At 61.3% G+C, this 133,139-nt stretch overlaps 5 protein-coding genes across 10 annotated transcripts; all 5 read left to right on the top strand.

Moving 5' to 3' along the window:
* The first annotated feature begins 29,173 nt into the window (after nt 1–29,173).
* On the top strand, nt 29,174–42,016 carry LOC140690633 (uncharacterized). Its single transcript, XM_072952517.1, has 5 exons — nt 29,174–29,274; nt 31,841–31,967; nt 34,160–34,352; nt 40,661–41,607; nt 41,824–42,016. The coding sequence occupies exons 3-5, from the start codon at nt 34,283–34,285 to the stop codon at nt 41,941–41,943; spliced, it is 1,137 nt and encodes a 378-aa protein (XP_072808618.1). The 5' UTR covers nt 29,174–29,274; nt 31,841–31,967; nt 34,160–34,282; the 3' UTR covers nt 41,944–42,016.
* Nucleotides 41,682–49,686, top strand: LOC140690630 (uncharacterized). 3 transcript variants are annotated; one of them, XM_072952514.1, is made up of 3 exons: nt 41,682–42,016; nt 48,326–49,272; nt 49,489–49,682. In XM_072952514.1, the coding sequence occupies exons 1-3, from the start codon at nt 41,947–41,949 to the stop codon at nt 49,606–49,608; spliced, it is 1,137 nt and encodes a 378-aa protein (XP_072808615.1). In that variant the 5' UTR covers nt 41,682–41,946; the 3' UTR covers nt 49,609–49,682. The 3 variants fall into 3 exon arrangements, with proteins under 3 accessions (XP_072808615.1, XP_072808613.1, XP_072808614.1); XM_072952513.1 differs by adding an exon at nt 47,172–47,298 and having other exon boundaries at nt 41,843–42,016; nt 48,326–49,686; XM_072952512.1 differs by having other exon boundaries at nt 48,326–49,686.
* Nucleotides 49,687–56,713: 7,027 nt separating this feature from the next.
* Nucleotides 56,714–64,939, top strand: LOC140690637 (uncharacterized). The gene is made up of 4 exons (XM_072952522.1): nt 56,714–56,866; nt 57,083–57,275; nt 63,584–64,530; nt 64,747–64,939. Exons 2-4 carry the CDS (start codon nt 57,206–57,208, stop codon nt 64,864–64,866), a joined length of 1,137 nt encoding a protein of 378 aa, XP_072808623.1. The 5' UTR covers nt 56,714–56,866; nt 57,083–57,205; the 3' UTR covers nt 64,867–64,939.
* Nucleotides 64,596–116,067, top strand: LOC140690624 (uncharacterized). 4 transcript variants are annotated; one of them, XM_072952502.1, is made up of 8 exons: nt 64,596–64,939; nt 71,232–72,178; nt 72,395–72,587; nt 80,435–80,561; nt 82,394–82,586; nt 87,725–87,851; nt 90,438–90,630; nt 103,417–103,541. In XM_072952502.1, the coding sequence occupies exons 1-3, from the start codon at nt 64,870–64,872 to the stop codon at nt 72,512–72,514; spliced, it is 1,137 nt and encodes a 378-aa protein (XP_072808603.1). In that variant the 5' UTR covers nt 64,596–64,869; the 3' UTR covers nt 72,515–72,587; nt 80,435–80,561; nt 82,394–82,586; nt 87,725–87,851; nt 90,438–90,630; nt 103,417–103,541. The 4 variants fall into 4 exon arrangements, with proteins under 4 accessions (XP_072808603.1, XP_072808602.1, XP_072808600.1 ...); XM_072952501.1 differs by lacking the exons at nt 64,596–64,939; nt 71,232–72,178; nt 72,395–72,587; ... (2 more) ...; nt 87,725–87,851; nt 90,438–90,630 and adding exons at nt 95,831–95,895; nt 114,718–116,067 and having other exon boundaries at nt 103,417–103,543; XM_072952499.1 differs by lacking the exons at nt 64,596–64,939; nt 71,232–72,178; nt 72,395–72,587; ... (2 more) ...; nt 87,725–87,851; nt 90,438–90,630 and adding exons at nt 98,118–98,278; nt 114,718–116,067 and having other exon boundaries at nt 103,417–103,543.
* Nucleotides 115,827–123,277, top strand: LOC140690599 (uncharacterized). The gene is made up of 3 exons (XM_072952467.1): nt 115,827–116,073; nt 122,366–123,236; nt 123,268–123,277. The coding sequence occupies exons 1-3, from the start codon at nt 116,004–116,006 to the stop codon at nt 123,275–123,277; spliced, it is 951 nt and encodes a 316-aa protein (XP_072808568.1). The 5' UTR covers nt 115,827–116,003.
* Nucleotides 123,278–133,139: the final 9,862 nt, after the last annotated feature.

Below are 133,139 nucleotides of genomic sequence, written 5' to 3'. Positions count from 1 at the left end.
CACGCTGGCCCTGCACGCCCGGCAGCTGGACGTCAGGCTGCAGCTGGACTACGTCTCCGCCTCGCAGGTAAGAGGAGCCCCGCTGCTTCCCTGGGGGCCGGCAAGGGGGTCCCTCGGGAGGGGTTTCGGTTGGGGGCTCCTGGCTAGACGCCGCAGCCGTGTGAGTGGCACCGTTGGGGTGAAGGAGGCTGGTGCCAGGGACAGGGCAGGCCCAGGAGTGTGCAGGCCCAGGAGTGTGCATGCCCAGGAGTGTGCAGACTCCGGAGTGTGCAGAGACAGGAGTGTTCAGGCCCAGAATTGTACAGGCCTAGGGCTGTGCAGGCCCAGCAGTGTTCAGGCCCAGGAGTGTGCAAAATCAGGAGTACACAGGCCCAGGTGTGTTCAGGCTCAAGATTGTGCATGTCCTGGAGTGTGCAGGCCCATGAGTGTGCAATCCAGGAGTGTGCAGGCCCAGTAGTGTGCAAGCCAGGGCCAGAGAAGGCCCATGCCAGGGAAGGCCCAGGAGTGTACAGATCCAGGATTGTGTAGGCCCAGGAGTGTGCATGCCCAGGAGTGCCCAGATGAGGGGTTTGAGGCCGTGGTGGGATGTACTTCACGGGCATAAATAGCGTAAAGAGCATAAAACTACATGGTAGTGATGGTCGGACAGCATGGGAATGCACTTAATGTTCCTGAAATGCACAATTTAAAAGGGAAAAAAATCTGTATTTTATTAAAGGAAGTGGAAAATGGAAAAATACAGGATGCCATAAATGATGTAAAACAAATAAACTAAACTAAAGAAAAACAAAACAAAAGCAAATTCAGGGGTAGGGAAGTCAACTTCGGGTAGGGGAGGGGATTTATGGTGGGATTTTGGAGAAGGTGTAGGAGGGTGCAGAGGGGGCAGAGCCCTAGGGGGTGATGATGCCTGAAATGGTTCTCCACTGCCCAGCGGCCCAGGTGCAGGTGCAGGAACTGCAGGCTTCTCAGGAGCAGCAAGATCAGCAGGAGCGGCAGGCTCTTCAGGAGTGGCAAGATCAGCAGGAGCGGCAGGCTCTTCAGGAGCGGCGGGCTCTTCAGGAATGGCAGGCTCTTCAGGAGCTGCAGGCTCTTCAGGAGCGGCTAGATGAGCAGGAATGGCAGGCTCTTCAGGAGCTGCAGGCTCTTCAGGAATGGCAGGCTCTTCAGGAGCTGCAGGCTCCTCAGGAGCGGCTAGATCAGCAGGAATGGCGGGCTCTTCAGGAGCGGCTAGATCAGCAGGAATGGCGGGCTCTTCAGGAGCAGCTAGATCAGCAGGAATGGCGGGCTCTTCAGGAGCAGCTAGATCAGCAGGAGCGTCAGGCTCTTCAGGATCGGTGGGCTCTTCAGGAGCGGCAGGCTCTTCAGGAGTGGCAAGATCAGCAGGAGCGGCAGGCTCTTCAGGAGCTGCAGGCTCTTCAGGAGCGGCTAGATCAGCAGGAACAGCAGGTTCTTCAGGAGTGGCTAGATCAGCAGGAATGGCGGGCTCTTCAGGAGCGGCTAGATCAGCAGGAACGGCAGGCGCTTCAGGAGCGGCGGGCTCTTCAGGAGCGGCGGGCTCTTCAGGAATGGCAGGCTCTTCAGGAGCTGCAGGCTCCTCAGGAGCGGCTAGATCAGCAGGAATGGCGGGCTCTTCAGGAGCAGCTAGATCAGCAGGAGCGTCAGGCTCTTCAGGATCGGTGGGCTCTTCAGGAGCGGCAGGCTCTTCAGGAGCCGTGGGCTCTTCAGGAGCGGCGGGCTCTTCAGGAGCGGCTAGATCAGGAGGAGAGGCAGGCTCTTCAGGAGCTGCAGGTTGTTCAAGAGCGGCAAGATCAGCAGGAGCGGCAGGCTCTTCAGGAGCGGCTAGATGAGCAGGAGCAGCAGGCTCTTCAGGAGCTGCAGGCAAGATCCTGGGGAGAGACCTGGGCGATGTCTGGGCAGGAGGCTGTGGTGGTGGGGAGCCCTTCATACCCAGACTCTTCCGGAGCCTGTGCTGGCCTTCCACAGTGTGGCACACCAGCCCCTCACTTGGGGAGCTGGCATGAGTGTCCTGGTTCCCCGGATCCTGCGGTGTCTGGCTCTGCAATGACAGTGACCGGCAGCCGGCCCGGCCCGCAGGTCTCAGAGCCCTGCCTGGCCAGGACCACTCCTGCTTCTGCCCCACTCGACCGTCTGCTGCCTGATCAGACTGGGACCTTGGTCATCTCAGTCACCCGGGAGGCAAGAGACACACCCTAGGGCATGGGCGCCACCTCGGGCAGCAGGGCCCTGCCCCGGTTCTCCACATCCCAGCCAGCCCGCTTGGACCCAGGTTGGTGACGTGATCGGCCCCCCAGGCCTCTGACCCTTCCTCAGCCTGCTCTTGCTTGAGGCAGGACCCCCCCAACATGACTGCCCCACCGCCACCAGTCAGGAAGGGGCTGTGGGGCCACCCGGGTGGGGTCTGAGTGGTGGCCCGGCCTGGGCGGGCCTGCCCTGGGCCTCCCTGTGTTACCTTTCGGTCCCTCTGGCCAAAAGGCCAGAGGCGCCTGGGGTGAGACCCGACCCACTGTCGGCACTGTTGGCAAAGGCCGTTGCTGCGGGCTTTCCGCGGGCCGCGACCTCGGGATCTTGGGATGCAACAAAACATGTCTGAGCTGAGCTGAGTTCACCAGCCAAGTCAGTTGAGAAGTGTCCTTCTCTACACAGCGGGTGCCTGGTGACCTGGGTCCCAAGTTGTGTTGGGCTCTGTTGCCAGGGAAGTGAGGTCACTTCCTGGGGTCCCCTTCCCCAAGCTTCCTCCTTACACAAAGCTCCCCAAGGGCCTTTTTGGGCTGTTGATGGCTCACTTCCCACCCCATGCCATGTCCACCCAGTGACACCAACTCGGCCCCTCCTATAGCCCTGGGGAGGCCTGGATGCAGCCAGGGTCACAGCTCTGATGACACAGCTGGCTTCAGACCCGGCTCCCCCGCCAGCAGTGCTGTCACCCTGGACAAGCCACCTGCTTCTCAGGGTCTCCCCAATCCCCCATCGGCGCAGTGGGGATCATCTGGACCCGGCTTCCTAGGAGAGCCATCATGTCTCTAGAACCACAAACACCTACTGCACCTGTCACCTCTGTGGGCTGGCATCACAGGGAGCTCATGCACAGACTCAGCAAAGGAAGGGCCCCACAGAGGGCTGGTGTGCAGGCCCAGGTGTGTGCAGGCACACGTAGGAGCAGGCCCAGTAGTGTGCAGGCCCAAGAGTGTGCAGGGGTAGGAGTGTGCAGACAGAGGAGTGCGCAGGACAAGGAGGGTGCAGGCCCAGGAGTGTGCAGGCCCTGGAGAGGACAATCCCTGGAACGTGCAGGCCCAGGACTGTGCAGACCAAGCAGTGTGCACCCCCAGGAGTGTGCAGGGCCAGGAGTGTGCAGGCACATGTGGGAGCAGCCCCAGTAGTGTGCAGACCCAGGAGTGTGCAGGCCGTGGAGTGTGCAGGCAAAGGAGGGTGCAGGCCCAGTCCAGGGCAGGTCCAGGAGTGTTCAGGCCCAGGAGTGTGCAGACACCGGAGTGTGCAGAGACAGGAGTGTGCAGGCCCAGGGCTGTGCAGACCCAGCAGTGTGCAGGCCCAGGAGTGTGCAGCCCCTGTACTGTGCAGAACCAGGGGACGTCAGGCCCCAGAGTGTGCAGGCCCAAGAAAGGGCAGGTCCAAGGGTGTTCAGGCGCAGGAATGGGGAGTCCCAGGACCGTGCCCACCAAGCAGAGGGCAGGCCCAGGCGTGTGCATGCCCAGGAGTGTGCAGGCACAGGAGGCAGCAGACCGAGGAGTGTGCAGACCCAGGTGTGTGCAGGCACAAGTGGGAGCAGTCCCAGTAGTGTGCAGGCCCAGAGTGTGCAGGTGCAGGATAGGGCCGGCCGAATTGGGGGCAGGCCCAGGAATTGGAAGGCGCAGGAGTGTGCAGGGCCAGAAGTGTGCTGTCCCAAGAGTGTGCAGTGCCAATAGTGTTCAGGCCCAGGAGTGTTCAGGACCAGGAGTTTGTAGGCCGAGGAGTATGTAGTCACAGGAGGGAGCAGGTACAGGAGTGTGGAAGCCCAGGAGTGTACAGGCCAATGTTCGTGCAGGCCCAGGTGTGCACAGGTCCAGGAGAGTGCATGCCCTGGTGTGTGCAGTCCCAGGAGTCTGCAGGCCCTGGGTTGTGCAGGCCCAGGAGTGTGTAGGTACAGGAGGGAGGAGGCCCAGGAGTTTGCAGGCAAGGAGTGTGTAAGGATAGATGCGTACAGGCCCTGGAGTGTGCAGGCCCTTGAGTGTGCACACGAGGGATTGTGCGAGCCCAGGAGAGGGCAGGCCCAGCAGTGTGCAGGCCCAGGAGTGTGCAGACACAGGAGGGATCAGTCACAGGAGTGTGCAGGTCCAGGAGTGTACAGGCCCAGGTGTGTTTAGGCCCAACATTGTGCAGGTCCAGGAGTGTGCAGGCCCAGGAGTGTGCAGACAGAGGAGTGTGCAGGCCAAGGAGGGTGCAGGCCCAGGCCAGGGAAGGCCCAGGAGTGTACAGGTCCAGGAGTGTGCAGGAGCAGGAGTGTGCAGACACTGGAGTGTGCAGAGACAGGAGTGTGCAGGCCCAGGAGTGTGCCGGCACAGGTGGGAACAGGGCTAGGAGTGTGCAGGCATAGATGGGAGCAGGCCCAGGAGTGTACAAGCCCAGGTTTATGCAGGTCCAAGTGTGCGCAGGTCCAGGAGTATGAAGGCCCAGGTGTCTGCTGTCCCAGGAGTGTGCAGGTCCTGAAGTTTGCAGGCCCAGGAGTGTACAAGCCCAGGTTCATGCAGGCCCGAGTGTTCGCAGGTCCAGGAGTATGAAGGCCCAGGTGTCTGCTGTCCCAGGAGTGTGCAGGTCCTGAAGATTGCAGGCCCAGGAGTGTGCAGACAAAGGTGTGTGCAGGCCAAGGAGGGTGTAGGTCCTGGAGTGTACAGGCCCAGGAGTGTGCAGGCCAAGGCGTGTGCAGACTCCGCAGTGTGCAGAGACAGGATTGTGCAGGCCCAAGATTGTACAGGCCTTGGGCTGTGCAGCCCAGCAGTGTTCAGGCCCAGGAGTGTGCAAAATCAGGATTATACAGGCCCAGGTGTGTTCAGGCTAAACATTGTGCATGTCTTGGAGTGTGCAGGCCTATGAGTGTGCAATCCAGGTGTGTGCGGGCCCAACAGTGTGCAAGCCTAGGCCAGAGAAGGCCCATGCAGGGAAGGCCCAGGAGTGTACAGATCCAGGAGTGTGCAGGCCCAGGAGTGTGCATGCCCAGGAGTGTGCAGGCACAGGAGGGAGCAGGCCGAGGAGTGTGCAGTGCCAGGTGTGTGCAGGCACAAGTGGGAGCAGGCCCAGTAGTGTGAAGGCCCAAGAATGTGCAGGTCCTGGAGAGGGCCGGCCGAATAGGGGGCAGGCCCAGGAGAGGGAAGGCCCAGGAGTTTGCAGGCTCTGGAATGTGCACACGAGGATTTGTGCGGACCCAGGAGAGGGCAGGCCCAGGAGTGAGCAGACAGAGGAGTGTACAGGCCCAGGAGTGTGCAGGACCAGGAGTGTGCAGACACTGGAGTGTGCAGAGACAGGAGTGTGCAGTCCTAGGATTGTGACGGCACAGGAGGGACAGGCGAAGAAGTGTGTCGGCATAGGTGGGAGCAGGCCCAGTAGTGTGCAGGCACAGGTGGTAGTAGGCTAATGAGTGTGAAAGCCAAGGAGTGTGCAGACACCGGAGTGTGCAGAGACAGGGGAGTTCATATCCTGGAGTCTACAGGCCGAGGAGTGTGCAGGCCCAGGTGTGTGCAGGCACAAGTGGGAGCAGGCCCAGTAGTGTGAAGGCCCAAGGATGTACAGGTCCAGAAGAGGGCCGGCCGAATTTGGGGCAGGCCCAGGAGAGGGAAGTCCCAGGAGTGTGCAGGACCTGGAGTGTGCAGACACAGGAGGGATCAGTCACAGGTGTGTGCAGGTCCAGGGGTATACAGGCCCAGGTGTGTGCAGGCCCAACATTTTGTAGGTCCAGGAGAGGGCAGGCCCAGGAGTGTGCAGACAGTGGAGTGTGCAGGAAAAGGTATACGTAGGCCCAGGCCAGGGCAGGCCCAGGAGTGTACAGGCCCATGTGTGTGCAGGCCCTGGAGTTTGCAGGCCAAGGAGTGTGCAGGCCCAGGAGTGTGCAGACAGAGGAGTGCACAGGACAAGGAAGGTGCAGGCCAAGGAATGTGCAGACCCTGGAGAGGACAATCCCTGGAATGTGCAGGCCCAGGAGTGTGCAGACCAAGCAGTGTGCACCCCCAGGAGTGTGCAGGGCAAGGAGTGTGCAGGCCCAGGAGTGTGCAGGCACAAGTGGGAGCAGCCCCAGTAGTGTGCAGACCCAGGAGTGTGCAGGCCTTGGAGTGTGCAGGCCCAGGAGGGTGCAAGCCCAGTCCAGGGCAGGTCCAGGAGTGTACAGGCCCAGGAGTGTGCAGACACCGGAGTGTGCAGAGACAGGAGTGTGCGGCCCACGGCTGTGCATACCCAGCAGTGTGCAGGCCCAGGAGTGTTCAGTCCCTGTAGTGTCTGGAACCAGGGGACGTCAGGCCCCAGAGTGTGCAGGCCCAAGAAAGGGCAGGCCCAAGGGTGTTCAGGCGCAGGAATGGGGAGTCCCATGACCATACCCACCAAGCAGAGGGCAGGCCCAGGCGTGTACATGCCTAGGAGTGTGCCGGCACAGGAGGGAGTACGCTCAGGAGTGTGCAGGCCAAGGAGTGTGCAGACCGGAGTGTGCAGAGACAGGAGAGTGCAGGCCCAGTATTGTACAGGCCTAGGGCTGTGTATTTCAATCCGTGTGTAGCCCCAGGAGTGTGCCGGCACAGATGGGAACAAGCCTAGCTGTGCACAGGCATAAGTGGTAACAGGCCCAGGAGTGTACAAGCCCAGGTTCATGCAGGCCGAGGTGTGCGCAGGTCCAGGAGTGTGTAGGCCCAGGTGTGTGCTGTCCCAGGAGTGTGCGGGCCTAGGAGAACACAGGCTCTGGAGTGTGCAGGCCCAGGAGTGTGGAGGTCCATGAGAGGGCCGGGCGAATTGGAGGCAGGCCCAGGAGAGGGAAGGCCCATGAGTGTGCAGGCCCTGAGTGTGCACTCGAGGGATTGTGCGGGCCCAGGAGAGGGCAGGCCCTGGGTGGTGCAGGCCCAGGAGTGTGTAGGTACAGGAGGGAGGAGGCCCAGGAGTTTGCAGGCAAGGAGTGTGTAAGGATAGATGCGTACAGGCCCTGGAGTGTGCAGGTAAACTAGACATGGCTGATACATGGACAGTGAGTGCAAAGTTAGAAAGCCTCTGGGTTTTCCCTCTTTAGGGAGGGAGAGGGAGGCTCAGCATAGGTCCTTGAGCTTCCGCGAGAAAAGTGGCTCTCAGCCCAGGTCGGCTGCGGGCGCCTCTGGGGTTGTCACACCTGAGGGGCCCTCTGTGGACGGGTCCTGTGTTCTTGGCACTGACGTGGATTTTCCTCCTCCTCTTCCCCAAGGGGCGGTAGAGGCTCCGGGGGCAGCTTCCAGCCGATCACGGCCATCCTGCTGCCCTCATGCACGCTGGCCCTGCACGCCCGGCAGCTGGACGTCAGGCTGCAGCTGGACTACGTCTCCGCCTCGCAGGTAAGAGGAGCCCCGCTGCTTCCCTGGGGGCCGGCAAGGGAGTCCCTCGGGAGGGGTTTCGGTTGGGGGCTCCTGGCTAGATGCCGCAGCCGTGTGAGTGGCACCGTTGGGGTGAAGGAGGCTGGTGCCAGGGACAGGTCAGGCCCAGGATTGTGCAGGCCCAGGAGTGTGCATGCCCAGGAGTGTGCAGGCATAGGAGGGAGCAGGCCCAGTAGTGTGCAGGCCAAGTAGAGTGCAGGCCCTGAAGTTTGCAGGCCCAGCTGTGTGCAGACAGAGGAGTGTGCAGGCCAAGGAGGGTGCAGGCCCAGGGGTGTACAGGCCCAGGAGTGTGCAGGCCCAGGCGTGTGCAGACTCCGGAGTGTGCAGAGACAGGAGTGTGCAGGCCCAGGATTGTACAGGCCTAGGGCTGTGCAGGCCCAGCAGTGTTCAGGCCCAGGAGTGTGCAAAATCAGGAGTATACAGGCCCAGGTGTGTTCAGGCTCAAGATTGTGCAAGTCCTGGAGTGTGCAGGCCCATGAGTGTGCAATCCAGGAGTGTGCGGGCCCAGTAGTGTGCAAGCCAGGACCAGAGAAGGCCCATTTCAGGGAAGGCCCAGGAGTGTACATATCCAGGGGTGTGCAGGACCAGGAGTGTGCAGACACTGGAGTGTGCAGAGACAGGAGTGTGCAGTCCCAGGATTGTGACGGCACAGGAGGGACAGGCGAAGAAGTGTGTCGGCATAGGTGGGAGCAGGCCCAGTAGTGTGCAGGCACAGGTGGTAGTAGGCTAATGAGTGTGAAAGCCAAGGAGTGTGCAGACACCGGAGTGTGCAGAGACAGGGGAGTGCATATCCTGGAGTCTACAGGCCGAGGAGTGTGCAGGCCCAGGTGTGTGCAGGCACAAGTGGGAGCAGGCCCAGTAGTGTGAAGGCCCAAGGATGTACAGGTCCAGGAGAGGGCCGGCCGAATTTGGGGCAGGCCCAGGAGAGGGAAGTCCCAGGAGTGTGCAGGACCTGGAGTGTGCAGACACAGGAGGGATCAGTCACAGGTGTGTGCAGGTCCAGGGGTATACAGGCCCAGGTGTGTGCAGGCCCAACATTTTGTAGGTCCAGGAGAGGGCAGGCCCAGGAGTGTGCAGACAGTGGAGTGTGCAGGAAAAGGAATACGCAGGCCCAGGCCAGGGCAGGCCCAGGAGTGTACAGGCCCATGTGTGTGCAGGCCCTGGAGTTTGCAGGCCAAGGAGTGTGCAGGCCCAGGAGTGTGCAGACAGAGGAGTGCACAGGACAAGGAAGGTGCAGGCCAAGGAATGTGCAGACCCTGGAGAGGACAATCCCTGGAATGTGCAGGCCCAGGAGTGTGCAGACCAAGCAGTGTGCACCCCCAGGAGTGTGCAGGGCAAGGAGTGTGCAGGCCCAGGAGTGTGCAGGCACAAGTGGGAGCAGCCCCAGTAGTGTGCAGACCCAGGAGTGTGCAGGCCTTGGAGTGTGCAGGCCCAGGAGGGTGCAAGCCCAGTCCAGGGCAGGTCCAGGAGTGTACAGGCCCAGGAGTGTGCAGACACCGGAGTGTGCAGAGACAGGAGTGTGCGGCCCACGGCTGTGCATACCCAGCAGTGTGCAGGCCCAGGAGTGTTCAGTCCCTGTAGTGTCTGGAACCAGGGGACGTCAGGCCCCAGAGTGTGCAGGCCCAAGAAAGGGCAGGCCCAAGGGTGTTCAGGCGCAGGAATGGGGAGTCCCATGACCATACCCACCAAGCAGAGGGCAGGCCCAGGCGTGTACATGCCTAGGAGTGTGCCGGCACAGGAGGGAGTACGCTCAGGAGTGTGCAGGCCAAGGAGTGTGCAGACCGGAGTGTGCAGAGACAGGAGAGTGCAGGCCCAGTATTGTACAGGCCTAGGGCTGTGTATTTCAATCCGTGTGTAGCCCCAGGAGTGTGCCGGCACAGATGGGAACAAGCCTAGCTGTGCACAGGCATAAGTGGTAACAGGCCCAGGAGTGTACAAGCCCAGGTTCATGCAGGCCGAGGTGTGCGCAGGTCCAGGAGTGTGTAGGCCCAGGTGTGTGCTGTCCCAGGAGTGTGCGGGCCTAGGAGAACACAGGCTCTGGAGTGTGCAGGCCCAGGAGTGTGGAGGTCCATGAGAGGGCCGGGCGAATTGGAGGCAGGCCCAGGAGAGGGAAGGCCCATGAGTGTGCAGGCCCTGAGTGTGCACTCGAGGGATTGTGCGGGCCCAGGAGAGGGCAGGCCCTGGGTGGTGCAGGCCCAGGAGTGTGTAGGTACAGGAGGGAGGAGGCCCAGGAGTTTGCAGGCAAGGAGTGTGTAAGGATAGATGCGTACAGGCCCTGGAGTGTGCAGGTAAACTAGACATGGCTGATACATGGACAGTGAGTGCAAAGTTAGAAAGCCTCTGGGTTTTCCCTCTTTAGGGAGGGAGAGGGAGGCTCAGCATAGGTCCTTGAGCTTCCGCGAGAAAAGTGGCTCTCAGTCCAGGTCGGCTGCGGGCGCCTCTGGGGTTGTCACACCTGAGGGGCCCTCTGTGGACGGGTCCTGTGTTCTTGGCACTGACGTGGATTTTCCTCCTCCTCTTCCCCAAGGGGCGGTAGAGGCTCGGGGGGCAGCTTCCAGCCGATCACGGCCATCCTGCTGCCCTCATGCACGCTGGCCCTGCACGCCCGGCAGCTGGACGTCAGGCTGCAGCTGGACTACGTCTCCGCCTCGCAGGTAAGAGGAGCCCCGCTGCTTCCCTGGGGGCCGGCAAGGGGGTCCCTCGGGAGGGGTTTCGGTTGGGGGCTCCTGGCTAGACGCCGCAGCCGTGTGAGTGGCACCGTTGGGGTGAAGGAGGCTGGTGCCAGGGACAGGGCAGGCCCAGGAGTGTGCAGGCCCAGGAGTGTGCAGGCATAGGAGGGAGCAGGCCCAGTAGTGTGCAGGCCAAGTAGAGTGCAGGCCCTGAAGTTTGCAGGCCCAGCTGTGTGCAGACAGAGGAGTGTGCAGGCCAAGGAGGGTGCAGGCCCAGGGGTGTTCAGGCCCAGGAGTGTGCAGGCCCAGGCGTGTGCAGACTCCGGAGTGTGCAGAGACAGGAGTGTGCAGGCCCAGAATTGTACAGGCCTAGGGCTGTGCAGGCCCAGCAGTGTTCAGGCCCAGGAGTGTGCAAAATCAGGAGTACACAGGCCCAGGTGTGTTCAGGCTCAAGATTGTGCATGTCCTGGAGTGTGCAGGCCCATGAGTGTGCAATCCAGGAGTGTGCAGGCCCAGTAGTGTGCAAGCCAGGGCCAGAGAAGGCCCATGCCAGGGAAGGCCCAGGAGTGTACAGATCCAGGATTGTGTAGGCCCAGGAGTGTGCATGCCCAGGAGTGCCCAGATGAGGGGTTTGAGGCCGTGGTGGGATGTACTTCACGGGCATAAATAGCGTAAAGAGCATAAAACTACATGGTAGTGATGGTCGGACAGCATGGGAATGCACTTAATGTTCCTGAAATGCACAATTTAAAAGGGAAAAAAATCTGTATTTTATTAAAGGAAGTGGAAAATGGAAAAATACAGGATGCCATAAATGATGTAAAACAAATAAACTAAACTAAAGAAAAACAAAACAAAAGCAAATTCAGGGGTAGGGAAGTCAACTTCGGGTAGGGGAGGGGATTTATGGTGGGATTTTGGAGAAGGTGTAGGAGGGTGCAGAGGGGGCAGAGCCCTAGGGGGTGATGATGCCTGAAATGGTTCTCCACTGCCCAGCGGCCCAGGTGCAGGTGCAGGAACTGCAGGCTTCTCAGGAGCAGCAAGATCAGCAGGAGCGGCAGGCTCTTCAGGAGTGGCAAGATCAGCAGGAGCGGCAGGCTCTTCAGGAGCGGCGGGCTCTTCAGGAATGGCAGGCTCTTCAGGAGCTGCAGGCTCTTCAGGAGCGGCTAGATGAGCAGGAATGGCAGGCTCTTCAGGAGCTGCAGGCTCTTCAGGAATGGCAGGCTCTTCAGGAGCTGCAGGCTCCTCAGGAGCGGCTAGATCAGCAGGAATGGCGGGCTCTTCAGGAGCGGCTAGATCAGCAGGAATGGCGGGCTCTTCAGGAGCAGCTAGATCAGCAGGAATGGCGGGCTCTTCAGGAGCAGCTAGATCAGCAGGAGCGTCAGGCTCTTCAGGATCGGTGGGCTCTTCAGGAGCGGCAGGCTCTTCAGGAGTGGCAAGATCAGCAGGAGCGGCAGGCTCTTCAGGAGCTGCAGGCTCTTCAGGAGCGGCTAGATCAGCAGGAACAGCAGGTTCTTCAGGAGTGGCTAGATCAGCAGGAATGGCGGGCTCTTCAGGAGCGGCTAGATCAGCAGGAACGGCAGGCGCTTCAGGAGCGGCGGGCTCTTCAGGAGCGGCGGGCTCTTCAGGAATGGCAGGCTCTTCAGGAGCTGCAGGCTCCTCAGGAGCGGCTAGATCAGCAGGAATGGCGGGCTCTTCAGGAGCAGCTAGATCAGCAGGAGCGTCAGGCTCTTCAGGATCGGTGGGCTCTTCAGGAGCGGCAGGCTCTTCAGGAGCCGTGGGCTCTTCAGGAGCGGCGGGCTCTTCAGGAGCGGCTAGATCAGGAGGAGAGGCAGGCTCTTCAGGAGCTGCAGGTTGTTCAAGAGCGGCAAGATCAGCAGGAGCGGCAGGCTCTTCAGGAGCGGCTAGATGAGCAGGAGCAGCAGGCTCTTCAGGAGCTGCAGGCAAGATCCTGGGGAGAGACCTGGGCGATGTCTGGGCAGGAGGCTGTGGTGGTGGGGAGCCCTTCATACCCAGACTCTTCCGGAGCCTGTGCTGGCCTTCCACAGTGTGGCACACCAGCCCCTCACTTGGGGAGCTGGCATGAGTGTCCTGGTTCCCCGGATCCTGCGGTGTCTGGCTCTGCAATGACAGTGACCGGCAGCCGGCCCGGCCCGCAGGTCTCAGAGCCCTGCCTGGCCAGGACCACTCCTGCTTCTGCCCCACTCGACCGTCTGCTGCCTGATCAGACTGGGACCTTGGTCATCTCAGTCACCCGGGAGGCAAGAGACACACCCTAGGGCATGGGCGCCACCTCGGGCAGCAGGGCCCTGCCCCGGTTCTCCACATCCCAGCCAGCCCGCTTGGACCCAGGTTGGTGACGTGATCGGCCCCCCGGGCCTCTGACCCTTCCTCAGCCTGCTCTTGCTTGAGGCAGGACCCCCCCAACATGACTGCCCCACCGCCACCAGTCAGGAAGGGGCTGTGGGGCCACCCGGGTGGGGTCTGAGTGGTGGCCCGGCCTGGGCGGGCCTGCCCTGGGCCTCCCTGTGTTACCTTTCGGTCCCTCTGGCCAAAAGGCCAGAGGCGCCTGGGGTGAGACCCGACCCACTGTCGGCACTGTTGGCAAAGGCCGTTGCTGCGGGCTTTCCGCGGGCCGCGACCTCGGGATCTTGGGATGCAACAAAACATGTCTGAGCTGAGCTGAGTTCACCAGCCAAGTCAGTTGAGAAGTGTCCTTCTCTACACAGCGGGTGCCTGGTGACCTGGGTCCCAAGTTCTGTTGGGCTCTGTTGCCAGGGAAGTGAGGTCACTTCCTGGGGTCCCCTTCCCCAAGCTTCCTCCTTACACAAAGCTCCCCAAGGGCCTTTTTGGGCTGTTGATGGCTCACTTCCCACCCCATGCCATGTCCACCCAGTGACACCAACTCGGCCCCTCCTATAGCCCTGGGGAGGCCTGGATGCAGCCAGGGTCACAGCTCTGATGACACAGCTGGCTTCAGACCCGGCTCCCCCGCCAGCAGTGCTGTCACCCTGGACAAGCCACCTGCTTCTCAGGGTCTCCCCAATCCCCCATCGGCGCAGTGGGGATCATCTGGACCCGGCTTCCTAGGAGAGCCATCATGTCTCTAGAACCACAAACACCTACTGCACCTGTCACCTCTGTGGGCTGGCATCACAGGGAGCTCATGCACAGACTCAGCAAAGGAAGGGCCCCACAGAGGGCTGGTGTGCAGGCCCAGGTGTGTGCAGGCACACGTAGGAGCAGGCCCAGTAGTGTGCAGGCCCAAGAGTGTGCAGGGGTAGGAGTGTGCAGACAGAGGAGTGCGCAGGACAAGGAGGGTGCAGGCCCAGGAGTGTGCAGGCCCTGGAGAGGACAATCCCTGGAACGTGCAGGCCCAGGACTGTGCAGACCAAGCAGTGTGCACCCCCAGGAGTGTGCAGGGCCAGGAGTGTGCAGGCACATGTGGGAGCAGCCCCAGTAGTGTGCAGACCCAGGAGTGTGCAGGCCGTGGAGTGTGCAGGCAAAGGAGGGTGCAGGCCCAGTCCAGGGCAGGTCCAGGAGTGTTCAGGCCCAGGAGTGTGCAGACACCGGAGTGTGCAGAGACAGGAGTGTGCAGGCCCAGGGCTGTGCAGACCCAGCAGTGTGCAGGCCCAGGAGTGTGCAGCCCCTGTACTGTGCAGAACCAGGGGACGTCAGGCCCCAGAGTGTGCAGGCCCAAGAAAGGGCAGGTCCAAGGGTGTTCAGGCGCAGGAATGGGGAGTCCCAGGACCGTGCCCACCAAGCAGAGGGCAGGCCCAGGCGTGTGCATGCCCAGGAGTGTGCAGGCACAGGAGGCAGCAGACCGAGGAGTGTGCAGACCCAGGTGTGTGCAGGCACAAGTGGGAGCAGTCCCAGTAGTGTGCAGGCCCAGAGTGTGCAGGTGCAGGATAGGGCCGGCCGAATTGGGGGCAGGCCCAGGAATTGGAAGGCGCAGGAGTGTGCAGGGCCAGAAGTGTGCTGTCCCAAGAGTGTGCAGTGCCAATAGTGTTCAGGCCCAGGAGTGTTCAGGACCAGGAGTTTGTAGGCCGAGGAGTATGTAGTCACAGGAGGGAGCAGGTACAGGAGTGTGGAAGCCCAGGAGTGTACAGGCCAATGTTCGTGCAGGCCCAGGTGTGCACAGGTCCAGGAGAGTGCATGCCCTGGTGTGTGCAGTCCCAGGAGTCTGCAGGCCCTGGGTTGTGCAGGCCCAGGAGTGTGTAGGTACAGGAGGGAGGAGGCCCAGGAGTTTGCAGGCAAGGAGTGTGTAAGGATAGATGCGTACAGGCCCTGGAGTGTGCAGGCCCTTGAGTGTGCACACGAGCGATTGTGCGAGCCCAGGAGAGGGCAGGCCCAGCAGTGTGCAGGCCCAGGAGTGTGCAGACACAGGAGGGATCAGTCACAGGAGTGTGCAGGTCCAGGAGTGTACAGGCCCAGGTGTGTTTAGGCCCAACATTGTGCAGGTCCAGGAGTGTGCAGGCCCAGGAGTGTGCAGACAGAGGAGTGTGCAGGCCAAGGAGGGTGCAGGCCCAGGCCAGGGAAGGCCCAGGAGTGTACAGGTCCAGGAGTGTGCAGGAGCAGGAGTGTGCAGACACTGGAGTGTGCAGAGACAGGAGTGTGCAGGCCCAGGAGTGTGCCGGCACAGGTGGGAACAGGGCTAGGAGTGTGCAGGCATAGATGGGAGCAGGCCCAGGAGTGTACAAGCCCAGGTTTATGCAGGTCCAAGTGTGCGCAGGTCCAGGAGTGTGAAGGCCCAGGTGTCTGCTGTCCCAGGAGTGTGCAGGTCCTGAAGTTTGCAGGCCCAGGAGTGTACAAGCCCAGGTTCATGCAGGCCCGAGTGTTCGCAGGTCCAGGAGTATGAAGGCCCAGGTGTCTGCTGTCCCAGGAGTGTGCAGGTCCTGAAGATTGCAGGCCCAGGAGTGTGCAGACAAAGGTGTGTGCAGGCCAAGGAGGGTGTAGGTCCTGGAGTGTACAGGCCCAGGAGTGTGCAGGCCAAGGCGTGTGCAGACTCCGCAGTGTGCAGAGACAGGATTGTGCAGGCCCAAGATTGTACAGGCCTTGGGCTGTGCAGCCCAGCAGTGTTCAGGCCCAGGAGTGTGCAAAATCAGGATTATACAGGCCCAGGTGTGTTCAGGCTAAACATTGTGCATGTCTTGGAGTGTGCAGGCCTATGAGTGTGCAATCCAGGTGTGTGCGGGCCCAACAGTGTGCAAGCCTAGGCCAGAGAAGGCCCATGCAGGGAAGGCCCAGGAGTGTACAGATCCAGGAGTGTGCAGGCCCAGGAGTGTGCATGCCCAGGAGTGTGCAGGCACAGGAGGGAGCAGGCCGAGGAGTGTGCAGTGCCAGGTGTGTGCAGGCACAAGTGGGAGCAGGCCCAGTAGTGTGAAGGCCCAAGAATGTGCAGGTCCTGGAGAGGGCCGGCCGAATAGGGGGCAGGCCCAGGAGAGGGAAGGCCCAGGAGTTTGCAGGCTCTGGAATGTGCACACGAGGATTTGTGCGGACCCAGGAGAGGGCAGGCCCAGGAGTGAGCAGACAGAGGAGTGTACAGGCCCAGGAGTGTGCAGGACCAGGAGTGTGCAGACACTGGAGTGTGCAGAGACAGGAGTGTGCAGTCCTAGGATTGTGACGGCACAGGAGGGACAGGCGAAGAAGTGTGTCGGCATAGGTGGGAGCAGGCCCAGTAGTGTGCAGGCACAGGTGGTAGTAGGCTAATGAGTGTGAAAGCCAAGGAGTGTGCAGACACCGGAGTGTGCAGAGACAGGGGAGTTCATATCCTGGAGTCTACAGGCCGAGGAGTGTGCAGGCCCAGGTGTGTGCAGGCACAAGTGGGAGCAGGCCCAGTAGTGTGAAGGCCCAAGGATGTACAGGTCCAGAAGAGGGCCGGCCGAATTTGGGGCAGGCCCAGGAGAGGGAAGTCCCAGGAGTGTGCAGGACCTGGAGTGTGCAGACACAGGAGGGATCAGTCACAGGTGTGTGCAGGTCCAGGGGTATACAGGCCCAGGTGTGTGCAGGCCCAACATTTTGTAGGTCCAGGAGAGGGCAGGCCCAGGAGTGTGCAGACAGTGGAGTGTGCAGGAAAAGGTATACGTAGGCCCAGGCCAGGGCAGGCCCAGGAGTGTACAGGCCCATGTGTGTGCAGGCCCTGGAGTTTGCAGGCCAAGGAGTGTGCAGGCCCAGGAGTGTGCAGACAGAGGAGTGCACAGGACAAGGAAGGTGCAGGCCAAGGAATGTGCAGACCCTGGAGAGGACAATCCCTGGAATGTGCAGGCCCAGGAGTGTGCAGACCAAGCAGTGTGCACCCCCAGGAGTGTGCAGGGCAAGGAGTGTGCAGGCCCAGGAGTGTGCAGGCACAAGTGGGAGCAGCCCCAGTAGTGTGCAGACCCAGGAGTGTGCAGGCCTTGGAGTGTGCAGGCCCAGGAGGGTGCAAGCCCAGTCCAGGGCAGGTCCAGGAGTGTACAGGCCCAGGAGTGTGCAGACACCGGAGTGTGCAGAGACAGGAGTGTGCGGCCCACGGCTGTGCATACCCAGCAGTGTGCAGGCCCAGGAGTGTTCAGTCCCTGTAGTGTCTGGAACCAGGGGACGTCAGGCCCCAGAGTGTGCAGGCCCAAGAAAGGGCAGGCCCAAGGGTGTTCAGGCGCAGGAATGGGGAGTCCCATGACCATACCCACCAAGCAGAGGGCAGGCCCAGGCGTGTACATGCCTAGGAGTGTGCCGGCACAGGAGGGAGTACGCTCAGGAGTGTGCAGGCCAAGGAGTGTGCAGACCGGAGTGTGCAGAGACAGGAGAGTGCAGGCCCAGTATTGTACAGGCCTAGGGCTGTGTATTTCAATCCGTGTGTAGCCCCAGGAGTGTGCCGGCACAGATGGGAACAAGCCTAGCTGTGCACAGGCATAAGTGGTAACAGGCCCAGGAGTGTACAAGCCCAGGTTCATGCAGGCCGAGGTGTGCGCAGGTCCAGGAGTGTGTAGGCCCAGGTGTGTGCTGTCCCAGGAGTGTGCGGGCCTAGGAGAACACAGGCTCTGGAGTGTGCAGGCCCAGGAGTGTGGAGGTCCATGAGAGGGCCGGGCGAATTGGAGGCAGGCCCAGGAGAGGGAAGGCCCATGAGTGTGCAGGCCCTGAGTGTGCACTCGAGGGATTGTGCGGGCCCAGGAGAGGGCAGGCCCTGGGTGGTGCAGGCCCAGGAGTGTGTAGGTACAGGAGGGAGGAGGCCCAGGAGTTTGCAGGCAAGGAGTGTGTAAGGATAGATGCGTACAGGCCCTGGAGTGTGCAGGTAAACTAGACATGGCTGATACATGGACAGTGAGTGCAAAGTTAGAAAGCCTCTGGGTTTTCCCTCTTTAGGGAGGGAGAGGGAGGCTCAGCATAGGTCCTTGAGCTTCCGCGAGAAAAGTGGCTCTCAGCCCAGGTCGGCTGCGGGCGCCTCTGGGGTTGTCACACCTGAGGGGCCCTCTGTGGACGGGTCCTGTGTTCTTGGCACTGACGTGGATTTTCCTCCTCCTCTTCCCCAAGGGGCGGTAGAGGCTCCGGGGGCAGCTTCCAGCCGATCACGGCCATCCTGCTGCCCTCATGCACGCTGGCCCTGCACGCCCGGCAGCTGGACGTCAGGCTGCAGCTGGACTACGTCTCCGCCTCGCAGGTAAGAGGAGCCCCGCTGCTTCCCTGGGGGCCGGCAAGGGAGTCCCTCGGGAGGGGTTTCGGTTGGGGGCTCCTGGCTAGATGCCGCAGCCGTGTGAGTGGCACCGTTGGGGTGAAGGAGGCTGGTGCCAGGGACAGGTCAGGCCCAGGATTGTGCAGGCCCAGGAGTGTGCATGCCCAGGAGTGTGCAGGCATAGGAGGGAGCAGGCCCAGTAGTGTGCAGGCCAAGTAGAGTGCAGGCCCTGAAGTTTGCAGGCCCAGCTGTGTGCAGACAGAGGAGTGTGCAGGCCAAGGAGGGTGCAGGCCCAGGGGTGTACAGGCCCAGGAGTGTGCAGGCCCAGGCGTGTGCAGACTCCGGAGTGTGCAGAGACAGGAGTGTGCAGGCCCAGGATTGTACAGGCCTAGGGCTGTGCAGGCCCAGCAGTGTTCAGGCCCAGGAGTGTGCAAAATCAGGAGTATACAGGCCCAGGTGTGTTCAGGCTCAAGATTGTGCAAGTCCTGGAGTGTGCAGGCCCATGAGTGTGCAATCCAGGAGTGTGCGGGCCCAGTAGTGTGCAAGCCAGGACCAGAGAAGGCCCATTTCAGGGAAGGCCCAGGAGTGTACATATCCAGGGGTGTGCAGGACCAGGAGTGTGCAGACACTGGAGTGTGCAGAGACAGGAGTGTGCAGTCCCAGGATTGTGACGGCACAGGAGGGACAGGCGAAGAAGTGTGTCGGCATAGGTGGGAGCAGGCCCAGTAGTGTGCAGGCACAGGTGGTAGTAGGCTAATGAGTGTGAAAGCCAAGGAGTGTGCAGACACCGGAGTGTGCAGAGACAGGGGAGTGCATATCCTGGAGTCTACAGGCCGAGGAGTGTGCAGGCCCAGGTGTGTGCAGGCACAAGTGGGAGCAGGCCCAGTAGTGTGAAGGCCCAAGGATGTACAGGTCCAGGAGAGGGCCGGCCGAATTTGGGGCAGGCCCAGGAGAGGGAAGTCCCAGGAGTGTGCAGGACCTGGAGTGTGCAGACACAGGAGGGATCAGTCACAGGTGTGTGCAGGTCCAGGGGTATACAGGCCCAGGTGTGTGCAGGCCCAACATTTTGTAGGTCCAGGAGAGGGCAGGCCCAGGAGTGTGCAGACAGTGGAGTGTGCAGGAAAAGGAATACGCAGGCCCAGGCCAGGGCAGGCCCAGGAGTGTACAGGCCCATGTGTGTGCAGGCCCTGGAGTTTGCAGGCCAAGGAGTGTGCAGGCCCAGGAGTGTGCAGACAGAGGAGTGCACAGGACAAGGAAGGTGCAGGCCAAGGAATGTGCAGACCCTGGAGAGGACAATCCCTGGAATGTGCAGGCCCAGGAGTGTGCAGACCAAGCAGTGTGCACCCCCAGGAGTGTGCAGGGCAAGGAGTGTGCAGGCCCAGGAGTGTGCAGGCACAAGTGGGAGCAGCCCCAGTAGTGTGCAGACCCAGGAGTGTGCAGGCCTTGGAGTGTGCAGGCCCAGGAGGGTGCAAGCCCAGTCCAGGGCAGGTCCAGGAGTGTACAGGCCCAGGAGTGTGCAGACACCGGAGTGTGCAGAGACAGGAGTGTGCGGCCCACGGCTGTGCATACCCAGCAGTGTGCAGGCCCAGGAGTGTTCAGTCCCTGTAGTGTCTGGAACCAGGGGACGTCAGGCCCCAGAGTGTGCAGGCCCAAGAAAGGGCAGGCCCAAGGGTGTTCAGGCGCAGGAATGGGGAGTCCCATGACCATACCCACCAAGCAGAGGGCAGGCCCAGGCGTGTACATGCCTAGGAGTGTGCCGGCACAGGAGGGAGTACGCTCAGGAGTGTGCAGGCCAAGGAGTGTGCAGACCGGAGTGTGCAGAGACAGGAGAGTGCAGGCCCAGTATTGTACAGGCCTAGGGCTGTGTATTTCAATCCGTGTGTAGCCCCAGGAGTGTGCCGGCACAGATGGGAACAAGCCTAGCTGTGCACAGGCATAAGTGGTAACAGGCCCAGGAGTGTACAAGCCCAGGTTCATGCAGGCCGAGGTGTGCGCAGGTCCAGGAGTGTGTAGGCCCAGGTGTGTGCTGTCCCAGGAGTGTGCGGGCCTAGGAGAACACAGGCTCTGGAGTGTGCAGGCCCAGGAGTGTGGAGGTCCATGAGAGGGCCGGGCGAATTGGAGGCAGGCCCAGGAGAGGGAAGGCCCATGAGTGTGCAGGCCCTGAGTGTGCACTCGAGGGATTGTGCGGGCCCAGGAGAGGGCAGGCCCTGGGTGGTGCAGGCCCAGGAGTGTGTAGGTACAGGAGGGAGGAGGCCCAGGAGTTTGCAGGCAAGGAGTGTGTAAGGATAGATGCGTACAGGCCCTGGAGTGTGCAGGTAAACTAGACATGGCTGATACATGGACAGTGAGTGCAAAGTTAGAAAGCCTCTGGGTTTTCCCTCTTTAGGGAGGGAGAGGGAGGCTCAGCATAGGTCCTTGAGCTTCCGCGAGAAAAGTGGCTCTCAGTCCAGGTCGGCTGCGGGCGCCTCTGGGGTTGTCACACCTGAGGGGCCCTCTGTGGATGGGTCCTGTGTTCTTGGCACTGACGTGGATTTTCCTCCTCCTCTTCCCCAAGGGGCGGTAGAGGCTCGGGGGGCAGCTTCCAGCCGATCACGGCCATCCTGCTGCCCTCATGCACGCTGGCCCTGCACGCCCGGCAGCTGGACGTCAGGCTGCAGCTGGACTACGTCTCCGCCTCGCAGGTAAGAGGAGCCCCGCTGCTTCCCTGGGGGCCGGCAAGGGGGTCCCTCGGGAGGGGTTTCGGTTGGGGGCTCCTGGCTAGACGCCGCAGCCGTGTGAGTGGCACCGTTGGGGTGAAGGAGGCTGGTGCCAGGGACAGGGCAGGCCCAGGAGTGTGCAGGCCCAGGAGTGTGCAGGCATAGGAGGGAGCAGGCCCAGTAGTGTGCAGGCCAAGTAGAGTGCAGGCCCTGAAGTTTGCAGGCCCAGCTGTGTGCAGACAGAGGAGTGTGCAGGCCAAGGAGGGTGCAGGCCCAGGGGTGTACAGGCCCAGGAGTGTGCAGGCCCAGGCGTGTGCAGACTCCGGAGTGTGCAGAGACAGGAGTGTGCAGGCCCAGAATTGTACAGGCCTAGGGCTGTGCAGGCCCAGCAGTGTTCAGGCCCAGGAGTGTGCAAAATCAGGAGTACACAGGCCCAGGTGTGTTCAGGCTCAAGATTGTGCATGTCCTGGAGTGTGCAGGCCCATGAGTGTGCAATCCAGGAGTGTGCAGGCCCAGTAGTGTGCAAGCCAGGGCCAGAGAAGGCCCATGCCAGGGAAGGCCCAGGAGTGTACAGATCCAGGATTGTGTAGGCCCAGGAGTGTGCATGCCCAGGAGTGTCCAGATGAGGGGTTTGAGGCCGTGGTGGGATGTACTTCACGGGCATAAATAGCGTAAAGAGCATAAAACTACATGGTAGTGATGGTCGGACAGCATGGGAATGCACTTAATGTTCCTGAAATGCACAATTTAAAAGGGAAAAAAATCTGTATTTTATTAAAGGAAGTGGAAAATGGAAAAATACAGGATGCCATAAATGATGTAAAACAAATAAACTAAACTAAAGAAAAACAAAACAAAAGCAAATTCAGGGGTAGGGAAGTCAACTTCGGGTAGGGGAGGGGATTTATGGTGGGATTTTGGAGAAGGTGTAGGAGGGTGCAGAGGGGGCAGAGCCCTAGGGGGTGATGATGCCTGAAATGGTTCTCCACTGCCCAGCGGCCCAGGTGCAGGTGCAGGAACTGCAGGCTTCTCAGGAGCAGCAAGATCAGCAGGAGCGGCAGGCTCTTCAGGAGTGGCAAGATCAGCAGGAGCGGCAGGCTCTTCAGGAGCGGCGGGCTCTTCAGGAATGGCAGGCTCTTCAGGAGCTGCAGGCTCTTCAGGAGCGGCTAGATGAGCAGGAATGGCAGGCTCTTCAGGAGCTGCAGGCTCTTCAGGAATGGCAGGCTCTTCAGGAGCTGCAGGCTCCTCAGGAGCGGCTAGATCAGCAGGAATGGCGGGCTCTTCAGGAGCGGCTAGATCAGCAGGAATGGCGGGCTCTTCAGGAGCAGCTAGATCAGCAGGAATGGCGGGCTCTTCAGGAGCAGCTAGATCAGCAGGAGCGTCAGGCTCTTCAGGATCGGTGGGCTCTTCAGGAGCGGCAGGCTCTTCAGGAGTGGCAAGATCAGCAGGAGCGGCAGGCTCTTCAGGAGCTGCAGGCTCTTCAGGAGCGGCTAGATCAGCAGGAACAGCAGGTTCTTCAGGAGTGGCTAGATCAGCAGGAATGGCGGGCTCTTCAGGAGCGGCTAGATCAGCAGGAACGGCAGGCGCTTCAGGAGCGGCGGGCTCTTCAGGAGCGGCGGGCTCTTCAGGAATGGCAGGCTCTTCAGGAGCTGCAGGCTCCTCAGGAGCGGCTAGATCAGCAGGAATGGCGGGCTCTTCAGGAGCAGCTAGATCAGCAGGAGCGTCAGGCTCTTCAGGATCGGTGGGCTCTTCAGGAGCGGCAGGCTCTTCAGGAGCCGTGGGCTCTTCAGGAGCGGCGGGCTCTTCAGGAGCGGCTAGATCAGGAGGAGAGGCAGGCTCTTCAGGAGCTGCAGGTTGTTCAAGAGCGGCAAGATCAGCAGGAGCGGCAGGCTCTTCAGGAGCGGCTAGATGAGCAGGAGCAGCAGGCTCTTCAGGAGCTGCAGGCAAGATCCTGGGGAGAGACCTGGGCGATGTCTGGGCAGGAGGCTGTGGTGGTGGGGAGCCCTTCATACCCAGACTCTTCCGGAGCCTGTGCTGGCCTTCCACAGTGTGGCACACCAGCCCCTCACTTGGGGAGCTGGCATGAGTGTCCTGGTTCCCTGGATCCTGCGGTGTCTGGCTCTGCAATGACAGTGACCGGCAGCCGGCCCGGCCCGCAGGTCTCAGAGCCCTGCCTGGCCAGGACCACTCCTGCTTCTGCCCCACTCGACCGTCTGCTGCCTGATCAGACTGGGACCTTGGTCATCTCAGTCACCCGGGAGGCAAGAGACACACCCTAGGGCATGGGCGCCACCTCGGGCAGCAGGGCCCTGCCCCGGTTCTCCACATCCCAGCCAGCCCGCTTGGACCCAGGTTGGTGACGTGATCGGCCCCCCAGGCCTCTGACCCTTCCTCAGCCTGCTCTTGCTTGAGGCAGGACCCCCCCAACATGACTGCCCCACCGCCACCAGTCAGGAAGGGGCTGTGGGGCCACCCGGGTGGGGTCTGAGTGGTGGCCCGGCCTGGGCGGGCCTGCCCTGGGCCTCCCTGTGTTACCTTTCGGTCCCTCTGGCCAAAAGGCCAGAGGCGCCTGGGGTGAGACCCGACCCACTGTCGGCACTGTTGGCAAAGGCCGTTGCTGCGGGCTTTCCGCGGGCCGCGACCTCGGGATCTTGGGATGCAACAAAACATGTCTGAGCTGAGCTGAGTTCACCAGCCAAGTCAGTTGAGAAGTGTCCTTCTCTACACAGCGGGTGCCTGGTGACCTGGGTCCCAAGTTCTGTTGGGCTCTGTTGCCAGGGAAGTGAGGTCACTTCCTGGGGTCCCCTTCCCCAAGCTTCCTCCTTACACAAAGCTCCCCAAGGGCCTTTTTGGGCTGTTGATGGCTCACTTCCCACCCCATGCCATGTCCACCCAGTGACACCAACTCGGCCCCTCCTATAGCCCTGGGGAGGCCTGGATGCAGCCAGGGTCACAGCTCTGATGACACAGCTGGCTTCAGACCCGGCTCCCCCGCCAGCAGTGCTGTCACCCTGGACAAGCCACCTGCTTCTCAGGGTCTCCCCAATCCCCCATCGGCGCAGTGGGGATCATCTGGACCCGGCTTCCTAGGAGAGCCATCATGTCTCTAGAACCACAAACACCTACTGCACCTGTCACCTCTGTGGGCTGGCATCACAGGGAGCTCATGCACAGACTCAGCAAAGGAAGGGCCCCACAGAGGGCTGGTGTGCAGGCCCAGGTGTGTGCAGGCACACGTAGGAGCAGGCCCAGTAGTGTGCAGGCCCAAGAGTGTGCAGGGGTAGGAGTGTGCAGACAGAGGAGTGCGCAGGACAAGGAGGGTGCAGGCCCAGGAGTGTGCAGGCCCTGGAGAGGACAATCCCTGGAACGTGCAGGCCCAGGACTGTGCAGACCAAGCAGTGTGCACCCCCAGGAGTGTGCAGGGCCAGGAGTGTGCAGGCACATGTGGGAGCAGCCCCAGTAGTGTGCAGACCCAGGAGTGTGCAGGCCGTGGAGTGTGCAGGCAAAGGAGGGTGCAGGCCCAGTCCAGGGCAGGTCCAGGAGTGTTCAGGCCCAGGAGTGTGCAGACACCGGAGTGTGCAGAGACAGGAGTGTGCAGGCCCAGGGCTGTGCAGACCCAGCAGTGTGCAGGCCCAGGAGTGTGCAGTCCCTGTACTGTGCAGAACCAGGGGACGTCAGGCCCCAGAGTGTGCAGGCCCAAGAAAGGGCAGGTCCAAGGGTGTTCAGGCGCAGGAATGGGGAGTCCCAGGACCGTGCCCACCAAGCAGAGGGCAGGCCCAGGCGTGTGCATGCCCAGGAGTGTGCAGGCACAGGAGGCAGCAGACCGAGGAGTGTGCAGACCCAGGTGTGTGCAGGCACAAGTGGGAGCAGTCCCAGTAGTGTGCAGGCCCAGAGTGTGCAGGTGCAGGATAGGGCCGGCCGAATTGGGGGCAGGCCCAGGAATTGGAAGGCGCAGGAGTGTGCAGGGCCAGAAGTGTGCTGTCCCAAGAGTGTGCAGTGCCAATAGTGTTCAGGCCCAGGAGTGTTCAGGACCAGGAGTTTGTAGGCCGAGGAGTATGTAGTCACAGGAGGGAGCAGGTACAGGAGTGTGGAAGCCCAGGAGTGTACAGGCCAATGTTCGTGCAGGCCCAGGTGTGCACAGGTCCAGGAGAGTGCATGCCCTGGTGTGTGCAGTCCCAGGAGTCTGCAGGCCCTGGGTTGTGCAGGCCCAGGAGTGTGTAGGTACAGGAGGGAGGAGGCCCAGGAGTTTGCAGGCAAGGAGTGTGTAAGGATAGATGCGTACAGGCCCTGGAGTGTGCAGGCCCTTGAGTGTGCACACGAGGGATTGTGCGAGCCCAGGAGAGGGCAGGCCCAGCAGTGTGCAGGCCCAGGAGTGTGCAGACACAGGAGGGATCAGTCACAGGAGTGTGCAGGTCCAGGAGTGTACAGGCCCAGGTGTGTTTAGGCCCAACATTGTGCAGGTCCAGGAGTGTGCAGGCCCAGGAGTGTGCAGACAGAGGAGTGTGCAGGCCAAGGAGGGTGCAGGCCCAGGCCAGGGAAGGCCCAGGAGTGTACAGGTCCAGGAGTGTGCAGGAGCAGGAGTGTGCAGACACTGGAGTGTGCAGAGACAGGAGTGTGCAGGCCCAGGAGTGTGCCGGCACAGGTGGGAACAGGGCTAGGAGTGTGCAGGCATAGATGGGAGCAGGCCCAGGAGTGTACAAGCCCAGGTTTATGCAGGTCCAAGTGTGCGCAGGTCCAGGAGTGTGAAGGCCCAGGTGTCTGCTGTCCCAGGAGTGTGCAGGTCCTGAAGTTTGCAGGCCCAGGAGTGTACAAGCCCAGGTTCATGCAGGCCCGAGTGTTCGCAGGTCCAGGAGTATGAAGGCCCAGGTGTCTGCTGTCCCAGGAGTGTGCAGGTCCTGAAGATTGCAGGCCCAGGAGTGTGCAGACAAAGGTGTGTGCAGGCCAAGGAGGGTGTAGGTCCTGGAGTGTACAGGCCCAGGAGTGTGCAGGCCAAGGCGTGTGCAGACTCCGCAGTGTGCAGAGACAGGATTGTGCAGGCCCAAGATTGTACAGGCCTTGGGCTGTGCAGCCCAGCAGTGTTCAGGCCCAGGAGTGTGCAAAATCAGGATTATACAGGCCCAGGTGTGTTCAGGCTAAACATTGTGCATGTCTTGGAGTGTGCAGGCCTATGAGTGTGCAATCCAGGTGTGTGCGGGCCCAACAGTGTGCAAGCCTAGGCCAGAGAAGGCCCATGCAGGGAAGGCCCAGGAGTGTACAGATCCAGGAGTGTGCAGGCACAGGAGGGAGCAGGCCGAGGAGTGTGCAGTGCCAGGTGTGTGCAGGCACAAGTGGGAGCAGGCCCAGTAGTGTGAAGGCCCAAGAATGTGCAGGTCCTGGAGAGGGCCGGCCGAATAGGGGGCAGGCCCAGGAGAGGGAAGGCCCAGGAGTTTGCAGGCTCTGGAATGTGCACACGAGGATTTGTGCGGACCCAGGAGAGGGCAGGCCCAGGAGTGAGCAGACAGAGGAGTGTACAGGCCCAGGAGTGTGCAGGACCAGGAGTGTGCAGACACTGGAGTGTGCAGAGACAGGAGTGTGCAGTCCTAGGATTGTGACGGCACAGGAGGGACAGGCGAAGAAGTGTGTCGGCATAGGTGGGAGCAGGCCCAGTAGTGTGCAGGCACAGGTGGTAGTAGGCTAATGAGTGTGAAAGCCAAGGAGTGTGCAGACACCGGAGTGTGCAGAGACAGGGGAGTTCATATCCTGGAGTCTACAGGCCGAGGAGTGTGCAGGCCCAGGTGTGTGCAGGCACAAGTGGGAGCAGGCCCAGTAGTGTGAAGGCCCAAGGATGTACAGGTCCAGAAGAGGGCCGGCCGAATTTGGGGCAGGCCCAGGAGAGGGAAGTCCCAGGAGTGTGCAGGACCTGGAGTGTGCAGACACAGGAGGGATCAGTCACAGGTGTGTGCAGGTCCAGGGGTATACAGGCCCAGGTGTGTGCAGGCCCAACATTTTGTAGGTCCAGGAGAGGGCAGGCCCAGGAGTGTGCAGACAGTGGAGTGTGCAGGAAAAGGAATACGCAGGCCCAGGCCAGGGCAGGCCCAGGAGTGTACAGGCCCATGTGTGTGCAGGCCCTGGAGTTTGCAGGCCAAGGAGTGTTCAGGCCCAGGAGTGTGCAAAATCAGGATTATACAGGCCCAGGTGTGTTCAGGCTAAACATTGTGCATGTCTTGGAGTGTGCAGGCCTATGAGTGTGCAATCCAGGTGTGTGCGGGCCCAACAGTGTGCAAGCCTAGGCCAGAGAAGGCCCATGCAGGGAAGGCCCAGGAATGTGCATGCCCAGGAGTGTGCAGGCACAGGAGGGAGCAGGCCGAGGAGTGTGCAGTGCCAGGTGTGTGCAGGCACAAGTGGGAGCAGGCCCAGTAGTGTGAAGGCCCAAGAATGTGCAGGTCCTGGAGAGGGCCGGCCGAATAGGGGGCAGGCCCAGGAGAGGGAAGGCCCAGGAGTTTGCAGGCTCTGGAATGTGCACACGAGGATTTGTGCGGACCCAGGAGAGGGCAGGCCCAGGAGTGAGCAGACAGAGGAGTGTACAGGCCCAGGAGTGTGCAGGACCAGGAGTGTGCAGACACTGGAGTGTGCAGAGACAGGAGTGTGCAGTCCTAGGATTGTGACGGCACAGGAGGGACAGGCGAAGAAGTGTGTCGGCATAGGTGGGAGCAGGCCCAGTAGTGTGCAGGCACAGGTGGTAGTAGGCTAATGAGTGTGAAAGCCAAGGAGTGTGCAGACACCGGAGTGTGCAGAGACAGGGGAGTTCATATCCTGGAGTCTACAGGCCGAGGAGTGTGCAGGCCCAGGTGTGTGCAGGCACAAGTGGGAGCAGGCCCAGTAGTGTGAAGGCCCAAGGATGTACAGGTCCAGAAGAGGGCCGGCCGAATTTGGGGCAGGCCCAGGAGAGGGAAGTCCCAGGAGTGTGCAGGACCTGGAGTGTGCAGACACAGGAGGGATCAGTCACAGGTGTGTGCAGGTCCAGGGGTATACAGGCCCAGGTGTGTGCAGGCCCAACATTTTGTAGGTCCAGGAGAGGGCAGGCCCAGGAGTGTGCAGACAGTGGAGTGTGCAGGAAAAGGAATACGCAGGCCCAGGCCAGGGCAGGCCCAGGAGTGTACAGGCCCATGTGTGTGCAGGCCCTGGAGTTTGCAGGCCAAGGAGTGTGCAGGCCCAGGAGTGTGCAGACAGAGGAGTGCACAGGACAAGGAAGGTGCAGGCCAAGGAATGTGCAGACCCTGGAGAGGACAATCCCTGGAATGTGCAGGCCCAGGAGTGTGCAGACCAAGCAGTGTGCACCCCCAGGAGTGTGCAGGGCAAGGAGTGTGCAGGCCCAGGAGTGTGCAGGCACAAGTGGGAGCAGCCCCAGTAGTGTGCAGACCCAGGAGTGTGCAGGCCTTGGAGTGTGCAGGCCCAGGAGGGTGCAAGCCCAGTCCAGGGCAGGTCCAGGAGTGTACAGGCCCAGGAGTGTGCAGACACCGGAGTGTGCAGAGACAGGAGTGTGCGGCCCACGGCTGTGCATACCCAGCAGTGTGCAGGCCCAGGAGTGTTCAGTCCCTGTAGTGTCTGGAACCAGGGGACGTCAGGCCCCAGAGTGTGCAGGCCCAAGAAAGGGCAGGCCCAAGGGTGTTCAGGCGCAGGAATGGGGAGTCCCATGACCATACCCACCAAGCAGAGGGCAGGCCCAGGCGTGTACATGCCTAGGAGTGTGCCGGCACAGGAGGGAGTACGCTCAGGAGTGTGCAGGCCAAGGAGTGTGCAGACCGGAGTGTGCAGAGACAGGAGAGTGCAGGCCCAGTATTGTACAGGCCTAGGGCTGTGTATTTCAATCCGTGTGTAGCCCCAGGAGTGTGCCGGCACAGATGGGAACAAGCCTAGCTGTGCACAGGCATAAGTGGTAACAGGCCCAGGAGTGTACAAGCCCAGGTTCATGCAGGCCGAGGTGTGCGCAGGTCCAGGAGTGTGTAGGCCCAGGTGTGTGCTGTCCCAGGAGTGTGCGGGCCTAGGAGAACACAGGCTCTGGAGTGTGCAGGCCCAGGAGTGTGGAGGTCCATGAGAGGGCCGGGCGAATTGGAGGCAGGCCCAGGAGAGGGAAGGCCCATGAGTGTGCAGGCCCTGAGTGTGCACTCGAGGGATTGTGCGGGCCCAGGAGAGGGCAGGCCCTGGGTGGTGCAGGCCCAGGAGTGTGTAGGTACAGGAGGGAGGAGGCCCAGGAGTTTGCAGGCAAGGAGTGTGTAAGGATAGATGCGTACAGGCCCTGGAGTGTGCAGGTAAACTAGACATGGCTGATACATGGACAGTGAGTGCAAAGTTAGAAAGCCTCTGGGTTTTCCCTCTTTAGGGAGGGAGAGGGAGGCTCAGCATAGGTCCTTGAGCTTCCGCGAGAAAAGTGGCTCTCAGCCCAGGTCGGCTGCGGGCGCCTCTGGGGTTGTCACACCTGAGGGGCCCTCTGTGGACGGGTCCTGTGTTCTTGGCACTGACGTGGATTTTCCTCCTCCTCTTCCCCAAGGGGCGGTAGAGGCTCCGGGGGCAGCTTCCAGCCGATCACGGCCATCCTGCTGCCCTCATGCACGCTGGCCCTGCACGCCCGGCAGCTGGACGTCAGGCTGCAGCTGGACTACGTCTCCGCCTCGCAGGTAAGAGGAGCCCCGCTGCTTCCCTGGGGGCCGGCAAGGGAGTCCCTCGGGAGGGGTTTCGGTTGGGGGCTCCTGGCTAGATGCCGCAGCCGTGTGAGTGGCACCGTTGGGGTGAAGGAGGCTGGTGCCAGGGACAGGTCAGGCCCAGGATTGTGCAGGCCCAGGAGTGTGCATGCCCAGGAGTGTGCAGGCATAGGAGGGAGCAGGCCCAGTAGTGTGCAGGCCAAGTAGAGTGCAGGCCCTGAAGTTTGCAGGCCCAGCTGTGTGCAGACAGAGGAGTGTGCAGGCCAAGGAGGGTGCAGGCCCAGGGGTGTACAGGCCCAGGAGTGTGCAGGCCCAGGCGTGTGCAGACTCCGGAGTGTGCAGAGACAGGAGTGTGCAGGCCCAGGATTGTACAGGCCTAGGGCTGTGCAGGCCCAGCAGTGTTCAGGCCCAGGAGTGTGCAAAATCAGGAGTATACAGGCCCAGGTGTGTTCAGGCTCAAGATTGTGCAAGTCCTGGAGTGTGCAGGCCCATGAGTGTGCAATCCAGGAGTGTGCGGGCCCAGTAGTGTGCAAGCCAGGACCAGAGAAGGCCCATTTCAGGGAAGGCCCAGGAGTGTACATATCCAGGGGTGTGCAGGACCAGGAGTGTGCAGACACTGGAGTGTGCAGAGACAGGAGTGTGCAGTCCCAGGATTGTGACGGCACAGGAGGGACAGGCGAAGAAGTGTGTCGGCATAGGTGGGAGCAGGCCCAGTAGTGTGCAGGCACAGGTGGTAGTAGGCTAATGAGTGTGAAAGCCAAGGAGTGTGCAGACACCGGAGTGTGCAGAGACAGGGGAGTGCATATCCTGGAGTCTACAGGCCGAGGAGTGTGCAGGCCCAGGTGTGTGCAGGCACAAGTGGGAGCAGGCCCAGTAGTGTGAAGGCCCAAGGATGTACAGGTCCAGGAGAGGGCCGGCCGAATTTGGGGCAGGCCCAGGAGAGGGAAGTCCCAGGAGTGTGCAGGACCTGGAGTGTGCAGACACAGGAGGGATCAGTCACAGGTGTGTGCAGGTCCAGGGGTATACAGGCCCAGGTGTGTGCAGGCCCAACATTTTGTAGGTCCAGGAGAGGGCAGGCCCAGGAGTGTGCAGACAGTGGAGTGTGCAGGAAAAGGAATACGCAGGCCCAGGCCAGGGCAGGCCCAGGAGTGTACAGGCCCATGTGTGTGCAGGCCCTGGAGTTTGCAGGCCAAGGAGTGTGCAGGCCCAGGAGTGTGCAGACAGAGGAGTGCACAGGACAAGGAAGGTGCAGGCCAAGGAATGTGCAGACCCTGGAGAGGACAATCCCTGGAATGTGCAGGCCCAGGAGTGTGCAGACCAAGCAGTGTGCACCCCCAGGAGTGTGCAGGGCAAGGAGTGTGCAGGCCCAGGAGTGTGCAGGCACAAGTGGGAGCAGCCCCAGTAGTGTGCAGACCCAGGAGTGTGCAGGCCTTGGAGTGTGCAGGCCCAGGAGGGTGCAAGCCCAGTCCAGGGCAGGTCCAGGAGTGTACAGGCCCAGGAGTGTGCAGACACCGGAGTGTGCAGAGACAGGAGTGTGCGGCCCACGGCTGTGCATACCCAGCAGTGTGCAGGCCCAGGAGTGTTCAGTCCCTGTAGTGTCTGGAACCAGGGGACGTCAGGCCCCAGAGTGTGCAGGCCCAAGAAAGGGCAGGCCCAAGGGTGTTCAGGCGCAGGAATGGGGAGTCCCATGACCATACCCACCAAGCAGAGGGCAGGCCCAGGCGTGTACATGCCTAGGAGTGTGCCGGCACAGGAGGGAGTACGCTCAGGAGTGTGCAGGCCAAGGAGTGTGCAGACCGGAGTGTGCAGAGACAGGAGAGTGCAGGCCCAGTATTGTACAGGCCTAGGGCTGTGTATTTCAATCCGTGTGTAGCCCCAGGAGTGTGCCGGCACAGATGGGAACAAGCCTAGCTGTGCACAGGCATAAGTGGTAACAGGCCCAGGAGTGTACAAGCCCAGGTTCATGCAGGCCGAGGTGTGCGCAGGTCCAGGAGTGTGTAGGCCCAGGTGTGTGCTGTCCCAGGAGTGTGCGGGCCTAGGAGAACACAGGCTCTGGAGTGTGCAGGCCCAGGAGTGTGGAGGTCCATGAGAGGGCCGGGCGAATTGGAGGCAGGCCCAGGAGAGGGAAGGCCCATGAGTGTGCAGGCCCTGAGTGTGCACTCGAGGGATTGTGCGGGCCCAGGAGAGGGCAGGCCCTGGGTGGTGCAGGCCCAGGAGTGTGTAGGTACAGGAGGGAGGAGGCCCAGGAGTTTGCAGGCAAGGAGTGTGTAAGGATAGATGCGTACAGGCCCTGGAGTGTGCAGGTAAACTAGACATGGCTGATACATGGACAGTGAGTGCAAAGTTAGAAAGCCTCTGGGTTTTCCCTCTTTAGGGAGGGAGAGGGAGGCTCAGCATAGGTCCTTGAGCTTCCGCGAGAAAAGTGGCTCTCAGTCCAGGTCGGCTGCGGGCGCCTCTGGGGTTGTCACACCTGAGGGGCCCTCTGTGGATGGGTCCTGTGTTCTTGGCACTGACGTGGATTTTCCTCCTCCTCTTCCCCAAGGGGCGGTAGAGGCTCGGGGGGCAGCTTCCAGCCGATCACGGCCATCCTGCTGCCCTCATGCACGCTGGCCCTGCACGCCCGGCAGCTGGACGTCAGGCTGCAGCTGGACTACGTCTCCGCCTCGCAGGTAAGAGGAGCCCCGCTGCTTCCCTGGGGGCCGGCAAGGGGGTCCCTCGGGAGGGGTTTCGGTTGGGGGCTCCTGGCTAGACGCCGCAGCCGTGTGAGTGGCACCGTTGGGGTGAAGGAGGCTGGTGCCAGGGACAGGGCAGGCCCAGGAGTGTGCAGGCCCAGGAGTGTGCAGGCATAGGAGGGAGCAGGCCCAGTAGTGTGCAGGCCAAGTAGAGTGCAGGCCCTGAAGTTTGCAGGCCCAGCTGTGTGCAGACAGAGGAGTGTGCAGGCCAAGGAGGGTGCAGGCCCAGGGGTGTACAGGCCCAGGAGTGTGCAGGCCCAGGCGTGTGCAGACTCCGGAGTGTGCAGAGACAGGAGTGTGCAGGCCCAGAATTGTACAGGCCTAGGGCTGTGCAGGCCCAGCAGTGTTCAGGCCCAGGAGTGTGCAAAATCAGGAGTACACAGGCCCAGGTGTGTTCAGGCTCAAGATTGTGCATGTCCTGGAGTGTGCAGGCCCATGAGTGTGCAATCCAGGAGTGTGCAGGCCCAGTAGTGTGCAAGCCAGGGCCAGAGAAGGCCCATGCCAGGGAAGGCCCAGGAGTGTACAGATCCAGGATTGTGTAGGCCCAGGAGTGTGCATGCCCAGGAGTGTCCAGATGAGGGGTTTGAGGCCGTGGTGGGATGTACTTCACGGGCATAAATAGCGTAAAGAGCATAAAACTACATGGTAGTGATGGTCGGACAGCATGGGAATGCACTTAATGTTCCTGAAATGCACAATTTAAAAGGGAAAAAAATCTGTATTTTATTAAAGGAAGTGGAAAATGGAAAAATACAGGATGCCATAAATGATGTAAAACAAATAAACTAAACTAAAGAAAAACAAAACAAAAGCAAATTCAGGGGTAGGGAAGTCAACTTCGGGTAGGGGAGGGGATTTATGGTGGGATTTTGGAGAAGGTGTAGGAGGGTGCAGAGGGGGCAGAGCCCTAGGGGGTGATGATGCCTGAAATGGTTCTCCACTGCCCAGCGGCCCAGGTGCAGGTGCAGGAACTGCAGGCTTCTCAGGAGCAGCAAGATCAGCAGGAGCGGCAGGCTCTTCAGGAGTGGCAAGATCAGCAGGAGCGGCAGGCTCTTCAGGAGCGGCGGGCTCTTCAGGAATGGCAGGCTCTTCAGGAGCTGCAGGCTCTTCAGGAGCGGCTAGATGAGCAGGAATGGCAGGCTCTTCAGGAGCTGCAGGCTCTTCAGGAATGGCAGGCTCTTCAGGAGCTGCAGGCTCCTCAGGAGCGGCTAGATCAGCAGGAATGGCGGGCTCTTCAGGAGCGGCTAGATCAGCAGGAATGGCGGGCTCTTCAGGAGCAGCTAGATCAGCAGGAATGGCGGGCTCTTCAGGAGCAGCTAGATCAGCAGGAGCGTCAGGCTCTTCAGGATCGGTGGGCTCTTCAGGAGCGGCAGGCTCTTCAGGAGTGGCAAGATCAGCAGGAGCGGCAGGCTCTTCAGGAGCTGCAGGCTCTTCAGGAGCGGCTAGATCAGCAGGAACAGCAGGTTCTTCAGGAGTGGCTAGATCAGCAGGAATGGCGGGCTCTTCAGGAGCGGCTAGATCAGCAGGAACGGCAGGCGCTTCAGGAGCGGCGGGCTCTTCAGGAGCGGCGGGCTCTTCAGAAGCGGCGGGCTCTTCAGGAATGGCAGGCTCTTCAGGAGCTGCAGGCTCCTCAGGAGCGGCTAGATCAGCAGGAATGGCGGGCTCTTCAGGAGCAGCTAGATCAGCAGGAGCGTCAGGCTCTTCAGGATCGGTGGGCTCTTCAGGAGCGGCAGGCTCTTCAGGAGCCGTGGGCTCTTCAGGAGCGGCGGGCTCTTCAGGAGCGGCTAGATCAGGAGGAGAGGCAGGCTCTTCAGGAGCTGCAGGTTGTTCAAGAGCGGCAAGATCAGCAGGAGCGGCAGGCTCTTCAGGAGCGGCTAGATGAGCAGGAGCAGCAGGCTCTTCAGGAGCTGCAGGCAAGATCCTGGGGAGAGACCTGGGCGATGTCTGGGCAGGAGGCTGTGGTGGTGGGGAGCCCTTCATACCCAGACTCTTCCGGAGCCTGTGCTGGCCTTCCACAGTGTGGCACACCAGCCCCTCACTTGGGGAGCTGGCATGAGTGTCCTGGTTCCCTGGATCCTGCGGTGTCTGGCTCTGCAATGACAGTGACCGGCAGCCGGCCCGGCCCGCAGGTCTCAGAGCCCTGCCTGGCCAGGACCACTCCTGCTTCTGCCCCACTCGACCGTCTGCTGCCTGATCAGACTGGGACCTTGGTCATCTCAGTCACCCGGGAGGCAAGAGACACACCCTAGGGCATGGGCGCCACCTCGGGCAGCAGGGCCCTGCCCCGGTTCTCCACATCCCAGCCAGCCCGCTTGGACCCAGGTTGGTGACGTGATCGGCCCCCCAGGCCTCTGACCCTTCCTCAGCCTGCTCTTGCTTGAGGCAGGACCCCCCCAACATGACTGCCCCACCGCCACCAGTCAGGAAGGGGCTGTGGGGCCACCCGGGTGGGGTCTGAGTGGTGGCCCGGCCTGGGCGGGCCTGCCCTGGGCCTCCCTGTGTTACCTTTCGGTCCCTCTGGCCAAAAGGCCAGAGGCGCCTGGGGTGAGACCCGACCCACTGTCGGCACTGTTGGCAAAGGCCGTTGCTGCGGGCTTTCCGCGGGCCGCGACCTCGGGATCTTGGGATGCAACAAAACATGTCTGAGCTGAGCTGAGTTCACCAGCCAAGTCAGTTGAGAAGTGTCCTTCTCTACACAGCGGGTGCCTGGTGACCTGGGTCCCAAGTTCTGTTGGGCTCTGTTGCCAGGGAAGTGAGGTCACTTCCTGGGGTCCCCTTCCCCAAGCTTCCTCCTTACACAAAGCTCCCCAAGGGCCTTTTTGGGCTGTTGATGGCTCACTTCCCACCCCATGCCATGTCCACCCAGTGACACCAACTCGGCCCCTCCTATAGCCCTGGGGAGGCCTGGATGCAGCCAGGGTCACAGCTCTGATGACACAGCTGGCTTCAGACCCGGCTCCCCCGCCAGCAGTGCTGTCACCCTGGACAAGCCACCTGCTTCTCAGGGTCTCCCCAATCCCCCATCGGCGCAGTGGGGATCATCTGGACCCGGCTTCCTAGGAGAGCCATCATGTCTCTAGAACCACAAACACCTACTGCACCTGTCACCTCTGTGGGCTGGCATCACAGGGAGCTCATGCACAGACTCAGCAAAGGAAGGGCCCCACAGAGGGCTGGTGTGCAGGCCCAGGTGTGTGCAGGCACACGTAGGAGCAGGCCCAGTAGTGTGCAGGCCCAAGAGTGTGCAGGGGTAGGAGTGTGCAGACAGAGGAGTGCGCAGGACAAGGAGGGTGCAGGCCCAGGAGTGTGCAGGCCCTGGAGAGGACAATCCCTGGAACGTGCAGGCCCAGGACTGTGCAGACCAAGCAGTGTGCACCCCCAGGAGTGTGCAGGGCCAGGAGTGTGCAGGCACATGTGGGAGCAGCCCCAGTAGTGTGCAGACCCAGGAGTGTGCAGGCCGTGGAGTGTGCAGGCAAAGGAGGGTGCAGGCCCAGTCCAGGGCAGGTCCAGGAGTGTTCAGGCCCAGGAGTGTGCAGACACCGGAGTGTGCAGAGACAGGAGTGTGCAGGCCCAGGGCTGTGCAGACCCAGCAGTGTGCAGGCCCAGGAGTGTGCAGTCCCTGTACTGTGCAGAACCAGGGGACGTCAGGCCCCAGAGTGTGCAGGCCCAAGAAAGGGCAGGTCCAAGGGTGTTCAGGCGCAGGAATGGGGAGTCCCAGGACCGTGCCCACCAAGCAGAGGGCAGGCCCAGGCGTGTGCATGCCCAGGAGTGTGCAGGCACAGGAGGCAGCAGACCGAGGAGTGTGCAGACCCAGGTGTGTGCAGGCACAAGTGGGAGCAGTCCCAGTAGTGTGCAGGCCCAGAGTGTGCAGGTGCAGGATAGGGCCGGCCGAATTGGGGGCAGGCCCAGGAATTGGAAGGCGCAGGAGTGTGCAGGGCCAGAAGTGTGCTGTCCCAAGAGTGTGCAGTGCCAATAGTGTTCAGGCCCAGGAGTGTTCAGGACCAGGAGTTTGTAGGCCGAGGAGTATGTAGTCACAGGAGGGAGCAGGTACAGGAGTGTGGAAGCCCAGGAGTGTACAGGCCAATGTTCGTGCAGGCCCAGGTGTGCACAGGTCCAGGAGAGTGCATGCCCTGGTGTGTGCAGTCCCAGGAGTCTGCAGGCCCTGGGTTGTGCAGGCCCAGGAGTGTGTAGGTACAGGAGGGAGGAGGCCCAGGAGTTTGCAGGCAAGGAGTGTGTAAGGATAGATGCGTACAGGCCCTGGAGTGTGCAGGCCCTTGAGTGTGCACACGAGGGATTGTGCGAGCCCAGGAGAGGGCAGGCCCAGCAGTGTGCAGGCCCAGGAGTGTGCAGACACAGGAGGGATCAGTCACAGGAGTGTGCAGGTCCAGGAGTGTACAGGCCCAGGTGTGTTTAGGCCCAACATTGTGCAGGTCCAGGAGTGTGCAGGCCCAGGAGTGTGCAGACAGAGGAGTGTGCAGGCCAAGGAGGGTGCAGGCCCAGGCCAGGGAAGGCCCAGGAGTGTACAGGTCCAGGAGTGTGCAGGAGCAGGAGTGTGCAGACACTGGAGTGTGCAGAGACAGGAGTGTGCAGGCCCAGGAGTGTGCCGGCACAGGTGGGAACAGGGCTAGGAGTGTGCAGGCATAGATGGGAGCAGGCCCAGGAGTGTACAAGCCCAGGTTTATGCAGGTCCAAGTGTGCGCAGGTCCAGGAGTGTGAAGGCCCAGGTGTCTGCTGTCCCAGGAGTGTGCAGGTCCTGAAGTTTGCAGGCCCAGGAGTGTACAAGCCCAGGTTCATGCAGGCCCGAGTGTTCGCAGGTCCAGGAGTATGAAGGCCCAGGTGTCTGCTGTCCCAGGAGTGTGCAGGTCCTGAAGATTGCAGGCCCAGGAGTGTGCAGACAAAGGTGTGTGCAGGCCAAGGAGGGTGTAGGTCCTGGAGTGTACAGGCCCAGGAGTGTGCAGGCCAAGGCGTGTGCAGACTCCGCAGTGTGCAGAGACAGGATTGTGCAGGCCCAAGATTGTACAGGCCTTGGGCTGTGCAGCCCAGCAGTGTTCAGGCCCAGGAGTGTGCAAAATCAGGATTATACAGGCCCAGGTGTGTTCAGGCTAAACATTGTGCATGTCTTGGAGTGTGCAGGCCTATGAGTGTGCAATCCAGGTGTGTGCGGGCCCAACAGTGTGCAAGCCTAGGCCAGAGAAGGCCCATGCAGGGAAGGCCCAGGAGTGTACAGATCCAGGAGTGTGCAGGCCCAGGAGTGTGCATGCCCAGGAGTGTGCAGGCACAGGAGGGAGCAGGCCGAGGAGTGTGCAGTGCCAGGTGTGTGCAGGCACAAGTGGGAGCAGGCCCAGTAGTGTGAAGGCCCAAGAATGTGCAGGTCCTGGAGAGGGCCGGCCGAATAGGGGGCAGGCCCAGGAGAGGGAAGGCCCAGGAGTTTGCAGGCTCTGGAATGTGCACACGAGGATTTGTGCGGACCCAGGAGAGGGCAGGCCCAGGAGTGAGCAGACAGAGGAGTGTACAGGCCCAGGAGTGTGCAGGACCAGGAGTGTGCAGACACTGGAGTGTGCAGAGACAGGAGTGTGCAGTCCTAGGATTGTGACGGCACAGGAGGGACAGGCGAAGAAGTGTGTCGGCATAGGTGGGAGCAGGCCCAGTAGTGTGCAGGCACAGGTGGTAGTAGGCTAATGAGTGTGAAAGCCAAGGAGTGTGCAGACACCGGAGTGTGCAGAGACAGGGGAGTTCATATCCTGGAGTCTACAGGCCGAGGAGTGTGCAGGCCCAGGTGTGTGCAGGCACAAGTGGGAGCAGGCCCAGTAGTGTGAAGGCCCAAGGATGTACAGGTCCAGAAGAGGGCCGGCCGAATTTGGGGCAGGCCCAGGAGAGGGAAGTCCCAGGAGTGTGCAGGACCTGGAGTGTGCAGACACAGGAGGGATCAGTCACAGGTGTGTGCAGGTCCAGGGGTATACAGGCCCAGGTGTGTGCAGGCCCAACATTTTGTAGGTCCAGGAGAGGGCAGGCCCAGGAGTGTGCAGACAGTGGAGTGTGCAGGAAAAGGAATACGCAGGCCCAGGCCAGGGCAGGCCCAGGAGTGTACAGGCCCATGTGTGTGCAGGCCCTGGAGTTTGCAGGCCAAGGAGTGTGCAGGCCCAGGAGTGTGCAGACAGAGGAGTGCACAGGACAAGGAAGGTGCAGGCCAAGGAATGTGCAGACCCTGGAGAGGACAATCCCTGGAATGTGCAGGCCCAGGAGTGTGCAGACCAAGCAGTGTGCACCCCCAGGAGTGTGCAGGGCAAGGAGTGTGCAGGCCCAGGAGTGTGCAGGCACAAGTGGGAGCAGCCCCAGTAGTGTGCAGACCCAGGAGTGTGCAGGCCTTGGAGTGTGCAGGCCCAGGAGGGTGCAAGCCCAGTCCAGGGCAGGTCCAGGAGTGTACAGGCCCAGGAGTGTGCAGACACCGGAGTGTGCAGAGACAGGAGTGTGCGGCCCACGGCTGTGCATACCCAGCAGTGTGCAGGCCCAGGAGTGTTTAGTCCCTGTAGTGTCTGGAACCAGGGGACGTCAGGCCCCAGAGTGTGCAGGCCCAAGAAAGGGCAGGCCCAAGGGTGTTCAGGCGCAGGAATGGGGAGTCCCATGACCATACCCACCAAGCAGAGGGCAGGCCCAGGCGTGTACATGCCTAGGAGTGTGCCGGCACAGGAGGGAGTACGCTCAGGAGTGTGCAGGCCAAGGAGTGTGCAGACCGGAGTGTGCAGAGACAGGAGAGTGCAGGCCCAGTATTGTACAGGCCTAGGGCTGTGTATTTCAATCCGTGTGTAGCCCCAGGAGTGTGCCGGCACAGATGGGAACAAGCCTAGCTGTGCACAGGCATAAGTGGTAACAGGCCCAGGAGTGTACAAGCCCAGGTTCATGCAGGCCGAGGTGTGCGCAGGTCCAGGAGTGTGTAGGCCCAGGTGTGTGCTGTCCCAGGAGTGTGCGGGCCTAGGAGAACACAGGCTCTGGAGTGTGCAGGCCCAGGAGTGTGGAGGTCCATGAGAGGGCCGGGCGAATTGGAGGCAGGCCCAGGAGAGGGAAGGCCCATGAGTGTGCAGGCCCTGAGTGTGCACTCGAGGGATTGTGCGGGCCCAGGAGAGGGCAGGCCCTGGGTGGTGCAGGCCCAGGAGTGTGTAGGTACAGGAGGGAGGAGGCCCAGGAGTTTGCAGGCAAGGAGTGTGTAAGGATAGATGCGTACAGGCCCTGGAGTGTGCAGGTAAACTAGACATGGCTGATACATGGACAGTGAGTGCAAAGTTAGAAAGCCTCTGGGTTTTCCCTCTTTAGGGAGGGAGAGGGAGGCTCAGCATAGGTCCTTGAGCTTCCGCGAGAAAAGTGGCTCTCAGCCCAGGTCGGCTGCGGGCGCCTCTGGGGTTGTCACACCTGAGGGGCCCTCTGTGGACGGGTCCTGTGTTCTTGGCACTGACGTGGATTTTCCTCCTCCTCTTCCCCAAGGGGCGGTAGAGGCTCGGGGGGCAGCTTCCAGCCGATCACGGCCATCCTGCTGCCCTCATGCACGCTGGCCCTGCACGCCCGGCAGCTGGACGTCAGGCTGCAGCTGGACTACGTCTCCGCCTCGCAGGTAAGAGGAGCCCCGCTGCTTCCCTGGGGGCCGGCAAGGGGGTCCCTCGGGAGGGGTTTCGGTTGGGGGCTCCTGGCTAGACGCCGCAGCCGTGTGAGTGGCACCGTTGGGGTGAAGGAGGCTGGTGCCAGGGACAGGGCAGGCCCAGGAGTGTGCAGGCCCAGGAGTGTGCATGCCCAGGAGTGTGCAGGCATAGGAGGGAGCAGGCCCAGTAGTGTGCAGGCCAAGTAGAGTGCAGGCCCTGAAGTTTGCAGGCCCAGCTGTGTGCAGACAGAGGAGTGTGCAGGCCAAGGAGGGTGCAGGCCCAGGGGTGTACAGGCCCAGGAGTGTGCAGGCCCAGGCGTGTGCAGACTCCGGAGTGTGCAGAGACAGGAGTGTTCAGGCCCAGAATTGTACAGGCCTAGGGCTGTGCAGGCCCAGCAGTGTTCAGGCCCAGGAGTGTGCAAAATCAGGAGTACACAGGCCCAGGTGTGTTCAGGCTCAAGATTGTGCATGTCCTGGAGTGTGCAGGCCCATGAGTGTGCAATCCAGGAGTGTGCAGGCCCAGTAGTGTGCAAGCCAGGGCCAGAGAAGGCCCATGCCAGGGAAGGCCCAGGAGTGTACAGATCCAGGATTGTGTAGGCCCAGGAGTGTGCATGCCCAGGAGTGCCCAGATGAGGGGTTTGAGGCCGTGGTGGGATGTACTTCACGGGCATAAATAGCGTAAAGAGCATAAAACTACATGGTAGTGATGGTCGGACAGCATGGGAATGCACTTAATGTTCCTGAAATGCACAATTTAAAAGGGAAAAAAATCTGTATTTTATTAAAGGAAGTGGAAAATGGAAAAATACAGGATGCCATAAATGATGTAAAACAAATAAACTAAACTAAAGAAAAACAAAACAAAAGCAAATTCAGGGGTAGGGAAGTCAACTTCGGGTAGGGGAGGGGATTTATGGTGGGATTTTGGAGAAGGTGTAGGAGGGTGCAGAGGGGGCAGAGCCCTAGGGGGTGATGATGCCTGAAATGGTTCTCCACTGCCCAGCGGCCCAGGTGCAGGTGCAGGAACTGCAGGCTTCTCAGGAGCAGCAAGATCAGCAGGAGCGGCAGGCTCTTCAGGAGTGGCAAGATCAGCAGGAGCGGCAGGCTCTTCAGGAGCGGCGGGCTCTTCAGGAATGGCAGGCTCTTCAGGAGCTGCAGGCTCTTCAGGAGCGGCTAGATGAGCAGGAATGGCAGGCTCTTCAGGAGCTGCAGGCTCTTCAGGAATGGCAGGCTCTTCAGGAGCTGCAGGCTCCTCAGGAGCGGCTAGATCAGCAGGAATGGCGGGCTCTTCAGGAGCGGCTAGATCAGCAGGAATGGCGGGCTCTTCAGGAGCAGCTAGATCAGCAGGAATGGCGGGCTCTTCAGGAGCAGCTAGATCAGCAGGAGCGTCAGGCTCTTCAGGATCGGTGGGCTCTTCAGGAGCGGCAGGCTCTTCAGGAGTGGCAAGATCAGCAGGAGCGGCAGGCTCTTCAGGAGCTGCAGGCTCTTCAGGAGCGGCTAGATCAGCAGGAACAGCAGGTTCTTCAGGAGTGGCTAGATCAGCAGGAATGGCGGGCTCTTCAGGAGCGGCTAGATCAGCAGGAACGGCAGGCGCTTCAGGAGCGGCGGGCTCTTCAGGAGCGGCGGGCTCTTCAGGAATGGCAGGCTCTTCAGGAGCTGCAGGCTCCTCAGGAGCGGCTAGATCAGCAGGAATGGCGGGCTCTTCAGGAGCAGCTAGATCAGCAGGAGCGTCAGGCTCTTCAGGATCGGTGGGCTCTTCAGGAGCGGCAGGCTCTTCAGGAGCCGTGGGCTCTTCAGGAGCGGCGGGCTCTTCAGGAGCGGCTAGATCAGGAGGAGAGGCAGGCTCTTCAGGAGCTGCAGGTTGTTCAAGAGCGGCAAGATCAGCAGGAGCGGCAGGCTCTTCAGGAGCGGCTAGATGAGCAGGAGCAGCAGGCTCTTCAGGAGCTGCAGGCAAGATCCTGGGGAGAGACCTGGGCGATGTCTGGGCAGGAGGCTGTGGTGGTGGGGAGCCCTTCATACCCAGACTCTTCCGGAGCCTGTGCTGGCCTTCCACAGTGTGGCACACCAGCCCCTCACTTGGGGAGCTGGCATGAGTGTCCTGGTTCCCCGGATCCTGCGGTGTCTGGCTCTGCAATGACAGTGACCGGCAGCCGGCCCGGCCCGCAGGTCTCAGAGCCCTGCCTGGCCAGGACCACTCCTGCTTCTGCCCCACTCGACCGTCTGCTGCCTGATCAGACTGGGACCTTGGTCATCTCAGTCACCCGGGAGGCAAGAGACACACCCTAGGGCATGGGCGCCACCTCGGGCAGCAGGGCCCTGCCCCGGTTCTCCACATCCCAGCCAGCCCGCTTGGACCCAGGTTGGTGACGTGATCGGCCCCCCAGGCCTCTGACCCTTCCTCAGCCTGCTCTTGCTTGAGGCAGGACCCCCCCCAACATGACTGCCCCACCGCCACCAGTCAGGAAGGGGCTGTGGGGCCACCCTGGTGGGGTCTGAGTGGTGGCCTGGCCTGGGCGGGCCTGCCCTGGGCCTCCCTGTGTTACCTTTCGGTCCCTCTGGCCAAAAGGCCAGAGGCGCCTGGGGTGAGACCCGACCCACTGTCGGCACTGTTGGCAAAGGCCGTTGCTGCGGGCTTTCCGCGGGCCGCGACCTCGGGATCTTGGGATGCAACAAAACATGTCTGAGCTGAGCTGAGTTCACCAGCCAAGTCAGTTGAGAAGTGTCCTTCTCTACACAGCGGGTGCCTGGTGACCTGGGTCCCAAGTTCTGTTGGGCTCTGTTGCCAGGGAAGTGAGGTCACTTCCTGGGGTCCCCTTCCCCAAGCTTCCTCCTTACACAAAGCTCCCCAAGGGCCTTTTTGGGCTGTTGATGGCTCACTTCCCACCCCATGCCATGTCCACCCAGTGACACCAACTCGGCCCCTCCTATAGCCCTGGGGAGGCCTGGATGCAGCCAGGGTCACAGCTCTGATGACACAGCTGGCTTCAGACCCGGCTCCCCCGCCAGCAGTGCTGTCACCCTGGACAAGCCACCTGCTTCTCAGGGTCTCCCCAATCCCCCATCGGCGCAGTGGGGATCATCTGGACCCGGCTTCCTAGGAGAGCCATCATGTCTCTAGAACCACAAACACCTACTGCACCTGTCACCTCTGTGGGCTGGCATCACAGGGAGCTCATGCACAGACTCAGCAAAGGAAGGGCCCCACAGAGGGCTGGTGTGCAGGCCCAGGTGTGTGCAGGCACACGTAGGAGCAGGCCCAGTAGTGTGCAGGCCCAAGAGTGTGCAGGGGTAGGAGTGTGCAGACAGAGGAGTGCGCAGGACAAGGAGGGTGCAGGCCCAGGAGTGTGCAGGCCCTGGAGAGGACAATCCCTGGAACGTGCAGGCCCAGGACTGTGCAGACCAAGCAGTGTGCACCCCCAGGAGTGTGCAGGGCCAGGAGTGTGCAGGCACATGTGGGAGCAGCCCCAGTAGTGTGCAGACCCAGGAGTGTGCAGGCCGTGGAGTGTGCAGGCAAAGGAGGGTGCAGGCCCAGTCCAGGGCAGGTCCAGGAGTGTTCAGGCCCAGGAGTGTGCAGACACCGGAGTGTGCAGAGACAGGAGTGTGCAGGCCCAGGGCTGTGCAGACCCAGCAGTGTGCAGGCCCAGGAGTGTGCAGCCCCTGTACTGTGCAGTACCAGGGGACGTCAGGCCCCAGAGTGTGCAGGCCCAAGAAAGGGCAGGTCCAAGGGTGTTCAGGCGCAGGAATGGGGAGTCCCAGGACCGTGCCCACCAAGCAGAGGGCAGGCCCAGGCGTGTGCATGCCCAGGAGTGTGCAGGCACAGGAGGCAGCAGACCGAGGAGTGTGCAGACCCAGGTGTGTGCAGGCACAAGTGGGAGCAGTCCCAGTAGTGTGCAGGCCCAGAGTGTGCAGGTGCAGGATAGGGCCGGCCGAATTGGGGGCAGGCCCAGGAATTGGAAGGCGCAGGAGTGTGCAGGGCCAGAAGTGTGCTGTCCCAAGAGTGTGCAGTGCCAATAGTGTTCAGGCCCAGGAGTGTTCAGGACCAGGAGTTTGTAGGCCGAGGAGTATGTAGTCACAGGAGGGAGCAGGTACAGGAGTGTGGAAGCCCAGGAGTGTACAGGCCAATGTTCGTGCAGGCCCAGGTGTGCACAGGTCCAGGAGAGTGCATGCCCTGGTGTGTGCAGTCCCAGGAGTCTGCAGGCCCTGGGTTGTGCAGGCCCAGGAGTGTGTAGGTACAGGAGGGAGGAGGCCCAGGAGTTTGCAGGCAAGGAGTGTGTAAGGATAGATGCGTACAGGCCCTGGAGTGTGCAGGCCCTTGAGTGTGCACACGAGGGATTGTGCGAGCCCAGGAGAGGGCAGGCCCAGCAGTGTGCAGGCCCAGGAGTGTGCAGACACAGGAGGGATCAGTCACAGGAGTGTGCAGGTCCAGGAGTGTACAGGCCCAGGTGTGTTTAGGCCCAACATTGTGCAGGTCCAGGAGTGTGCAGGCCCAGGAGTGTGCAGACAGAGGAGTGTGCAGGCCAAGGAGGGTGCAGGCCCAGGCCAGGGAAGGCCCAGGAGTGTACAGGTCCAGGAGTGTGCAGGAGCAGGAGTGTGCAGACACTGGAGTGTGCAGAGACAGGAGTGTGCAGGCCCAGGAGTGTGCCGGCACAGGTGGGAACAGGGCTAGGAGTGTGCAGGCATAGATGGGAGCAGGCCCAGGAGTGTACAAGCCCAGGTTTATGCAGGTCCAAGTGTGCGCAGGTCCAGGAGTGTGAAGGCCCAGGTGTCTGCTGTCCCAGGAGTGTGCAGGTCCTGAAGTTTGCAGGCCCAGGAGTGTACAAGCCCAGGTTCATGCAGGCCCGAGTGTTCGCAGGTCCAGGAGTATGAAGGCCCAGGTGTCTGCTGTCCCAGGAGTGTGCAGGTCCTGAAGATTGCAGGCCCAGGAGTGTGCAGACAAAGGTGTGTGCAGGCCAAGGAGGGTGTAGGTCCTGGAGTGTACAGGCCCAGGAGTGTGCAGGCCAAGGCGTGTGCAGACTCCGCAGTGTGCAGAGACAGGATTGTGCAGGCCCAAGATTGTACAGGCCTTGGGCTGTGCAGCCCAGCAGTGTTCAGGCCCAGGAGTGTGCAAAATCAGGATTATACAGGCCCAGGTGTGTTCAGGCTAAACATTGTGCATGTCTTGGAGTGTGCAGGCCTATGAGTGTGCAATCCAGGTGTGTGCGGGCCCAACAGTGTGCAAGCCTAGGCCAGAGAAGGCCCATGCAGGGAAGGCCCAGGAGTGTACAGATCCAGGAGTGTGCAGGCCCAGGAGTGTGCATGCCCAGGAGTGTGCAGGCACAGGAGGGAGCAGGCCGAGGAGTGTGCAGTGCCAGGTGTGTGCAGGCACAAGTGGGAGCAGGCCCAGTAGTGTGAAGGCCCAAGAATGTGCAGGTCCTGGAGAGGGCCGGCCGAATAGGGGGCAGGCCCAGGAGAGGGAAGGCCCAGGAGTTTGCAGGCTCTGGAATGTGCACACGAGGATTTGTGCGGACCCAGGAGAGGGCAGGCCCAGGAGTGAGCAGACAGAGGAGTGTACAGGCCCAGGAGTGTGCAGGACCAGGAGTGTGCAGACACTGGAGTGTGCAGAGACAGGAGTGTGCAGTCCTAGGATTGTGACGGCACAGGAGGGACAGGCGAAGAAGTGTGTCGGCATAGGTGGGAGCAGGCCCAGTAGTGTGCAGGCACAGGTGGTAGTAGGCTAATGAGTGTGAAAGCCAAGGAGTATGCAGACACCGGAGTGTGCAGAGACAGGGGAGTTCATATCCTGGAGTCTACAGGCCGAGGAGTGTGCAGGCCCAGGTGTGTGCAGGCACAAGTGGGAGCAGGCCCAGTAGTGTGAAGGCCCAAGGATGTACAGGTCCAGAAGAGGGCCGGCCGAATTTGGGGCAGGCCCAGGAGAGGGAAGTCCCAGGAGTGTGCAGGCCCTGGAGTGTGCAGACACAGGAGGGATCAGTCACAGGTGTGTGCAGGTCCAGGGGTATACAGGCCCAGGTGTGTGCAGGCCCAACATTTTGTAGGTCCAGGAGAGGGCAGGCCCAGGAGTGTGCAGACAGTGGAGTGTGCAGGAAAAGGAATACGCAGGCCCAGGCCAGGGCAGGCCCAGGAGTGTACAGGCCCATGTGTGTGCAGGCCCTGGAGTTTGCAGGCCAAGGAGTGTGCAGGCCCAGGAGTGTGCAGACAGAGGAGTGCACAGGACAAGGAAGGTGCAGGCCAAGGAATGTGCAGACCCTGGAGAGGACAATCCCTGGAATGTGCAGGCCCAGGAGTGTGCAGACCAAGCAGTGTGCACCCCCAGGAGTGTGCAGGGCAAGGAGTGTGCAGGCCCAGGAGTGTGCAGGCACAAGTGGGAGCAGCCCCAGTAGTGTGCAGACCCAGGAGTGTGCAGGCCTTGGAGTGTGCAGGCCCAGGAGGGTGCAAGCCCAGTCCAGGGCAGGTCCAGGAGTGTACAGGCCCAGGAGTGTGCAGACACCGGAGTGTGCAGAGACAGGAGTGTGCGGCCCACGGCTGTGCATACCCAGCAGTGTGCAGGCCCAGGAGTGTTCAGTCCCTGTAGTGTCTGGAACCAGGGGACGTCAGGCCCCAGAGTGTGCAGGCCCAAGAAAGGGCAGGCCCAAGGGTGTTCAGGCGCAGGAATGGGGAGTCCCATGACCATACCCACCAAGCAGAGGGCAGGCCCAGGCGTGTACATGCCTAGGAGTGTGCCGGCACAGGAGGGAGTACGCTCAGGAGTGTGCAGGCCAAGGAGTGTGCAGACCGGAGTGTGCAGAGACAGGAGAGTGCAGGCCCAGTATTGTACAGGCCTAGGGCTGTGTATTTCAATCCGTGTGTAGCCCCAGGAGTGTGCCGGCACAGATGGGAACAAGCCTAGCTGTGCACAGGCATAAGTGGTAACAGGCCCAGGAGTGTACAAGCCCAGGTTCATGCAGGCCGAGGTGTGCGCAGGTCCAGGAGTGTGTAGGCCCAGGTGTGTGCTGTCCCAGGAGTGTGCGGGCCTAGGAGAACACAGGCTCTGGAGTGTGCAGGCCCAGGAGTGTGGAGGTCCATGAGAGGGCCGGGCGAATTGGAGGCAGGCCCAGGAGAGGGAAGGCCCATGAGTGTGCAGGCCCTGAGTGTGCACTCGAGGGATTGTGCGGGCCCAGGAGAGGGCAGGCCCTGGGTGGTGCAGGCCCAGGAGTGTGTAGGTACAGGAGGGAGGAGGCCCAGGAGTTTGCAGGCAAGGAGTGTGTAAGGATAGATGCGTACAGGCCCTGGAGTGTGCAGGTAAACTAGACATGGCTGATACATGGACAGTGAGTGCAAAGTTAGAAAGCCTCTGGGTTTTCCCTCTTTAGGGAGGGAGAGGGAGGCTCAGCATAGGTCCTTGAGCTTCCGCGAGAAAAGTGGCTCTCAGCCCAGGTCGGCTGCGGGCGCCTCTGGGGTTGTCACACCTGAGGGGCCCTCTGTGGACGGGTCCTGTGTTCTTGGCACTGACGTGGATTTTCCTCCTCCTCTTCCCCAAGGGGCGGTAGAGGCTCGGGGGGCAGCTTCCAGCCGATCACGGCCATCCTGCTGCCCTCATGCACGCTGGCCCTGCACGCCCGGCAGCTGGACGTCAGGCTGCAGCTGGACTACGTCTCCGCCTCGCAGGTAAGAGGAGCCCCGCTGCTTCCCTGGGGGCCGGCAAGGGGGTCCCTCGGGAGGGGTTTCGGTTGGGGGCTCCTGGCTAGACGCCGCAGCCGTGTGAGTGGCACCGTTGGGGTGAAGGAGGCTGGTGTCAGGGACAGGGCAGGCCCAGGAGTGTGCAGGCCCAGGAGTGTGCATGCCCAGGAGTGTGCAGGCATAGGAGGGAGCAGGCCCAGTAGTGTGCAGGCCAAGTAGAGTGCAGGCCCTGAAGTTTGCAGGCCCAGCTGTGTGCAGACAGAGGAGTGTGCAGGCCAAGGAGGGTGCAGGCCCAGGGGTGTACAGGCCCAGGAGTGTGCAGGCCCAGGCGTGTGCAGACTCCGGAGTGTGCAGAGACAGGAGTGTTCAGGCCCAGAATTGTACAGGCCTAGGGCTGTGCAGGCCCAGCAGTGTTCAGGCCCAGGAGTGTGCAAAATCAGGAGTACACAGGCCCAGGTGTGTTCAGGCTCAAGATTGTGCATGTCCTGGAGTGTGCAGGCCCATGAGTGTGCAATCCAGGAGTGTGCAGGCCCAGTAGTGTGCAAGCCAGGGCCAGAGAAGGCCCATGCCAGGGAAGGCCCAGGAGTGTACAGATCCAGGATTGTGTAGGCCCAGGAGTGTGCATGCCCAGGAGTGCCCAGATGAGGGGTTTGAGGCCGTGGTGGGATGTACTTCACGGGCATAAATAGCGTAAAGAGCATAAAACTACATGGTAGTGATGGTCGGACAGCATGGGAATGCACTTAATGTTCCTGAAATGCACAATTTAAAAGGGAAAAAAATCTGTATTTTATTAAAGGAAGTGGAAAATGGAAAAATACAGGATGCCATAAATGATGTAAAACAAATAAACTAAACTAAAGAAAAACAAAACAAAAGCAAATTCAGGGGTAGGGAAGTCAACTTCGGGTAGGGGAGGGGATTTATGGTGGGATTTTGGAGAAGGTGTAGGAGGGTGCAGAGGGGGCAGAGCCCTAGGGGGTGATGATGCCTGAAATGGTTCTCCACTGCCCAGCGGCCCAGGTGCAGGTGCAGGAACTGCAGGCTTCTCAGGAGCAGCAAGATCAGCAGGAGCGGCAGGCTCTTCAGGAGTGGCAAGATCAGCAGGAGCGGCAGGCTCTTCAGGAGCGGCGGGCTCTTCAGGAATGGCAGGCTCTTCAGGAGCTGCAGGCTCTTCAGGAGCGGCTAGATGAGCAGGAATGGCAGGCTCTTCAGGAGCTGCAGGCTCTTCAGGAATGGCAGGCTCTTCAGGAGCTGCAGGCTCCTCAGGAGCGGCTAGATCAGCAGGAATGGCGGGCTCTTCAGGAGCGGCTAGATCAGCAGGAATGGCGGGCTCTTCAGGAGCAGCTAGATCAGCAGGAATGGCGGGCTCTTCAGGAGCAGCTAGATCAGCAGGAGCGTCAGGCTCTTCAGGATCGGTGGGCTCTTCAGGAGCGGCAGGCTCTTCAGGAGTGGCAAGATCAGCAGGAGCGGCAGGCTCTTCAGGAGCTGCAGGCTCTTCAGGAGCGGCTAGATCAGCAGGAACAGCAGGTTCTTCAGGAGTGGCTAGATCAGCAGGAATGGCGGGCTCTTCAGGAGCGGCTAGATCAGCAGGAACGGCAGGCGCTTCAGGAGCGGCGGGCTCTTCAGGAGCGGCGGGCTCTTCAGGAATGGCAGGCTCTTCAGGAGCTGCAGGCTCCTCAGGAGCGGCTAGATCAGCAGGAATGGCGGGCTCTTCAGGAGCAGCTAGATCAGCAGGAGCGTCAGGCTCTTCAGGATCGGTGGGCTCTTCAGGAGCGGCAGGCTCTTCAGGAGCCGTGGGCTCTTCAGGAGCGGCGGGCTCTTCAGGAGCGGCTAGATCAGGAGGAGAGGCAGGCTCTTCAGGAGCTGCAGGTTGTTCAAGAGCGGCAAGATCAGCAGGAGCGGCAGGCTCTTCAGGAGCGGCTAGATGAGCAGGAGCAGCAGGCTCTTCAGGAGCTGCAGGCAAGATCCTGGGGAGAGACCTGGGCGATGTCTGGGCAGGAGGCTGTGGTGGTGGGGAGCCCTTCATACCCAGACTCTTCCGGAGCCTGTGCTGGCCTTCCACAGTGTGGCACACCAGCCCCTCACTTGGGGAGCTGGCATGAGTGTCCTGGTTCCCCGGATCCTGCGGTGTCTGGCTCTGCAATGACAGTGACCGGCAGCCGGCCCGGCCCGCAGGTCTCAGAGCCCTGCCTGGCCAGGACCACTCCTGCTTCTGCCCCACTCGACCGTCTGCTGCCTGATCAGACTGGGACCTTGGTCATCTCAGTCACCCGGGAGGCAAGAGACACACCCTAGGGCATGGGCGCCACCTCGGGCAGCAGGGCCCTGCCCCAGTTCTCCACATCCCAGCCAGCCCGCTTGGACCCAGGTTGGTGACGTGATCGGCCCCCCAGGCCTCTGACCCTTCCTCAGCCTGCTCTTGCTTGAGGCAGGACCCCCCCAACATGACTGCCCCACCGCCACCAGTCAGGAAGGGGCTGTGGGGCCACCCGGGTGGGGTCTGAGTGGTGGCCCGGCCTGGGCGGGCCTGCCCTGGGCCTCCCTGTGTTACCTTTCGGTCCCTCTGGCCAAAAGGCCAGAGGCGCCTGGGGTGAGACCCGACCCACTGTCGGCACTGTTGGCAAAGGCCGTTGCTGCGGGCTTTCCGCGGGCCGCGACCTCGGGATCTTGGGATGCAACAAAACATGTCTGAGCTGAGCTGAGTTCACCAGCCAAGTCAGTTGAGAAGTGTCCTTCTCTACACAGCGGGTGCCTGGTGACCTGGGTCCCAAGTTGTGTTGGGCTCTGTTGCCAGGGAAGTGAGGTCACTTCCTGGGGTCCCCTTCCCCAAGCTTCCTCCTTACACAAAGCTCCCCAAGGGCCTTTTTGGGCTGTTGATGGCTCACTTCCCACCCCATGCCATGTCCACCCAGTGACACCAACTCGGCCCCTCCTATAGCCCTGGGGAGGCCTGGATGCAGCCAGGGTCACAGCTCTGATGACACAGCTGGCTTCAGACCCGGCTCCCCCGCCAGCAGTGCTGTCACCCTGGACAAGCCACCTGCTTCTCAGGGTCTCCCCAATCCCCCATCGGCGCAGTGGGGATCATCTGGACCCGGCTTCCTAGGAGAGCCATCATGTCTCTAGAACCACAAACACCTACTGCACCTGTCACCTCTGTGGGCTGGCATCACAGGGAGCTCATGCACAGACTCAGCAAAGGAAGGGCCCCACAGAGGGCTGGTGTGCAGGCCCAGGTGTGTGCAGGCACACGTAGGAGCAGGCCCAGTAGTGTGCAGGCCCAAGAGTGTGCAGGGGTAGGAGTGTGCAGACAGAGGAGTGCGCAGGACAAGGAGGGTGCAGGCCCAGGAGTGTGCAGGCCCTGGAGAGGACAATCCCTGGAACGTGCAGGCCCAGGACTGTGCAGACCAAGCAGTGTGCACCCCCAGGAGTGTGCAGGGCCAGGAGTGTGCAGGCACATGTGGGAGCAGCCCCAGTAGTGTGCAGACCCAGGAGTGTGCAGGCCGTGGAGTGTGCAGGCAAAGGAGGGTGCAGGCCCAGTCCAGGGCAGGTCCAGGAGTGTTCAGGCCCAGGAGTGTGCAGACACCGGAGTGTGCAGAGACAGGAGTGTGCAGGCCCAGGGCTGTGCAGACCCAGCAGTGTGCAGGCCCAGGAGTGTGCAGTCCCTGTACTGTGCAGAACCAGGGGACGTCAGGCCCCAGAGTGTGCAGGCCCAAGAAAGGGCAGGTCCAAGGGTGTTCAGGCGCAGGAATGGGGAGTCCCAGGACCGTGCCCACCAAGCAGAGGGCAGGCCCAGGCGTGTGCATGCCCAGGAGTGTGCAGGCACAGGAGGCAGCAGACCGAGGAGTGTGCAGACCCAGGTGTGTGCAGGCACAAGTGGGAGCAGTGCCAGTAGTGTGCAGGCCCAGAGTGTGCAGGTGCAGGATAGGGCCGGCCGAATTGGGGGCAGGCCCAGGAATTGGAAGGCGCAGGAGTGTGCAGGGCCAGAAGTGTGCTGTCCCAAGAGTGTGCAGTGCCAATAGTGTTCAGGCCCAGGAGTGTTCAGGACCAGGAGTTTGTAGGCCGAGGAGTATGTAGTCACAGGAGGGAGCAGGTACAGGAGTGTGGAAGCCCAGGAGTGTACAGGCCAATGTTCGTGCAGGCCCAGGTGTGCACAGGTCCAGGAGAGTGCATGCCCTGGTGTGTGCAGTCCCAGGAGTCTGCAGGCCCTGGGTTGTGCAGGCCCAGGAGTGTGTAGGTACAGGAGGGAGGAGGCCCAGGAGTTTGCAGGCAAGGAGTGTGTAAGGATAGATGCGTACAGGCCCTGGAGTGTGCAGGCCCTTGAGTGTGCACACGAGGGATTGTGCGAGCCCAGGAGAGGGCAGGCCCAGCAGTGTGCAGGCCCAGGAGTGTGCAGACACAGGAGGGATCAGTCACAGGAGTGTGCAGGTCCAGGAGTGTACAGGCCCAGGTGTGTTTAGGCCCAACATTGTGCAGGTCCAGGAGTGTGCAGGCCCAGGAGTGTGCAGACAGAGGAGTGTGCAGGCCAAGGAGGGTGCAGGCCCAGGCCAGGGAAGGCCCAGGAGTGTGCAGGAGCAGGAGTGTGCAGACACTGGAGTGTGCAGAGACAGGAGTGTGCAGGCCCAGGAGTGTGCCGGCACAGGTGGGAACAGGGCTAGGAGTGTGCAGGCATAGATGGGAGCAGGCCCAGGAGTGTACAAGCCCAGGTTTATGCAGGTCCAAGTGTGCGCAGGTCCAGGAGTGTGAAGGCCCAGGTGTCTGCTGTCCCAGGAGTGTGCAGGTCCTGAAGTTTGCAGGCCCAGGAGTGTACAAGCCCAGGTTCATGCAGGCCCGAGTGTTCGCAGGTCCAGGAGTATGAAGGCCCAGGTGTCTGCTGTCCCAGGAGTGTGCAGGTCCTGAAGATTGCAGGCCCAGGAGTGTGCAGACAAAGGTGTGTGCAGGCCAAGGAGGGTGTAGGTCCTGGAGTGTACAGGCCCAGGAGTGTGCAGGCCAAGGCGTGTGCAGACTCCGCAGTGTGCAGAGACAGGATTGTGCAGGCCCAAGATTGTACAGGCCTTGGGCTGTGCAGCCCAGCAGTGTTCAGGCCCAGGAGTGTGCAAAATCAGGATTATACAGGCCCAGGTGTGTTCAGGCTAAACATTGTGCATGTCTTGGAGTGTGCAGGCCTATGAGTGTGCAATCCAGGTGTGTGCGGGCCCAACAGTGTGCAAGCCTAGGCCAGAGAAGGCCCATGCAGGGAAGGCCCAGGAGTGTACAGATCCAGGAGTGTGCAGGCCCAGGAGTGTGCATGCCCAGGAGTGTGCAGGCACAGGAGGGAGCAGGCCGAGGAGTGTGCAGTGCCAGGTGTGTGCAGGCACAAGTGGGAGCAGGCCCAGTAGTGTGAAGGCCCAAGAATGTGCAGGTCCTGGAGAGGGCCGGCCGAATAGGGGGCAGGCCCAGGAGAGGGAAGGCCCAGGAGTTTGCAGGCTCTGGAATGTGCACACGAGGATTTGTGCGGACCCAGGAGAGGGCAGGCCCAGGAGTGAGCAGACAGAGGAGTGTACAGGCCCAGGAGTGTGCAGGACCAGGAGTGTGCAGACACTGGAGTGTGCAGAGACAGGAGTGTGCAGTCCTAGGATTGTGACGGCACAGGAGGGACAGGCGAAGAAGTGTGTCGGCATAGGTGGGAGCAGGCCCAGTAGTGTGCAGGCACAGGTGGTAGTAGGCTAATGAGTGTGAAAGCCAAGGAGTGTGCAGACACCGGAGTGTGCAGAGACAGGGGAGTTCATATCCTGGAGTCTACAGGCCGAGGAGTGTGCAGGCCCAGGTGTGTGCAGGCACAAGTGGGAGCAGGCCCAGTAGTGTGAAGGCCCAAGGATGTACAGGTCCAGAAGAGGGCCGGCCGAATTTGGGGCAGGCCCAGGAGAGGGAAGTCCCAGGAGTGTGCAGGACCTGGAGTGTGCAGACACAGGAGGGATCAGTCACAGGTGTGTGCAGGTCCAGGGGTATACAGGCCCAGGTGTGTGCAGGCCCAACATTTTGTAGGTCCAGGAGAGGGCAGGCCCAGGAGTGTGCAGACAGTGGAGTGTGCAGGAAAAGGAATACGCAGGCCCAGGCCAGGGCAGGCCCAGGAGTGTACAGGCCCATGTGTGTGCAGGCCCTGGAGTTTGCAGGCCAAGGAGTGTGCAGGCCCAGGAGTGTGCAGACAGAGGAGTGCACAGGACAAGGAAGGTGCAGGCCAAGGAATGTGCAGACCCTGGAGAGGACAATCCCTGGAATGTGCAGGCCCAGGAGTGTGCAGACCAAGCAGTGTGCACCCCCAGGAGTGTGCAGGGCAAGGAGTGTGCAGGCCCAGGAGTGTGCAGGCACAAGTGGGAGCAGCCCCAGTAGTGTGCAGACCCAGGAGTGTGCAGGCCTTGGAGTGTGCAGGCCCAGGAGGGTGCAAGCCCAGTCCAGGGCAGGTCCAGGAGTGTACAGGCCCAGGAGTGTGCAGACACCGGAGTGTGCAGAGACAGGAGTGTGCGGCCCACGGCTGTGCATACCCAGCAGTGTGCAGGCCCAGGAGTGTTCAGTCCCTGTAGTGTCTGGAACCAGGGGACGTCAGGCCCCAGAGTGTGCAGGCCCAAGAAAGGGCAGGCCCAAGGGTGTTCAGGCGCAGGAATGGGGAGTCCCATGACCATACCCACCAAGCAGAGGGCAGGCCCAGGCGTGTACATGCCTAGGAGTGTGCCGGCACAGGAGGGAGTACGCTCAGGAGTGTGCAGGCCAAGGAGTGTGCAGACCGGAGTGTGCAGAGACAGGAGAGTGCAGGCCCAGTATTGTACAGGCCTAGGGCTGTGTATTTCAATCCGTGTGTAGCCCCAGGAGTGTGCCGGCACAGATGGGAACAAGCCTAGCTGTGCACAGGCATAAGTGGTAACAGGCCCAGGAGTGTACAAGCCCAGGTTCATGCAGGCCGAGGTGTGCGCAGGTCCAGGAGTGTGTAGGCCCAGGTGTGTGCTGTCCCAGGAGTGTGCGGGCCTAGGAGAACACAGGCTCTGGAGTGTGCAGGCCCAGGAGTGTGGAGGTCCATGAGAGGGCCGGGCGAATTGGAGGCAGGCCCAGGAGAGGGAAGGCCCATGAGTGTGCAGGCCCTGAGTGTGCACTCGAGGGATTGTGCGGGCCCAGGAGAGGGCAGGCCCTGGGTGGTGCAGGCCCAGGAGTGTGTAGGTACAGGAGGGAGGAGGCCCAGGAGTTTGCAGGCAAGGAGTGTGTAAGGATAGATGCGTACAGGCCCTGGAGTGTGCAGGTAAACTAGACATGGCTGATACATGGACAGTGAGTGCAAAGTTAGAAAGCCTCTGGGTTTTCCCTCTTTAGGGAGGGAGAGGGAGGCTCAGCATAGGTCCTTGAGCTTCCGCGAGAAAAGTGGCTCTCAGTCCAGGTCGGCTGCGGGCGCCTCTGGGGTTGTCACACCTGAGGGGCCCTCTGTGGACGGGTCCTGTGTTCTTGGCACTGACGTGGATTTTCCTCCTCCTCTTCCCCAAGGGGCGGTAGAGGCTCGGGGGGCAGCTTCCAGCCGATCACGGCCATCCTGCTGCCCTCATGCACGCTGGCCCTGCACGCCCGGCAGCTGGACGTCAGGCTGCAGCTGGACTACGTCTCCGCCTCGCAGGTAAGAGGAGCCCCGCTGCTTCCCTGGGGGCCGGCAAGGGGGTCCCTCGGGAGGGGTTTCGGTTGGGGGCTCCTGGCTAGACGCCGCAGCCGTGTGAGTGGCACCGTTGGGGTGAAGGAGGCTGGTGCCAGGGACAGGGCAGGCCCAGGAGTGTGCAGGCCCAGGAGTGTGCATGCCCAGGAGTGTGCAGGCATAGGAGGGAGCAGGCCCAGTAGTGTGCAGGCCAAGTAGAGTGCAGGCCCTGAAGTTTGCAGGCCCAGCTGTGTGCAGACAGAGGAGTGTGCAGGCCAAGGAGGGTGCAGGCCCAGGGGTGTACAGGCCCAGGAGTGTGCAGGCCCAGGCGTGTGCAGACTCCGGAGTCTGCAGAGACAGGAGTGTTCAGGCCCAGAATTGTACAGGCCTAGGGCTGTGCAGGCCCAGCAGTGTTCAGGCCCAGGAGTGTGCAAAATCAGGAGTACACAGGCCCAGGTGTGTTCAGGCTCAAGATTGTGCATGTCCTGGAGTGTGCAGGCCCATGAGTGTGCAATCCAGGAGTGTGCAGGCCCAGTAGTGTGCAAGCCAGGGCCAGAGAAGGCCCATGCCAGGGAAGGCCCAGGAGTGTACAGATCCAGGATTGTGTAGGCCCAGGAGTGTGCATGCCCAGGAGTGCCCAGATGAGGGGTTTGAGGCCGTGGTGGGATGTACTTCACGGGCATAAATAGCGTAAAGAGCATAAAACTACATGGTAGTGATGGTCGGACAGCATGGGAATGCACTTAATGTTCCTGAAATGCACAATTTAAAAGGGAAAAAAATCTGTATTTTATTAAAGGAAGTGGAAAATGGAAAAATACAGGATGCCATAAATGATGTAAAACAAATAAACTAAACTAAAGAAAAACAAAACAAAAGCAAATTCAGGGGTAGGGAAGTCAACTTCGGGTAGGGGAGGGGATTTATGGTGGGATTTTGGAGAAGGTGTAGGAGGGTGCAGAGGGGGCAGAGCCCTAGGGGGTGATGATGCCTGAAATGGTTCTCCACTGCCCAGCGGCCCAGGTGCAGGTGCAGGAACTGCAGGCTTCTCAGGAGCAGCAAGATCAGCAGGAGCGGCAGGCTCTTCAGGAGTGGCAAGATCAGCAGGAGCGGCAGGCTCTTCAGGAGCGGCGGGCTCTTCAGGAATGGCAGGCTCTTCAGGAGCTGCAGGCTCTTCAGGAGCGGCTAGATGAGCAGGAATGGCAGGCTCTTCAGGAGCTGCAGGCTCTTCAGGAATGGCAGGCTCTTCAGGAGCTGCAGGCTCCTCAGGAGCGGCTAGATCAGCAGGAATGGCGGGCTCTTCAGGAGCGGCTAGATCAGCAGGAATGGCGGGCTCTTCAGGAGCAGCTAGATCAGCAGGAATGGCGGGCTCTTCAGGAGCAGCTAGATCAGCAGGAGCGTCAGGCTCTTCAGGATCGGTGGGCTCTTCAGGAGCGGCAGGCTCTTCAGGAGCGGCTAGATCAGCAGGAACAGCAGGTTCTTCAGGAGTGGCTAGATCAGCAGGAATGGCGGGCTCTTCAGGAGCGGCTAGATCAGCAGGAACGGCAGGCGCTTCAGGAGCGGCGGGCTCTTCAGGAGCGGCGGGCTCTTCAGGAATGGCAGGCTCTTCAGGAGCTGCAGGCTCCTCAGGAGCGGCTAGATCAGCAGGAATGGCGGGCTCTTCAGGAGCAGCTAGATCAGCAGGAGCGTCAGGCTCTTCAGGATCGGTGGGCTCTTCAGGAGCGGCAGGCTCTTCAGGAGCCGTGGGCTCTTCAGGAGCGGCGGGCTCTTCAGGAGCGGCTAGATCAGGAGGAGAGGCAGGCTCTTCAGGAGCTGCAGGTTGTTCAAGAGCGGCAAGATCAGCAGGAGCGGCAGGCTCTTCAGGAGCGGCTAGATGAGCAGGAGCAGCAGGCTCTTCAGGAGCTGCAGGCAAGATCCTGGGGAGAGACCTGGGCGATGTCTGGGCAGGAGGCTGTGGTGGTGGGGAGCCCTTCATACCCAGACTCTTCCGGAGCCTGTGCTGGCCTTCCACAGTGTGGCACACCAGCCCCTCACTTGGGGAGCTGGCATGAGTGTCCTGGTTCCCCGGATCCTGCGGTGTCTGGCTCTGCAATGACAGTGACCGGCAGCCGGCCCGGCCCGCAGGTCTCAGAGCCCTGCCTGGCCAGGACCACTCCTGCTTCTGCCCCACTCGACCGTCTGCTGCCTGATCAGACTGGGACCTTGGTCATCTCAGTCACCCGGGAGGCAAGAGACACACCCTAGGGCATGGGCGCCACCTCGGGCAGCAGGGCCCTGCCCCGGTTCTCCACATCCCAGCCAGCCCGCTTGGACCCAGGTTGGTGACGTGATCGGCCCCCCAGGCCTCTGACCCTTCCTCAGCCTGCTCTTGCTTGAGGCAGGACCCCCCCAACATGACTGCCCCACCGCCACCAGTCAGGAAGGGGCTGTGGGGCCACCCGGGTGGGGTCTGAGTGGTGGCCCGGCCTGGGCGGGCCTGCCCTGGGCCTCCCTGTGTTACCTTTCGGTCCCTCTGGCCAAAAGGCCAGAGGCGCCTGGGGTGAGACCCGACCCACTGTCGGCACTGTTGGCAAAGGCCGTTGCTGCGGGCTTTCCGCGGGCCGCGACCTCGGGATCTTGGGATGCAACAAAACATGTCTGAGCTGAGCTGAGTTCACCAGCCAAGTCAGTTGAGAAGTGTCCTTCTCTACACAGCGGGTGCCTGGTGACCTGGGTCCCAAGTTGTGTTGGGCTCTGTTGCCAGGGAAGTGAGGTCACTTCCTGGGGTCCCCTTCCCCAAGCTTCCTCCTTACACAAAGCTCCCCAAGGGCCTTTTTGGGCTGTTGATGGCTCACTTCCCACCCCATGCCATGTCCACCCAGTGACACCAACTCGGCCCCTCCTATAGCCCTGGGGAGGCCTGGATGCAGCCAGGGTCACAGCTCTGATGACACAGCTGGCTTCAGACCCGGCTCCCCCGCCAGCAGTGCTGTCACCCTGGACAAGCCACCTGCTTCTCAGGGTCTCCCCAATCCCCCATCGGCGCAGTGGGGATCATCTGGACCCGGCTTCCTAGGAGAGCCATCATGTCTCTAGAACCACAAACACCTACTGCACCTGTCACCTCTGTGGGCTGGCATCACAGGGAGCTCATGCACAGACTCAGCAAAGGAAGGGCCCCACAGAGGGCTGGTGTGCAGGCCCAGGTGTGTGCAGGCACACGTAGGAGCAGGCCCAGTAGTGTGCAGGCCCAAGAGTGTGCAGGGGTAGGAGTGTGCAGACAGAGGAGTGCGCAGGACAAGGAGGGTGCAGGCCCAGGAGTGTGCAGGCCCTGGAGAGGACAATCCCTGGAACGTGCAGGCCCAGGACTGTGCAGACCAAGCAGTGTGCACCCCCAGGAGTGTGCAGGGCCAGGAGTGTGCAGGCACATGTGGGAGCAGCCCCAGTAGTGTGCAGACCCAGGAGTGTGCAGGCCGTGGAGTGTGCAGGCAAAGGAGGGTGCAGGCCCAGTCCAGGGCAGGTCCAGGAGTGTTCAGGCCCAGGAGTGTGCAGACACCGGAGTGTGCAGAGACAGGAGTGTGCAGGCCCAGGGCTGTGCAGACCCAGCAGTGTGCAGGCCCAGGAGTGTGCAGTCCCTGTACTGTGCAGAACCAGGGGACGTCAGGCCCCAGAGTGTGCAGGCCCAAGAAAGGGCAGGTCCAAGGGTGTTCAGGCGCAGGAATGGGGAGTCCCAGGACCGTGCCCACCAAGCAGAGGGCAGGCCCAGGCGTGTGCATGCCCAGGAGTGTGCAGGCACAGGAGGCAGCAGACCGAGGAGTGTGCAGACCCAGGTGTGTGCAGGCACAAGTGGGAGCAGTCCCAGTAGTGTGCAGGCCCAGAGTGTGCAGGTGCAGGATAGGGCCGGCCGAATTGGGGGCAGGCCCAGGAATTGGAAGGCGCAGGAGTGTGCAGGGCCAGAAGTGTGCTGTCCCAAGAGTGTGCAGTGCCAATAGTGTTCAGGCCCAGGAGTGTTCAGGACCAGGAGTTTGTAGGCCGAGGAGTATGTAGTCACAGGAGGGAGCAGGTACAGGAGTGTGGAAGCCCAGGAGTGTACAGGCCAATGTTCGTGCAGGCCCAGGTGTGCACAGGTCCAGGAGAGTGCATGCCCTGGTGTGTGCAGTCCCAGGAGTCTGCAGGCCCTGGGTTGTGCAGGCCCAGGAGTGTGTAGGTACAGGAGGGAGGAGGCCCAGGAGTTTGCAGGCAAGGAGTGTGTAAGGATAGATGCGTACAGGCCCTGGAGTGTGCAGGCCCTTGAGTGTGCACACGAGGGATTGTGCGAGCCCAGGAGAGGGCAGGCCCAGCAGTGTGCAGGCCCAGGAGTGTGCAGACACAGGAGGGATCAGTCACAGGAGTGTGCAGGTCCAGGAGTGTACAGGCCCAGGTGTGTTTAGGCCCAACATTGTGCAGGTCCAGGAGTGTGCAGGCCCAGGAGTGTGCAGACAGAGGAGTGTGCAGGCCAAGGAGGGTGCAGGCCCAGGCCAGGGAAGGCCCAGGAGTGTACAGGTCCAGGAGTGTGCAGGAGCAGGAGTGTGCAGACACTGGAGTGTGCAGAGACAGGAGTGTGCAGGCCCAGGAGTGTGCCGGCACAGGTGGGAACAGGGCTAGGAGTGTGCAGGCATAGATGGGAGCAGGCCCAGGAGTGTACAAGCCCAGGTTTATGCAGGTCCAAGTGTGCGCAGGTCCAGGAGTGTGAAGGCCCAGGTGTCTGCTGTCCCAGGAGTGTGCAGGTCCTGAAGTTTGCAGGCCCAGGAGTGTACAAGCCCAGGTTCATGCAGGCCCGAGTGTTCGCAGGTCCAGGAGTATGAAGGCCCAGGTGTCTGCTGTCCCAGGAGTGTGCAGGTCCTGAAGATTGCAGGCCCAGGAGTGTGCAGACAAAGGTGTGTGCAGGCCAAGGAGGGTGTAGGTCCTGGAGTGTACAGGCCCAGGAGTGTGCAGGCCAAGGCGTGTGCAGACTCCGCAGTGTGCAGAGACAGGATTGTGCAGGCCCAAGATTGTACAGGCCTTGGGCTGTGCAGCCCAGCAGTGTTCAGGCCCAGGAGTGTGCAAAATCAGGATTATACAGGCCCAGGTGTGTTCAGGCTAAACATTGTGCATGTCTTGGAGTGTGCAGGCCTATGAGTGTGCAATCCAGGTGTGTGCGGGCCCAACAGTGTGCAAGCCTAGGCCAGAGAAGGCCCATGCAGGGAAGGCCCAGGAGTGTACAGATCCAGGAGTGTGCAGGCCCAGGAGTGTGCATGCCCAGGAGTGTGCAGGCACAGGAGGGAGCAGGCCGAGGAGTGTGCAGTGCCAGGTGTGTGCAGGCACAAGTGGGAGCAGGCCCAGTAGTGTGAAGGCCCAAGAATGTGCAGGTCCTGGAGAGGGCCGGCCGAATAGGGGGCAGGCCCAGGAGAGGGAAGGCCCAGGAGTTTGCAGGCTCTGGAATGTGCACACGAGGATTTGTGCGGACCCAGGAGAGGGCAGGCCCAGGAGTGAGCAGACAGAGGAGTGTACAGGCCCAGGAGTGTGCAGGACCAGGAGTGTGCAGACACTGGAGTGTGCAGAGACAGGAGTGTGCAGTCCTAGGATTGTGACGGCACAGGAGGGACAGGCGAAGAAGTGTGTCGGCATAGGTGGGAGCAGGCCCAGTAGTGTGCAGGCACAGGTGGTAGTAGGCTAATGAGTGTGAAAGCCAAGGAGTGTGCAGACACCGGAGTGTGCAGAGACAGGGGAGTTCATATCCTGGAGTCTACAGGCCGAGGAGTGTGCAGGCCCAGGTGTGTGCAGGCACAAGTGGGAGCAGGCCCAGTAGTGTGAAGGCCCAAGGATGTACAGGTCCAGAAGAGGGCCGGCCGAATTTGGGGCAGGCCCAGGAGAGGGAAGTCCCAGGAGTGTGCAGGCCCTGGAGTGTGCAGACACAGGAGGGATCAGTCACAGGTGTGTGCAGGTCCAGGGGTATACAGGCCCAGGTGTGTGCAGGCCCAACATTTTGTAGGTCCAGGAGAGGGCAGGCCCAGGAGTGTGCAGACAGTGGAGTGTGCAGGAAAAGGAATACGCAGGCCCAGGCCAGGGCAGGCCCAGGAGTGTACAGGCCCATGTGTGTGCAGGCCCTGGAGTTTGCAGGCCAAGGAGTGTGCAGGCCCAGGAGTGTGCAGACAGAGGAGTGCACAGGACAAGGAAGGTGCAGGCCAAGGAATGTGCAGACCCTGGAGAGGACAATCCCTGGAATGTGCAGGCCCAGGAGTGTGCAGACCAAGCAGTGTGCACCCCCAGGAGTGTGCAGGGCAAGGAGTGTGCAGGCCCAGGAGTGTGCAGGCACAAGTGGGAGCAGCCCCAGTAGTGTGCAGACCCAGGAGTGTGCAGGCCTTGGAGTGTGCAGGCCCAGGAGGGTGCAAGCCCAGTCCAGGGCAGGTCCAGGAGTGTACAGGCCCAGGAGTGTGCAGACACCGGAGTGTGCAGAGACAGGAGTGTGCGGCCCACGGCTGTGCATACCCAGCAGTGTGCAGGCCCAGGAGTGTTCAGTCCCTGTAGTGTCTGGAACCAGGGGACGTCAGGCCCCAGAGTGTGCAGGCCCAAGAAAGGGCAGGCCCAAGGGTGTTCAGGCGCAGGAATGGGGAGTCCCATGACCATACCCACCAAGCAGAGGGCAGGCCCAGGCGTGTACATGCCTAGGAGTGTGCCGGCACAGGAGGGAGTACGCTCAGGAGTGTGCAGGCCAAGGAGTGTGCAGACCGGAGTGTGCAGAGACAGGAGAGTGCAGGCCCAGTATTGTACAGGCCTAGGGCTGTGTATTTCAATCCGTGTGTAGCCCCAGGAGTGTGCCGGCACAGATGGGAACAAGCCTAGCTGTGCACAGGCATAAGTGGTAACAGGCCCAGGAGTGTACAAGCCCAGGTTCATGCAGGCCGAGGTGTGCGCAGGTCCAGGAGTGTGTAGGCCCAGGTGTGTGCTGTCCCAGGAGTGTGCGGGCCTAGGAGAACACAGGCTCTGGAGTGTGCAGGCCCAGGAGTGTGGAGGTCCATGAGAGGGCCGGGCGAATTGGAGGCAGGCCCAGGAGAGGGAAGGCCCATGAGTGTGCAGGCCCTGAGTGTGCACTCGAGGGATTGTGCGGGCCCAGGAGAGGGCAGGCCCTGGGTGGTGCAGGCCCAGGAGTGTGTAGGTACAGGAGGGAGGAGGCCCAGGAGTTTGCAGGCAAGGAGTGTGTAAGGATAGATGCGTACAGGCCCTGGAGTGTGCAGGTAAACTAGACATGGCTGATACATGGACAGTGAGTGCAAAGTTAGAAAGCCTCTGGGTTTTCCCTCTTTAGGGAGGGAGAGGGAGGCTCAGCATAGGTCCTTGAGCTTCCGCGAGAAAAGTGGCTCTCAGCCCAGGTCGGCTGCGGGCGCCTCTGGGGTTGTCACACCTGAGGGGCCCTCTGTGGACGGGTCCTGTGTTCTTGGCACTGACGTGGATTTTCCTCCTCCTCTTCCCCAAGGGGCGGTAGAGGCTCGGGGGGCAGCTTCCAGCCGATCACGGCCATCCTGCTGCCCTCATGCACGCTGGCCCTGCACGCCCGGCAGCTGGACGTCAGGCTGCAGCTGGACTACGTCTCCGCCTCGCAGGTAAGAGGAGCCCCGCTGCTTCCCTGGGGGCCGGCAAGGGGGTCCCTCGGGAGGGGTTTCGGTTGGGGGCTCCTGGCTAGACGCCGCAGCCGTGTGAGTGGCACCGTTGGGGTGAAGGAGGCTGGTGCCAGGGACAGGGCAGGCCCAGGAGTGTGCAGGCCCAGGAGTGTGCATGCCCAGGAGTGTGCAGGCATAGGAGGGAGCAGGCCCAGTAGTGTGCAGGCCAAGTAGAGTGCAGGCCCTGAAGTTTGCAGGCCCAGCTGTGTGCAGACAGAGGAGTGTGCAGGCCAAGGAGGGTGCAGGCCCAGGGGTGTACAGGCCCAGGAGTGTGCAGGCCCAGGCGTGTGCAGACTCCGGAGTGTGCAGAGACAGGAGTGTTCAGGCCCAGAATTGTACAGGCCTAGGGCTGTGCAGGCCCAGCAGTGTTCAGGCCCAGGAGTGTGCAAAATCAGGAGTACACAGGCCCAGGTGTGTTCAGGCTCAAGATTGTGCATGTCCTGGAGTGTGCAGGCCCATGAGTGTGCAATCCAGGAGTGTGCAGGCCCAGTAGTGTGCAAGCCAGGGCCAGAGAAGGCCCATGCCAGGGAAGGCCCAGGAGTGTACAGATCCAGGATTGTGTAGGCCCAGGAGTGTGCATGCCCAGGAGTGCCCAGATGAGGGGTTTGAGGCCGTGGTGGGATGTACTTCACGGGCATAAATAGCGTAAAGAGCATAAAACTACATGGTAGTGATGGTCGGACAGCATGGGAATGCACTTAATGTTCCTGAAATGCACAATTTAAAAGGGAAAAAAATCTGTATTTTATTAAAGGAAGTGGAAAATGGAAAAATACAGGATGCCATAAATGATGTAAAACAAATAAACTAAACTAAAGAAAAACAAAACAAAAGCAAATTCAGGGGTAGGGAAGTCAACTTCGGGTAGGGGAGGGGATTTATGGTGGGATTTTGGAGAAGGTGTAGGAGGGTGCAGAGGGGGCAGAGCCCTAGGGGGTGATGATGCCTGAAATGGTTCTCCACTGCCCAGCGGCCCAGGTGCAGGTGCAGGAACTGCAGGCTTCTCAGGAGCAGCAAGATCAGCAGGAGCGGCAGGCTCTTCAGGAGTGGCAAGATCAGCAGGAGCGGCAGGCTCTTCAGGAGCGGCGGGCTCTTCAGGAATGGCAGGCTCTTCAGGAGCTGCAGGCTCTTCAGGAGCGGCTAGATGAGCAGGAATGGCAGGCTCTTCAGGAGCTGCAGGCTCTTCAGGAATGGCAGGCTCTTCAGGAGCTGCAGGCTCCTCAGGAGCGGCTAGATCAGCAGGAATGGCGGGCTCTTCAGGAGCGGCTAGATCAGCAGGAATGGCGGGCTCTTCAGGAGCAGCTAGATCAGCAGGAATGGCGGGCTCTTCAGGAGCAGCTAGATCAGCAGGAGCGTCAGGCTCTTCAGGATCGGTGGGCTCTTCAGGAGCGGCAGGCTCTTCAGGAGTGGCAAGATCAGCAGGAGCGGCAGGCTCTTCAGGAGCTGCAGGCTCTTCAGGAGCGGCTAGATCAGCAGGAACAGCAGGTTCTTCAGGAGTGGCTAGATCAGCAGGAATGGCGGGCTCTTCAGGAGCGGCTAGATCAGCAGGAACGGCAGGCGCTTCAGGAGCGGCGGGCTCTTCAGGAGCGGCGGGCTCTTCAGGAATGGCAGGCTCTTCAGGAGCTGCAGGCTCCTCAGGAGCGGCTAGATCAGCAGGAATGGCGGGCTCTTCAGGAGCAGCTAGATCAGCAGGAGCGTCAGGCTCTTCAGGATCGGTGGGCTCTTCAGGAGCGGCAGGCTCTTCAGGAGCCGTGGGCTCTTCAGGAGCGGCGGGCTCTTCAGGAGCGGCTAGATCAGGAGGAGAGGCAGGCTCTTCAGGAGCTGCAGGTTGTTCAAGAGCGGCAAGATCAGCAGGAGCGGCAGGCTCTTCAGGAGCGGCTAGATGAGCAGGAGCAGCAGGCTCTTCAGGAGCTGCAGGCAAGATCCTGGGGAGAGACCTGGGCGATGTCTGGGCAGGAGGCTGTGGTGGTGGGGAGCCCTTCATACCCAGACTCTTCCGGAGCCTGTGCTGGCCTTCCACAGTGTGGCACACCAGCCCCTCACTTGGGGAGCTGGCATGAGTGTCCTGGTTCCCCGGATCCTGCGGTGTCTGGCTCTGCAATGACAGTGACCGGCAGCCGGCCCGGCCCGCAGGTCTCAGAGCCCTGCCTGGCCAGGACCACTCCTGCTTCTGCCCCACTCGACCGTCTGCTGCCTGATCAGACTGGGACCTTGGTCATCTCAGTCACCCGGGAGGCAAGAGACACACCCTAGGGCATGGGCGCCACCTCGGGCAGCAGGGCCCTGCCCCGGTTCTCCACATCCCAGCCAGCCCGCTTGGACCCAGGTTGGTGACGTGATCGGCCCCCCAGGCCTCTGACCCTTCCTCAGCCTGCTCTTGCTTGAGGCAGGACCCCCCCCAACATGACTGCCCCACCGCCACCAGTCAGGAAGGGGCTGTGGGGCCACCCTGGTGGGGCTGAGTGGTGGCCCGGCCTGGGCGGGCCTGCCCTGGGCCTCCCTGTGTTACCTTTCGGTCCCTCTGGCCAAAAGGCCAGAGGCGCCTGGGGTGAGACCCGACCCACTGTCGGCACTGTTGGCAAAGGCCGTTGCTGCGGGCTTTCCGCGGGCCGCGACCTCGGGATCTTGGGATGCAACAAAACATGTCTGAGCTGAGCTGAGTTCACCAGCCAAGTCAGTTGAGAAGTGTCCTTCTCTACACAGCGGGTGCCTGGTGACCTGGGTCCCAAGTTCTGTTGGGCTCTGTTGCCAGGGAAGTGAGGTCACTTCCTGGGGTCCCCTTCCCCAAGCTTCCTCCTTACACAAAGCTCCCCAAGGGCCTTTTTGGGCTGTTGATGGCTCACTTCCCACCCCATGCCATGTCCACCCAGTGACACCAACTCGGCCCCTCCTATAGCCCTGGGGAGGCCTGGATGCAGCCAGGGTCACAGCTCTGATGACACAGCTGGCTTCAGACCCGGCTCCCCCGCCAGCAGTGCTGTCACCCTGGACAAGCCACCTGCTTCTCAGGGTCTCCCCAATCCCCCATCGGCGCAGTGGGGATCATCTGGACCCGGCTTCCTAGGAGAGCCATCATGTCTCTAGAACCACAAACACCTACTGCACCTGTCACCTCTGTGGGCTGGCATCACAGGGAGCTCATGCACAGACTCAGCAAAGGAAGGGCCCCACAGAGGGCTGGTGTGCAGGCCCAGGTGTGTGCAGGCACACGTAGGAGCAGGCCCAGTAGTGTGCAGGCCCAAGAGTGTGCAGGGGTAGGAGTGTGCAGACAGAGGAGTGCGCAGGACAAGGAGGGTGCAGGCCCAGGAGTGTGCAGGCCCTGGAGAGGACAATCCCTGGAACGTGCAGGCCCAGGACTGTGCAGACCAAGCAGTGTGCACCCCCAGGAGTGTGCAGGGCCAGGAGTGTGCAGGCACATGTGGGAGCAGCCCCAGTAGTGTGCAGACCCAGGAGTGTGCAGGCCGTGGAGTGTGCAGGCAAAGGAGGGTGCAGGCCCAGTCCAGGGCAGGTCCAGGAGTGTTCAGGCCCAGGAGTGTGCAGACACCGGAGTGTGCAGAGACAGGAGTGTGCAGGCCCAGGGCTGTGCAGACCCAGCAGTGTGCAGGCCCAGGAGTGTGCAGTCCCTGTACTGTGCAGAACCAGGGGACGTCAGGCCCCAGAGTGTGCAGGCCCAAGAAAGGGCAGGTCCAAGGGTGTTCAGGCGCAGGAATGGGGAGTCCCAGGACCGTGCCCACCAAGCAGAGGGCAGGCCCAGGCGTGTGCATGCCCAGGAGTGTGCAGGCACAGGAGGCAGCAGACCGAGGAGTGTGCAGACCCAGGTGTGTGCAGGCACAAGTGGGAGCAGTCCCAGTAGTGTGCAGGCCCAGAGTGTGCAGGTGCAGGATAGGGCCGGCCGAATTGGGGGCAGGCCCAGGAATTGGAAGGCGCAGGAGTGTGCAGGGCCAGAAGTGTGCTGTCCCAAGAGTGTGCAGTGCCAATAGTGTTCAGGCCCAGGAGTGTTCAGGACCAGGAGTTTGTAGGCCGAGGAGTATGTAGTCACAGGAGGGAGCAGGTACAGGAGTGTGGAAGCCCAGGAGTGTACAGGCCAATGTTCGTGCAGGCCCAGGTGTGCACAGGTCCAGGAGAGTGCATGCCCTGGTGTGTGCAGTCCCAGGAGTCTGCAGGCCCTGGGTTGTGCAGGCCCAGGAGTGTGTAGGTACAGGAGGGAGGAGGCCCAGGAGTTTGCAGGCAAGGAGTGTGTAAGGATAGATGCGTACAGGCCCTGGAGTGTGCAGGCCCTTGAGTGTGCACACGAGGGATTGTGCGAGCCCAGGAGAGGGCAGGCCCAGCAGTGTGCAGGCCCAGGAGTGTGCAGACACAGGAGGGATCAGTCACAGGAGTGTGCAGGTCCAGGAGTGTACAGGCCCAGGTGTGTTTAGGCCCAACATTGTGCAGGTCCAGGAGTGTGCAGGCCCAGGAGTGTGCAGACAGAGGAGTGTGCAGGCCAAGGAGGGTGCAGGCCCAGGCCAGGGAAGGCCCAGGAGTGTGCAGGAGCAGGAGTGTGCAGACACTGGAGTGTGCAGAGACAGGAGTGTGCAGGCCCAGGAGTGTGCCGGCACAGGTGGGAACAGGGCTAGGAGTGTGCAGGCATAGATGGGAGCAGGCCCAGGAGTGTACAAGCCCAGGTTTATGCAGGTCCAAGTGTGCGCAGGTCCAGGAGTGTGAAGGCCCAGGTGTCTGCTGTCCCAGGAGTGTGCAGGTCCTGAAGTTTGCAGGCCCAGGAGTGTACAAGCCCAGGTTCATGCAGGCCCGAGTGTTCGCAGGTCCAGGAGTATGAAGGCCCAGGTGTCTGCTGTCCCAGGAGTGTGCAGGTCCTGAAGATTGCAGGCCCAGGAGTGTGCAGACAAAGGTGTGTGCAGGCCAAGGAGGGTGTAGGTCCTGGAGTGTACAGGCCCAGGAGTGTGCAGGCCAAGGCGTGTGCAGACTCCGCAGTGTGCAGAGACAGGATTGTGCAGGCCCAAGATTGTACAGGCCTTGGGCTGTGCAGCCCAGCAGTGTTCAGGCCCAGGAGTGTGCAAAATCAGGATTATACAGGCCCAGGTGTGTTCAGGCTAAACATTGTGCATGTCTTGGAGTGTGCAGGCCTATGAGTGTGCAATCCAGGTGTGTGCGGGCCCAACAGTGTGCAAGCCTAGGCCAGAGAAGGCCCATGCAGGGAAGGCCCAGGAGTGTACAGATCCAGGAGTGTGCAGGCCCAGGAGTGTGCATGCCCAGGAGTGTGCAGGCACAGGAGGGAGCAGGCCGAGGAGTGTGCAGTGCCAGGTGTGTGCAGGCACAAGTGGGAGCAGGCCCAGTAGTGTGAAGGCCCAAGAATGTGCAGGTCCTGGAGAGGGCCGGCCGAATAGGGGGCAGGCCCAGGAGAGGGAAGGCCCAGGAGTTTGCAGGCTCTGGAATGTGCACACGAGGATTTGTGCGGACCCAGGAGAGGGCAGGCCCAGGAGTGAGCAGACAGAGGAGTGTACAGGCCCAGGAGTGTGCAGGACCAGGAGTGTGCAGACACTGGAGTGTGCAGAGACAGGAGTGTGCAGTCCTAGGATTGTGACGGCACAGGAGGGACAGGCGAAGAAGTGTGTCGGCATAGGTGGGAGCAGGCCCAGTAGTGTGCAGGCACAGGTGGTAGTAGGCTAATGAGTGTGAAAGCCAAGGAGTGTGCAGACACCGGAGTGTGCAGAGACAGGGGAGTTCATATCCTGGAGTCTACAGGCCGAGGAGTGTGCAGGCCCAGGTGTGTGCAGGCACAAGTGGGAGCAGGCCCAGTAGTGTGAAGGCCCAAGGATGTACAGGTCCAGAAGAGGGCCGGCCGAATTTGGGGCAGGCCCAGGAGAGGGAAGTCCCAGGAGTGTGCAGGCCCTGGAGTGTGCAGACACAGGAGGGATCAGTCACAGGTGTGTGCAGGTCCAGGGGTATACAGGCCCAGGTGTGTGCAGGCCCAACATTTTGTAGGTCCAGGAGAGGGCAGGCCCAGGAGTGTGCAGACAGTGGAGTGTGCAGGAAAAGGAATACGCAGGCCCAGGCCAGGGCAGGCCCAGGAGTGTACAGGCCCATGTGTGTGCAGGCCCTGGAGTTTGCAGGCCAAGGAGTGTGCAGGCCCAGGAGTGTGCAGACAGAGGAGTGCACAGGACAAGGAAGGTGCAGGCCAAGGAATGTGCAGACCCTGGAGAGGACAATCCCTGGAATGTGCAGGCCCAGGAGTGTGCAGACCAAGCAGTGTGCACCCCCAGGAGTGTGCAGGGCAAGGAGTGTGCAGGCCCAGGAGTGTGCAGGCACAAGTGGGAGCAGCCCCAGTAGTGTGCAGACCCAGGAGTGTGCAGGCCTTGGAGTGTGCAGGCCCAGGAGGGTGCAAGCCCAGTCCAGGGCAGGTCCAGGAGTGTACAGGCCCAGGAGTGTGCAGACACCGGAGTGTGCAGAGACAGGAGTGTGCGGCCCACGGCTGTGCATACCCAGCAGTGTGCAGGCCCAGGAGTGTTCAGTCCCTGTAGTGTCTGGAACCAGGGGACGTCAGGCCCCAGAGTGTGCAGGCCCAAGAAAGGGCAGGCCCAAGGGTGTTCAGGCGCAGGAATGGGGAGTCCCATGACCATACCCACCAAGCAGAGGGCAGGCCCAGGCGTGTACATGCCTAGGAGTGTGCCGGCACAGGAGGGAGTACGCTCAGGAGTGTGCAGGCCAAGGAGTGTGCAGACCGGAGTGTGCAGAGACAGGAGAGTGCAGGCCCAGTATTGTACAGGCCTAGGGCTGTGTATTTCAATCCGTGTGTAGCCCCAGGAGTGTGCCGGCACAGATGGGAACAAGCCTAGCTGTGCACAGGCATAAGTGGTAACAGGCCCAGGAGTGTACAAGCCCAGGTTCATGCAGGCCGAGGTGTGCGCAGGTCCAGGAGTGTGTAGGCCCAGGTGTGTGCTGTCCCAGGAGTGTGCGGGCCTAGGAGAACACAGGCTCTGGAGTGTGCAGGCCCAGGAGTGTGGAGGTCCATGAGAGGGCCGGGCGAATTGGAGGCAGGCCCAGGAGAGGGAAGGCCCATGAGTGTGCAGGCCCTGAGTGTGCACTCGAGGGATTGTGCGGGCCCAGGAGAGGGCAGGCCCTGGGTGGTGCAGGCCCAGGAGTGTGTAGGTACAGGAGGGAGGAGGCCCAGGAGTTTGCAGGCAAGGAGTGTGTAAGGATAGATGCGTACAGGCCCTGGAGTGTGCAGGTAAACTAGACATGGCTGATACATGGACAGTGAGTGCAAAGTTAGAAAGCCTCTGGGTTTTCCCTCTTTAGGGAGGGAGAGGGAGGCTCAGCATAGGTCCTTGAGCTTCCGCGAGAAAAGTGGCTCTCAGTCCAGGTCGGCTGCGGGCGCCTCTGGGGTTGTCACACCTGAGGGGCCCTCTGTGGACGGGTCCTGTGTTCTTGGCACTGACGTGGATTTTCCTCCTCCTCTTCCCCAAGGGGCGGTAGAGGCTCGGGGGGCAGCTTCCAGCCGATCACGGCCATCCTGCTGCCCTCATGCACGCTGGCCCTGCACGCCCGGCAGCTGGACGTCAGGCTGCAGCTGGACTACGTCTCCGCCTCGCAGGTAAGAGGAGCCCCGCTGCTTCCCTGGGGGCCGGCAAGGGGGTCCCTCGGGAGGGGTTTCGGTTGGGGGCTCCTGGCTAGACGCCGCAGCCGTGTGAGTGGCACCGTTGGGGTGAAGGAGGCTGGTGCCAGGGACAGGGCAGGCCCAGGAGTGTGCAGGCCCAGGAGTGTGCATGCCCAGGAGTGTGCAGGCATAGGAGGGAGCAGGCCCAGTAGTGTGCAGGCCAAGTAGAGTGCAGGCCCTGAAGTTTGCAGGCCCAGCTGTGTGCAGACAGAGGAGTGTGCAGGCCAAGGAGGGTGCAGGCCCAGGGGTGTACAGGCCCAGGAGTGTGCAGGCCCAGGCGTGTGCAGACTCCGGAGTGTGCAGAGACAGGAGTGTTCAGGCCCAGAATTGTACAGGCCTAGGGCTGTGCAGGCCCAGCAGTGTTCAGGCCCAGGAGTGTGCAAAATCAGGAGTACACAGGCCCAGGTGTGTTCAGGCTCAAGATTGTGCATGTCCTGGAGTGTGCAGGCCCATGAGTGTGCAATCCAGGAGTGTGCAGGCCCAGTAGTGTGCAAGCCAGGGCCAGAGAAGGCCCATGCCAGGGAAGGCCCAGGAGTGTACAGATCCAGGATTGTGTAGGCCCAGGAGTGTGCATGCCCAGGAGTGCCCAGATGAGGGGTTTGAGGCCGTGGTGGGATGTACTTCACGGGCATAAATAGCGTAAAGAGCATAAAACTACATGGTAGTGATGGTCGGACAGCATGGGAATGCACTTAATGTTCCTGAAATGCACAATTTAAAAGGGAAAAAAATCTGTATTTTATTAAAGGAAGTGGAAAATGGAAAAATACAGGATGCCATAAATGATGTAAAACAAATAAACTAAACTAAAGAAAAACAAAACAAAAGCAAATTCAGGGGTAGGGAAGTCAACTTCGGGTAGGGGAGGGGATTTATGGTGGGATTTTGGAGAAGGTGTAGGAGGGTGCAGAGGGGGCAGAGCCCTAGGGGGTGATGATGCCTGAAATGGTTCTCCACTGCCCAGCGGCCCAGGTGCAGGTGCAGGAACTGCAGGCTTCTCAGGAGCAGCAAGATCAGCAGGAGCGGCAGGCTCTTCAGGAGTGGCAAGATCAGCAGGAGCGGCAGGCTCTTCAGGAGCGGCGGGCTCTTCAGGAATGGCAGGCTCTTCAGGAGCTGCAGGCTCTTCAGGAGCGGCTAGATGAGCAGGAATGGCAGGCTCTTCAGGAGCTGCAGGCTCTTCAGGAATGGCAGGCTCTTCAGGAGCTGCAGGCTCCTCAGGAGCGGCTAGATCAGCAGGAATGGCGGGCTCTTCAGGAGCGGCTAGATCAGCAGGAATGGCGGGCTCTTCAGGAGCAGCTAGATCAGCAGGAATGGCGGGCTCTTCAGGAGCAGCTAGATCAGCAGGAGCGTCAGGCTCTTCAGGATCGGTGGGCTCTTCAGGAGCGGCAGGCTCTTCAGGAGTGGCAAGATCAGCAGGAGCGGCAGGCTCTTCAGGAGCTGCAGGCTCTTCAGGAGCGGCTAGATCAGCAGGAACAGCAGGTTCTTCAGGAGTGGCTAGATCAGCAGGAATGGCGGGCTCTTCAGGAGCGGCTAGATCAGCAGGAACGGCAGGCGCTTCAGGAGCGGCGGGCTCTTCAGGAGCGGCGGGCTCTTCAGGAATGGCAGGCTCTTCAGGAGCTGCAGGCTCCTCAGGAGCGGCTAGATCAGCAGGAATGGCGGGCTCTTCAGGAGCAGCTAGATCAGCAGGAGCGTCAGGCTCTTCAGGATCGGTGGGCTCTTCAGGAGCGGCAGGCTCTTCAGGAGCCGTGGGCTCTTCAGGAGCGGCGGGCTCTTCAGGAGCGGCTAGATCAGGAGGAGAGGCAGGCTCTTCAGGAGCTGCAGGTTGTTCAAGAGCGGCAAGATCAGCAGGAGCGGCAGGCTCTTCAGGAGCGGCTAGATGAGCAGGAGCAGCAGGCTCTTCAGGAGCTGCAGGCAAGATCCTGGGGAGAGACCTGGGCGATGTCTGGGCAGGAGGCTGTGGTGGTGGGGAGCCCTTCATACCCAGACTCTTCCGGAGCCTGTGCTGGCCTTCCACAGTGTGGCACACCAGCCCCTCACTTGGGGAGCTGGCATGAGTGTCCTGGTTCCCCGGATCCTGCGGTGTCTGGCTCTGCAATGACAGTGACCGGCAGCCGGCCCGGCCCGCAGGTCTCAGAGCCCTGCCTGGCCAGGACCACTCCTGCTTCTGCCCCACTCGACCGTCTGCTGCCTGATCAGACTGGGACCTTGGTCATCTCAGTCACCCGGGAGGCAAGAGACACACCCTAGGGCATGGGCGCCACCTCGGGCAGCAGGGCCCTGCCCCGGTTCTCCACATCCCAGCCAGCCCGCTTGGACCCAGGTTGGTGACGTGATCGGCCCCCCAGGCCTCTGACCCTTCCTCAGCCTGCTCTTGCTTGAGGCAGGACCCCCCCAACATGACTGCCCCACCGCCACCAGTCAGGAAGGGGCTGTGGGGCCACCCGGGTGGGGTCTGAGTGGTGGCCCGGCCTGGGCGGGCCTGCCCTGGGCCTCCCTGTGTTACCTTTCGGTCCCTCTGGCCAAAAGGCCAGAGGCGCCTGGGGTGAGACCCGACCCACTGTCGGCACTGTTGGCAAAGGCCGTTGCTGCGGGCTTTCCGCGGGCCGCGACCTCGGGATCTTGGGATGCAACAAAACATGTCTGAGCTGAGCTGAGTTCACCAGCCAAGTCAGTTGAGAAGTGTCCTTCTCTACACAGCGGGTGCCTGGTGACCTGGGTCCCAAGTTCTGTTGGGCTCTGTTGCCAGGGAAGTGAGGTCACTTCCTGGGGTCCCCTTCCCCAAGCTTCCTCCTTACACAAAGCTCCCCAAGGGCCTTTTTGGGCTGTTGATGGCTCACTTCCCACCCCATGCCATGTCCACCCAGTGACACCAACTCGGCCCCTCCTATAGCCCTGGGGAGGCCTGGATGCAGCCAGGGTCACAGCTCTGATGACACAGCTGGCTTCAGACCCGGCTCCCCCGCCAGCAGTGCTGTCACCCTGGACAAGCCACCTGCTTCTCAGGGTCTCCCCAATCCCCCATCGGCGCAGTGGGGATCATCTGGACCCGGCTTCCTAGGAGAGCCATCATGTCTCTAGAACCACAAACACCTACTGCACCTGTCACCTCTGTGGGCTGGCATCACAGGGAGCTCATGCACAGACTCAGCAAAGGAAGGGCCCCACAGAGGGCTGGTGTGCAGGCCCAGGTGTGTGCAGGCACACGTAGGAGCAGGCCCAGTAGTGTGCAGGCCCAAGAGTGTGCAGGGGTAGGAGTGTGCAGACAGAGGAGTGCGCAGGACAAGGAGGGTGCAGGCCCAGGAGTGTGCAGGCCCTGGAGAGGACAATCCCTGGAACGTGCAGGCCCAGGACTGTGCAGACCAAGCAGTGTGCACCCCCAGGAGTGTGCAGGGCCAGGAGTGTGCAGGCACATGTGGGAGCAGCCCCAGTAGTGTGCAGACCCAGGAGTGTGCAGGCCGTGGAGTGTGCAGGCAAAGGAGGGTGCAGGCCCAGTCCAGGGCAGGTCCAGGAGTGTTCAGGCCCAGGAGTGTGCAGACACCGGAGTGTGCAGAGACAGGAGTGTGCAGGCCCAGGGCTGTGCAGACCCAGCAGTGTGCAGGCCCAGGAGTGTGCAGTCCCTGTACTGTGCAGAACCAGGGGACGTCAGGCCCCAGAGTGTGCAGGCCCAAGAAAGGGCAGGTCCAAGGGTGTTCAGGCGCAGGAATGGGGAGTCCCAGGACCGTGCCCACCAAGCAGAGGGCAGGCCCAGGCGTGTGCATGCCCAGGAGTGTGCAGGCACAGGAGGCAGCAGACCGAGGAGTGTGCAGACCCAGGTGTGTGCAGGCACAAGTGGGAGCAGTCCCAGTAGTGTGCAGGCCCAGAGTGTGCAGGTGCAGGATAGGGCCGGCCGAATTGGGGGCAGGCCCAGGAATTGGAAGGCGCAGGAGTGTGCAGGGCCAGAAGTGTGCTGTCCCAAGAGTGTGCAGTGCCAATAGTGTTCAGGCCCAGGAGTGTTCAGGACCAGGAGTTTGTAGGCCGAGGAGTATGTAGTCACAGGAGGGAGCAGGTACAGGAGTGTGGAAGCCCAGGAGTGTACAGGCCAATGTTCGTGCAGGCCCAGGTGTGCACAGGTCCAGGAGAGTGCATGCCCTGGTGTGTGCAGTCCCAGGAGTCTGCAGGCCCTGGGTTGTGCAGGCCCAGGAGTGTGTAGGTACAGGAGGGAGGAGGCCCAGGAGTTTGCAGGCAAGGAGTGTGTAAGGATAGATGCGTACAGGCCCTGGAGTGTGCAGGCCCTTGAGTGTGCACACGAGGGATTGTGCGAGCCCAGGAGAGGGCAGGCCCAGCAGTGTGCAGGCCCAGGAGTGTGCAGACACAGGAGGGATCAGTCACAGGAGTGTGCAGGTCCAGGAGTGTACAGGCCCAGGTGTGTTTAGGCCCAACATTGTGCAGGTCCAGGAGTGTGCAGGCCCAGGAGTGTGCAGACAGAGGAGTGTGCAGGCCAAGGAGGGTGCAGGCCCAGGCCAGGGAAGGCCCAGGAGTGTACAGGTCCAGGAGTGTGCAGGAGCAGGAGTGTGCAGACACTGGAGTGTGCAGAGACAGGAGTGTGCAGGCCCAGGAGTGTGCCGGCACAGGTGGGAACAGGGCTAGGAGTGTGCAGGCATAGATGGGAGCAGGCCCAGGAGTGTACAAGCCCAGGTTTATGCAGGTCCAAGTGTGCGCAGGTCCAGGAGTGTGAAGGCCCAGGTGTCTGCTGTCCCAGGAGTGTGCAGGTCCTGAAGTTTGCAGGCCCAGGAGTGTACAAGCCCAGGTTCATGCAGGCCCGAGTGTTCGCAGGTCCAGGAGTATGAAGGCCCAGGTGTCTGCTGTCCCAGGAGTGTGCAGGTCCTGAAGATTGCAGGCCCAGGAGTGTGCAGACAAAGGTGTGTGCAGGCCAAGGAGGGTGTAGGTCCTGGAGTGTACAGGCCCAGGAGTGTGCAGGCCAAGGCGTGTGCAGACTCCGCAGTGTGCAGAGACAGGATTGTGCAGGCCCAAGATTGTACAGGCCTTGGGCTGTGCAGCCCAGCAGTGTTCAGGCCCAGGAGTGTGCAAAATCAGGATTATACAGGCCCAGGTGTGTTCAGGCTAAACATTGTGCATGTCTTGGAGTGTGCAGGCCTATGAGTGTGCAATCCAGGTGTGTGCGGGCCCAACAGTGTGCAAGCCTAGGCCAGAGAAGGCCCATGCAGGGAAGGCCCAGGAGTGTACAGATCCAGGAGTGTGCAGGCCCAGGAGTGTGCATGCCCAGGAGTGTGCAGGCACAGGAGGGAGCAGGCCGAGGAGTGTGCAGTGCCAGGTGTGTGCAGGCACAAGTGGGAGCAGGCCCAGTAGTGTGAAGGCCCAAGAATGTGCAGGTCCTGGAGAGGGCCGGCCGAATAGGGGGCAGGCCCAGGAGAGGGAAGGCCCAGGAGTTTGCAGGCTCTGGAATGTGCACACGAGGATTTGTGCGGACCCAGGAGAGGGCAGGCCCAGGAGTGAGCAGACAGAGGAGTGTACAGGCCCAGGAGTGTGCAGGACCAGGAGTGTGCAGACACTGGAGTGTGCAGAGACAGGAGTGTGCAGTCCTAGGATTGTGACGGCACAGGAGGGACAGGCGAAGAAGTGTGTCGGCATAGGTGGGAGCAGGCCCAGTAGTGTGCAGGCACAGGTGGTAGTAGGCTAATGAGTGTGAAAGCCAAGGAGTGTGCAGACACCGGAGTGTGCAGAGACAGGGGAGTTCATATCCTGGAGTCTACAGGCCGAGGAGTGTGCAGGCCCAGGTGTGTGCAGGCACAAGTGGGAGCAGGCCCAGTAGTGTGAAGGCCCAAGGATGTACAGGTCCAGAAGAGGGCCGGCCGAATTTGGGGCAGGCCCAGGAGAGGGAAGTCCCAGGAGTGTGCAGGACCTGGAGTGTGCAGACACAGGAGGGATCAGTCACAGGTGTGTGCAGGTCCAGGGGTATACAGGCCCAGGTGTGTGCAGGCCCAACATTTTGTAGGTCCAGGAGAGGGCAGGCCCAGGAGTGTGCAGACAGTGGAGTGTGCAGGAAAAGGAATACGCAGGCCCAGGCCAGGGCAGGCCCAGGAGTGTACAGGCCCATGTGTGTGCAGGCCCTGGAGTTTGCAGGCCAAGGAGTGTGCAGGCCCAGGAGTGTGCAGACAGAGGAGTGCACAGGACAAGGAAGGTGCAGGCCAAGGAATGTGCAGACCCTGGAGAGGACAATCCCTGGAATGTGCAGGCCCAGGAGTGTGCAGACCAAGCAGTGTGCACCCCCAGGAGTGTGCAGGGCAAGGAGTGTGCAGGCCCAGGAGTGTGCAGGCACAAGTGGGAGCAGCCCCAGTAGTGTGCAGACCCAGGAGTGTGCAGGCCTTGGAGTGTGCAGGCCCAGGAGGGTGCAAGCCCAGTCCAGGGCAGGTCCAGGAGTGTACAGGCCCAGGAGTGTGCAGACACCGGAGTGTGCAGAGACAGGAGTGTGCGGCCCACGGCTGTGCATACCCAGCAGTGTGCAGGCCCAGGAGTGTTCAGTCCCTGTAGTGTCTGGAACCAGGGGACGTCAGGCCCCAGAGTGTGCAGGCCCAAGAAAGGGCAGGCCCAAGGGTGTTCAGGCGCAGGAATGGGGAGTCCCATGACCATACCCACCAAGCAGAGGGCAGGCCCAGGCGTGTACATGCCTAGGAGTGTGCCGGCACAGGAGGGAGTACGCTCAGGAGTGTGCAGGCCAAGGAGTGTGCAGACCGGAGTGTGCAGAGACAGGAGAGTGCAGGCCCAGTATTGTACAGGCCTAGGGCTGTGTATTTCAATCCGTGTGTAGCCCCAGGAGTGTGCCGGCACAGATGGGAACAAGCCTAGCTGTGCACAGGCATAAGTGGTAACAGGCCCAGGAGTGTACAAGCCCAGGTTCATGCAGGCCGAGGTGTGCGCAGGTCCAGGAGTGTGTAGGCCCAGGTGTGTGCTGTCCCAGGAGTGTGCGGGCCTAGGAGAACACAGGCTCTGGAGTGTGCAGGCCCAGGAGTGTGGAGGTCCATGAGAGGGCCGGGCGAATTGGAGGCAGGCCCAGGAGAGGGAAGGCCCATGAGTGTGCAGGCCCTGAGTGTGCACTCGAGGGATTGTGCGGGCCCAGGAGAGGGCAGGCCCTGGGTGGTGCAGGCCCAGGAGTGTGTAGGTACAGGAGGGAGGAGGCCCAGGAGTTTGCAGGCAAGGAGTGTGTAAGGATAGATGCGTACAGGCCCTGGAGTGTGCAGGTAAACTAGACATGGCTGATACATGGACAGTGAGTGCAAAGTTAGAAAGCCTCTGGGTTTTCCCTCTTTAGGGAGGGAGAGGGAGGCTCAGCATAGGTCCTTGAGCTTCCGCGAGAAAAGTGGCTCTCAGTCCAGGTCGGCTGCGGGCGCCTCTGGGGTTGTCACACCTGAGGGGCCCTCTGTGGACGGGTCCTGTGTTCTTGGCACTGACGTGGATTTTCCTCCTCCTCTTCCCCAAGGGGCGGTAGAGGCTCGGGGGGCAGCTTCCAGCCGATCACGGCCATCCTGCTGCCCTCATGCACGCTGGCCCTGCACGCCCGGCAGCTGGACGTCAGGCTGCAGCTGGACTACATCTCCGCCTCGCAGGTAAGAGGAGCCCCGCTGCTTCCCTGGGGGCCGGCAAGGGAGTCCCTCGGGAGGGGTTTCGGTTGGGGGCTCCTGGCTAGATGCCGCAGCCGTGTGAGTGGCACCGTTGGGGTGAAGGAGGCTGGTGCCAGGGACAGGTCAGGCCCAGGAGTGTGCAGGCCCAGGAGTGTGCATGCCCAGGAGTGTGCAGGCATAGGAGGGAGCAGGCCCAGTAGTGTGCAGGCCAAGTAGAGTGCAGGCCCTGAAGTTTGCAGGCCCAGCTGTGTGCAGACAGAGGAGTGTGCAGGCCAAGGAGGGTGCAGGCCCAGGGGTGTACAGGCCCAGGAGTGTGCAGGCCCAGGCGTGTGCAGACTCCGGAGTGTGCAGAGACAGGAGTGTGCAGGCCCAGGATTGTACAGGCCTAGGGCTGTGCAGGCCCAGCAGTGTTCAGGCCCAGGAGTGTGCAAAATCAGGAGTATACAGGCCCAGGTGTGTTCAGGCTCAAGATTGTGCAAGTCCTGGAGTGTGCAGGCCCATGAGTGTGCAATCCAGGAGTGTGCGGGCCCAGTAGTGTGCAAGCCAGGACCAGAGAAGGCCCATTTCAGGGAAGGCCCAGGAGTGTACATATCCAGGGATGTGCAGGACCAGGAGTGTGCAGACACTGGAGTGTGCAGAGACAGGAGTGTGCAGTCCCAGGATTGTGACGGCACAGGAGGGACAGGCGAAGAAGTGTGTCGGCATAGGTGGGAGCAGGCCCAGTAGTGTGCAGGCACAGGTGGTAGTAGGCTAATGAGTGTGAAAGCCAAGGAGTGTGCAGACACCGTAGTGTGCAGAGACAGGGGAGTGCATATCCTGGAGTCTACAGGCCGAGGAGTGTGCAGGCCCAGGTGTGTGCAGGCACAAGTGGGAGCAGGCCCAGTAGTGTGAAGGCCCAAGGATGTACAGGTCCAGGAGAGGGCCGGCCGAATTTGGGGCAGGCCCAGGAGAGGGAAGTCCCAGGAGTGTGCAGGACCTGGAGTGTGCAGACACAGGAGGGATCAGTCACAGGTGTGTGCAGGTCCAGGGGTATACAGGCCCAGGTGTGTGCAGGCCCAACATTTTGTAGGTCCAGGAGAGGGCAGGCCCAGGAGTGTGCAGACAGTGGAGTGTGCAGGAAAAGGAATACGCAGGCCCAGGCCAGGGCAGGCCCAGGAGTGTACAGGCCCATGTGTGTGCAGGCCCTGGAGTTTGCAGGCCAAGGAGTGTGCAGGCCCAGGAGTGTGCAGACAGAGGAGTGCACAGGACAAGGAAGGTGCAGGCCAAGGAATGTGCAGACCCTGGAGAGGACAATCCCTGGAATGTGCAGGCCCAGGAGTGTGCAGACCAAGCAGTGTGCACCCCCAGGAGTGTGCAGGGCAAGGAGTGTGCAGGCCCAGGAGTGTGCAGGCACAAGTGGGAGCAGCCCCAGTAGTGTGCAGACCCAGGAGTGTGCAGGCCTTGGAGTGTGCAGGCCCAGGAGGGTGCAAGCCCAGTCCAGGGCAGGTCCAGGAGTGTACAGGCCCAGGAGTGTGCAGACACCGGAGTGTGCAGAGACAGGAGTGTGCGGCCCACGGCTGTGCATACCCAGCAGTGTGCAGGCCCAGGAGTGTTCAGTCCCTGTAGTGTCTGGAACCAGGGGACGTCAGGCCCCAGAGTGTGCAGGCCCAAGAAAGGGCAGGCCCAAGGGTGTTCAGGCGCAGGAATGGGGAGTCCCATGACCATACCCACCAAGCAGAGGGCAGGCCCAGGCGTGTACATGCCTAGGAGTGTGCCGGCACAGGAGGGAGTACGCTCAGGAGTGTGCAGGCCAAGGAGTGTGCAGACCGGAGTGTGCAGAGACAGGAGAGTGCAGGCCCAGTATTGTACAGGCCTAGGGCTGTGTATTTCAATCCGTGTGTAGCCCCAGGAGTGTGCCGGCACAGATGGGAACAAGCCTAGCTGTGCACAGGCATAAGTGGTAACAGGCCCAGGAGTGTACAAGCCCAGGTTCATGCAGGCCGAGGTGTGCGCAGGTCCAGGAGTGTGTAGGCCCAGGTGTGTGCTGTCCCAGGAGTGTGCGGGCCTAGGAGAACACAGGCTCTGGAGTGTGCAGGCCCAGGAGTGTGGAGGTCCATGAGAGGGCCGGGCGAATTGGAGGCAGGCCCAGGAGAGGGAAGGCCCATGAGTGTGCAGGCCCTGAGTGTGCACTCGAGGGATTGTGCGGGCCCAGGAGAGGGCAGGCCCTGGGTGGTGCAGGCCCAGGAGTGTGTAGGTACAGGAGGGAGGAGGCCCAGGAGTTTGCAGGCAAGGAGTGTGTAAGGATAGATGCGTACAGGCCCTGGAGTGTGCAGGTAAACTAGACATGGCTGATACATGGACAGTGAGTGCAAAGTTAGAAAGCCTCTGGGTTTTCCCTCTTTAGGGAGGGAGAGGGAGGCTCAGCATAGGTCCTTGAGCTTCCGCGAGAAAAGTGGCTCTCAGTCCAGGTCGGCTGCGGGCGCCTCTGGGGTTGTCACACCTGAGGGGCCCTCTGTGGACGGGTCCTGTGTTCTTGGCACTGACGTGGATTTTCCTCCTCCTCTTCCCCAAGGGGCGGTAGAGGCTCGGGGGGCAGCTTCCAGCCGATCACGGCCATCCTGCTGCCCTCATGCACGCTGGCCCTGCACGCCCGGCAGCTGGACGTCAGGCTGCAGCTGGACTACGTCTCCGCCTCGCAGGTAAGAGGAGCCCCGCTGCTTCCCTGGGGGCCGGCAAGGGGGTCCCTCGGGAGGGGTTTCGGTTGGGGGCTCCTGGCTAGACGCCGCAGCCGTGTGAGTGGCACCGTTGGGGTGAAGGAGGCTGGTGCCAGGGACAGGGCAGGCCCAGGAGTGTGCAGGCCCAGGAGTGTGCAGGCATAGGAGGGAGCAGGCCCAGTAGTGTGCAGGCCAAGTAGAGTGCAGGCCCTGAAGTTTGCAGGCCCAGCTGTGTGCAGACAGAGGAGTGTGCAGGCCAAGGAGGGTGCAGGCCCAGGGGTGTACAGGCCCAGGAGTGTGCAGGCCCAGGCGTGTGCAGACTCCGGAGTGTGCAGAGACAGGAGTGTGCAGGCCCAGAATTGTACAGGCCTAGGGCTGTGCAGGCCCAGCAGTGTTCAGGCCCAGGAGTGTGCAAAATCAGGAGTACACAGGCCCAGGTGTGTTCAGGCTCAAGATTGTGCATGTCCTGGAGTGTGCAGGCCCATGAGTGTGCAATCCAGGAGTGTGCAGGCCCAGTAGTGTGCAAGCCAGGGCCAGAGAAGGCCCATGCCAGGGAAGGCCCAGGAGTGTACAGATCCAGGATTGTGTAGGCCCAGGAGTGTGCATGCCCAGGAGTGTCCAGATGAGGGGTTTGAGGCCGTGGTGGGATGTACTTCACGGGCATAAATAGCGTAAAGAGCATAAAACTACATGGTAGTGATGGTCGGACAGCATGGGAATGCACTTAATGTTCCTGAAATGCACAATTTAAAAGGGAAAAAAATCTGTATTTTATTAAAGGAAGTGGAAAATGGAAAAATACAGGATGCCATAAATGATGTAAAACAAATAAACTAAACTAAAGAAAAACAAAACAAAAGCAAATTCAGGGGTAGGGAAGTCAACTTCGGGTAGGGGAGGGGATTTATGGTGGGATTTTGGAGAAGGTGTAGGAGGGTGCAGAGGGGGCAGAGCCCTAGGGGGTGATGATGCCTGAAATGGTTCTCCACTGCCCAGCGGCCCAGGTGCAGGTGCAGGAACTGCAGGCTTCTCAGGAGCAGCAAGATCAGCAGGAGCGGCAGGCTCTTCAGGAGTGGCAAGATCAGCAGGAGCGGCAGGCTCTTCAGGAGCGGCGGGCTCTTCAGGAATGGCAGGCTCTTCAGGAGCTGCAGGCTCTTCAGGAGCGGCTAGATGAGCAGGAATGGCAGGCTCTTCAGGAGCTGAAGGCTCTTCAGGAATGGCAGGCTCTTCAGGAGTTGCAGGCTCTTCAGGAGCGGCTAGATCAGCAGGAACAGCAGGTTGTTCAGGAGTGGCTAGATCAGCAGGAATGGCGGGCTCTTCAGGAGCGGCTAGATCAGCAGGAATGGCGGGCTCTTCAGGAGCAGCTAGATCAGCAGGAGCGTCAGGCTCTTCAGGATCGGTGGGCTCTTCAGGAGCGGCAGGCTCTTCAGGAGCCGTGGGCTCTTCAGGAGCGGCGGGCTCTTCAGGAGCGGCTAGATCAGGAGGAGAGGCAGGCTCTTCAGGAGCTGCAGGTTGTTCAAGAGCGGCAAGATCAGCAGGAGCGGCAGGCTCTTCAGGAGCGGCTAGATGAGCAGGAGCAGCAGGCTCTTCAGGAGCTGCAGGCAAGATCCTGGGGAGAGACCTGGGCGATGTCTGGGCAGGAGGCTGTGGTGGTGGGGAGCCCTTCATACCCAGACTCTTCCGGAGCCTGTGCTGGCCTTCCACAGTGTGGCACACCAGCCCCTCACTTGGGGAGCTGGCATGAGTGTCCTGGTTCCCCGGATCCTGCGGTGTCTGGCTCTTCAATGACAGTGACCGGCAGCCGGCCCGGCCCGCAGGTCTCAGAGCCCTGCCTGGCCAGGACCACTCCTGCTTCTGCCCCACTCGACCGTCTGCTGCCTGATCAGACTGGGACCTTGGTCATCTCAGTCACCCGGGAGGCAAGAGACACACCCTAGGGCATGGGCGCCACCTCGGGCAGCAGGGCCCTGCCCCGGTTCTCCACATCCCAGCCAGCCCGCTTGGACCCAGGTTGGTGACGTGATCGGCCCCCCAGGCCTCTGACCCTTCCTCAGCCTGCTCTTGCTTGAGGCAGGACCCCCCCAACATGACTGCCCCACCGCCACCAGTCAGGAAGGGGCTGTGGGGCCACCCTGGTGGGGTCTGAGTGGTGGCCCGGCCTGGGCGGGCCTGCCCTGGGCCTCCCTGTGTTACCTTTCGGTCCCTCTGGCCAAAAGGCCAGAGGCGCCTGGGGTGAGACCCGACCCACTGTCGGCACTGTTGGCAAAGGCCGTTGCTGCGGGCTTTCCGCGGGCCGCGACCTCGGGATCTTGGGATGCAACAAAACATGTCTGAGCTGAGCTGAGTTCACCAGCCAAGTCAGTTGAGAAGTGTCCTTCTCTACACAGCGGGTGCCTGGTGACCTGGGTCCCAAGTTGTGTTGGGCTCTGTTGCCAGGGAAGTGAGGTCACTTCCTGGGGTCCCCTTCCCCAAGCTTCCTCCTTACACAAAGCTCCCCAAGGGCCTTTTTGGGCTGTTGATGGCTCACTTCCCACCCCATGCCATGTCCACCCAGTGACACCAACTCGGCCCCTCCTATAGCCCTGGGGAGGCCTGGATGCAGCCAGGGTCACAGCTCTGATGACACAGCTGGCTTCAGACCCGGCTCCCCCGCCAGCAGTGCTGTCACCCTGGACAAGCCACCTGCTTCTCAGGGTCTCCCCAATCCCCCATCGGCGCAGTGGGGATCATCTGGACCCGGCTTCCTAGGAGAGCCATCATGTCTCTAGAACCACAAACACCTACTGCACCTGTCACCTCTGTGGGCTGGCATCACAGGGAGCTCATGCACAGACTCAGCAAAGGAAGGGCCCCACAGAGGGCTGGTGTGCAGGCCCAGGTGTGTGCAGGCACACGTAGGAGCAGGCCCAGTAGTGTGCAGGCCCAAGAGTGTGCAGGGGTAGGAGTGTGCAGACAGAGGAGTGCGCAGGACAAGGAGGGTGCAGGCCCAGGAGTGTGCAGGCCCTGGAGAGGACAATCCCTGGAACGTGCAGGCCCAGGACTGTGCAGACCAAGCAGTGTGCACCCCCAGGAGTGTGCAGGGCCAGGAGTGTGCAGGCACATGTGGGAGCAGCCGCAGGAGTGTGCAGGCCGTGGAGTGTGCAGGCAAAGGAGGGTGCAGGCCCAGTCCAGGGCAGGTCCAGGAGTGTTCAGGCCCAGGAGTGTGCAGACACCGGAGTGTGCAGAGACAGGAGTGTGCAGGCCCAGGGCTGTGCAGACCCAGCAGTGTGCAGGCCCAGGAGTGTGCAGTCCCTGTACTGTGCAGAACCAGGGGACGTCAGGCCCCAGAGTGTGCAGGCCCAAGAAAGGGCAGGTCCAAGGGTGTTCAGGCGCAGGAATGGGGAGTCCCAGGACCGTGCCCACCAAGCAGAGGGCAGGCCCAGGCGTGTGCATGCCCAGGAGTGTGCAGGCACAGGAGGCAGCAGACCGAGGAGTGTGCAGACCCAGGTGTGTGCAGGCACAAGTGGGAGCAGTGCCAGTAGTGTGCAGGCCCAGAGTGTGCAGGTGCAGGATAGGGCCGGCCGAATTGGGGGCAGGCCCAGGAATTGGAAGGCGCAGGAGTGTGCAGGGCCAGAAGTGTGCTGTCCCAAGAGTGTGCAGTGCCAATAGTGTTCAGGCCCAGGAGTGTTCAGGACCAGGAGTTTGTAGGCCGAGGAGTATGTAGTCACAGGAGGGAGCAGGTACAGGAGTGTGGAAGCCCAGGAGTGTACAGGCCAATGTTCGTGCAGGCCCAGGTGTGCACAGGTCCAGGAGAGTGCATGCCCTGGTGTGTGCAGTCCCAGGAGTCTGCAGGCCCTGGGTTGTGCAGGCCCAGGAGTGTGTAGGTACAGGAGGGAGGAGGCCCAGGAGTTTGCAGGCAAGGAGTGTGTAAGGATAGATGCGTACAGGCCCTGGAGTGTGCAGGCCCTTGAGTGTGCACACGAGGGATTGTGCGAGCCCAGGAGAGGGCAGGCCCAGCAGTGTGCAGGCTCAGGAGTGTGCAGACACAGGAGGGATCAGTCACAGGAGTGTGCAGGTCCAGGAGTGTACAGGCCCAGGTGTGTTTAGGCCCAACATTGTGCAGGTCCAGGAGTGTGCAGGCCCAGGAGTGTGCAGACAGAGGAGTGTGCAGGCCAAGGAGGGTGCAGGCCCAGGCCAGGGAAGGCCCAGGAGTGTACAGGTCCAGGAGTGTGCAGGAGCAGGAGTGTGCAGACACTGGAGTGTGCAGAGACAGGAGTGTGCAGGCCCAGGAGTGTGCCGGCACAGGTGGGAACAGGGCTAGGAGTGTGCAGGCATAGATGGGAGCAGGCCCAGGAGTGTACAAGCCCAGGTTTATGCAGGTCCAAGTGTGCGCAGGTCCAGGAGTGTGAAGGCCCAGGTGTCTGCTGTCCCAGGAGTGTGCAGGTCCTGAAGTTTGCAGGCCCAGGAGTGTACAAGCCCAGGTTCATGCAGGCCCGAGTGTTCGCAGGTCCAGGAGTATGAAGGCCCAGGTGTCTGCTGTCCCAGGAGTGTGCAGGTCCTGAAGATTGCAGGCCCAGGAGTGTGCAGACAAAGGTGTGTGCAGGCCAAGGAGGGTGTAGGTCCTGGAGTGTACAGGCCCAGGAGTGTGCAGGCCAAGGCGTGTGCAGACTCCGCAGTGTGCAGAGACAGGATTGTGCAGGCCCAAGATTGTACAGGCCTTGGGCTGTGCAGCCCAGCAGTGTTCAGGCCCAGGAGTGTGCAAAATCAGGATTATACAGGCCCAGGTGTGTTCAGGCTAAACATTGTGCATGTCTTGGAGTGTGCAGGCCTATGAGTGTGCAATCCAGGTGTGTGCGGGCCCAACAGTGTGCAAGCCTAGGCCAGAGAAGGCCCATGCAGGGAAGGCCCAGGAGTGTACAGATCCAGGAGTGTGCAGGCCCAGGAGTGTGCATGCCCAGGAGTGTGCAGGCACAGGAGGGAGCAGGCCGAGGAGTGTGCAGTGCCAGGTGTGTGCAGGCACAAGTGGGAGCAGGCCCAGTAGTGTGAAGGCCCAAGAATGTGCAGGTCCTGGAGAGGGCCGGCCGAATAGGGGGCAGGCCCAGGAGAGGGAAGGCCCAGGAGTTTGCAGGCTCTGGAATGTGCACACGAGGATTTGTGCGGACCCAGGAGAGGGCAGGCCCAGGAGTGAGCAGACAGAGGAGTGTACAGGCCCAGGAGTGTGCAGGACCAGGAGTGTGCAGACACTGGAGTGTGCAGAGACAGGAGTGTGCAGTCCTAGGATTGTGACGGCACAGGAGGGACAGGCGAAGAAGTGTGTCGGCATAGGTGGGAGCAGGCCCAGTAGTGTGCAGGCACAGGTGGTAGTAGGCTAATGAGTGTGAAAGCCAAGGAGTGTGCAGACACCGGAGTGTGCAGAGACAGGGGAGTTCATATCCTGGAGTCTACAGGCCGAGGAGTGTGCAGGCCCAGGTGTGTGCAGGCACAAGTGGGAGCAGGCCCAGTAGTGTGAAGGCCCAAGGATGTACAGGTCCAGAAGAGGGCCGGCCGAATTTGGGGCAGGCCCAGGAGAGGGAAGTCCCAGGAGTGTGCAGGACCTGGAGTGTGCAGACACAGGAGGGATCAGTCACAGGTGTGTGCAGGTCCAGGGGTATACAGGCCCAGGTGTGTGCAGGCCCAACATTTTGTAGGTCCAGGAGAGGGCAGGCCCAGGAGTGTGCAGACAGTGGAGTGTGCAGGAAAAGGAATACGCAGGCCCAGGCCAGGGCAGGCCCAGGAGTGTACAGGCCCATGTGTGTGCAGGCCCTGGAGTTTGCAGGCCAAGGAGTGTGCAGGCCCAGGAGTGTGCAGACAGAGGAGTGCACAGGACAAGGAAGGTGCAGGCCAAGGAATGTGCAGACCCTGGAGAGGACAATCCCTGGAATGTGCAGGCCCAGGAGTGTGCAGACCAAGCAGTGTGCACCCCCAGGAGTGTGCAGGGCAAGGAGTGTGCAGGCCCAGGAGTGTGCAGGCACAAGTGGGAGCAGCCCCAGTAGTGTGCAGACCCAGGAGTGTGCAGGCCTTGGAGTGTGCAGGCCCAGGAGGGTGCAAGCCCAGTCCAGGGCAGGTCCAGGAGTGTACAGGCCCAGGAGTGTGCAGACACCGGAGTGTGCAGAGACAGGAGTGTGCGGCCCACGGCTGTGCATACCCAGCAGTGTGCAGGCCCAGGAGTGTTCAGTCCCTGTAGTGTCTGGAACCAGGGGACGTCAGGCCCCAGAGTGTGCAGGCCCAAGAAAGGGCAGGCCCAAGGGTGTTCAGGCGCAGGAATGGGGAGTCCCATGACCATACCCACCAAGCAGAGGGCAGGCCCAGGCGTGTACATGCCTAGGAGTGTGCCGGCACAGGAGGGAGTACGCTCAGGAGTGTGCAGGCCAAGGAGTGTGCAGACCGGAGTGTGCAGAGACAGGAGAGTGCAGGCCCAGTATTGTACAGGCCTAGGGCTGTGTATTTCAATCCGTGTGTAGCCCCAGGAGTGTGCCGGCACAGATGGGAACAAGCCTAGCTGTGCACAGGCATAAGTGGTAACAGGCCCAGGAGTGTACAAGCCCAGGTTCATGCAGGCCGAGGTGTGCGCAGGTCCAGGAGTGTGTAGGCCCAGGTGTGTGCTGTCCCAGGAGTGTGCGGGCCTAGGAGAACACAGGCTCTGGAGTGTGCAGGCCCAGGAGTGTGGAGGTCCATGAGAGGGCCGGGCGAATTGGAGGCAGGCCCAGGAGAGGGAAGGCCCATGAGTGTGCAGGCCCTGAGTGTGCACTCGAGGGATTGTGCGGGCCCAGGAGAGGGCAGGCCCTGGGTGGTGCAGGCCCAGGAGTGTGTAGGTACAGGAGGGAGGAGGCCCAGGAGTTTGCAGGCAAGGAGTGTGTAAGGATAGATGCGTACAGGCCCTGGAGTGTGCAGGTAAACTAGACATGGCTGATACATGGACAGTGAGTGCAAAGTTAGAAAGCCTCTGGGTTTTCCCTCTTTAGGGAGGGAGAGGGAGGCTCAGCATAGGTCCTTGAGCTTCCGCGAGAAAAGTGGCTCTCAGTCCAGGTCGGCTGCGGGCGCCTCTGGGGTTGTCACACCTGAGGGGCCCTCTGTGGACGGGTCCTGTGTTCTTGGCACTGACGTGGATTTTCCTCCTCCTCTTCCCCAAGGGGCGGTAGAGGCTCGGGGGGCAGCTTCCAGCCGATCACGGCCATCCTGCTGCCCTCATGCACGCTGGCCCTGCACGCCCGGCAGCTGGACGTCAGGCTGCAGCTGGACTACGTCTCCGCCTCGCAGGTAAGAGGAGCCCCGCTGCTTCCCTGGGGGCCGGCAAGGGGGTCCCTCGGGAGGGGTTTCGGTTGGGGGCTCCTGGCTAGACGCCGCAGCCGTGTGAGTGGCACCGTTGGGGTGAAGGAGGCTGGTGCCAGGGACAGGGCAGGCCCAGGAGTGTGCAGGCCCAGGAGTGTGCATGCCCAGGAGTGTGCAGGCATAGGAGGGAGCAGGCCCAGTAGTGTGCAGGCCAAGTAGAGTGCAGGCCCTGAAGTTTGCAGGCCCAGCTGTGTGCAGACAGAGGAGTGTGCAGGCCAAGGAGGGTGCAGGCCCAGGGGTGTACAGGCCCAGGAGTGTGCAGGCCCAGGCGTGTGCAGACTCCGGAGTGTGCAGAGACAGGAGTGTTCAGGCCCAGAATTGTACAGGCCTAGGGCTGTGCAGGCCCAGCAGTGTTCAGGCCCAGGAGTGTGCAAAATCAGGAGTACACAGGCCCAGGTGTGTTCAGGCTCAAGATTGTGCATGTCCTGGAGTGTGCAGGCCCATGAGTGTGCAATCCAGGAGTGTGCAGGCCCAGTAGTGTGCAAGCCAGGGCCAGAGAAGGCCCATGCCAGGGAAGGCCCAGGAGTGTACAGATCCAGGATTGTGTAGGCCCAGGAGTGTGCATGCCCAGGAGTGCCCAGATGAGGGGTTTGAGGCCGTGGTGGGATGTACTTCACGGGCATAAATAGCGTAAAGAGCATAAAACTACATGGTAGTGATGGTCGGACAGCATGGGAATGCACTTAATGTTCCTGAAATGCACAATTTAAAAGGGAAAAAAATCTGTATTTTATTAAAGGAAGTGGAAAATGGAAAAATACAGGATGCCATAAATGATGTAAAACAAATAAGCTAAACTAAAGAAAAACAAAACAAAAGCAAATTCAGGGGTAGGGAAGTCAACTTCGGGTAGGGGAGGGGATTTATGGTGGGATTTTGGAGAAGGTGTAGGAGGGTGCAGAGGGCGCAGAGCCCTAGGGGGTGATGATGCCTGAAATGGTTCTCCACTGCCCAGCGGCCCAGGTGCAGGTGCAGGAACTGCAGGCTTCTCAGGAGCAGCAAGATCAGCAGGAGCGGCAGGCTCTTCAGGAGTGGCAAGATCAGCAGGAGCGGCAGGCTCTTCAGGAGCGGCGGGCTCTTCAGGAATGGCAGGCTCTTCAGGAGCTGCAGGCTCTTCAGGAGCGGCTAGATGAGCAGGAATGGCAGGCTCTTCAGGAGCTGCAGGCTCTTCAGGAATGGCAGGCTCTTCAGGAGCTGCAGGCTCCTCAGGAGCGGCTAGATCAGCAGGAATGGCGGGCTCTTCAGGAGCGGCTAGATCAGCAGGAATGGCGGGCTCTTCAGGAGCAGCTAGATCAGCAGGAATGGCGGGCTCTTCAGGAGCAGCTAGATCAGCAGGAGCGTCAGGCTCTTCAGGATCGGTGGGCTCTTCAGGAGCGGCAGGCTCTTCAGGAGTGGCAAGATCAGCAGGAGCGGCAGGCTCTTCAGGAGCTGCAGGCTCTTCAGGAGCGGCTAGATCAGCAGGAACAGCAGGTTCTTCAGGAGTGGCTAGATCAGCAGGAATGGCGGGCTCTTCAGGAGCGGCTAGATCAGCAGGAATGGCAGGCGCTTCAGGAGCGGCGGGCTCTTCAGGAGCGGCGGGCTCTTCAGGAATGGCAGGCTCTTCAGGAGCTGCAGGCTCCTTAGGAGCGGCTAGATCAGCAGGAATGGCGGGCTCTTCAGGAGCAGCTAGATCAGCAGGAATGGCGGGCTCTTCAGGAGCAGCTAGATCAGCAGGAGCGTCAGGCTCTTCAGGATCGGTGGGCTCTTCAGGAGCGGCAGGCTCTTCAGGAGTGGCAAGATCAGCAGGAGCGGCAGGCTCTTCAGGAGCTGCAGGCTCTTCAGGAGCGGCTAGATCAGCAGGAACAGCAGGTTCTTCAGGAGTGGCTAGATCAGCAGGAATGGCGGGCTCTTCAGGAGCGGCTAGATCAGCAGGAACGGCAGGCGCTTCAGGAGCGGCGGGCTCTTCAGGAGCGGCGGGCTCTTCAGGAGCGGCGGGCTCTTCAGGAATGGCAGGCTCTTCAGGAGCTGCAGGCTCCTTAGGAGCGGCTAGATCAGCAGGAATGGCGGGCTCTTCAGGAGCAGCTAGATCAGCAGGAGCGTCAGGCTCTTCAGGATCGGTGGGCTCTTCAGGAGCGGCAGGCTCTTCAGGAGCCGTGGGCTCTTCAGGAGCGGCGGGCTCTTCAGGAGCGGCTAGATCAGGAGGAGAGGCAGGCTCTTCAGGAGCTGCAGGTTGTTCAAGAGCGGCAAGATCAGCAGGAGCGGCAGGCTCTTCAGGAGCGGCTAGATGAGCAGGAGCAGCAGGCTCTTCAGGAGCTGCAGGCAAGATCCTGGGGAGAGACCTGGGCGATGTCTGGGCAGGAGGCTGTGGTGGTGGGGAGCCCTTCATACCCAGACTCTTCCGGAGCCTGTGCTGGCCTTCCACAGTGTGGCACACCAGCCCCTCACTTGGGGAGCTGGCATGAGTGTCCTGGTTCCCTGGATCCTGCGGTGTCTGGCTCTGCAATGACAGTGACCGGCAGCCGGCCCGGCCCGCAGGTCTCAGAGCCCTGCCTGGCCAGGACCACTCCTGCTTCTGCCCCACTCGACCGTCTGCTGCCTGATCAGACTGGGACCTTGGTCATCTCAGTCACCCGGGAGGCAAGAGACACACCCTAGGGCATGGGCGCCACCTCGGGCAGCAGGGCCCTGCCCCGGTTCTCCACATCCCAGCCAGCCCGCTTGGACCCAGGTTGGTGACGTGATCGGCCCCCCAGGCCTCTGACCCTTCCTCAGCCTGCTCTTGCTTGAGGCAGGACCCCCCCAACATGACTGCCCCACCGCCACCAGTCAGGAAGGGGCTGTGGGGCCACCCGGGTGGGGTCTGAGTGGTGGCCCGGCCTGGGCGGGCCTGCCCTGGGCCTCCCTGTGTTACCTTTCGGTCCCTCTGGCCAAAAGGCCAGAGGCGCCTGGGGTGAGACCCGACCCACTGTCGGCACTGTTGGCAAAGGCCGTTGCTGCGGGCTTTCCGCGGGCCGCGACCTCGGGATCTTGGGATGCAACAAAACATGTCTGAGCTGAGCTGAGTTCACCAGCCAAGTCAGTTGAGAAGTGTCCTTCTCTACACAGCGGGTGCCTGGTGACCTGGGTCCCAAGTTGTGTTGGGCTCTGTTGCCAGGGAAGTGAGGTCACTTCCTGGGGTCCCCTTCCCCAAGCTTCCTCCTTACACAAAGCTCCCCAAGGGCCTTTTTGGGCTGTTGATGGCTCACTTCCCACCCCATGCCATGTCCACCCAGTGACACCAACTCGGCCCCTCCTATAGCCCTGGGGAGGCCTGGATGCAGCCAGGGTCACAGCTCTGATGACACAGCTGGCTTCAGACCCGGCTCCCCCGCCAGCAGTGCTGTCACCCTGGACAAGCCACCTGCTTCTCAGGGTCTCCCCAATCCCCCATCGGCGCAGTGGGGATCATCTGGACCCGGCTTCCTAGGAGAGCCATCATGTCTCTAGAACCACAAACACCTACTGCACCTGTCACCTCTGTGGGCTGGCATCACAGGGAGCTCATGCACAGACTCAGCAAAGGAAGGGCCCCACAGAGGGCTGGTGTGCAGGCCCAGGTGTGTGCAGGCACACGTAGGAGCAGGCCCAGTAGTGTGCAGGCCCAAGAGTGTGCAGGGGTAGGAGTGTGCAGACAGAGGAGTGCGCAGGACAAGGAGGGTGCAGGCCCAGGAGTGTGCAGGCCCTGGAGAGGACAATCCCTGGAACGTGCAGGCCCAGGACTGTGCAGACCAAGCAGTGTGCACCCCCAGGAGTGTGCAGGGCCAGGAGTGTGCAGGCACATGTGGGAGCAGCCCCAGTAGTGTGCAGACCCAGGAGTGTGCAGGCCGTGGAGTGTGCAGGCAAAGGAGGGTGCAGGCCCAGTCCAGGGCAGGTCCAGGAGTGTTCAGGCCCAGGAGTGTGCAGACACCGGAGTGTGCAGAGACAGGAGTGTGCAGGCCCAGGGCTGTGCAGACCCAGCAGTGTGCAGGCCCAGGAGTGTGCAGCCCCTGTACTGTGCAGAACCAGGGGACGTCAGGCCCCAGAGTGTGCAGGCCCAAGAAAGGGCAGGTCCAAGGGTGTTCAGGCGCAGGAATGGGGAGTCCCAGGACCGTGCCCACCAAGCAGAGGGCAGGCCCAGGCGTGTGCATGCCCAGGAGTGTGCAGGCACAGGAGGCAGCAGACCGAGGAGTGTGCAGACCCAGGTGTGTGCAGGCACAAGTGGGAGCAGTCCCAGTAGTGTGCAGGCCCAGAGTGTGCAGGTGCAGGATAGGGCCGGCCGAATTGGGGGCAGGCCCAGGAATTGGAAGGCGCAGGAGTGTGCAGGGCCAGAAGTGTGCTGTCCCAAGAGTGTGCAGTGCCAATAGTGTTCAGGCCCAGGAGTGTTCAGGACCAGGAGTTTGTAGGCCGAGGAGTATGTAGTCACAGGAGGGAGCAGGTACAGGAGTGTGGAAGCCCAGGAGTGTACAGGCCAATGTTCGTGCAGGCCCAGGTGTGCACAGGTCCAGGAGAGTGCATGCCCTGGTGTGTGCAGTCCCAGGAGTCTGCAGGCCCTGGGTTGTGCAGGCCCAGGAGTGTGTAGGTACAGGAGGGAGGAGGCCCAGGAGTTTGCAGGCAAGGAGTGTGTAAGGATAGATGCGTACAGGCCCTGGAGTGTGCAGGCCCTTGAGTGTGCACACGAGGGATTGTGCGAGCCCAGGAGAGGGCAGGCCCAGCAGTGTGCAGGCCCAGGAGTGTGCAGACACAGGAGGGATCAGTCACAGGAGTGTGCAGGTCCAGGAGTGTACAGGCCCAGGTGTGTTTAGGCCCAACATTGTGCAGGTCCAGGAGTGTGCAGGCCCAGGAGTGTGCAGACAGAGGAGTGTGCAGGCCAAGGAGGGTGCAGGCCCAGGCCAGGGAAGGCCCAGGAGTGTGCAGGAGCAGGAGTGTGCAGACACTGGAGTGTGCAGAGACAGGAGTGTGCAGGCCCAGGAGTGTGCCGGCACAGGTGGGAACAGGGCTAGGAGTGTGCAGGCATAGATGGGAGCAGGCCCAGGAGTGTACAAGCCCAGGTTTATGCAGGTCCAAGTGTGCGCAGGTCCAGGAGTGTGAAGGCCCAGGTGTCTGCTGTCCCAGGAGTGTGCAGGTCCTGAAGTTTGCAGGCCCAGGAGTGTACAAGCCCAGGTTCATGCAGGCCCGAGTGTTCGCAGGTCCAGGAGTATGAAGGCCCAGGTGTCTGCTGTCCCAGGAGTGTGCAGGTCCTGAAGATTGCAGGCCCAGGAGTGTGCAGACAAAGGTGTGTGCAGGCCAAGGAGGGTGTAGGTCCTGGAGTGTACAGGCCCAGGAGTGTGCAGGCCAAGGCGTGTGCAGACTCCGCAGTGTGCAGAGACAGGATTGTGCAGGCCCAAGATTGTACAGGCCTTGGGCTGTGCAGCCCAGCAGTGTTCAGGCCCAGGAGTGTGCAAAATCAGGATTATACAGGCCCAGGTGTGTTCAGGCTAAACATTGTGCATGTCTTGGAGTGTGCAGGCCTATGAGTGTGCAATCCAGGTGTGTGCGGGCCCAACAGTGTGCAAGCCTAGGCCAGAGAAGGCCCATGCAGGGAAGGCCCAGGAGTGTACAGATCCAGGAGTGTGCAGGCCCAGGAGTGTGCATGCCCAGGAGTGTGCAGGCACAGGAGGGAGCAGGCCGAGGAGTGTGCAGTGCCAGGTGTGTGCAGGCACAAGTGGGAGCAGGCCCAGTAGTGTGAAGGCCCAAGAATGTGCAGGTCCTGGAGAGGGCCGGCCGAATAGGGGGCAGGCCCAGGAGAGGGAAGGCCCAGGAGTTTGCAGGCTCTGGAATGTGCACACGAGGATTTGTGCGGACCCAGGAGAGGGCAGGCCCAGGAGTGAGCAGACAGAGGAGTGTACAGGCCCAGGAGTGTGCAGGACCAGGAGTGTGCAGACACTGGAGTGTGCAGAGACAGGAGTGTGCAGTCCTAGGATTGTGACGGCACAGGAGGGACAGGCGAAGAAGTGTGTCGGCATAGGTGGGAGCAGGCCCAGTAGTGTGCAGGCACAGGTGGTAGTAGGCTAATGAGTGTGAAAGCCAAGGAGTGTGCAGACACCGGAGTGTGCAGAGACAGGGGAGTTCATATCCTGGAGTCTACAGGCCGAGGAGTGTGCAGGCCCAGGTGTGTGCAGGCACAAGTGGGAGCAGGCCCAGTAGTGTGAAGGCCCAAGGATGTACAGGTCCAGAAGAGGGCCGGCCGAATTTGGGGCAGGCCCAGGAGAGGGAAGTCCCAGGAGTGTGCAGGACCTGGAGTGTGCAGACACAGGAGGGATCAGTCACAGGTGTGTGCAGGTCCAGGGGTATACAGGCCCAGGTGTGTGCAGGCCCAACATTTTGTAGGTCCAGGAGAGGGCAGGCCCAGGAGTGTGCAGACAGTGGAGTGTGCAGGAAAAGGAATACGCAGGCCCAGGCCAGGGCAGGCCCAGGAGTGTAAAGGCCCATGTGTGTGCAGGCCCTGGAGTTTGCAGGCCAAGGAGTGTGCAGGCCCAGGAGTGTGCAGACAGAGGAGTGCACAGGACAAGGAAGGTGCAGGCCAAGGAATGTGCAGACCCTGGAGAGGACAATCCCTGGAATGTGCAGGCCCAGGAGTGTGCAGACCAAGCAGTGTGCACCCCCAGGAGTGTGCAGGGCAAGGAGTGTGCAGGCCCAGGAGTGTGCAGGCACAAGTGGGAGCAGCCCCAGTAGTGTGCAGACCCAGGAGTGTGCAGGCCTTGGAGTGTGCAGGCCCAGGAGGGTGCAAGCCCAGTCCAGGGCAGGTCCAGGAGTGTACAGGCCCAGGAGTGTGCAGACACCGGAGTGTGCAGAGACAGGAGTGTGCGGCCCACGGCTGTGCATACCCAGCAGTGTGCAGGCCCAGGAGTGTTCAGTCCCTGTAGTGTCTGGAACCAGGGGACGTCAGGCCCCAGAGTGTGCAGGCCCAAGAAAGGGCAGGCCCAAGGGTGTTCAGGCGCAGGAATGGGGAGTCCCATGACCATACCCACCAAGCAGAGGGCAGGCCCAGGCGTGTACATGCCTAGGAGTGTGCCGGCACAGGAGGGAGTACGCTCAGGAGTGTGCAGGCCAAGGAGTGTGCAGACCGGAGTGTGCAGAGACAGGAGAGTGCAGGCCCAGTATTGTACAGGCCTAGGGCTGTGTATTTCAATCCGTGTGTAGCCCCAGGAGTGTGCCGGCACAGATGGGAACAAGCCTAGCTGTGCACAGGCATAAGTGGTAACAGGCCCAGGAGTGTACAAGCCCAGGTTCATGCAGGCCGAGGTGTGCGCAGGTCCAGGAGTGTGTAGGCCCAGGTGTGTGCTGTCCCAGGAGTGTGCGGGCCTAGGAGAACACAGGCTCTGGAGTGTGCAGGCCCAGGAGTGTGGAGGTCCATGAGAGGGCCGGGCGAATTGGAGGCAGGCCCAGGAGAGGGAAGGCCCATGAGTGTGCAGGCCCTGAGTGTGCACTCGAGGGATTGTGCGGGCCCAGGAGAGGGCAGGCCCTGGGTGGTGCAGGCCCAGGAGTGTGTAGGTACAGGAGGGAGGAGGCCCAGGAGTTTGCAGGCAAGGAGTGTGTAAGGATAGATGCGTACAGGCCCTGGAGTGTGCAGGTAAACTAGACATGGCTGATACATGGACAGTGAGAGCAAAGTTAGAAAGCCTCTGGGTTTTCCCTCTTTAGGGAGGGAGAGGGAGGCTCAGCATAGGTCCTTGAGCTTCCGCGAGAAAAGTGGCTCTCAGTCCAGGTCGGCTGCGGGCGCCTCTGGGGTTGTCACACCTGAGGGGCCCTCTGTGGACGGGTCCTGTGTTCTTGGCACTGACGTGGATTTTCCTCCTCCTCTTCCCCAAGGGGCGGTAGAGGCTCGGGGGGCAGCTTCCAGCCGATCACGGCCATCCTGCTGCCCTCATGCACGCTGGCCCTGCACGCCCGGCAGCTGGACGTCAGGCTGCAGCTGGACTACGTCTCCGCCTCGCAGGTAAGAGGAGCCCCGCTGCTTCCCTGGGGGCCGGCAAGGGGGTCCCTCGGGAGGGGTTTCGGTTGGGGGCTCCTGGCTAGACGCCGCAGCCGTGTGAGTGGCACCGTTGGGGTGAAGGAGGCTGGTGCCAGGGACAGGGCAGGCCCAGGAGTGTGCAGGCCCAGGAGTGTGCATGCCCAGGAGTGTGCAGGCATAGGAGGGAGCAGGCCCAGTAGTGTGCAGGCCAAGTAGAGTGCAGGCCCTGAAGTTTGCAGGCCCAGCTGTGTGCAGACAGAGGAGTGTGCAGGCCAAGGAGGGTGCAGGCCCAGGGGTGTACAGGCCCAGGAGTGTGCAGCCCCAGGCGTGTGCAGACTCCGGAGTGTGCAGAGACAGGAGTGTTCAGGCCCAGAATTGTACAGGCCTAGGGCTGTGCAGGCCCAGCAGTGTTCAGGCCCAGGAGTGTGCAAAATCAGGAGTACACAGGCCCAGGTGTGTTCAGGCTCAAGATTGTGCATGTCCTGGAGTGTGCAGGCCCATGAGTGTGCAATCCAGGAGTGTGCAGGCCCAGTAGTGTGCAAGCCAGGGCCAGAGAAGGCCCATGCCAGGGAAGGCCCAGGAGTGTACAGATCCAGGATTGTGTAGGCCCAGGAGTGTGCATGCCCAGGAGTGCCCAGATGAGGGGTTTGAGGCCGTGGTGGGATGTACTTCACGGGCATAAATAGCGTAAAGAGCATAAAACTACATGGTAGTGATGGTCGGACAGCATGGGAATGCACTTAATGTTCCTGAAATGCACAATTTAAAAGGGAAAAAAATCTGTATTTTATTAAAGGAAGTGGAAAATGGAAAAATACAGGATGCCATAAATGATGTAAAACAAATAAACTAAACTAAAGAAAAACAAAACAAAAGCAAATTCAGGGGTAGGGAAGTCAACTTCGGGTAGGGGAGGGGATTTATGGTGGGATTTTGGAGAAGGTGTAGGAGGGTGCAGAGGGGGCAGAGCCCTAGGGGGTGATGATGCCTGAAATGGTTCTCCACTGCCCAGCGGCCCAGGTGCAGGTGCAGGAACTGCAGGCTTCTCAGGAGCAGCAAGATCAGCAGGAGCGGCAGGCTCTTCAGGAGTGGCAAGATCAGCAGGAGCGGCAGGCTCTTCAGGAGCGGCGGGCTCTTCAGGAATGGCAGGCTCTTCAGGAGCTGCAGGCTCTTCAGGAGCGGCTAGATGAGCAGGAATGGCAGGCTCTTCAGGAGCTGCAGGCTCTTCAGGAATGGCAGGCTCTTCAGGAGCTGCAGGCTCCTCAGGAGCGGCTAGATAAGCAGGAATGGCGGGCTCTTCAGGAGCGGCTAGATCAGCAGGAATGGCGGGCTCTTCAGGAGCAGCTAGATCAGCAGGAATGGCGGGCTCTTCAGGAGCAGCTAGATCAGCAGGAGCGTCAGGCTCTTCAGGATCGGTGGGCTCTTCAGGAGCGGCAGGCTCTTCAGGAGTGGCAAGATCAGCAGGAGCGGCAGGCTCTTCCGGAGCTGCAGGCTCTTCAGGAGCGGCTAGATCAGCAGGAACAGCAGGTTCTTCAGGAGTGGCTAGATCAGCAGGAATGGCGGGCTCTTCAGGAGCGGCTAGATCAGCAGGAACGGCAGGCGCTTCAGGAGCGGCGGGCTCTTCAGGAGCGGCGGGCTCTTCAGGAATGGCAGGCTCTTCAGGAGCTGCAGGCTCCTCAGGAGCGGCTAGATCAGCAGGAATGGCGGGCTCTTCAGGAGCAGCTAGATCAGCAGGAGCGTCAGGCTCTTCAGGATCGGTGGGCTCTTCAGGAGCGGCAGGCTCTTCAGGAGCCGTGGGCTCTTCAGGAGCGGCGGGCTCTTCAGGAGCGGCTAGATCAGGAGGAGAGGCAGGCTCTTCAGGAGCTGCAGGTTGTTCAAGAGCGGCAAGATCAGCAGGAGTGGCAGGCTCTTCAGGAGCGGCTAGATGAGCAGGAGCAGCAGGCTCTTCAGGAGCTGCAGGCAAGATCCTGGGGAGAGACCTGGGCGATGTCTGGGCAGGAGGCTGTGGTGGTGGGGAGCCCTTCATACCCAGACTCTTCCGGAGCCTGTGCTGGCCTTCCACAGTGTGGCACACCAGCCCCTCACTTGGGGAGCTGGCATGAGTGTCCTGGTTCCCCGGATCCTGCGGTGTCTGGCTCTGCAATGACAGTGACCGGCAGCCGGCCCGGCCCGCAGGTCTCAGAGCCCTGCCTGGCCAGGACCACTCTTGCTTCTGCCCCACTCGACCGTCTGCTGCCTGATCAGACTGGGACCTTGGTCATCTCAGTCACCCGGGAGGCAAGAGACACACCCTAGGGCATGGGCGCCACCTCGGGCAGCAGGGCCCTGCCCCGGTTCTCCACATCCCAGCCAGCCCGCTTGGACCCAGGTTGGTGACGTGATCGGCCCCCCAGGCCTCTGACCCTTCCTCAGCCTGCTCTTGCTTGAGGCAGGACCCCCCCAACATGACTGCCCCACCGCCACCAGTCAGGAAGGGGCTGTGGGGCCACCCGGGTGGGGTCTGAGTGGTGGCCCGGCCTGGGCGGGCCTGCCCTGGGCCTCCCTGTGTTACCTTTCGGTCCCTCTGGCCAAAAGGCCAGAGGCGCCTGGGGTGAGACCCGACCCACTGTCGGCACTGTTGGCAAAGGCCGTTGCTGCGGGCTTTCCGCGGGCCGCGACCTCGGGATCTTGGGATGCAACAAAACATGTCTGAGCTGAGCTGAGTTCACCAGCCAAGTCAGTTGAGAAGTGTCCTTCTCTACACAGCGGGTGCCTGGTGACCTGGGTCCCAAGTTGTGTTGGGCTCTGTTGCCAGGGAAGTGAGGTCACTTCCTGGGGTCCCCTTCCCCAAGCTTCCTCCTTACACAAAGCTCCCCAAGGGCCTTTTTGGGCTGTTGATGGCTCACTTCCCACCCCATGCCATGTCCACCCAGTGACACCAACTCGGCCCCTCCTATAGCCCTGGGGAGGCCTGGATGCAGCCAGGGTCACAGCTCTGATGACACAGCTGGCTTCAGACCCGGCTCCCCCGCCAGCAGTGCTGTCACCCTGGACAAGCCACCTGCTTCTCAGGGTCTCCCCAATCCCCCATCGGCGCAGTGGGGATCATCTGGACCCGGCTTCCTAGGAGAGCCATCATGTCTCTAGAACCACAAACACCTACTGCACCTGTCACCTCTGTGGGCTGGCATCACAGGGAGCTCATGCACAGACTCAGCAAAGGAAGGGCCCCACAGAGGGCTGGTGTGCAGGCCCAGGTGTGTGCAGGCACACGTAGGAGCAGGCCCAGTAGTGTGCAGGCCCAAGAGTGTGCAGGGGTAGGAGTGTGCAGACAGAGGAGTGCGCAGGACAAGGAGGGTGCAGGCCCAGGAGTGTGCAGGCCCTGGAGAGGACAATCCCTGGAACGTGCAGGCCCAGGACTGTGCAGACCAAGCAGTGTGCACCCCCAGGAGTGTGCAGGGCCAGGAGTGTGCAGGCACATGTGGGAGCAGCCCCAGTAGTGTGCAGACCCAGGAGTGTGCAGGCCATGGAGTGTGCAGGCAAAGGAGGATGCAGGCCCAGTCCAGGGCAGGTCCAGGAGTGTTCAGGCCCAGGAGTGTGCAGACACCGGAGTGTGCAGAGACAGGAGTGTGCAGGCCCAGGGCTGTGCAGACCCAGCAGTGTGCAGGCCCAGGAGTGTGCAGCCCCTGTACTGTGCAGAACCAGGGGACGTCAGGCCCCAGAGTGTGCAGGCCCAAGAAAGGGCAGGTCCAAGGGTGTTCAGGCGCAGGAATGGGGAGTCCCAGGACCGTGCCCACCAAGCAGAGGGCAGGCCCAGGCGTGTGCATGCCCAGGAGTGTGCAGGCACAGGAGGCAGCAGACCGAGGAGTGTGCAGACCCAGGTGTGTGCAGGCACAAGTGGGAGCAGTCCCAGTAGTGTGCAGGCCCAGAGTGTGCAGGTGCAGGATAGGGCCGGCCGAATTGGGGGCAGGCCCAGGAATTGGAAGGCGCAGGAGTGTGCAGGGCCAGAAGTGTGCTGTCCCAAGAGTGTGCAGTGCCAATAGTGTTCAGGCCCAGGAGTGTTCAGGACCAGGAGTTTGTAGGCCGAGGAGTATGTAGTCACAGGAGGGAGCAGGTACAGGAGTGTGGAAGCCCAGGAGTGTACAGGCCAATGTTCGTGCAGGCCCAGGTGTGCACAGGTCCAGGAGAGTGCATGCCCTGGTGTGTGCAGTCCCAGGAGTCTGCAGGCCCTGGGTTGTGCAGGCCCAGGAGTGTGTAGGTACAGGAGGGAGGAGGCCCAGGAGTTTGCAGGCAAGGAGTGTGTAAGGATAGATGCGTACAGGCCCTGGAGTGTGCAGGCCCTTGAGTGTGCACACGAGGGATTGTGCGAGCCCAGGAGAGGGCAGGCCCAGCAGTGTGCAGGCCCAGGAGTGTGCAGACACAGGAGGGATCAGTCACAGGAGTGTGCAGGTCCAGGAGTGTACAGGCCCAGGTGTGTTTAGGCCCAACATTGTGCAGGTCCAGGAGTGTGCAGGCCCAGGAGTGTGCAGACAGAGGAGTGTGCAGGCCAAGGAGGGTGCAGGCCCAGGCCAGGGAAGGCCCAGGAGTGTGCAGGAGCAGGAGTGTGCAGACACTGGAGTGTGCAGAGACAGGAGTGTGCAGGCCCAGGAGTGTGCCGGCACAGGTGGGAACAGGGCTAGGAGTGTGCAGGCATAGATGGGAGCAGGCCCAGGAGTGTACAAGCCCAGGTTTATGCAGGTCCAAGTGTGCGCAGGTCCAGGAGTGTGAAGGCCCAGGTGTCTGCTGTCCCAGGAGTGTGCAGGTCCTGAAGTTTGCAGGCCCAGGAGTGTACAAGCCCAGGTTCATGCAGGCCCGAGTGTTCGCAGGTCCAGGAGTATGAAGGCCCAGGTGTCTGCTGTCCCAGGAGTGTGCAGGTCCTGAAGATTGCAGGCCCAGGAGTGTGCAGACAAAGGTGTGTGCAGGCCAAGGAGGGTGTAGGTCCTGGAGTGTACAGGCCCAGGAGTGTGCAGGCCAAGGCGTGTGCAGACTCCGCAGTGTGCAGAGACAGGATTGTGCAGGCCCAAGATTGTACAGGCCTTGGGCTGTGCAGCCCAGCAGTGTTCAGGCCCAGGAGTGTGCAAAATCAGGATTATACAGGCCCAGGTGTGTTCAGGCTAAACATTGTGCATGTCTTGGAGTGTGCAGGCCTATGAGTGTGCAATCCAGGTGTGTGCGGGCCCAACAGTGTGCAAGCCTAGGCCAGAGAAGGCCCATGCAGGGAAGGCCCAGGAGTGTACAGATCCAGGAGTGTGCAGGCCCAGGAGTGTGCATGCCCAGGAGTGTGCAGGCACAGGAGGGAGCAGGCCGAGGAGTGTGCAGTGCCAGGTGTGTGCAGGCACAAGTGGGAGCAGGCCCAGTAGTGTGAAGGCCCAAGAATGTGCAGGTCCTGGAGAGGGCCGGCCGAATAGGGGGCAGGCCCAGGAGAGGGAAGGCCCAGGAGTTTGCAGGCTCTGGAATGTGCACACGAGGATTTGTGCGGACCCAGGAGAGGGCAGGCCCAGGAGTGAGCAGACAGAGGAGTGTACAGGCCCAGGAGTGTGCAGGACCAGGAGTGTGCAGACACTGGAGTGTGCAGAGACAGGAGTGTGCAGTCCTAGGATTGTGACGGCACAGGAGGGACAGGCGAAGAAGTGTGTCGGCATAGGTGGGAGCAGGCCCAGTAGTGTGCAGGCACAGGTGGTAGTAGGCTAATGAGTGTGAAAGCCAAGGAGTGTGCAGACACCGGAGTGTGCAGAGACAGGGGAGTTCATATCCTGGAGTCTACAGGCCGAGGAGTGTGCAGGCCCAGGTGTGTGCAGGCACAAGTGGGAGCAGGCCCAGTAGTGTGAAGGCCCAAGGATGTACAGGTCCAGAAGAGGGCCGGCCGAATTTGGGGCAGGCCCAGGAGAGGGAAGTCCCAGGAGTGTGCAGGCCCTGGAGTGTGCAGACACAGGAGGGATCAGTCACAGGTGTGTGCAGGTCCAGGGGTATACAGGCCCAGGTGTGTGCAGGCCCAACATTTTGTAGGTCCAGGAGAGGGCAGGCCCAGGAGTGTGCAGACAGTGGAGTGTGCAGGAAAAGGAATACGCAGGCCCAGGCCAGGGCAGGCCCAGGAGTGTACAGGCCCATGTGTGTGCAGGCCCTGGAGTTTGCAGGCCAAGGAGTGTGCAGGCCCAGGAGTGTGCAGACAGAGGAGTGCACAGGACAAGGAAGGTGCAGGCCAAGGAATGTGCAGACCCTGGAGAGGACAATCCCTGGAATGTGCAGGCCCAGGAGTGTGCAGACCAAGCAGTGTGCACCCCCAGGAGTGTGCAGGGCAAGGAGTGTGCAGGCCCAGGAGTGTGCAGGCACAAGTGGGAGCAGCCCCAGTAGTGTGCAGACCCAGGAGTGTGCAGGCCTTGGAGTGTGCAGGCCCAGGAGGGTGCAAGCCCAGTCCAGGGCAGGTCCAGGAGTGTACAGGCCCAGGAGTGTGCAGACACCGGAGTGTGCAGAGACAGGAGTGTGCGGCCCACGGCTGTGCATACCCAGCAGTGTGCAGGCCCAGGAGTGTTCAGTCCCTGTAGTGTCTGGAACCAGGGGACGTCAGGCCCCAGAGTGTGCAGGCCCAAGAAAGGGCAGGCCCAAGGGTGTTCAGGCGCAGGAATGGGGAGTCCCATGACCATACCCACCAAGCAGAGGGCAGGCCCAGGCGTGTACATGCCTAGGAGTGTGCCGGCACAGGAGGGAGTACGCTCAGGAGTGTGCAGGCCAAGGAGTGTGCAGACCGGAGTGTGCAGAGACAGGAGAGTGCAGGCCCAGTATTGTACAGGCCTAGGGCTGTGTATTTCAATCCGTGTGTAGCCCCAGGAGTGTGCCGGCACAGATGGGAACAAGCCTAGCTGTGCACAGGCATAAGTGGTAACAGGCCCAGGAGTGTACAAGCCCAGGTTCATGCAGGCCGAGGTGTGCGCAGGTCCAGGAGTGTGTAGGCCCAGGTGTGTGCTGTCCCAGGAGTGTGCGGGCCTAGGAGAACACAGGCTCTGGAGTGTGCAGGCCCAGGAGTGTGGAGGTCCATGAGAGGGCCGGGCGAATTGGAGGCAGGCCCAGGAGAGGGAAGGCCCATGAGTGTGCAGGCCCTGAGTGTGCACTCGAGGGATTGTGCGGGCCCAGGAGAGGGCAGGCCCTGGGTGGTGCAGGCCCAGGAGTGTGTAGGTACAGGAGGGAGGAGGCCCAGGAGTTTGCAGGCAAGGAGTGTGTAAGGATAGATGCGTACAGGCCCTGGAGTGTGCAGGTAAACTAGACATGGCTGATACATGGACAGTGAGTGCAAAGTTAGAAAGCCTCTGGGTTTTCCCTCTTTAGGGAGGGAGAGGGAGGCTCAGCATAGGTCCTTGAGCTTCCGCGAGAAAAGTGGCTCTCAGTCCAGGTCGGCTGCGGGCGCCTCTGGGGTTGTCACACCTGAGGGGCCCTCTGTGGACGGGTCCTGTGTTCTTGGCACTGACGTGGATTTTCCTCCTCCTCTTCCCCAAGGGGCGGTAGAGGCTCCGGGGGCAGCTTCCAGCCGATCACGGCCATCCTGCTGCCCTCATGCACGCTGGCCCTGCACGCCCGGCAGCTGGACGTCAGGCTGCAGCTGGACTACGTCTCCGCCTCGCAGGTAAGAGGAGCCCCGCTGCTTCCCTGGGGGCCGGCAAGGGAGTCCCTCGGGAGGGGTTTCGGTTGGGGGCTCCTGGCTAGATGCCGCAGCCGTGTGAGTGGCACCGTTGGGGTGAAGGAGGCTGGTGCCAGGGACAGGTCAGGCCCAGGAGTGTGCAGGCCCAGGAGTGTGCATGCCCAGGAGTGTGCAGGCATAGGAGGGAGCAGGCCCAGTAGTGTGCAGGCCAAGTAGAGTGCAGGCCCTGAAGTTTGCAGGCCCAGCTGTGTGCAGACAGAGGAGTGTGCAGGCCAAGGAGGGTGCAGGCCCAGGGGTGTACAGGCCCAGGAGTGTGCAGGCCCAGGCGTGTGCAGACTCCGGAGTGTGCAGAGACAGGAGTGTGCAGGCCCAGGATTGTACAGGCCTAGGGCTGTGCAGGTCCAGCAGTGTTCAGGCCCAGGAGTGTGCAAAATCAGGAGTATACAGGCCCAGGTGTGTTCAGGCTCAAGATTGTGCAAGTCCTGGAGTGTGCAGGCCCATGAGTGTGCAATCCAGGAGTGTGCGGGCCCAGTAGTGTGCAAGCCAGGACCAGAGAAGGCCCATTTCAGGGAAGGCCCAGGAGTGTACATATCCAGGGGTGTGCAGGACCAGGAGTGTGCAGACACTGGAGTGTGCAGAGACAGGAGTGTGCAGTCCCAGGATTGTGACGGCACAGGAGGGACAGGCGAAGAAGTGTGTCGGCATAGGTGGGAGCAGGCCCAGTAGTGTGCAGGCACAGGTGGTAGTAGGCTAATGAGTGTGAAAGCCAAGGAGTGTGCAGACACCGGAGTGTGCAGAGACAGGGGAGTGCATATCCTGGAGTCTACAGGCCGAGGAGTGTGCAGGCCCAGGTGTGTGCAGGCACAAGTGGGAGCAGGCCCAGTAGTGTGAAGGCCCAAGGATGTACAGGTCCAGGAGAGGGCCGGCCGAATTTGGGGCAGGCCCAGGAGAGGGAAGTCCCAGGAGTGTGCAGGACCTGGAGTGTGCAGACACAGGAGGGATCAGTCACAGGTGTGTGCAGGTCCAGGGGTATACAGGCCCAGGTGTGTGCAGGCCCAACATTTTGTAGGTCCAGGAGAGGGCAGGCCCAGGAGTGTGCAGACAGTGGAGTGTGCAGGAAAAGGAATACGCAGGCCCAGGCCAGGGCAGGCCCAGGAGTGTACAGGCCCATGTGTGTGCAGGCCCTGGAGTTTGCAGGCCAAGGAGTGTGCAGGCCCAGGAGTGTGCAGACAGAGGAGTGCACAGGACAAGGAAGGTGCAGGCCAAGGAATGTGCAGACCCTGGAGAGGACAATCCCTGGAATGTGCACGCCCAGGAGTGTGCAGACCAAGCAGTGTGCACCCCCAGGAGTGTGCAGGGCAAGGAGTGTGCAGGCCCAGGAGTGTGCAGGCACAAGTGGGAGCAGCCCCAGTAGTGTGCAGACCCAGGAGTGTGCAGGCCTTGGAGTGTGCAGGCCCAGGAGGGTGCAAGCCCAGTCCAGGGCAGGTCCAGGAGTGTACAGGCCCAGGAGTGTGCAGACACCGGAGTGTGCAGAGACAGGAGTGTGCGGCCCACGGCTGTGCATACCCAGCAGTGTGCAGGCCCAGGAGTGTTCAGTCCCTGTAGTGTCTGGAACCAGGGGACGTCAGGCCCCAGAGTGTGCAGGCCCAAGAAAGGGCAGGCCCAAGGGTGTTCAGGCGCAGGAATGGGGAGTCCCATGACCATACCCACCAAGCAGAGGGCAGGCCCAGGCGTGTACATGCCTAGGAGTGTGCCGGCACAGGAGGGAGTACGCTCAGGAGTGTGCAGGCCAAGGAGTGTGCAGACCGGAGTGTGCAGAGACAGGAGAGTGCAGGCCCAGTATTGTACAGGCCTAGGGCTGTGTATTTCAATCCGTGTGTAGCCCCAGGAGTGTGCCGGCACAGATGGGAACAAGCCTAGCTGTGCACAGGCATAAGTGGTAACAGGCCCAGGAGTGTACAAGCCCAGGTTCATGCAGGCCGAGGTGTGCGCAGGTCCAGGAGTGTGTAGGCCCAGGTGTGTGCTGTCCCAGGAGTGTGCGGGCCTAGGAGAACACAGGCTCTGGAGTGTGCAGGCCCAGGAGTGTGGAGGTCCATGAGAGGGCCGGGCGAATTGGAGGCAGGCCCAGGAGAGGGAAGGCCCATGAGTGTGCAGGCCCTGAGTGTGCACTCGAGGGATTGTGCGGGCCCAGGAGAGGGCAGGCCCTGGGTGGTGCAGGCCCAGGAGTGTGTAGGTACAGGAGGGAGGAGGCCCAGGAGTTTGCAGGCAAGGAGTGTGTAAGGATAGATGCGTACAGGCCCTGGAGTGTGCAGGTAAACTAGACATGGCTGATACATGGACAGTGAGTGCAAAGTTAGAAAGCCTCTGGGTTTTCCCTCTTTAGGGAGGGAGAGGGAGGCTCAGCATAGGTCCTTGAGCTTCCGCGAGAAAAGTGGCTCTCAGTCCAGGTCGGCTGCGGGCGCCTCTGGGGTTGTCACACCTGAGGGGCCCTCTGTGGATGGGTCCTGTGTTCTTGGCACTGACGTGGATTTTCCTCCTCCTCTTCCCCAAGGGGCGGTAGAGGCTCGGGGGGCAGCTTCCAGCCGATCACGGCCATCCTGCTGCCCTCATGCACGCTGGCCCTGCACGCCCGGCAGCTGGACGTCAGGCTGCAGCTGGACTACGTCTCCGCCTCGCAGGTAAGAGGAGCCCCGCTGCTTCCCTGGGGGCCGGCAAGGGGGTCCCTCGGGAGGGGTTTCGGTTGGGGGCTCCTGGCTAGACGCCGCAGCCGTGTGAGTGGCACCGTTGGGGTGAAGGAGGCTGGTGCCAGGGACAGGGCAGGCCCAGGAGTGTGCAGGCCCAGGAGTGTGCAGGCATAGGAGGGAGCAGGCCCAGTAGTGTGCAGGCCAAGTAGAGTGCAGGCCCTGAAGTTTGCAGGCCCAGCTGTGTGCAGACAGAGGAGTGTGCAGGCCAAGGAGGGTGCAGGCCCAGGGGTGTACAGGCCCAGGAGTGTGCAGGCCCAGGCGTGTGCAGACTCCGGAGTGTGCAGAGACAGGAGTGTGCAGGCCCAGGATTGTACAGGCCTAGGGCTGTGCAGGCCCAGCAGTGTTCAGGCCCAGGAGTGTGCAAAATCAGGAGTACACAGGCCCAGGTGTGTTCAGGCTCAAGATTGTGCATGTCCTGGAGTGTGTAGGCCCATGAGTGTGCAATCCAGGAGTGTGCAGGCCCAGTAGTGTGCAAGCCAGGGCCAGAGAAGGCCCATGCCAGGGAAGGCCCAGGAGTGTACAGATCCAGGATTGTGTAGGCCCAGGAGTGTGCATGCCCAGGAGTGCCCAGATGAGGGGTTTGAGGCCGTGGTGGGATGTACTTCACGGGCATAAATAGCGTAAAGAGCATAAAACTACATGGTAGTGATGGTCGGACAGCATGGGAATGCACTTAATGTTCCTGAAATGCACAATTTAAAAGGGAAAAAAATCTGTATTTTATTAAAGGAAGTGGAAAATGGAAAAATACAGGATGCCATAAATGATGTAAAACAAATAAACTAAACTAAAGAAAAACAAAACAAAAGCAAATTCAGGGGTAGGGAAGTCAACTTCGGGTAGGGGAGGGGATTTATGGTGGGATTTTGGAGAAGGTGTAGGAGGGTGCAGAGGGGGCAGAGCCCTAGGGGGTGATGATGCCTGAAATGGTTCTCCACTGCCCAGCGGCCCAGGTGCAGGTGCAGGAACTGCAGGCTTCTCAGGAGCAGCAAGATCAGCAGGAGCGGCAGGCTCTTCAGGAGTGCCAAGATCAGCAGGAGCGGCAGGCTCTTCAGGAGCGGCGGGCTCTTCAGGAATGGCAGGCTCTTCAGGAGCTGCAGGCTCTTCAGGAGCGGCTAGATGAGCAGGAATGGCAGGCTCTTCAGGAGCTGCAGGCTCTTCAGGAATGGCAGGCTCTTCAGGAGCTGCAGGCTCCTCAGGAGCGGCTAGATCAGCAGGAATGGCGGGCTCTTCAGGAGCGGCTAGATCAGCAGGAATGGCGGGCTCTTCAGGAGCAGCTAGATCAGCAGGAATGGCGGGCTCTTCAGGAGCAGCTAGATCAGCAGGAGCGTCAGGCTCTTCAGGATCGGTGGGCTCTTCAGGAGCGGCAGGCTCTTCAGGAGTGGCAAGATCAGCAGGAGCGGCGGGCTCTTCAGGAATGGCAGGCTCTTCAGGAGCTGCAGGCTCCTTAGGAGCGGCTAGATCAGCAGGAATGGCGGGCTCTTCAGGAGCAGCTAGATCAGCAGGAGCGTCAGGCTCTTCAGGATCGGTGGGCTCTTCAGGAGCGGCAGGCTCTTCAGGAGCCGTGGGCTCTTCAGGAGCGGCGGGCTCTTCAGGAGCGGCTAGATCAGGAGGAGAGGCAGGCTCTTCAGGAGCTGCAGGTTGTTCAAGAGCGGCAAGATCAGCAGGAGCGGCAGGCTTTTCAGGAGCGGCTAGATGAGCAGGAGCAGCAGGCTCTTCAGGAGCTGCAGGCAAGATCCTGGGGAGAGACCTGGGCGATGTCTGGGCAGGAGGCTGTGGTGGTGGGGAGCCCTTCATAACCAGACTCTTCCGGAGCCTGTGCTGGCCTTCCACAGTGTGGCACACCAGCCCCTCACTTGGGGAGCTGGCATGAGTGTCCTGGTTCCCCGGATCCTGCGGTGTCTGGCTCTGCAATGACAGTGACCGGCAGCCGGCCCGGCCCGCAGGTCTCAGAGCCCTGCCTGGCCAGGACCACTCCTGCTTCTGCCCCACTCGACCGTCTGCTGCCTGATCAGACTGGGACCTTGGTCATCTCAGTCACCCGGGAGGCAAGAGACACACCCTAGGGCATGGGCGCCACCTCGGGCAGCAGGGCCCTGCCCCGGTTCTCCACATCCCAGCCAGCCCGCTTGGACCCAGGTTGGTGACGTGATCGGCCCCCCAGGCCTCTGACCCTTCCTCAGCCTGCTCTTGCTTGAGGCAGGACCCCCCCAACATGACTGCCCCACCGCCACCAGTCAGGAAGGGGCTGTGGGGCCACCCGGGTGGGGTCTGAGTGGTGGCCCGGCCTGGGCGGGCCTGCCCTGGGCCTCCCTGTGTTACCTTTCGGTCCCTCTGGCCAAAAGGCCAGAGGCGCCTGGGGTGAGACCCGACCCACTGTCGGCACTGTTGGCAAAGGCCGTTGCTGCGGGCTTTCCGGGGGCCGCGACCTCGGGATCTTGGGATGCAACAAAACATGTCTGAGCTGAGCTGAGTTCACCAGCCAAGTAGGTTGAGAAGTGTCCTTCTCTACACAGCGGGTGCCTGGTGACCTGGGTCCCAAGTTGTGTTGGGCTCTGTTGCCAGGGAAGTGAGGTCACTTCCTGGGGTCCCCTTCCCCAAGCTTCCTCCTTACACAAAGCTCCCCAAGGGCCTTTTTGGGCTGTTGATGGCTCACTTCCCACCCCATGCCATGTCCACCCAGTGACACCAACTCGGCCCCTCCTATAGCCCTGGGGAGGCCTGGATGCAGCCAGGGTCACAGCTCTGATGACACAGCTGGCTTCAGACCCGGCTCCCCCGCCAGCAGTGCTGTCACCCTGGACAAGCCACCTGCTTCTCAGGGTCTCCCCAATCCCCCATCGGCGCAGTGGGGATCATCTGGACCCGGCTTCCTAGGAGAGCCATCATGTCTCTAGAACCACAAACACCTACTGCACCTGTCACCTCTGTGGGCTGGCATCACAGGGAGCTCATGCACAGACTCAGCAAAGGAAGGGCCCCACAGAGGGCTGGTGTGCAGGCCCAGGTGTGTGCAGGCACACGTAGGAGCAGGCCCAGTAGTGTGCAGGCCCAAGAGTGTGCAGGGGTAGGAGTGTGCAGACAGAGGAGTGCGCAGGACAAGGAGGGTGCAGGCCCAGGAGTGTGCAGGCCCTGGAGAGGACAATCCCTGGAACGTGCAGGCCCAGGACTGTGCAGACCAAGCAGTGTGCACCCCCAGGAGTGTGCAGGGCCAGGAGTGTGCAGGCACATGTGGGAGCAGCCCCAGTAGTGTGCAGACCCAGGAGTGTGCAGGCCGTGGAGTGTGCAGGCAAAGGAGGGTGCAGGCCCAGTCCAGGGCAGGTCCAGGAGTGTTCAGGCCCAGGAGTGTGCAGACACCGGAGTGTGCAGAGACAGGAGTGTGCAGGCCCAGGGCTGTGCAGACCCAGCAGTGTGCAGGCCCAGGAGTGTGCAGTCCCTGTACTGTGCAGAACCAGGGGACGTCAGGCCCCAGAGTGTGCAGGCCCAAGAAAGGGCAGGTCCAAGGGTGTTCAGGCGCAGGAATGGGGAGTCCCAGGACCGTGCCCACCAAGCAGAGGGCAGGCCCAGGCGTGTGCATGCCCAGGAGTGTGCAGGCACAGGAGGCAGCAGACCGAGGAGTGTGCAGACCCAGGTGTGTGCAGGCACAAGTGGGAGCAGTCCCAGTAGTGTGCAGGCCCAGAGTGTGCAGGTGCAGGATAGGGCCGGCCGAATTGGGGGCAGGCCCAGGAATTGGAAGGCGCAGGAGTGTGCAGGGCCAGAAGTGTGCTGTCCCAAGAGTGTGCAGTGCCAATAGTGTTCAGGCCCAGGAGTGTTCAGGACCAGGAGTTTGTAGGCCGAGGAGTATGTAGTCACAGGAGGGAGCAGGTACAGGAGTGTGGAAGCCCAGGAGTGTATAGGCCAATGTTCGTGCAGGCCCAGGTGTGCACAGGTCCAGGAGAGTGCATGCCCTGGTGTGTGCAGTCCCAGGAGTCTGCAGGCCCTGGGTTGTGCAGGCCCAGGAGTGTGTAGGTACAGGAGGGAGGAGGCCCAGGAGTTTGCAGGCAAGGAGTGTGTAAGGATAGATGCGTACAGGCCCTGGAGTGTGCAGGCCCTTGAGTGTGCACACGAGGGATTGTGCGAGCCCAGGAGAGGGCAGGCCCAGCAGTGTGCAGGCCCAGGAGTGTGCAGACACAGGAGGGATCAGTCACAGGAGTGTGCAGGTCCAGGAGTGTACAGGCCCAGGTGTGTTTAGGCCCAACATTGTGCAGGTCCAGGAGTGTGCAGACAGAGGAGTGTGCAGGCCAAGGAGGGTGCAGGCCCAGGCCAGGGAAGGCCCAGGAGTGTGCAGGAGCAGGAGTGTGCAGACACTGGAGTGTGCAGAGACAGGAGTGTGCAGGCCCAGGAGTGTGCCGGCACAGGTGGGAACAGGGCTAGGAGTGTGCAGGCATAGATGGGAGCAGGCCCAGGAGTGTACAAGCCCAGGTTTATGCAGGTCCAAGTGTGCGCAGGTCCAGGAGTGTGAAGGCCCAGGTGTCTGCTGTCCCAGGAGTGTGCAGGTCCTGAAGTTTGCAGGCCCAGGAGTGTACAAGCCCAGGTTCATGCAGGCCCGAGTGTTCGCAGGTCCAGGAGTATGAAGGCCCAGGTGTCTGCTGTCCCAGGAGTGTGCAGGTCCTGAAGATTGCAGGCCCAGGAGTGTGCAGACAAAGGTGTGTGCAGGCCAAGGAGGGTGTAGGTCCTGGAGTGTACAGGCCCAGGAGTGTGCAGGCCAAGGCGTGTGCAGACTCCGCAGTGTGCAGAGACAGGATTGTGCAGGCCCAAGATTGTACAGGCCTTGGGCTGTGCAGCCCAGCAGTGTTCAGGCCCAGGAGTGTGCAAAATCAGGATTATACAGGCCCAGGTGTGTTCAGGCTAAACATTGTGCATGTCTTGGAGTGTGCAGGCCTATGAGTGTGCAATCCAGGTGTGTGCGGGCCCAACAGTGTGCAAGCCTAGGCCAGAGAAGGCCCATGCAGGGAAGGCCCAGGAGTGTACAGATCCAGGAGTGTGCAGGCCCAGGAGTGTGCATGCCCAGGAGTGTGCAGGCACAGGAGGGAGCAGGCCGAGGAGTGTGCAGTGCCAGGTGTGTGCAGGCACAAGTGGGAGCAGGCCCAGTAGTGTGAAGGCCCAAGAATGTGCAGGTCCTGGAGAGGGCCGGCCGAATAGGGGGCAGGCCCAGGAGAGGGAAGGCCCAGGAGTTTGCAGGCTCTGGAATGTGCACACGAGGATTTGTGCGGACCCAGGAGAGGGCAGGCCCAGGAGTGAGCAGACAGAGGAGTGTACAGGCCCAGGAGTGTGCAGGACCAGGAGTGTGCAGACACTGGAGTGTGCAGAGACAGGAGTGTGCAGTCCTAGGATTGTGACGGCACAGGAGGGACAGGCGAAGAAGTGTGTCGGCATAGGTGGGAGCAGGCCCAGTAGTGTGCAGGCACAGGTGGTAGTAGGCTAATGAGTGTGAAAGCCAAGGAGTGTGCAGACACCGGAGTGTGCAGAGACAGGGGAGTTCATATCCTGGAGTCTACAGGCCGAGGAGTGTGCAGGCCCAGGTGTGTGCAGGCACAAGTGGGAGCAGGCCCAGTAGTGTGAAGGCCCAAGGATGTACAGGTCCAGAAGAGGGCCGGCCGAATTTGGGGCAGGCCCAGGAGAGGGAAGTCCCAGGAGTGTGCAGGACCTGGAGTGTGCAGACACAGGAGGGATCAGTCACAGGTGTGTGCAGGTCCAGGGGTATACAGGCCCAGGTGTGTGCAGGCCCAACATTTTGTAGGTCCAGGAGAGGGCAGGCCCAGGAGTGTGCAGACAGTGGAGTGTGCAGGAAAAGGAATACGCAGGCCCAGGCCAGGGCAGGCCCAGGAGTGTACAGGCCCATGTGTGTGCAGGCCCTGGAGTTTGCAGGCCAAGGAGTGTGCAGGCCCAGGAGTGTGCAGACAGAGGAGTGCACAGGACAAGGAAGGTGCAGGCCAAGGAATGTGCAGACCCTGGAGAGGACAATCCCTGGAATGTGCAGGCCCAGGAGTGTGCAGACCAAGCAGTGTGCACCCCCAGGAGTGTGCAGGGCAAGGAGTGTGCAGGCCCAGGAGTGTGCAGGCACAAGTGGGAGCAGCCCCAGTAGTGTGCAGACCCAGGAGTGTGCAGGCCTTGGAGTGTGCAGGCCCAGGAGGGTGCAAGCCCAGTCCAGGGCAGGTCCAGGAGTGTACAGGCCCAGGAGTGTGCAGACACCGGAGTGTGCAGAGACAGGAGTGTGCGGCCCACGGCTGTGCATACCCAGCAGTGTGCAGGCCCAGGAGTGTTCAGTCCCTGTAGTGTCTGGAACCAGGGGACGTCAGGCCCCAGAGTGTGCAGGCCCAAGAAAGGGCAGGCCCAAGGGTGTTCAGGCGCAGGAATGGGGAGTCCCATGACCATACCCACCAAGCAGAGGGCAGGCCCAGGCGTGTACATGCCTAGGAGTGTGCCGGCACAGGAGGGAGTACGCTCAGGAGTGTGCAGGCCAAGGAGTGTGCAGACCGGAGTGTGCAGAGACAGGAGAGTGCAGGCCCAGTATTGTACAGGCCTAGGGCTGTGTATTTCAATCCGTGTGTAGCCCCAGGAGTGTGCCGGCACAGATGGGAACAAGCCTAGCTGTGCACAGGCATAAGTGGTAACAGGCCCAGGAGTGTACAAGCCCAGGTTCATGCAGGCCGAGGTGTGCGCAGGTCCAGGAGTGTGTAGGCCCAGGTGTGTGCTGTCCCAGGAGTGTGCGGGCCTAGGAGAACACAGGCTCTGGAGTGTGCAGGCCCAGGAGTGTGGAGGTCCATGAGAGGGCCGGGCGAATTGGAGGCAGGCCCAGGAGAGGGAAGGCCCATGAGTGTGCAGGCCCTGAGTGTGCACTCGAGGGATTGTGCGGGCCCAGGAGAGGGCAGGCCCTGGGTGGTGCAGGCCCAGGAGTGTGTAGGTACAGGAGGGAGGAGGCCCAGGAGTTTGCAGGCAAGGAGTGTGTAAGGATAGATGCGTACAGGCCCTGGAGTGTGCAGGTAAACTAGACATGGCTGATACATGGACAGTGAGTGCAAAGTTAGAAAGCCTCTGGGTTTTCCCTCTTTAGGGAGGGAGAGGGAGGCTCAGCATAGGTCCTTGAGCTTCCGCGAGAAAAGTGGCTCTCAGTCCAGGTCGGCTGCGGGCGCCTCTGGGGTTGTCACACCTGAGGGGCCCTCTGTGGACGGGTCCTGTGTTCTTGGCACTGACGTGGATTTTCCTCCTCCTCTTCCCCAAGGGGCGGTAGAGGCTCGGGGGGCAGCTTCCAGCCGATCACGGCCATCCTGCTGCCCTCATGCACGCTGGCCCTGCACGCCCGGCAGCTGGACGTCAGGCTGCAGCTGGACTACGTCTCCGCCTCGCAGGTAAGAGGAGCCCCGCTGCTTCCCTGGGGGCCGGCAAGGGGGTCCCTCGGGAGGGGTTTCGGTTGGGGGCTCCTGGCTAGACGCCGCAGCCGTGTGAGTGGCACCGTTGGGGTGAAGGAGGCTGGTGCCAGGGACAGGGCAGGCCCAGGAGTGTGCAGGCCCAGGAGTGTGCATGCCCAGGAGTGTGCAGGCATAGGAGGGAGCAGGCCCAGGAGTGTGCAGGCCAAGTAGAGTGCAGGCCCTGAAGTTTGCAGGCCCAGCTGTGTGCAGACAGAGGAGTGTGCAGGCCAAGGAGGGTGCAGGCCCAGGGGTGTACAGGCCCAGGAGTGTGCAGGCCCAGGCGTGTGCAGACTCCGGAGTGTGCAGAGACAGGAGTGTTCAGGCCCAGAATTGTACAGGCCTAGGGCTGTGCAGGCCCAGCAGTGTTCAGGCCCAGGAGTGTGCAAAATCAGGAGTACACAGGCCCAGGTGTGTTCAGGCTCAAGATTGTGCATGTCCTGGAGTGTGCAGGCCCATGAGTGTGCAATCCAGGAGTGTGCAGGCCCAGTAGTGTGCAAGCCAGGGCCAGAGAAGGCCCATGCCAGGGAAGGCCCAGGAGTGTACAGATCCAGGATTGTGTAGGCCCAGGAGTGTGCATGCCCAGGAGTGCCCAGATGAGGGGTTTGAGGCCGTGGTGGGATGTACTTCACGGGCATAAATAGCGTAAAGAGCATAAAACTACATGGTAGTGATGGTCGGACAGCATGGGAATGCACTTAATGTTCCTGAAATGCACAATTTAAAAGGGAAAAAAATCTGTATTTTATTAAAGGAAGTGGAAAATGGAAAAATACAGGATGCCATAAATGATGTAAAACAAATAAACTAAACTAAAGAAAAACAAAACAAAAGCAAATTCAGGGGTAGGGAAGTCAACTTCGGGTAGGGGAGGGGATTTATGGTGGGATTTTGGAGAAGGTGTAGGAGGGTGCAGAGGGGGCAGAGCCCTAGGGGGTGATGATGCCTGAAATGGTTCTCCACTGCCCAGCGGCCCAGGTGCAGGTGCAGGAACTGCAGGCTTCTCAGGAGCAGCAAGATCAGCAGGAGCGGCAGGCTCTTCAGGAGTGGCAAGATCAGCAGGAGCGGCAGGCTCTTCAGGAGCGGCGGGCTCTTCAGGAATGGCAGGCTCTTCAGGAGCTGCAGGCTCTTCAGGAGCGGCTAGATGAGCAGGAATGGCAGGCTCTTCAGGAGCTGCAGGCTCTTCAGGAATGGCAGGCTCTTCAGGAGCTGCAGGCTCCTCAGGAGCGGCTAGATCAGCAGGAATGGCGGGCTCTTCAGGAGCGGCTAGATCAGCAGGAATGGCGGGCTCTTCAGGAGCAGCTAGATCAGCAGGAATGGCGGGCTCTTCAGGAGCAGCTAGATCAGCAGGAGCGTCAGGCTCTTCAGGATCGGTGGGCTCTTCAGGAGCGGCAGGCTCTTCAGGAGTGGCAAGATCAGCAGGAGCGGCAGGCTCTTCAGGAGCTGCAGGCTCTTCAGGAGCGGCTAGATCAGCAGGAACAGCAGGTTCTTCAGGAGTGGCTAGATCAGCAGGAATGGCGGGCTCTTCAGGAGCGGCTAGATCAGCAGGAACGGCAGGCGCTTCAGGAGCGGCGGGCTCTTCAGGAGCGGCGGGCTCTTCAGGAATGGCAGGCTCTTCAGGAGCTGCAGGCTCCTCAGGAGCGGCTAGATCAGCAGGAATGGCGGGCTCTTCAGGAGCAGCTAGATCAGCAGGAGCGTCAGGCTCTTCAGGATCGGTGGGCTCTTCAGGAGCGGCAGGCTCTTCAGGAGCCGTGGGCTCTTCAGGAGCGGCGGGCTCTTCAGGAGCGGCTAGATCAGGAGGAGAGGCAGGCTCTTCAGGAGCTGCAGGTTGTTCAAGAGCGGCAAGATCAGCAGGAGCGGCAGGCTCTTCAGGAGCGGCTAGATGAGCAGGAGCAGCAGGCTCTTCAGGAGCTGCAGGCAAGATCCTGGGGAGAGACCTGGGCGATGTCTGGGCAGGAGGCTGTGGTGGTGGGGAGCCCTTCATACCCAGACTCTTCCGGAGCCTGTGCTGGCCTTCCACAGTGTGGCACACCAGCCCCTCACTTGGGGAGCTGGCATGAGTGTCCTGGTTCCCCGGATCCTGCGGTGTCTGGCTCTGCAATGACAGTGACCGGCAGCCGGCCCGGCCCGCAGGTCTCAGAGCCCTGCCTGGCCAGGACCACTCCTGCTTCTGCCCCACTCGACCGTCTGCTGCCTGATCAGACTGGGACCTTGGTCATCTCAGTCACCCAGGAGGCAAGAGACACACCCTAGGGCATGGGCGCCACCTCGGGCAGCAGGGCCCTGCCCCGGTTCTCCACATCCCAGCCAGCCCGCTTGGACCCAGGTTGGTGACGTGATCGGCCCCCCAGGCCTCTGACCCTTCCTCAGCCTGCTCTTGCTTGAGGCAGGACCCCCCCAACATGACTGCCCCACCGCCACCAGTCAGGAAGGGGCTGTGGGGCCACCCTGGTGGGGTCTGAGTGGTGGCCCGGCCTGGGCGGGCCTGCCCTGGGCCTCCCTGTGTTACCTTTCGGTCCCTCTGGCCAAAAGGCCAGAGGCGCCTGGGGTGAGACCCGACCCACTGTCGGCACTGTTGGCAAAGGCCGTTGCTGCGGGCTTTCCGCGGGCCGCGACCTCGGGATCTTGGGATGCAACAAAACATGTCTGAGCTGAGCTGAGTTCACCAGCCAAGTCAGTTGAGAAGTGTCCTTCTCTACACAGCGGGTGCCTGGTGACCTGGGTCCCAAGTTGTGTTGGGCTCTGTTGCCAGGGAAGTGAGGTCACTTCCTGGGGTCCCCTTCCCCAAGCTTCCTCCTTACACAAAGCTCCCCAAGGGCCTTTTTGGGCTGTTGATGGCTCACTTCCCACCCCATGCCATGTCCACCCAGTGACACCAACTCGGCCCCTCCTATAGCCCTGGGGAGGCCTGGATGCAGCCAGGGTCACAGCTCTGATGACACAGCTGGCTTCAGACCCGGCTCCCCCGCCAGCAGTGCTGTCACCCTGGACAAGCCACCTGCTTCTCAGGGTCTCCCCAATCCCCCATCGGCGCAGTGGGGATCATCTGGACCCGGCTTCCTAGGAGAGCCATCATGTCTCTAGAACCACAAACACCTACTGCACCTGTCACCTCTGTGGGCTGGCATCACAGGGAGCTCATGCACAGACTCAGCAAAGGAAGGGCCCCACAGAGGGCTGGTGTGCAGGCCCAGGTGTGTGCAGGCACACGTAGGAGCAGGCCCAGTAGTGTGCAGGCCCAAGAGTGTGCAGGGGTAGGAGTGTGCAGACAGAGGAGTGCGCAGGACAAGGAGGGTGCAGGCCCAGGAGTGTGCAGGCCCTGGAGAGGACAATCCCTGGAACGTGCAGGCCCAGGACTGTGCAGACCAAGCAGTGTGCACCCCCAGGAGTGTGCAGGGCCAGGAGTGTGCAGGCACATGTGGGAGCAGCCCCAGTAGTGTGCAGACCCAGGAGTGTGCAGGCCGTGGAGTGTGCAGGCAAAGGAGGGTGCAGGCCCAGTCCAGGGCAGGTCCAGGAGTGTTCAGGCCCAGGAGTGTGCAGACACCGGAGTGTGCAGAGACAGGAGTGTGCAGGCCCAGGGCTGTGCAGACCCAGCAGTGTGCAGGCCCAGGAGTGTGCAGCCCCTGTACTGTGCAGTACCAGGGGACGTCAGGCCCCAGAGTGTGCAGGCCCAAGAAAGGGCAGGTCCAAGGGTGTTCAGGCGCAGGAATGGGGAGTCCCAGGACCGTGCCCACCAAGCAGAGGGCAGGCCCAGGCGTGTGCATGCCCAGGAGTGTGCAGGCACAGGAGGCAGCAGACCGAGGAGTGTGCAGACCCAGGTGTGTGCAGGCACAAGTGGGAGCAGTCCCAGTAGTGTGCAGGCCCAGAGTGTGCAGGTGCCGGATAGGGCCGGCCGAATTGGGGGCAGGCCCAGGAATTGGAAGGCGCAGGAGTGTGCAGGGCCAGAAGTGTGCTGTCCCAAGAGTGTGCAGTGCCAATAGTGTTCAGGCCCAGGAGTGTTCAGGACCAGGAGTTTGTAGGCCGAGGAGTATGTAGTCACAGGAGGGAGCAGGTACAGGAGTGTGGAAGCCCAGGAGTGTACAGGCCAATGTTCGTGCAGGCCCAGGTGTGCACAGGTCCAGGAGAGTGCATGCCCTGGTGTGTGCAGTCCCAGGAGTCTGCAGGCCCTGGGTTGTGCAGGCCCAGGAGTGTGTAGGTACAGGAGGGAGGAGGCCCAGGAGTTTGCAGGCAAGGAGTGTGTAAGGATAGATGCGTACAGGCCCTGGAGTGTGCAGGCCCTTGAGTGTGCACACGAGGGATTGTGCGAGCCCAGGAGAGGGCAGGCCCAGCAGTGTGCAGGCCCAGGAGTGTGCAGACACAGGAGGGATCAGTCACAGGAGTGTGCAGGTCCAGGAGTGTACAGGCCCAGGTGTGTTTAGGCCCAACATTGTGCAGGTCCAGGAGTGTGCAGGCCCAGGAGTGTGCAGACAGAGGAGTGTGCAGGCCAAGGAGGGTGCAGGCCCAGGCCAGGGAAGGCCCAGGAGTGTGCAGGAGCAGGAGTGTGCAGACACTGGAGTGTGCAGAGACAGGAGTGTGCAGGCCCAGGAGTGTGCCGGCACAGGTGGGAACAGGGCTAGGAGTGTGCAGGCATAGATGGGAGCAGGCCCAGGAGTGTACAAGCCCAGGTTTATGCAGGTCCAAGTGTGCGCAGGTCCAGGAGTGTGAAGGCCCAGGTGTCTGCTGTCCCAGGAGTGTGCAGGTCCTGAAGTTTGCAGGCCCAGGAGTGTACAAGCCCAGGTTCATGCAGGCCCGAGTGTTCGCAGGTCCAGGAGTATGAAGGCCCAGGTGTCTGCTGTCCCAGGAGTGTGCAGGTCCTGAAGATTGCAGGCCCAGGAGTGTGCAGACAAAGGTGTGTGCAGGCCAAGGAGGGTGTAGGTCCTGGAGTGTACAGGCCCAGGAGTGTGCAGGCCAAGGCGTGTGCAGACTCCGCAGTGTGCAGAGACAGGATTGTGCAGGCCCAAGATTGTACAGGCCTTGGGCTGTGCAGCCCAGCAGTGTTCAGGCCCAGGAGTGTGCAAAATCAGGATTATACAGGCCCAGGTGTGTTCAGGCTAAACATTGTGCATGTCTTGGAGTGTGCAGGCCTATGAGTGTGCAATCCAGGTGTGTGCGGGCCCAACAGTGTGCAAGCCTAGGCCAGAGAAGGCCCATGCAGGGAAGGCCCAGGAGTGTACAGATCCAGGAGTGTGCAGGCCCAGGAGTGTGCATGCCCAGGAGTGTGCAGGCACAGGAGGGAGCAGGCCGAGGAGTGTGCAGTGCCAGGTGTGTGCAGGCACAAGTGGGAGCAGGCCCAGTAGTGTGAAGGCCCAAGAATGTGCAGGTCCTGGAGAGGGCCGGCCGAATAGGGGGCAGGCCCAGGAGAGGGAAGGCCCAGGAGTTTGCAGGCTCTGGAATGTGCACACGAGGATTTGTGCGGACCCAGGAGAGGGCAGGCCCAGGAGTGAGCAGACAGAGGAGTGTACAGGCCCAGGAGTGTGCAGGACCAGGAGTGTGCAGACACTGGAGTGTGCAGAGACAGGAGTGTGCAGTCCTAGGATTGTGACGGCACAGGAGGGACAGGCGAAGAAGTGTGTCGGCATAGGTGGGAGCAGGCCCAGTAGTGTGCAGGCACAGGTGGTAGTAGGCTAATGAGTGTGAAAGCCAAGGAGTGTGCAGACACCGGAGTGTGCAGAGACAGGGGAGTTCATATCCTGGAGTCTACAGGCCGAGGAGTGTGCAGGCCCAGGTGTGTGCAGGCACAAGTGGGAGCAGGCCCAGTAGTGTGAAGGCCCAAGGATGTACAGGTCCAGAAGAGGGCCGGCCGAATTTGGGGCAGGCCCAGGAGAGGGAAGTCCCAGGAGTGTGCAGGACCTGGAGTGTGCAGACACAGGAGGGATCAGTCACAGGTGTGTGCAGGTCCAGGGGTATACAGGCCCAGGTGTGTGCAGGCCCAACATTTTGTAGGTCCAGGAGAGGGCAGGCCCAGGAGTGTGCAGACAGTGGAGTGTGCAGGAAAAGGAATACGCAGGCCCAGGCCAGGGCAGGCCCAGGAGTGTACAGGCCCATGTGTGTGCAGGCCCTGGAGTTTGCAGGCCAAGGAGTGTGCAGGCCCAGGAGTGTGCAGACAGAGGAGTGCACAGGACAAGGAAGGTGCAGGCCAAGGAATGTGCAGACCCTGGAGAGGACAATCCCTGGAATGTGCAGGCCCAGGAGTGTGCAGACCAAGCAGTGTGCACCCCCAGGAGTGTGCAGGGCAAGGAGTGTGCAGGCCCAGGAGTGTGCAGGCACAAGTGGGAGCAGCCCCAGTAGTGTGCAGACCCAGGAGTGTGCAGGCCTTGGAGTGTGCAGGCCCAGGAGGGTGCAAGCCCAGTCCAGGGCAGGTCCAGGAGTGTACAGGCCCAGGAGTGTGCAGACACCGGAGTGTGCAGAGACAGGAGTGTGCGGCCCACGGCTGTGCATACCCAGCAGTGTGCAGGCCCAGGAGTGTTCAGTCCCTGTAGTGTCTGGAACCAGGGGACGTCAGGCCCCAGAGTGTGCAGGCCCAAGAAAGGGCAGGCCCAAGGGTGTTCAGGCGCAGGAATGGGGAGTCCCATGACCATACCCACCAAGCAGAGGGCAGGCCCAGGCGTGTACATGCCTAGGAGTGTGCCGGCACAGGAGGGAGTACGCTCAGGAGTGTGCAGGCCAAGGAGTGTGCAGACCGGAGTGTGCAGAGACAGGAGAGTGCAGGCCCAGTATTGTACAGGCCTAGGGCTGTGTATTTCAATCCGTGTGTAGCCCCAGGAGTGTGCCGGCACAGATGGGAACAAGCCTAGCTGTGCACAGGCATAAGTGGTAACAGGCCCAGGAGTGTACAAGCCCAGGTTCATGCAGGCCGAGGTGTGCGCAGGTCCAGGAGTGTGTAGGCCCAGGTGTGTGCTGTCCCAGGAGTGTGCGGGCCTAGGAGAACACAGGCTCTGGAGTGTGCAGGCCCAGGAGTGTGGAGGTCCATGAGAGGGCCGGGCGAATTGGAGGCAGGCCCAGGAGAGGGAAGGCCCATGAGTGTGCAGGCCCTGAGTGTGCACTCGAGGGATTGTGCGGGCCCAGGAGAGGGCAGGCCCTGGGTGGTGCAGGCCCAGGAGTGTGTAGGTACAGGAGGGAGGAGGCCCAGGAGTTTGCAGGCAAGGAGTGTGTAAGGATAGATGCGTACAGGCCCTGGAGTGTGCAGGTAAACTAGACATGGCTGATACATGGACAGTGAGTGCAAAGTTAGAAAGCCTCTGGGTTTTCCCTCTTTAGGGAGGGAGAGGGAGGCTCAGCATAGGTCCTTGAGCTTCCGCGAGAAAAGTGGCTCTCAGTCCAGGTCGGCTGCGGGCGCCTCTGGGGTTGTCACACCTGAGGGGCCCTCTGTGGACGGGTCCTGTGTTCTTGGCACTGACGTGGATTTTCCTCCTCCTCTTCCCCAAGGGGCGGTAGAGGCTCGGGGGGCAGCTTCCAGCCGATCACGGCCATCCTGCTGCCCTCATGCACGCTGGCCCTGCACGCCCGGCAGCTGGACGTCAGGCTGCAGCTGGACTACGTCTCCGCCTCGCAGGTAAGAGGAGCCCCGCTGCTTCCCTGGGGGCCGGCAAGGGGGTCCCTCGGGAGGGGTTTCGGTTGGGGGCTCCTGGCTAGACGCCGCAGCCGTGTGAGTGGCACCGTTGGGGTGAAGGAGGCTGGTGCCAGGGACAGGGCAGGCCCAGGAGTGTGCAGGCCCAGGAGTGTGCATGCCCAGGAGTGTGCAGGCATAGGAGGGAGCAGGCCCAGTAGTGTGCAGGCCAAGTAGAGTGCAGGCCCTGAAGTTTGCAGGCCCAGCTGTGTGCAGACAGAGGAGTGTGCAGGCCAAGGAGGGTGCAGGCCCAGGGGTGTACAGGCCCAGGAGTGTGCAGCCCCAGGCGTGTGCAGACTCCGGAGTGTGCAGAGACAGGAGTGTTCAGGCCCAGAATTGTACAGGCCTAGGGCTGTGCAGGCCCAGCAGTGTTCAGGCCCAGGAGTGTGCAAAATCAGGAGTACACAGGCCCAGGTGTGTTCAGGCTCAAGATTGTGCATGTCCTGGAGTGTGCAGGCCCATGAGTGTGCAATCCAGGAGTGTGCAGGCCCAGTAGTGTGCAAGCCAGGGCCAGAGAAGGCCCATGCCAGGGAAGGCCCAGGAGTGTACAGATCCAGGATTGTGTAGGCCCAGGAGTGTGCATGCCCAGTAGTGCCCAGATGAGGGGTTTGAGGCCGTGGTGGGATGTACTTCACGGGCATAAATAGCGTAAAGAGCATAAAACTACATGGTAGTGATGGTCGGACAGCATGGGAATGCACTTAATGTTCCTGAAATGCACAATTTAAAAGGGAAAAAAATCTGTATTTTATTAAAGGAAGTGGAAAATGGAAAAATACAGGATGCCATAAATGATGTAAAACAAATAAACTAAACTAAAGAAAAACAAAACAAAAGCAAATTCAGGGGTAGGGAAGTCAACTTCGGGTAGGGGAGGGGATTTATGGTGGGATTTTGGAGAAGGTGTAGGAGGGTGCAGAGGGGGCAGAGCCCTAGGGGGTGATGATGCCTGAAATGGTTCTCCACTGCCCAGCGGCCCAGGTGCAGGTGCAGGAACTGCAGGCTTCTCAGGAGCAGCAAGATCAGCAGGAGCGGCAGGCTCTTCAGGAGTGGCAAGATCAGCAGGAGCGGCAGGCTCTTCAGGAGCGGCGGGCTCTTCAGGAATGGCAGGCTCTTCAGGAGCTGCAGGCTCTTCAGGAGCGGCTAGATGAGCAGGAATGGCAGGCTCTTCAGGAGCTGCAGGCTCTTCAGGAATGGCAGGCTCTTCAGGAGCTGCAGGCTCCTCAGGAGCGGCTAGATCAGCAGGAATGGCGGGCTCTTCAGGAGCGGCTAGATCAGCAGGAATGGCGGGCTCTTCAGGAGCAGCTAGATCAGCAGGAATGGCGGGCTCTTCAGGAGCAGCTAGATCAGCAGGAGCGTCAGGCTCTTCAGGATCGGTGGGCTCTTCAGGAGCGGCAGGCTCTTCAGGAGTGGCAAGATCAGCAGGAGCGGCAGGCTCTTCAGGAGCTGCAGGCTCTTCAGGAGCGGCTAGATCAGCAGGAACAGCAGGTTCTTCAGGAGTGGCTAGATCAGCAGGAATGGCGGGCTCTTCAGGAGCGGCTAGATCAGCAGGAACGGCAGGCGCTTCAGGAGCGGCGGGCTCTTCAGGAGCGGCGGGCTCTTCAGGAATGGCAGGCTCTTCAGGAGCTGCAGGCTCCTCAGGAGCGGCTAGATCAGCAGGAATGGCGGGCTCTTCAGGAGCAGCTAGATCAGCAGGAGCGTCAGGCTCTTCAGGATCGGTGGGCTCTTCAGGAGCGGCAGGCTCTTCAGGAGCCGTGGGCTCTTCAGGAGCGGCGGGCTCTTCAGGAGCGGCTAGATCAGGAGGAGAGGCAGGCTCTTCAGGAGCTGCAGGTTGTTCAAGAGCGGCAAGATCAGCAGGAGTGGCAGGCTCTTCAGGAGCGGCTAGATGAGCAGGAGCAGCAGGCTCTTCAGGAGCTGCAGGCAAGATCCTGGGGAGAGACCTGGGCGATGTCTGGGCAGGAGGCTGTGGTGGTGGGGAGCCCTTCATACCCAGACTCTTCCGGAGCCTGTGCTGGCCTTCCACAGTGTGGCACACCAGCCCCTCACTTGGGGAGCTGGCATGAGTGTCCTGGTTCCCCGGATCCTGCGGTGTCTGGCTCTGCAATGACAGTGACCGGCAGCCGGCCCGGCCCGCAGGTCTCAGAGCCCTGCCTGGCCAGGACCACTCCTGCTTCTGCCCCACTCGACCGTCTGCTGCCTGATCAGACTGGGACCTTGGTCATCTCAGTCACCCGGGAGGCAAGAGACACACCCTAGGGCATGGGCGCCACCTCGGGCAGCAGGGCCCTGCCCCGGTTCTCCACATCCCAGCCAGCCCGCTTGGACCCAGGTTGGTGACGTGATCGGCCCCCCAGGCCTCTGACCCTTCCTCAGCCTGCTCTTGCTTGAGGCAGGACCCCCCCAACATGACTGCCCCACCGCCACCAGTCAGGAAGGGGCTGTGGGGCCACCCGGGTGGGGTCTGAGTGGTGGCCCGGCCTGGGCGGGCCTGCCCTGGGCCTCCCTGTGTTACCTTTCGGTCCCTCTGGCCAAAAGGCCAGAGGCGCCTGGGGTGAGACCCGACCCACTGTCGGCACTGTTGGCAAAGGCCGTTGCTGCGGGCTTTCCGCGGGCCGCGACCTCGGGATCTTGGGATGCAACAAAACATGTCTGAGCTGAGCTGAGTTCACCAGCCAAGTCAGTTGAGAAGTGTCCTTCTCTACACAGCGGGTGCCTGGTGACCTGGGTCCCAAGTTCTGTTGGGCTCTGTTGCCAGGGAAGTGAGGTCACTTCCTGGGGTCCCCTTCCCCAAGCTTCCTCCTTACACAAAGCTCCCCAAGGGCCTTTTTGGGCTGTTGATGGCTCACTTCCCACCCCATGCCATGTCCACCCAGTGACACCAACTCGGCCCCTCCTATAGCCCTGGGGAGGCCTGGATGCAGCCAGGGTCACAGCTCTGATGACACAGCTGGCTTCAGACCCGGCTCCCCCGCCAGCAGTGCTGTCACCCTGGACAAGCCACCTGCTTCTCAGGGTCTCCCCAATCCCCCATCGGCGCAGTGGGGATCATCTGGACCCGGCTTCCTAGGAGAGCCATCATGTCTCTAGAACCACAAACACCTACTGCACCTGTCACCTCTGTGGGCTGGCATCACAGGGAGCTCATGCACAGACTCAGCAAAGGAAGGGCCCCACAGAGGGCTGGTGTGCAGGCCCAGGTGTGTGCAGGCACACGTAGGAGCAGGCCCAGTAGTGTGCAGGCCCAAGAGTGTGCAGGGGTAGGAGTGTGCAGACAGAGGAGTGCGCAGGACAAGGAGGGTGCAGGCCCAGGAGTGTGCAGGCCCTGGAGAGGACAATCCCTGGAACGTGCAGGCCCAGGACTGTGCAGACCAAGCAGTGTGCACCCCCAGGAGTGTGCAGGGCCAGGAGTGTGCAGGCACATGTGGGAGCAGCCCCAGTAGTGTGCAGACCCAGGAGTGTGCAGGCCGTGGAGTGTGCAGGCAAAGGAGGGTGCAGGCCCAGTCCAGGGCAGGTCCAGGAGTGTTCAGGCCCAGGAGTGTGCAGACACCGGAGTGTGCAGAGACAGGAGTGTGCAGGCCCAGGGCTGTGCAGACCCAGCAGTGTGCAGGCCCAGGAGTGTGCAGCCCCTGTACTGTGCAGAACCAGGGGACGTCAGGCCCCAGAGTGTGCAGGCCCAAGAAAGGGCAGGTCCAAGGGTGTTCAGGCGCAGGAATGGGGAGTCCCAGGACCGTGCCCACCAAGCAGAGGGCAGGCCCAGGCGTGTGCATGCCCAGGAGTGTGCAGGCACAGGAGGCAGCAGACCGAGGAGTGTGCAGACCCAGGTGTGTGCAGGCACAAGTGGGAGCAGTCCCAGTAGTGTGCAGGCCCAGAGTGTGCAGGTGCAGGATAGGGCCGGCCGAATTGGGGGCAGGCCCAGGAATTGGAAGGCGCAGGAGTGTGCAGGGCCAGAAGTGTGCTGTCCCAAGAGTGTGCAGTGCCAATAGTGTTCAGGCCCAGGAGTGTTCAGGACCAGGAGTTTGTAGGCCGAGGAGTATGTAGTCACAGGAGGGAGCAGGTACAGGAGTGTGGAAGCCCAGGAGTGTACAGGCCAATGTTCGTGCAGGCCCAGGTGTGCACAGGTCCAGGAGAGTGCATGCCCTGGTGTGTGCAGTCCCAGGAGTCTGCAGGCCCTGGGTTGTGCAGGCCCAGGAGTGTGTAGGTACAGGAGGGAGGAGGCCCAGGAGTTTGCAGGCAAGGAGTGTGTAAGGATAGATGCGTACAGGCCCTGGAGTGTGCAGGCCCTTGAGTGTGCACACGAGGGATTGTGCGAGCCCAGGAGAGGGCAGGCCCAGCAGTGTGCAGGCCCAGGAGTGTGCAGACACAGGAGGGATCAGTCACAGGAGTGTGCAGGTCCAGGAGTGTACAGGCCCAGGTGTGTTTAGGCCCAACATTGTGCAGGTCCAGGAGTGTGCAGGCCCAGGAGTGTGCAGACAGAGGAGTGTGCAGGCCAAGGAGGGTGCAGGCCCAGGCCAGGGAAGGCCCAGGAGTGTACAGGTCCAGGAGTGTGCAGGAGCAGGAGTGTGCAGACACTGGAGTGTGCAGAGACAGGAGTGTGCAGGCCCAGGAGTGTGCCGGCACAGGTGGGAACAGGGCTAGGAGTGTGCAGGCATAGATGGGAGCAGGCCCAGGAGTGTACAAGCCCAGGTTTATGCAGGTCCAAGTGTGCGCAGGTCCAGGAGTGTGAAGGCCCAGGTGTCTGCTGTCCCAGGAGTGTGCAGGTCCTGAAGTTTGCAGGCCCAGGAGTGTACAAGCCCAGGTTCATGCAGGCCCGAGTGTTCGCAGGTCCAGGAGTATGAAGGCCCAGGTGTCTGCTGTCCCAGGAGTGTGCAGGTCCTGAAGATTGCAGGCCCAGGAGTGTGCAGACAAAGGTGTGTGCAGGCCAAGGAGGGTGTAGGTCCTGGAGTGTACAGGCCCAGGAGTGTGCAGGCCAAGGCGTGTGCAGACTCCGCAGTGTGCAGAGACAGGATTGTGCAGGCCCAAGATTGTACAGGCCTTGGGCTGTGCAGCCCAGCAGTGTTCAGGCCCAGGAGTGTGCAAAATCAGGATTATACAGGCCCAGGTGTGTTCAGGCTAAACATTGTGCATGTCTTGGAGTGTGCAGGCCTATGAGTGTGCAATCCAGGTGTGTGCGGGCCCAACAGTGTGCAAGCCTAGGCCAGAGAAGGCCCATGCAGGGAAGGCCCAGGAGTGTACAGATCCAGGAGTGTGCAGGCCCAGGAGTGTGCATGCCCAGGAGTGTGCAGGCACAGGAGGGAGCAGGCCGAGGAGTGTGCAGTGCCAGGTGTGTGCAGGCACAAGTGGGAGCAGGCCCAGTAGTGTGAAGGCCCAAGAATGTGCAGGTCCTGGAGAGGGCCGGCCGAATAGGGGGCAGGCCCAGGAGAGGGAAGGCCCAGGAGTTTGCAGGCTCTGGAATGTGCACACGAGGATTTGTGCGGACCCAGGAGAGGGCAGGCCCAGGAGTGAGCAGACAGAGGAGTGTACAGGCCCAGGAGTGTGCAGGACCAGGAGTGTGCAGACACTGGAGTGTGCAGAGACAGGAGTGTGCAGTCCTAGGATTGTGACGGCACAGGAGGGACAGGCGAAGAAGTGTGTCGGCATAGGTGGGAGCAGGCCCAGTAGTGTGCAGGCACAGGTGGTAGTAGGCTAATGAGTGTGAAAGCCAAGGAGTGTGCAGACACCGGAGTGTGCAGAGACAGGGGAGTTCATATCCTGGAGTCTACAGGCCGAGGAGTGTGCAGGCCCAGGTGTGTGCAGGCACAAGTGGGAGCAGGCCCAGTAGTGTGAAGGCCCAAGGATGTACAGGTCCAGAAGAGGGCCGGCCGAATTTGGGGCAGGCCCAGGAGAGGGAAGTCCCAGGAGTGTGCAGGACCTGGAGTGTGCAGACACAGGAGGGATCAGTCACAGGTGTGTGCAGGTCCAGGGGTATACAGGCCCAGGTGTGTGCAGGCCCAACATTTTGTAGGTCCAGGAGAGGGCAGGCCCAGGAGTGTGCAGACAGTGGAGTGTGCAGGAAAAGGAATACGCAGGCCCAGGCCAGGGCAGGCCCAGGAGTGTACAGGCCCATGTGTGTGCAGGCCCTGGAGTTTGCAGGCCAAGGAGTGTGCAGGCCCAGGAGTGTGCAGACAGAGGAGTGCACAGGACAAGGAAGGTGCAGGCCAAGGAATGTGCAGACCCTGGAGAGGACAATCCCTGGAATGTGCAGGCCCAGGAGTGTGCAGACCAAGCAGTGTGCACCCCCAGGAGTGTGCAGGGCAAGGAGTGTGCAGGCCCAGGAGTGTGCAGGCACAAGTGGGAGCAGCCCCAGTAGTGTGCAGACCCAGGAGTGTGCAGGCCTTGGAGTGTGCAGGCCCAGGAGGGTGCAAGCCCAGTCCAGGGCAGGTCCAGGAGTGTACAGGCCCAGGAGTGTGCAGACACCGGAGTGTGCAGAGACAGGAGTGTGCGGCCCACGGCTGTGCATACCCAGCAGTGTGCAGGCCCAGGAGTGTTCAGTCCCTGTAGTGTCTGGAACCAGGGGACGTCAGGCCCCAGAGTGTGCAGGCCCAAGAAAGGGCAGGCCCAAGGGTGTTCAGGCGCAGGAATGGGGAGTCCCATGACCATACCCACCAAGCAGAGGGCAGGCCCAGGCGTGTACATGCCTAGGAGTGTGCCGGCACAGGAGGGAGTACGCTCAGGAGTGTGCAGGCCAAGGAGTGTGCAGACCGGAGTGTGCAGAGACAGGAGAGTGCAGGCCCAGTATTGTACAGGCCTAGGGCTGTGTATTTCAATCCGTGTGTAGCCCCAGGAGTGTGCCGGCACAGATGGGAACAAGCCTAGCTGTGCACAGGCATAAGTGGTAACAGGCCCAGGAGTGTACAAGCCCAGGTTCATGCAGGCCGAGGTGTGCGCAGGTCCAGGAGTGTGTAGGCCCAGGTGTGTGCTGTCCCAGGAGTGTGCGGGCCTAGGAGAACACAGGCTCTGGAGTGTGCAGGCCCAGGAGTGTGGAGGTCCATGAGAGGGCCGGGCGAATTGGAGGCAGGCCCAGGAGAGGGAAGGCCCATGAGTGTGCAGGCCCTGAGTGTGCACTCGAGGGATTGTGCGGGCCCAGGAGAGGGCAGGCCCTGGGTGGTGCAGGCCCAGGAGTGTGTAGGTACAGGAGGGAGGAGGCCCAGGAGTTTGCAGGCAAGGAGTGTGTAAGGATAGATGCGTACAGGCCCTGGAGTGTGCAGGTAAACTAGACATGGCTGATACATGGACAGTGAGTGCAAAGTTAGAAAGCCTCTGGGTTTTCCCTCTTTAGGGAGGGAGAGGGAGGCTCAGCATAGGTCCTTGAGCTTCCGCGAGAAAAGTGGCTCTCAGCCCAGGTCGGCTGCGGGCGCCTCTGGGGTTGTCACACCTGAGGGGCCCTCTGTGGACGGGTCCTGTGTTCTTGGCACTGACGTGGATTTTCCTCCTCCTCTTCCCCAAGGGGCGGTAGAGGCTCCGGGGGCAGCTTCCAGCCGATCACGGCCATCCTGCTGCCCTCATGCACGCTGGCCCTGCACGCCCGGCAGCTGGACGTCAGGCTGCAGCTGGACTACGTCTCCGCCTCGCAGGTAAGAGGAGCCCCGCTGCTTCCCTGGGGGCCGGCAAGGGAGTCCCTCGGGAGGGGTTTCGGTTGGGGGCTCCTGGCTAGATGCCGCAGCCGTGTGAGTGGCACCGTTGGGGTGAAGGAGGCTGGTGCCAGGGACAGGTCAGGCCCAGGATTGTGCAGGCCCAGGAGTGTGCATGCCCAGGAGTGTGCAGGCATAGGAGGGAGCAGGCCCAGTAGTGTGCAGGCCAAGTAGAGTGCAGGCCCTGAAGTTTGCAGGCCCAGCTGTGTGCAGACAGAGGAGTGTGCAGGCCAAGGAGGGTGCAGGCCCAGGGGTGTACAGGCCCAGGAGTGTGCAGGCCCAGGCGTGTGCAGACTCCGGAGTGTGCAGAGACAGGAGTGTGCAGGCCCAGGATTGTACAGGCCTAGGGCTGTGCAGGCCCAGCAGTGTTCAGGCCCAGGAGTGTGCAAAATCAGGAGTATACAGGCCCAGGTGTGTTCAGGCTCAAGATTGTGCAAGTCCTGGAGTGTGCAGGCCCATGAGTGTGCAATCCAGGAGTGTGCGGGCCCAGTAGTGTGCAAGCCAGGACCAGAGAAGGCCCATTTCAGGGAAGGCCCAGGAGTGTACATATCCAGGGGTGTGCCGGACCAGGAGTGTGCAGACACTGGAGTGTGCAGAGACAGGAGTGTGCAGTCCCAGGATTGTGACGGCACAGGAGGGACAGGCGAAGAAGTGTGTCGGCATAGGTGGGAGCAGGCCCAGTAGTGTGCAGGCACAGGTGGTAGTAGGCTAATGAGTGTGAAAGCCAAGGAGTGTGCAGACACCGGAGTGTGCAGAGACAGGGGAGTGCATATCCTGGAGTCTACAGGCCGAGGAGTGTGCAGGCCCAGGTGTGTGCAGGCACAAGTGGGAGCAGGCCCAGTAGTGTGAAGGCCCAAGGATGTACAGGTCCAGGAGTGGGCCGGCCGAATTTGGGGCAGGCCCAGGAGAGGGAAGTCCCAGGAGTGTGCAGGACCTGGAGTGTGCAGACACAGGAGGGATCAGTCACAGGTGTGTGCAGGTCCAGGGGTATACAGGCCCAGGTGTGTGCAGGCCCAACATTTTGTAGGTCCAGGAGAGGGCAGGCCCAGGAGTGTGCAGACAGTGGAGTGTGCAGGAAAAGGAATACGCAGGCCCAGGCCAGGGCAGGCCCAGGAGTGTACAGGCCCATGTGTGTGCAGGCCCTGGAGTTTGCAGGCCAAGGAGTGTGCAGGCCCAGGAGTGTGCAGACAGAGGAGTGCACAGGACAAGGAAGGTGCAGGCCAAGGAATGTGCAGACCCTGGAGAGGACAATCCCTGGAATGTGCAGGCCCAGGAGTGTGCAGACCAAGCAGTGTGCACCCCCAGGAGTGTGCAGGGCAAGGAGTGTGCAGGCCCAGGAGTGTGCAGGCACAAGTGGGAGCAGCCCCAGTAGTGTGCAGACCCAGGAGTGTGCAGGCCTTGGAGTGTGCAGGCCCAGGAGGGTGCAAGCCCAGTCCAGGGCAGGTCCAGGAGTGTACAGGCCCAGGAGTGTGCAGACACCGGAGTGTGCAGAGACAGGAGTGTGCGGCCCACGGCTGTGCATACCCAGCAGTGTGCAGGCCCAGGAGTGTTCAGTCCCTGTAGTGTCTGGAACCAGGGGACGTCAGGCCCCAGAGTGTGCAGGCCCAAGAAAGGGCAGGCCCAAGGGTGTTCAGGCGCAGGAATGGGGAGTCCCATGACCATACCCACCAAGCAGAGGGCAGGCCCAGGCGTGTACATGCCTAGGAGTGTGCCGGCACAGGAGGGAGTACGCTCAGGAGTGTGCAGGCCAAGGAGTGTGCAGACCGGAGTGTGCAGAGACAGGAGAGTGCAGGCCCAGTATTGTACAGGCCTAGGGCTGTGTATTTCAATCCGTGTGTAGCCCCAGGAGTGTGCCGGCACAGATGGGAACAAGCCTAGCTGTGCACAGGCATAAGTGGTAACAGACCCAGGAGTGTACAAGCCCAGGTTCATGCAGGCCGAGGTGTGCGCAGGTCCAGGAGTGTGTAGGCCCAGGTGTGTGCTGTCCCAGGAGTGTGCGGGCCTAGGAGAACACAGGCTCTGGAGTGTGCAGGCCCAGGAGTGTGGAGGTCCATGAGAGGGCCGGGCGAATTGGAGGCAGGCCCAGGAGAGGGAAGGCCCATGAGTGTGCAGGCCCTGAGTGTGCACTCGAGGGATTGTGCGGGCCCAGGAGAGGGCAGGCCCTGGGTGGTGCAGGCCCAGGAGTGTGTAGGTACAGGAGGGAGGAGGCCCAGGAGTTTGCAGGCAAGGAGTGTGTAAGGATAGATGCGTACAGGCCCTGGAGTGTGCAGGTAAACTAGACATGGCTGATACATGGACAGTGAGTGCAAAGTTAGAAAGCCTCTGGGTTTTCCCTCTTTAGGGAGGGAGAGGGAGGCTCAGCATAGGTCCTTGAGCTTCCGCGAGAAAAGTGGCTCTCAGTCCAGGTCGGCTGCGGGCGCCTCTGGGGTTGTCACACCTGAGGGGCCCTCTGTGGATGGGTCCTGTGTTCTTGGCACTGACGTGGATTTTCCTCCTCCTCTTCCCCAAGGGGCGGTAGAGGCTCGGGGGGCAGCTTCCAGCCGATCACGGCCATCCTGCTGCCCTCATGCACGCTGGCCCTGCACGCCCGGCAGCTGGACGTCAGGCTGCAGCTGGACTACGTCTCCGCCTCGCAGGTAAGAGGAGCCCCGCTGCTTCCCTGGGGGCCGGCAAGGGTGTCCCTCGGGAGGGGTTTCGGTTGGGGGCTCCTGGCTAGACGCCGCAGCCGTGTGAGTGGCACCGTTGGGGTGAAGGAGGCTGGTGCCAGGGACAGGGCAGGCCCAGGAGTGTGCAGGCCCAGGAGTGTGCAGGCATAGGAGGGAGCAGGCCCAGTAGTGTGCAGGCCAAGTAGAGTGCAGGCCCTGAAGTTTGCAGGCCCAGCTGTGTGCAGACAGAGGAGTGTGCAGGCCAAGGAGGGTGCAGGCCCAGGGGTGTACAGGCCCAGGAGTGTGCAGGCCCAGGCGTGTGCAGACTCCGGAGTGTGCAGAGACAGGAGTGTGCAGGCCCAGAATTGTACAGGCCTAGGGCTGTGCAGGCCCAGCAGTGTTCAGGCCCAGGAGTGTGCAAAATCAGGAGTACACAGGCCCAGGTGTGTTCAGGCTCAAGATTGTGCATGTCCTGGAGTGTGCAGGCCCATGAGTGTGCAATCCAGGAGTGTGCAGGCCCAGTAGTGTGCAAGCCAGGGCCAGAGAAGGCCCATGCCAGGGAAGGCCCAGGAGTGTACAGATCCAGGATTGTGTAGGCCCAGGAGTGTGCATGCCCAGGAGTGCCCAGATGAGGGGTTTGAGGCCGTGGTGGGATGTACTTCACGGGCATAAATAGCGTAAAGAGCATAAAACTACATGGTAGTGATGGTCGGACAGCATGGGAATGCACTTAATGTTCCTGAAATGCACAATTTAAAAGGGAAAAAAATCTGTATTTTATTAAAGGAAGTGGAAAATGGAAAAATACAGGATGCCATAAATGATGTAAAACAAATAAACTAAACTAAAGAAAAACAAAACAAAAGCAAATTCAGGGGTAGGGAAGTCAACTTCGGGTAGGGGAGGGGATTTATGGTGGGATTTTGGAGAAGGTGTAGGAGGGTGCAGAGGGGGCAGAGCCCTAGGGGGTGATGATGCCTGAAATGGTTCTCCACTGCCCAGCGGCCCAGGTGCAGGTGCAGGAACTGCAGGCTTCTCAGGAGCAGCAAGATCAGCAGGAGCGGCAGGCTCTTCAGGAGTGGCAAGATCAGCAGGAGCGGCAGGCTCTTCAGGAGCGGCGGGCTCTTCAGGAATGGCAGGCTCTTCAGGAGCTGCAGGCTCTTCAGGAGCGGCTAGATGAGCAGGAATGGCAGGCTCTTCAGGAGCTGCAGGCTCTTCAGGAATGGCAGGCTCTTCAGGAGCTGCAGGCTCCTCAGGAGCGGCTAGATCAGCAGGAATGGCGGGCTCTTCAGGAGCGGCTAGATCAGCAGGAATGGCGGGCTCTTCAGGAGCAGCTAGATCAGCAGGAATGGCGGGCTCTTCAGGAGCAGCTAGATCAGCAGGAGCGTCAGGCTCTTCAGGATCGGTGGGCTCTTCAGGAGCGGCAGGCTCTTCA

This window comes from Vicugna pacos, chromosome 31 (assembly GCF_048564905.1).
Source record: "Vicugna pacos chromosome 31, VicPac4, whole genome shotgun sequence".
Taxonomy (NCBI): Eukaryota; Metazoa; Chordata; class Mammalia; order Artiodactyla; family Camelidae; genus Vicugna; species Vicugna pacos.
The sequence above is the reverse complement of the archived record's forward strand: the minus strand, read 5'-3'. Positions and strand labels throughout refer to the sequence as shown.

Bases quoted from the DNA above. Each gene is read 5' to 3' on its own strand.
- LOC140690633 (XM_072952517.1), top strand. From the start codon at position 34,283: ATGGGCGCCACCTCGGGCAGCAGGGCCCTGCCCCGGTTCTCCACATCC. The intron at 34,353-40,660 runs GTTGGTGACGTG...TCCACTGCCCAG, and splicing joins GCCAGCCCGCTTGGACCCAG to CGGCCCAGGTGCAGGTGCAG. The intron at 41,608-41,823 runs GCAAGATCCTGG...CCCGGCCCGCAG, and splicing joins AGGCTCTTCAGGAGCTGCAG to GTCTCAGAGCCCTGCCTGGC.
- LOC140690630 (XM_072952512.1), top strand. From the start codon at position 41,947: ATGGGCGCCACCTCGGGCAGCAGGGCCCTGCCCCGGTTCTCCACATCC. The intron at 42,017-48,325 runs GTTGGTGACGTG...TCCACTGCCCAG, and splicing joins GCCAGCCCGCTTGGACCCAG to CGGCCCAGGTGCAGGTGCAG.
- LOC140690637 (XM_072952522.1), top strand. From the start codon at position 57,206: ATGGGCGCCACCTCGGGCAGCAGGGCCCTGCCCCGGTTCTCCACATCC. The intron at 57,276-63,583 runs GTTGGTGACGTG...TCCACTGCCCAG, and splicing joins GCCAGCCCGCTTGGACCCAG to CGGCCCAGGTGCAGGTGCAG. The intron at 64,531-64,746 runs GCAAGATCCTGG...CCCGGCCCGCAG, and splicing joins AGGCTCTTCAGGAGCTGCAG to GTCTCAGAGCCCTGCCTGGC.
- LOC140690624 (XM_072952501.1), top strand. From the start codon at position 103,474: ATGCACGCTGGCCCTGCACGCCCGGCAGCTGGACGTCAGGCTGCAGCT. The intron at 103,544-114,717 runs GTAAGAGGAGCC...TCCACTGCCCAG, and splicing joins ACTACGTCTCCGCCTCGCAG to CGGCCCAGGTGCAGGTGCAG.
- LOC140690599 (XM_072952467.1), top strand. From the start codon at position 116,004: ATGGGCGCCACCTCGGGCAGCAGGGCCCTGCCCCGGTTCTCCACATCC. The intron at 116,074-122,365 runs GTTGGTGACGTG...TCCACTGCCCAG, and splicing joins GCCAGCCCGCTTGGACCCAG to CGGCCCAGGTGCAGGTGCAG.